The 101,025-nt window shown below is 45.0% G+C and overlaps 5 protein-coding genes across 25 annotated transcripts; 3 read left to right on the forward strand and 2 right to left on the reverse strand.

Annotated features, from left to right (window-relative positions):
• Positions 1–1,128: 1,128 nt before the first annotated feature.
• LOC110965238 (NACHT, LRR and PYD domains-containing protein 3-like) lies at positions 1,129–11,384 on the forward strand. 2 transcript variants are annotated; one of them, XM_051946309.1, is made up of 6 exons: positions 1,129–1,403; positions 4,472–6,320; positions 7,670–7,840; positions 8,063–8,236; positions 8,439–8,485; positions 8,894–11,384. In XM_051946309.1, the coding sequence occupies exons 1-6, from the start codon at positions 1,136–1,138 to the stop codon at positions 9,433–9,435; spliced, it is 3,051 nt and encodes a 1,016-aa protein (XP_051802269.1). In that variant the 5' UTR covers positions 1,129–1,135; the 3' UTR covers positions 9,436–11,384. The 2 variants fall into 2 exon arrangements, with proteins under 2 accessions (XP_051802269.1, XP_051802268.1); XM_051946308.1 differs by lacking the exon at positions 1,129–1,403 and having other exon boundaries at positions 2,533–6,320; positions 8,063–8,224.
• An 8,793-nt stretch (positions 11,385–20,177) lies between these two features.
• On the forward strand, positions 20,178–31,380 carry LOC110965241 (sodium/calcium exchanger 1-like). Of its 15 annotated transcripts, XM_051946285.1 has the most exons (10): positions 20,178–21,709; positions 24,138–24,244; positions 26,319–26,339; positions 26,446–26,463; positions 26,547–26,561; positions 27,954–28,022; positions 28,673–28,800; positions 29,588–29,687; positions 29,770–30,045; positions 30,822–31,380. In XM_051946285.1, exons 1-10 carry the CDS (start codon positions 20,193–20,195, stop codon positions 31,196–31,198), a joined length of 2,628 nt encoding a protein of 875 aa, XP_051802245.1. In that variant the 5' UTR covers positions 20,178–20,192; the 3' UTR covers positions 31,199–31,380. The 15 variants fall into 15 exon arrangements, with proteins under 15 accessions (XP_051802245.1, XP_051802246.1, XP_051802252.1 ...); XM_051946286.1 differs by lacking the exon at positions 26,547–26,561 and having other exon boundaries at positions 26,446–26,499; positions 27,951–28,022; XM_051946292.1 differs by lacking the exons at positions 26,547–26,561; positions 27,954–28,022 and adding an exon at positions 27,433–27,437 and having other exon boundaries at positions 28,675–28,800.
• Positions 31,381–32,709: 1,329 nt separating this feature from the next.
• Positions 32,710–55,225, reverse strand: LOC110965244 (phosphofurin acidic cluster sorting protein 1-like). The gene is given in 26 exon segments (XM_051946283.1): positions 32,710–33,556; positions 34,084–34,194; positions 34,381–34,568; positions 39,536–39,629; positions 39,707–39,752; positions 40,572–40,614; positions 41,067–41,169; positions 42,799–42,909; positions 44,550–44,704; positions 44,788–44,888; positions 44,994–45,098; positions 45,571–45,703; positions 47,240–47,328; positions 47,700–47,762; positions 49,530–49,605; positions 49,988–50,139; positions 50,379–50,438; positions 50,525–50,608; positions 51,222–51,268; positions 51,271–51,309; positions 51,492–51,651; positions 52,261–52,386; positions 52,485–52,574; positions 52,896–52,983; positions 54,195–54,518; positions 54,632–55,225. Coding segments are annotated over 25 exon segments (2,568 nt in total). The 5' UTR covers positions 54,386–54,518; positions 54,632–55,225; the 3' UTR covers positions 32,710–33,443.
• A 123-nt stretch (positions 55,226–55,348) lies between these two features.
• On the reverse strand, positions 55,349–74,034 carry spast (spastin). Of its 5 annotated transcripts, none has more exons than XM_051946296.1 (18): positions 73,836–74,034; positions 72,593–73,005; positions 69,428–69,505; positions 69,269–69,343; positions 63,404–63,490; positions 62,424–62,611; positions 62,112–62,242; positions 60,575–60,668; positions 60,420–60,494; positions 60,270–60,341; positions 60,114–60,189; positions 58,819–58,910; positions 58,641–58,744; positions 57,835–57,877; positions 57,684–57,763; positions 57,472–57,542; positions 57,349–57,389; positions 55,349–56,812 (listed from the first exon to the last, which is right to left on the reverse strand). In XM_051946296.1, the coding sequence occupies exons 2-18, from the start codon at positions 72,843–72,845 to the stop codon at positions 56,678–56,680; spliced, it is 1,695 nt and encodes a 564-aa protein (XP_051802256.1). In that variant the 5' UTR covers positions 72,846–73,005; positions 73,836–74,034; the 3' UTR covers positions 55,349–56,677. The 5 variants fall into 5 exon arrangements, 4 of the variants coding, with proteins under 4 accessions (XP_051802256.1, XP_051802255.1, XP_051802254.1 ...); XM_051946295.1 differs by having other exon boundaries at positions 62,412–62,608; positions 73,836–74,033; XM_051946294.1 differs by having other exon boundaries at positions 62,412–62,611; positions 73,836–74,033.
• Positions 73,903–97,779, forward strand: aftpha (aftiphilin a). Of its 2 annotated transcripts, XM_051946293.1 has the most exons (11): positions 73,903–74,047; positions 78,393–79,859; positions 81,021–81,163; positions 82,394–82,526; positions 83,277–83,333; positions 83,478–83,600; positions 84,233–84,293; positions 95,035–95,118; positions 95,487–95,610; positions 95,924–96,868; positions 96,930–97,779. In XM_051946293.1, the coding sequence occupies exons 2-10, from the start codon at positions 78,429–78,431 to the stop codon at positions 96,063–96,065; spliced, it is 2,298 nt and encodes a 765-aa protein (XP_051802253.1). In that variant the 5' UTR covers positions 73,903–74,047; positions 78,393–78,428; the 3' UTR covers positions 96,066–96,868; positions 96,930–97,779. The 2 variants fall into 2 exon arrangements, with proteins under 2 accessions (XP_051802253.1, XP_022069869.2); XM_022214177.2 differs by lacking the exons at positions 95,035–95,118; positions 95,487–95,610; positions 95,924–96,868; positions 96,930–97,779 and having other exon boundaries at positions 84,230–84,951.
• The last annotated feature ends 3,246 nt before the right edge of the window (positions 97,780–101,025 follow it).

Raw genomic sequence — 101,025 nt, forward strand, 5'->3', positions numbered from 1 at the left:
TGAATATGGTTGCTATAATTCAGCCTGTTATATTTTAACTTTGAGCACCTCCGAAGGCCTCTGCACGGCCCTGCCTGATAGACTTCCTGTAGACACCACGGTCCTATTATCACTCTGGAATCGGTTGTCTGACTCTCATCCAGGTGGTTTTCTCCTGACTCGATCCTTGCTGGTGGTGGATCTACTCTCAGATGGACATCGCTTTGGATGAAAGCATCTGATAAATGAAACTGTGGAAGTTGGTGCCACAGCAGCACCGTCGATGAACATTGGAGCATGCTCAGTTAGTCTGGTGTAAGAACGAGCTGTTGGGGGATGATCGATGCTGAGCTGAAGCTGATGAACAACGGTCTGACGTAGGAGTTGTTTGTGTCCAGATGGGTGATGGAGGATGGCATCATCAGTCGAATGGTCGATCTCACACTGATAGGGGTCCACCAGACACTCGGTTCTAATAAAACAGTCGAAACAGAGAACGTAGCAGCAAATATGACGAAACGTTACGGCTGCTTCTAACTCCTGTCTCAACAGGAACATGTTTCATCAGCAGAAGTTTGTGAAATCAGATAGAATGTCAGAACCAAAGAGTCTCAGCGTGATTTTGTTGTGATTTTGCATCTTGTTGTGGTGATTTCATGTGTATGTGACAGTTTTGTGTCTTTATGTGGTAATTTCCCTTTGTTGTGGTGGTTTCACTGCAGTTTGTAGCAGAAACCAGGTTCAGTGTTCAGATGGAAACTAATGGATGGATTTCAACTGATCTGGTGTCAGTTTCTACCAGAACTCAGATGTGTTTCTCCTCCTAAATGTCATGGTTCTATCTGCTGGACTGATGAAGTTCTGAGGATCAGAAATGATGGAAAAAGTCCATTAAAAAGTGATAAATCTGGACCCACCTCTATGGAACTCTGGAAATATTCATGAAGGTAGAACTCTGATCATTGATAAAGTTACTGGAGATGAGAAACAAGATGTTCTGAGAGGTTTAGGAGGAACAGATTTCTAATGAAATGACCCAGTTTTGGTTGCAGGTGTATTTATTGTATTTATTAGTGAGATCAGATTTAGATTTAGTTATTAATCGACTGGTTTGTTTTAATGAACAAACTGTTTGCTCGTAGATGTTTGATCGGCCATGAGTGCAGAGCAGCTCCTGAACACTCTGGAGGACCTGGGAGACGAAGAGTTGGAGAAGTTCAAGTGGTTCCTGCAGCAGAATGACGGCGGCGTCCAGAACATCAAGAAGGTTCAACTGCAGAGCAGCAGCAGGTGGGATGTGGTGGACGTGATGCTGCAGACGCTGGGAGCTGATGAAGCCCTGAAGGCCACCAGGAAGGTTCTAGAGAAGATCTGCAGGAGGGACCTGCTGCTCCGTTTGTCAGACTGCTGCTCCGGACCAGAAAGTGAGTCTCAGCAGGAGAACAGCATGAAGAACCTGAAGCAAAAAAGTAACTTTGGACAGGTTCCAAGTAATTTAAAACAGGTTCTGAGTTGGTTTGAACAGATTTTTGAGTAATTTTTATATATATTTTTTTACATTTATATCATTTTGCTGGATGTTTTAGATCATTTTGGACATTTTTCAAGTCATTTTGAACACAGTTTTGAGTTATCATAGGCTGCTTCAAGTAATTTTGGGCAAGTTTCAAGTGATTTTAGACAGGTTTAGCATCCATTTGGACAGTTTCAAGTTGTTTTAATCAGGTTCTGCGTAATTTATGGCAGATTGCAAATCATTTTTTAGCAGGTTTTAAACCTTTTTGGAACTTTGTTGATCTTTAAGATTAAATACCTTTACACCCTGTCAGTGCTGAGAAAAAAAGATTATGTTGAAACTATGTTATGTTTCCCTCAAAACACATCACAGTCTTTGGCTCTGTTTATACTTTATTTTCCGTTTTATTTTAAAAGATCCCCGTCCCTGTGTCGGTTTCCCTCCTCTTTTACTCACTATTTTCTCCTGAGTCTTGTTTCCTCAGTCAGTTCTCTGTCTCTAGTCTCGTGTCAGTTTGTCTGTCACCTCCTGAATTCATCTGGTTTTGTTTTGTACATTTAATTCTTTGAATTCTGTTTAATGTGTCGATCTTTTTGGCTTAGTTTCTTCAGCTGCCTTTTGCTTGCTCATCTCTGGTAATTTGACGTTTTCTTGGTCTGAGTTTGTTTTTTCATCACCACAGCGTAGTTTTGCGGAGCCGCTGCAGTAGTTTTAAAGAGTCTCTGTGTTTCCGTCTCAGTCGGTGATGGTGGATGGACTCCAAACCCCAGAGGACCTTCATCCACTCAGATTCACCTTCGTCTTCCTCAGCCTGAAGCTCAACCTGGTGGACTCTCTGGTAGGTCAGAAGTCCCGAAGCTGAGTCTCAGTGAAGATGATGCTTCATTTAGTATTTTTGACACATTTTTAAGTCTTTTTTGAGTCTTGAGAGTGAAAGAAAAGCTGAAGTACAAACGACGAAGGTCCAGCTGTTGGCCTAAAAACTCCAGTTAGCAGAACAATAGCTGGTCACAATGGTGTTTTTGGATTTCTTTAATTTTAATTCTGAATCGTCAAACTCAGATGTTAAACAGCTGCCCGTGGAGGGATGTCAGGACTGCATTGTCCTATAAGTGGTGCTACCGTGTTGTGTAGAGGGGTTTGAGGCTCAGAAATTGACACCCATTAGCCCCTGGTAGGTTCTTCCAAGGCAAATTGGTTCTGGGGGAGGGACCAGACACAGAATGATTTTGGTGCTGCTGCCATGTTGGCCAGGGCTCCCATGGAAAACAAGTCATGTGATCTGAATGGCATTCGCCTGGTTAAATAAAGGTTAAATAACAAATTAAGGAAAAAGAAAACCCCAATGAAAACAATAAAAGGACAGTGGGGCTACCATCTGGAGGGGTCAGCAGTGGACAGGAGCAGGTGTGTCGCCCCCTGGTGGTGGGAGCATGGAATGTCACCTCTCTGGTGGATAAGCAACCTGAGCTGGTGCAGCAGATGGAGCAGTTATATTTGGGCTCACCTCCAAGCACCACAAGGGTTTTGGAACTAAACAAATTCAGAGGGTTTGGGCTCCTTTTCCTAAATTTCCCAGGAGGAGAGGTTTCAGGCAGGTGTGTGGTGAGAACTGTCAACTGATCGCCACCTGATGATGGATCAGATGGAAGGCTGCCGGACAGACCTGCTAAATGCAAACATGTAATGAGAACAAAGTGGGAATGTCTGGCAGAGGCTCCGGTCAGTGGGGTCTTCAACCACCAACTCCACTAGAGTTTCTCTGGCCTCCCTGGAGAGGTTGGGGAATCTGAGTAGGCCATGTTCAAACCCTCCATTGCTGAAGCTACTGTAAGGAACTGTGGGTGGGGGGACTGTTGAAGACTCCACAGAGCCCTTATCAGTTGTAAAGGTTGCTGAGGTAGTCATAGTCCAGAAGCTTCTTGGTGACAGAGTGCCAGGTGTGGATGAAATCCACCCTGAGATGCTGAAGGTTCTGGATATTGTTGGACTGTCTTGGCTGACATGTCTCTACAGTGTAGTGCGGGTATCTGGTACAGGGCCTGTGGAGTGGCAGACCAAGATGGTGGTTCCCATTTTTAAAAACAGGTCCAGAGAGTGTGTTCCAACTATTGGGGTATCAGACTTTCAGCCTCCCTGGGAAAGTTTACTGTAGGGTGCTGGAAAGGAAGTTCCAAAATAATTGTCAAACCTTGGGGTTCAGGAGGAGCAATTAGGATTCCATCCTGGTCGTAGAGCAGCTGAACAGCTTTTTACTCTTGCAGAGCTGCTGAGGGGGTCATAAGAGTTCGAACAGCCAGTCTACATGTCCACAGCATGGATCTGGAAAAGTCCTATGGTTGTATACCCAGAGGGATTCTGTGGGGGGTGCTGGGGGAGTACGGGGTACCGGGCTTGTTGATATGAGCCATTCAGTTCCTCTGTGACCAAAGTGACACATTTCCAGTGGGTGTTGGACTCCTCCAGTACGGCCCCTTGTCTCCAATCCTGTTTGTGGACAGGATCTCAAGGTGTAGCCGGGGCGAGGAGGGTGTCCAGTTCGGGGACTTCAGGATCGCATCTCTACTTGTTGCAGATGATGTGGTTCTGCTGGATCCTCCAGGAAGTACTGGGAATTCTTGTCTGGAGGAGGGACATCTGGAATGACCTGATTCATCTACTGCCTTCTTGACCCGACCCCACATAGGTGTAAGAAGATGGATGGATGATGGATGATGATGGATGGATGATGAATGTATGAATGATGGATGGATGATGGATGGATGATCAGTGGAATCCGCAGCTCTTACCTTTATTTTGTGAATTCTACTGTATCAGAGCTCTCTAGCAGTTCACTGCTTTGACTGGTCAGAATGATGTCAGATGATGATGTTAGATGTTGCCATAAACAGGAGAACCTTGTGCTTTCTGGTTCTACCAAGAACAGAGGTCTCTGCGGACATCTCACACTGTTCCACATGGCTTCATGTTTGACAGATGATGTGGTTCCAGTGCCAGAGCCTCGTCCAATTAAATTCTACCAACAGATGCTCCAATCAACCCTCCAGGACAAGTTTCTGTGTTTACAGGAGGGCTGGGCATCAGATCAGCAGCGTCTGGTCGATATCTACACGGAGCTGTACATCACCGCCGGCTTCCACGTCCACGTCAACATGCAGCATGAGGTCCGACAGATCGAGAAGGCCTGGAAACCAGCGGACACAGAAGAAACCATAAAAAGCAGAGACATTTTCAAATATCCCCCCGGACGATACAGACCCATCAGAACAGTGCTAACCAATGGGATTGCAGGGATTGGAAAAACCTTCCTTGTGCACAAGTTTGTGTTGGACTGGGCTGAACAAAGATCCAATCAGGACGTGCATCTCCTTTTCCCCTTCACCTTCCGGCAGCTGAACTCTCTGCAGGGACAAGAGTTCAGTTTGGCAGAGCTCATCCATCACTGCATCCCAGAAAGCGTTGGCATCACCGTGGAGGCTCTGAACTACATCTTCACAGCGCTGCAGTCATCAGGAAATGGAAACTACGACAAGAGCCACTTCAAGCTGCTGTTCGTGTTCGACGGCCTGGATGAGAGCCGTTTCCATCTGGACCTTCGAGCTGACGACATTCGCTCCATCGACGCAACAAAGTCGACCAAAACAGACGTCCTGCTGAGGAAACTCATTGGTGGAAACCTGCTGCGCTCTGCTCGCATCTGGATAACCACACGGCCTGCAGCAGCCAATCAGATCCCTCCACAGCTGGTCAGCATTATGACGGAGGTCAGAGGGTTCACTGACCCACAGAAGGAGGAGTACTTCAGGAAGAGATCCAGAGATGAGGAGCAGGCCAGCAGCATCATCTCCCACATGAAGAATTCACGAAGCCTCCACATCATGTGCCACATCCCAGTGTTCTGCTGGATCACTGCTACAGTTCTGGAGGAGCTGCTGAGAACCACAAAGGGAGGAGATCTGCCCAGAACCCTGACTGAGATGTACTCAGAGTTCCTGGTGTTCCACATGGATAGAACCAAAGAGAAATATGGCCCAGAGAGCTGTATCCGCTACATCAAGACTTTGGCAAAAGTGGCTTTCGAGCAGCTGGAGAAGGGCAACCTGATCTTCTACGAAAAAGATCTGAGACAGAGTGGCATGGACATGAGCGAAGCCTCGGTGTGCTCAGGAGTGTTCACGGAGATCTTCAAAGCAGAGCGTGGATGGACCGACAGAGACAAGATGTTCAGCTTCGTCCATCTGAGCGTTCAGGAGTTCCTGGCTGCTCTCCATGTGAGGATGTCACTCATCAACGACAACAGAAACGTGTTGCCGTCACCGCGATTGTCGCTGCGCAACCTGCCGCTGCTTTTAGGCAGCAAGTCTGCCACAAAGATCCACAGGGTTTTCATCGACAAGGCCTTACAGAGTCCAAACGGACACCTGGACCTGTTCCTGCGCTTCCTCCTGGGTCTGTCGCTGCCGACCAATCAGGAGAAACTACAGGACCTGCTGGTAAAGATGGAGGACAGCTCGCAGACCAATCAGAAAACGGTGGAGTACATCAAGAAGAAGCTCAGCGAGGATCTGAGCGCAGAGCGAAGCATCAACCTGTTCCACTGTCTGAATGAGCTGCAGGACGGCTCTCTGGTGGCTGAGATCCAACAGTCCCTGAGGACGGGACGTCTGTCCACCCAGCAGCTGTCTCCGGCCCAGTGGTCAGCTTTGGGCTTCATCCTGCTGTCGGCTCACAAACATCTGGACCACTTCAGCCTGAAGGACTATTCTGCTACCGAGGACGCTCTGCTGAGGCTGCTGCCGGTGGTCCAGAGCTGCAGCCGGGCCGAGTAGGTCCAGACACACAGCAAATACACAAAATACACACAATATATACACAATATACACACATTACATACACAATACATACACAATATATTCACAGTACATACATAATACAGCAGGTCCTCGGTTTACGACATACTCGACCTTCAGCGTTTTGTGGTTACGTCACCATCCCCTATAAATTTATTAAGACAGTTTTGTTCCATCATTCTGACGTACTGCGTTTGCGATGTTAAAACTTATTTCGAGTGGGAACTAGTTGTTGAGCAGAGTGGATGAATACGTCGTCACACGGCGCTATCAGACGGCTTTGTTTCCATTCTCTGGTTGTCCTCCACCTTGGATTGTGCTACTTTAACTTTTTGCCTTCATCATGACTCCCAGCGTAAGTCAGACTCTTCTGATGCTTGGAAGAAAAGGAAAGTCGTCTCCATGGAAGTGAGATTAGACAGAATAAAACACTGGGAGCAGGAAGAAACATCGACGGACGAATGATTATGATTTTACCACCGTGTTAGTGTAGGTGACATTGATACTTCTGTACAGTATGTGAGTTCCAACTTACAGCAAAAATCGTGTTTATCCGTCATAAGTTGAGGACCCCATACACCTGGGATTGACCAATATGGTTGGTATGTATTCATTCGTAAGGTCGATGCCAATATTGATTATTGGTACCGAGGAAAGGCCAGTAACTGATATTTGGAACAGAAATACATTCATAGTGTTTTGAATCATGTGACAGCAGGAACCTGTCCTTCATAACTAGAGTACTGAGTTAATATCGATCACTGTAACTGAATATGTAGAACAGAAACAGGACGATTCTCCTGTTTACTGTGAGATCAGTTGATTAAGACCAATAGCAGATTGATTCCTGCATCTATTCTCCATCTGGTTTTATCACTTGTATTTGCCAACGAGAGGAGAACATTGAAATGTGTCAATAGAAAAAGACATACCAATATTCTAAAAATGTAGGTTATTGGTGTCAAGAATCAGCTGATAATTGGTCGATCCTTCATCTTCCCAAAACATGCTGCAGCTGGATGGCAAATACACAACATGTACACAACAATATGTACTCAACACACACAAGACATCACATGTACACAAAAACAGGAAGTAGACACGCAAACCACACAAAGAATATGCACTAAACATGCAGTCAATATCCACAAAAGCACTGACAGTATGCACAAAGTAAATGAACGCACAGAGAACACTGAGCTGTGAGCGTCTGTCTGATGTCATCTGTTGTTGTGTTGTTATGTGTTGTTGTGTTGTGTTGTGTTGCGTATTATTGTTGTGTTGTGTTGTGTTGTGATGTGTTGTGTTGTGATGTGTCTTCCAGGCTGAGTTTGTGTAACCTCTCAGAGAGAAGTTGTGCAGTTCTGTCCTCCGTCCTGCAGTCGTCCTACAGCCTGAAGCTTCTGGACCTGAGCAACAACCAGCTGCAGGATTCAGGAGTGAAGCGTCTTTGTGATGGACTGCAGAGTCCAAACTGTCACCTGGAGACTCTCAGGTCAGTTCAACACGCCACATCACGTGTTGCTCAGACACACACATGTTGTTTGGCAGAAATCCTCTTCCATCATGACTCCACAGACTCAGATCGACCGGCGACAAACAGCAGTTCCAAAGGAAGAACTCATTTGTCATGATAATTACTCATTTTACAGTAGAGTCTAATTGGTCCACAGACTGCAGGTGTGACTTCACATGTGTCTGTGTTGTGTGTCTGCAGGCTGTCAGGTTGTCACATCACACAGGAAGGTTGTAGGTTTCTGGCCTCGGCTCTGAGCTCCAACCATCACCTGAAAGAACTGGACCTCACATACAACCATCCAGGAGAGGAGGCAGAGAGGCTGCTGTCTGCTGTTCTGCAGGACCACACCTGTACGCTCAGGTACACACACCTGTACGCTCAGGTACACACACCTGTACGCCCAGGCACACACACCTGTACGCTCAGGTACACACACCTGTACGCTCAGGCACACACACCTGTACGCTCAGGCACACACACCTGTACGCTCAGGCACACACACCTGTACGCTCAGGCACACACACCTTGTTTTGTTGATGTGACTGAAGGTTCTTCTGAACATGTTTGTCTGCAGGTTGGACCACGGTGGAGAACAGAGGCTGAGGCCTGGTCTGAAGAAATGTCCGTGTTTCAGGAAATTATTTCATTCTCATTTGTTTATTGTTCCATCAGATATTTTAGCTGTTCATCCTCCTGTAGCCGTTAGCCATACTTTCAGTTTTTATTCACACATTTCGGTCATTCATTCTTTAGCTAGCTATTATAATTGTTTACCCACTTTTTGCTAACACTTTCAACTGTTTGCTATACTGTTAGCTAGCTATTTTTAGCTGCTTGTCCACTTTCAGCTGATATTTTTAGTTGTTAGCCACACTGTTAGCTAGCTATTTTGGCGGTTTGTCCTCTTTACCCACAGTTTTAGCGTAGCCTGCTCTTGGCTAACGGTTAGCTGTTAGCTATTTGTTGATGTTGACATCTGCTCAGGCCACTCAGTTCTTAGAAGCGTTGGTGATGTTGTGTCTCCATCAGACTTCCGTGAACTCAAACTGGACCCGAACACGGCTGGCAGACACCTGGTTCTGTCTGACGGCAGCAGCAGGGCGACGTGGGTGGAAGAGGAGCAGCTGTACCCCGACCATCCGGACCGGTTCCACCCCTGGGGCCAGCTGCTGTGTTCCACTGGTCTGACTGGGCGCTGCTATTGGGAGGTGGACTGGGAGGGCTGGGTTTACGTGGCGGTGACCTACAGAGGAATCGGGCGGACAGGAAGCAGCAGTGAATGCTGGTTCGGGTTCAACGACCGGTCCTGGAGCATTCGCTGCTCCAACCAGGGCTTCTTCGCATGGCACAACAACCAGAGGACGGAGCTGCCGTCGGCCTCAGGGTCCCACAGAGTAGCGGTTTATGTGGACCATCCGGCTGGAATCGTGTCCTTCTACGGGGTCTCCGACCGTCTGGTCCACCTCCACACCTTCAGCAGCACCTTCACCGAGCCGCTGTACACCGGCTTCAGGATCCGGAGCGACTCTTCAGTGTTTCTGTGTTCGCTACAGGAGGAGGAGAAACGCTGAAGATCAGTTCAGCTCCAGGAAAAGTCTTGCTAGTTTACCAGAAATCTCACATTGACTTGTTTCTTATTTGGTCTGAAGTCGTTCTGTTGTTTTGAGAAAAGTATGAACACATACAGAAACTGTATGTTCATAAAAAGGTGTCCATAAGCAGAGAAAGGACCCAAAATGTTCACTGATATTAACTAATGTGTTCATGTAGAATGTTCATTTAAAGATAAACTTCAGCTCTAATGCCAATCCCCCTGATGAAGATCAGCCTTCTGCTGATGGTTTTAGGTTTTAATCCTCCTTCATTATTCCATTTACTTTGTGGAAAGATCCAGTTCCACAGAGCATGATACTGCCACCTCCATGCTTGGTGGTAGGTTTGGGGTTCTTGGGGTTAAAAAAAAAACGTCTGAAACTGGTCTTTAAAAGGTCTAGAACCAGGACCAAAATCAAACCTAAACCAGTTAAAAAGGTTTAGAACCAGTCTGAATAGAGTCTGAGACCCGTCTTCAAAAAGTCTAAAACCAGCACAGAATCAGGACCAAAACCAAACTGAAACTACTCCTGAAAAAGTCCAAGACCCAACCAAGACCATCTGAAACCAGTCCTCATCCAGGACCAGATCCAGAGTAAAATAAATCCTAAACCAACTTTAAGAAGTTTTAGAAAAACTTGTTTTTAGCCAAGTAAATCACTTTTTAAATCAGAGCAACATTTTAGAGATGCATCAGTCTGGTTCTCGGATGAATCACAGCACAGAGACAACCCTCTTAAAGATTTTAAATGATATCAGGTGGAACTTAGATAATCATAAACTCACAGTCTTATTACTGCTGGATCTGACAGTAGACCATCACATTTTATTAAACAGACTAAAGCACCTGGTTGGCCTATCTGGTACTGTTTTGAATGGTTTGACTCTTACCTTACTGATTGAAGCTTCTTTGTAAGTTTGGATACAAGTTCCTCAGGAACCCATGAGATAAAGTATGGGGTCCCCCAGGGGTCAATTTTAGGTCCAGTCCTTTATAATCTTTACATGCTTCCCCTGGGGGACGTCATCAGGAGGCACTGCATCAGCTTCCATAGCTATGCTGATGATACACAGCTGTACATTGCCGTGTCTCCTGATGACACGGGGCTGATTGATGCCCTTTTTAGCTGTATTTCAGATATTCAGTCATAGATGGCAGTGAATTTCCTACAGCTCAACCAGGGCAAAACAGAGATTTTAGTCATTGGTCCTGAGCACCAGAGAAACTTTTACCAAAACTAAAGGATTTTAAACCATCACTATCTGTTAAAAATTTGGGCGTAATCTTTGACTCTGAGCTTTCTTTTATTCCACATATTAAAAACATAACAAAGATTGGTTTTTACCATCTTAAGAATATAGCCAGAGTCCGTCCGTTTCTGTCTCAGGCGAGCACAGAGGTGCTGATGCTTTTATATCTTGTCGTTTGGATTGCTGTAATGCCCTGCTCTCTGGTCTTCACAAAAAAAGTATATCGAATCTTCAATTATTACAAAATTCAGCTGCACGAGTGCTGACGAGGACCAGAGGGCGGGAACACATTACAGCAGTTTTAAAATCGCTGCATTGGCTCCCCGTGCGCTTCAGGATCCATTTTAAGGCTCTATTATTAGTTTCTAAATGTTTTAATGGTCTTGGGCCTTCTTATTTATCAGACTTACTTTTACCGTATCAACCCTCTGGAGCGGGCCTTTTATCTGTACCACAGGTTAGATCTAAAACACACGGGGAGGCGGCATTCGGTTACTATGGTCCCCGTTTGTGGAACAGCCTGCCGGAGAACCTCAGGGCTGCAGAGACTGTTGATGTTTTTAAAAAGAGGATCAAGACTCATCTTTTTAACCAGACCTTCAACTAGTTTTGATAATTCTTAACCCTTCTTCTTATGCTTTTTATTATTATTATTTATTATTACTCAATTTTGAACTTTTAGGGTTTCATGGTTTTACATATTTTAACCTTTATTTTAACTTATTTTTGTATTTTTATTTATTTCAGTTCTAGTGTTTTAATCCTCCAGTGTTTTCCCGGCGGGGGGGTGGGGTGGGGTGGGGTGGGGTGGGGGGTGGCTTCTGTCACACGGGGAGCTGTTAACCCTTTGTCCCCATACCCCCTCCCCTATTGCCCCCCCCCTCCACCCCTACCTCACCCCCCCCCCCCCCATAACCCCCACTGGTCTGCCCCCCCTCCTTCCTTCCAGCCTCGGTGCCTCGCCATGTCCTGATGATGTCATATTGTGTGGGTGTGTGAGGTTTTTTTATTGTCTTCTTCGTTTTTAATTCTCGTGAAGCACTTTGTGTTGTTCTGCATGAAAAGTGCTACACAAATAAATACAGTTTGAAGTTTAGGACATTTCAGATTCAATTTTGGTCGATTTGTGCAATTTTTTGTTCATTTTTTTCACCGATTTTTAACCATTTTACATCATCTCAGGCAACTTTTGAATCTTTTTCGACACATTTCCAGTCACCTTGGACTTTTTTTTAAGTCAGTTTGGGTATTTTTTTTAAGGTAATTTGGTCAATGTTTGTGTCAATCTGGGCAGGTTTGTAATAACTTTCACATATTTTAGTCACTTTGGACCGTTGTTCAGCGATTTTATGTCCATATCGTCATCTCTTCAGTCAGTTTAGGCTGTTGTGAGTCAATTTTGACAATTTTAGATAATTTTTGTGTTGACTTAAGCAACTTTTGCGTTGAAATCGATGATTTTCTTCTTCAGATCTTTGCTGAGCTCCTCAGACTTTCCCCCCTGTAGAGTTTGAGTCTAATGAGTGGATCTAATGGTTCTGTTTAAACTGATCAGAGGAGTCAGCAGCTGTAGTCGACTGGAATCACTCAGGAGAAGATGTTATGGAGCTAAGATAAAAAAAAAACTGATAATTCAAGTTGCTGTTTGTATATTTATGATCCAGCAGATATTGCCATATTTCCAGAAAACATTTAATAAAACTATGAAATAACCAAAATACATGATTGCTGTAACAAAGATTTATGTTTCAGTGGTTCCATCATTAATCCAGCGTTCTAGGAGTCACAGGAGACTAAAGACTGATGATAAACATGGACTCTATAGTGTTTGGAACCTTTGTTTATTCCTTGTTCTAGCAGTCTTTGTTTAGCTCAGAACTTCCACTCATTTATCTGCACTTTTAGCTGTTTGCTTTTAACAGCTTCACCTGTGAGCCACACATTTAGCTAGTTAGTCCTGAAGAAGATCTAAAGAAGTTTAAGGTCATTTTAAATCAGAACACTGTAGAGTTCTTCCACCGGTTGGTTCTAAAGCCGTTAACAGCAGTCAGAATAAAACCACCAGGTTCTCATTCAGCTCTAAAAACCAGTTTGGACTCTTCAGGAATTGATTTCCTTCGAGGCAGAAAAACAGTTTGAAGAACGTTCAGAAGCTGCAGCTGATAAACCACAAACCAGACTTTATGTTCAGGAACCTTGAGAAAATGTTCCATTAATCTAGTTCAGGGGTGTCCAACATGAGGCCCGTGGGCCAAAAGTGGTCCTCCAGAGGGTCCAACATGAGGCCCGTGGTCCAGAAGTGGTCCTCCAGAGGGTCCAACATGAGGCCCGTGGTCCAGAAGTGGTCCTCCAGAGGGTCCAACATGAGGCCCGTGGTCCAAAAGTGGTCCTCCAGAGGGTCCAATCCGGCCCTCAAAGTGTAAAAATTCCAGAGAAGACATTAACTGCAGATTGTAAATTAGTAACACTATAAATTTAAAATCATTTCTGGACCATGACAAGTTGTTTGGATCATAACGTAAAATACTGGATTGTTCTTTGTTCTTTTGTTGTTTTGTGTCTCATTTTTGTGACATTTTGTCTGTTTTTAACTGACTTTTGTTGTTTTTTGTTGCTTTGTGTTTCCTTTTTGTCTCGTTTGTGTCGTTGGTCCATTTTTTCTTGCTTTGTAAGTTTTTGTCTAATTTTTTGTCTCTTTTTTGTTTTATTTTGTGTCATTTTGTCTCGTTTTTGTGATATTTTGTCTTTTTTGTATGACTTATTGTTTGTCTCATTTTTCGTTTTGTGTCTTGTTTTTGTTGTTTTTTGTCTAAAACCCTCCATGCTTCAGGTCCAGGTGACTAAATGTTGTGTTCCTTTGTAGACACTCTGATCTGGAAGTTGTAATGTGGAAATGATGAAACTGAATTTATTTTTCTTCATAAATTTCAGGTTGTTCATGATGTTTTGTAAAAAGATAATTCCTTAAATGTGAACATTTTTGCACTAAACCATGAGGAGTTGTGGTTATTTCTAGGTTTTTATGCTGTGATTTTACTGGTTTTACTGGAGATCAGACTGGGCTGGATGTGGAACCTGGACTAAGATGAGTTTAACTCTCCTGGTCTAGTTTTTATTTCTTTAAAACAGCTTCAGGTCTGAAACAAACACTCAGAGTTTAATCTGCAGCCGATTATCTGACACATTCCTGCTGCTTTTATTGTGAAGGTGTTCGTGACAAAGCTCAGACCGTGTGAAGCTTCATATCAGCTAAAACGTTCCTTCACACGTGGAGTGGAATCGTTTAGTTCTAAAATGTCAGGAAACGTAGAAAAATGTGGGTCAGAGTTTCTTCAGATGTCCTGTTTAGTCCAGAGAGGAAAGAAACCAGAAAATCTTCACTGAAATAACTAGACTTAAATGACTCGATCAGCAGAAAAGCTGGAGATCAATTCAAATGGTCTGTGTTTATATAGCGCTTTACATGATACATCACATTCACACACTGATGGGGAAGCTGCCATGGAAGGCGCTAACCACGACCCATCAGGAGCAGTTAGAGGTTCAGCGTCTTCCTCAGGGACACCTCCACATGAGCTCTGCAGATCGAGGATCGAACCAACAACCCTTCTGTTGCAAGACGGCCACTCTACCCACTGATCCACGCTGCCTTCCTCCTTTCCCACTTCAAAGCTACAGTTTTAGATGTTCACTGACTTTCTGGTTGCTCCTTGAATAAACTTCACCTTCTGCTTTTAAAACCCTCCAACAGCTGACGGTTAATTCCACTGTTGATTATTTTGTGTTTGCAGATCAATTAAAAATAAGAAAAGAGTAAAAACTGTTGATCAAAGCTCAAAACTGCAGCATAAAATGTTCAGAGAGCTTCAGTTTACTGTCAGAGAGGGAAGAAATGAGAAAATATTCACACTAAAGGAGCTGAAATCACACAAATGAGGCTTTATTGAAGGTCTGTGTCTCCTTGTCGTTGAAGGTTGTCCTGCTGCATTCCTTAGCCGCTAGCCGTTATCAGGTCAGGAGCTGTGGAGGCCCCGGGGCCCCGCTGCCTTGTATGGCCTCGACCCGGCGGCCGGACGATAACGGCAGCACGTTGAGATGTTAAATTTAGAGACGTTATCGGCGACAGCCTTCCTCTGCTGCTTCAGTCTGCTGCTGCCGCTGCTCAGGTGAGTCTGATCTCCAGGTTTGGTCCCTTTTATTTCACTTTTTCCAGAGGATCATCTAAAGTCCTGCAGCTCTGAGGAACCAGAACATCATGAAGGAGGAGAGAGAACGATGGAGATGCCTTCTGGCAGCAGGACTTTACCCAAATCAGCTGGAAATCAGGTTAAAATGAGAAAATCTGATCTAAAATGACTGAATTTTGTCTAAATTTACTCAAAAATGGTCTAAAATCGCTTGAAACTTACTGAAAAGGTCAAAATTTCTTTAAAAAACATCTAAAATGATTAATAGACGTCCGAAGTGACTCAAAATTAGTTTAAATTTTCGACTCGTTTAAAAAAAAAACAAGAACGCTGGAGGTTCTGGAAGATGGTTCTGCTGTTGTGTTGTTTTATGTTTTTGTTGTTTTTTTGTTAAGTTGTTTAGTTGTCATGTTGTGTTGTGTTATGTTGTTTGGTTTTGTTGTTGTGTTGGTGTATTATTGTTGTTGTAATGTTGTTGTTGCATTGATGATGTTTTTGTTGATTAGCCGTGTGGTTGTGTTTTTGTTTAGTTGTGTTGTTGTGTTTATTTTGTTGGTTGTTTAGTTGTGTTTTTGTTTGTTTCTTGAGTAGTTGTGTTATTGTGGTCCTTTTTTGTTTTGCTGTGTTGTTGTTGTTGTTTTACTGTGTTGTTGTTGTTGTTGTTGTTGTTGTTGTTGTTGTTGTTTTGCTGTGTTGTTGTGTTGTTGTTGTGTTGTACTGCTGCTTTTGATAGAAACATCCTCTGAGTGTCTTCATGCTGGACGATGCTCATCTTCAGGTCCTGACAGGGTGACAGGTCCTGTTGTCTCCAGGAGCTTGAAGGTCTCCACTGCTGACACAGGGCTGATGGTGATGAGGAGCAGGGATGAAGGCTGTGTCCTGAAGTCCTCCATCATCTCCACAGTCTGGAGGTATTCAGCTGCAGGTTGTTCTGGCTCCACCAGATCTCCAGCCGCTGAACCTCCTGCTGACATGCAGACTGGTCCTGGACCAGGAAGATGAACTTGAGGAGTTTAACAGCAGGGTGCTTGGAGGTGCAGTCAGTGGTGTAGAGGGAGAACAATAGTGGAGACATGAAACACCTCTGGAGGTGTCAGAGCTGACAGTCCAGGTGGTTGAGGAGACATCTCCTAGCCTCACCTGCTGCCTCCTGGAGATCCACTGACACATGGATGGAGACAGACACATGGAGAGTTTGGTGGAGAGGGTTTCAGGGATGATGGTGTTGAATGCTGAGCTAGAATCCTTAAATAGGTTCCTTCCATAATTCCCAGTGCCATCTAGATGTTGCAGGATGTACTGCATCCCCCTCCTGGGGGTCCAGCAGGGGTCCTACTGTGGTCCTACTAAGGTCCTACTGTGGTCCTACTATGGTCCTACTATGGTCCTACTGTGGTCCTACTGTGGTCCTACTATGGTCCTACTATGGTCCTACTATGGTCTTACTGTTGTCCTGCTATGGTCCTGCTGTGGTCCTACTGTGGTCCTACTATGATCCTACTGTGGTCCTACTGTGGTCCTACTGTGGTCCTACTGTGGTCCTACTGTGGTCCTTCTGTGGTCCTACTAAGGTCCTACTAAGGTCCTACTATGGTCCTACTGTGGTCCTACTATGGTCCTACTGTGGTTCTACTGTGGTCCTACTATGGTCCTACTGTGGTCCTACTGTGGTCCTACTGTGGTCCTACTGTGGTCCTACTATGGTCCTACTGTGGTCCTACTGTGGTCCTACTGTGGTCCTACTATGATCCTACTGTGGTCCTACTGTGGTCCTACTAAGGTCCTACTGTGGTCCTACTGTGGTCCTACTATGGTCCTACTGTGGTCCTACTGTGGTCCTACTATGGTCCTACTGTGGTCCTACTGTGGTCCTACTATGGTCCTACTGTGGTCCTACTGTGGTCCTACTGTGGTTCTACTATGGTCCTACTGTGGTCCTACTGTGGTCCTTCTGCGGTCCTACTATAGTCCTACTAAGGTCCTACTGTGGTCCTACTGTGGTCCTACTATGGTCCTACTAAGGTCCTACTAAGGTCCTACTGTGGTCCTACTGTGGTCCTACTATGGTCCTACTGTGGTCCTACTGTGGTCCTACTGTGGTCCTTCTGTGGTCCTACTATGATCCTACTGTGGTCCTACTGTGGTCCTACTAAGGTCCTACTAAGGTCCTACTAAGATCCTACTATGGTCCTACTGTGGTCCTACTGTGGTCCTACTGTGGTCCTACTGTGGTCCTTCTGTGGTCCTACTATAGTCCTACTAAGGTCCTACTATGGTCCTACTGTGGTCCTACTGTGGTCCTTCTGTGGTCCTACTATGGTCCTACTAAGGTCCTACTAAGATTCTACTATGGTCCTACTGTGGTCCTACTGTGGTCCTACTGTGGTCCTACTATGGTCCTACTGTGGTCCTACTGTGGTCCTACTGTGGTCCTACTATGGTCCTACCGTGGTCCTACTATGGTCCTGCTGTGGTCCTACTATGGTCCTGCTGTGGTCCTACTATGGTCCTACTAAGGTCCTACTATGGTCCTACTGTGGTCCTACTATGGTCCTACTAAGGTCCTACTAAGGTCCTACTATGGTCCTACTGTGGTCCTACTGTGGTCCTACTGTGGTCCTTCTGTGGTCCTACTATGGTCCTACTAAGGTCCTACTAAGATCCTACTATGGTCCTACTGTGGTCCTACTGTGGTCCTACTGTGGTCCTACTGTGGTCCTACTGTGGTCCTACCGTGGTCCTGCTATGGTCCTGCTGTGGTCCTACTATGGTCCTACTGTGGTCCTACTAAGGTCCTACTGTGGTTCTACTATGGTCCTAGTGTGGTCCTACGTGGTCCTCAGGTGGCTCAACACCTCTAGAAGGACGTCATGACCACAGATGTCAGAGCTAGTGGTCTGTAGTCATGATGATGGTGATGATGACGATGATGATGATGACGATGATGATGATGATGATGATGATGATGGTGATGCAGATCTTCCACTCCCTCCAGTGTTTCCATTCTCAGGCTGCAGCTCTCTCTCTCGTCTCTCTGGCTTCAGTCAGTGTTTGTTCTCCGACATGAAAACTCTGCTGGTGGTTCTGCTCTGATAGATCCTCGTCTGGTTCCTCTGTGTTACGGTAGGTTCTCTTCTTTTCTAATAGATCCTCGTCTGGTTCCTCTGGAGTCTGTTCTGTTTTCTGTCAGCAGGGAGATGGACTCTCTAGGAGAAGTTTTAAATCAGATGAAACTGTGTGTTTGTTCAGATGTCAGGTTCTATTATGACACAGAAGAGACTAAAATCACTGCGTGGAACCATCAGAACCTGTTTAGATGGAAATATGTCTGTTTGATCATCCATAGATTATTGATCTCCTGTTTGAGGGCTTTCTGAAGAACCACCTGATTGATTCCATCATTGATGATCAAACCTGTTTAACTGATCAGAACCAGAGAACTGCTCCAGTGGAACTGTGGAGGGAAATCCTGTTCATCTCTGAGCAGCAGAACCACACAGAACAGGACAGAACCACATAGAAAAGAACAGAACAGGACAGAACCGACTCCACAAAGTTCTGTTCTCATCTTTGCTCTGTCTTGTTGATGTCATTCCACTGCTGCTTTCAGCCTCACAGACTCTTTGTGCTGCTCGATTCCACACCAGTTTATACTGGTTTACACTGATTTTACATTGGTTTTAGACTGGCTATATACTGGTTATAGACCGCTTTTATGTTTTTCTTGGATTGGTTTTGGACTTTGTTTTAAACTGGTTTTTAAAATGGTTTTAGACTCTTATTAGACTACTTTTAGACTGGTTTTACACTGGTTTAAGAGCCTTTTTAGACCGTTTATTGACTGGTTTTACACTGGTTTGGGACTGTTTTTTTGGTTCTGAACTGGTCTTTAGCTGGTTTCCAATTGGTGTTGGACAGACAGGTCAAACGGCCCTGTCCCTCCTCACTTAGAACAGTAAAGGTTCTCACTGGAACCAGAAATGGTTCTTTACGAAAACATTTAGAGTTCCATGAAGGTTCTTTAAGGAACCATTTTAACAAACATTCTTTAGAAACCCAACAGAACCATCAAACCATCATCATAAATGCTGCTATAAGGTCCCGAGCAAGAAAAAGTTCTTTTAGGAACCCTCTTCAAGAAAGTTTTTCTGACTGCTTTGGGTTTTTAGTGAGTTTTTGGAGAACCTTGATAAAAGTTTAAACTTTGTGTTGTCAGTTTGAACAGCAGCCTCTTCAGCATCGTCCAGTCAGTTTGATTCTTTTTTGCGTCTTTGCAGCCTATTCATTTATTTATTTATTTGTGGTCTTTGTGTGTCTCTTTTGATTAGTTTGTGTCTCTTTGTGGTTGTTTTACGTCTACTAGACCTTCTGTCTGTCCCTGTGGTGGCTTTATCTGTTTGTATCGAATCCGTTTGTGTTCATTGTGTGTCTCTTTGTGTTCGTTTGTGTCTCTTTCTGCTCTTTTTTGTGTGTCTTTGTGGTTGTTTGTCTCTGTTTGTTGCTGTTTTGTGTCTCTGCTGCAGTTTTATCAGTTGACATGGTGTCAGTTAGTTTGGCCTCCCAGTAAACGTTGAGTAAACGTTAAAGCCGTCAGACCCAGCAACGTCAGGTCGGACCAGTCCAAAGCTGTGAGAACGCGGGGGAGTTTCCAGGTGATCTGTTCCTCCAGAAACAATAAATTGATCCTGATGTAGGACTTTAGTCTTCAGGACGGAAACTTCTGAGACCAGTGAGGTCCACCAGAACATCTGCAGAACAAAGATGCTCACGTTTTCACTCAAATGTCAAATCTATAACGAAGAATTGGTAATGGAAGGTTCCACGTTCTGCTTTAAAGAGACAAAAAGCTTCGATGTTTCAGCACCAAAGTTAGATCCATCCAGGAAACACGCCCATTTTCTTTTCCCTACAGTCTGTTAACACTGAAGATAAACAGTAATGTGGGTTCTAAAGTATGTTCTGTTCTGGTGAAGAACCGCTCTAACAGGAAGTCCTCTGTGAACCGGAGTTGGTCTGATGCAAGTTCTCATGTTCTGCTCTGTGTGTTGCAGGTTTGAAGTGTCACCATGATCTCCAGGTTCTCCACCTATCAGCTGCTTCTCCTGCTGTCCATCTTCTCCTCAGAGTTTCCATGTCCAGCAGCAGGAAGCTCCAACACCACGCTGACCAACCGCACCAAATGTGGTGGCAGCACCGACTGCATCGAGGGCGTCATCCTGCCGGTGTGGAAACCCGACAACCCGGCCTTCACTGACCGCCTCGCCAGAGCCACCATCTACTTTGTGGGGCTGGTGTACATGTTCCTGGGCGTGTCCATCATCGCTGACCGCTTCATGGCGTCCATTGAGGTCATCACGTCGCAGGAGAGGCGGATCACCATCAAGAAGCCGAACGGGGAGAAGGTCACCACGACGGTGCGCATTTGGAATGAGACGGTGTCCAACCTGACCCTGATGGCGCTGGGTTCGTCCGCCCCGGAAATCCTCCTGTCAGTCGTGGAAGTCTGTGGTCACAACTTCAACGCCGGTGAGCTCGGTCCCAACACCATCGTAGGAAGTGCCGCCTTCAACATGTTCGTCATCATTGGCCTCTGCGTGTCCGTCATCCCTGAAGGAGAGACCCGGAAGGTGAAGCACCTGCGGGTGTTCTTCGTCACCGCCACCTGGAGCGTCTTCGCCTACATCTGGCTCTACCTGATCCTCGCTGTCATCTCTCCGGGGGTTGTTCAGATATGGGAGGGGCTTCTCACGCTCTTCTTCTTCCCGCTTTGCGTCGGATTCGCTTACGTGGCCGACCGCAGGCTGCTCTTCTACAAGTATATGTACAAGCGATACAGAGCGGGGAAGCAGAAGGGAATGATCATCGAAACTGAGGGGGAGCCAGAGCTGCCCTCAAAGATCGACATCGAAATGGACGGTAAAATGCTCAACTCCCACGGCGAGGAATTCCTGGATGGGGAGGCAGGGTTTGAGGAGAAGGAGCTGGATGAGGAGGAGTCCCGCAGAGAGGTGGCCCGGATCTTGAAGGAGCTGAAGCAGAAGCATCCGGAGAAGGAGATGGAGCAGCTGATGGAACTCACCAACTACCAGGTTTTAACACAGCAGCAGAAGAGTCGGGCTTTTTATCGCTGCCAGGCCACCAGGATCATGACCGGAGCAGGAAACGTCCTGAAGAAACACGCCGCTGACCAGGCCAAGAGAGCCACTCAGTTCGACCTGAGCTCTGAGGTGTCGGCCAACGACTTCTCCTCCAAGGTGTTCTTCGACCCTGGGACCTACCAGTGTCTGGAGAACTGTGGCAGCATGTTGCTGAACGTGGTGCGTCGTGGTGGAGACCTGACCAGCACTGTGGCCGTGGATTACCGGACTCAAGATGGCACCGCCAATGCCGGCTCGGACTACCGGTTCACCGAAGGGACCGTGGTGTTCAAACCCGGCGAGACCGAGAAGGAGATCTGCATCGACATCATCGATGATGACATCTTTGAGGAGGACGAGCATTTCCTGGTTCACCTCAGCAACGTGAAGGTCGTGTCGGAGGACAAGCACGTGGACGCCCTGGCAGGTCTGGGTTTGCCGTGCACGGCCACTGTCACCATCTTCGATGACGACCACGCCGGCATCTTCACGTTCGAGGAGCCGGTGGTAGCGGTGAGCGAGAGCGTTGGGGTGATGGAGGTGAAGGTCGTGAGGACCTCTGGAGCTCGAGGTGTCGTGGTGGTGCCATACAAGACCACGGAGGGGACGGCTAAAGGAGGCGGCGAGGACTTTGAGGACACACATGGAGTCCTGGAGTTTGAGAACGATGAGATCTTGTAAGTAGAATCTTCATGAAACTCTGATCACTCTGCAAGACATTCTGGGTTTCAGTCTTTCTATTTTAAATCACAGATGATGAAATGTCACATCTTAACCTTCTGATGGATTTAAAGGGATTTAAAAATCACCAAAATCACACCGTTTGTCCACAGGAAGAATTGTTAGATTTTCAACTTTTGGACAGTCCTTGAATGCATCACCTGAGACGATTCATCAGAATCACTTTTTTCATTCATTTAAACATCCTCTAAAAATGAAACATGCAGCAGATCCTCTAGAACCAGAACCTTCCTCCTCCTGGTTCTGGTTCTCCAGGACTGACTCAGATGAGACTAAAACATTCAGAGTTCCAGGATGAACTGCAGGCAGTGTTTCCTCAGAGAGACTGAGAGGAAAAACAATGAAATAAAAGCAGCAGAACCAGAGAACAGAGGAGCAGGTTGTTGGAGATCCATCCAGCATGGAGGAACATCTACAGATGATGAGCAGAGCAGAGAGGAAAAGTCTGGAAACGTGTCTGTGAAGGTTCTCAGTCATCCAGGTCATCTTAAGGTGAAGGGTTTAGTTCAGACCAAAAGTCTGGAAACAGAAAAACATCTACAGGGTGAGGAGATGAAACCACCGCAAAGAGACAAAAACAGCAAACATATCACAATGAAATAAACATGGCTCAGAAACAGTGAACAGAGGAGCAGAGAGAACGTTTTTAGAGGCCGTGAACATGGAATTAATTATCAAAAGACACAAAACAACACAGAAAAGAACAAAAATAAGATGCAAAACAACAAAAATGAGACACAAAATGAGACAAAACGACAAAAACGACACAAGACAACAAAATGAAACTCAAAATGTCAAGAATAAGACACAACATGGTCAAAAAAAATGTGCTTAAATTAGATTTATTAGATTATTGTGATGCAGCTAAATTCTTACAACAGTTTTTATAAAATACAATTAAAAACTGAAACTCTTCATCAGCTGCTGTGGAAACATTTTCACTTCATGAGAATATTAATGAGAACATGTTTAAATTCTTTTTCCTTGATTTCTGAACAATCCAGAATATTAACGGGCTGGTAAACAGTGAATAAGTTCATTCTCCTGAACTAGTGCCTGCTGCCGCCCGTTCTCGGTGTCGACCTCTAAACTCGTGTTCGTGACGTTGAGGAACAGTCGCAGTGACTCCTGGGTTCCTGCTTCCAGTTTTGGCTGAAGACGTTTGGATGTCCTCTGTCCAGATAAACATGTGGCTGCTCTTCCTTATTAGGCCCTCTGGTGTCGGTTCTGCTCAGCGTCGGCCCATAAAACCACACCGTGCAGCCGGTTAGTGTCACTGCTGGAAGGACGCCACGTTTATCTGATCTACTGCTGCACAAACATCTGGAGGCTTTAGATCCTCACCAGCAGCAGCAGCCCAGCCTCCACAGATCATAGATTATATTATATTATATTATATTATTATTATTATATTATTAGATATCCAAAGCTATCAAAAAATTGACTAAAGACCAGTCTAACATGTAAAAATTTGTTCATAATTATTAAAAATATATAGATAAAACTACTCAAAGCCGGTTTAAAATGGAAAGATATGTCCACAATTATCAAAAAATTACTCAAAACCAGTTTAAAATCATTTTCAATCTCATTTTTGACATTTTGAATAACTTTCATTGTTTCATGTCTCGTTTTTGTCGCTTTGTGTCTCATTTTTGTTGTTTTTGTGTTGTTTTGTGTCTTTGAACATGAATTCCATGTTAACACTCTAAAAACTTTCTCTCTGATCCTCTGTTCTCGTTTCTGTTGTATTTGTTTGATTGGGTTTCCTCTGCCTGCATTTCAACCTGAAACTCTGGATGTTTTGTTCCTGGAGAACCAGAACCAGGAGGAAGGTTCTGGTTGAGATGGTTTTTGGTGTTTTGGAGGTTTCTATTAAATACTGATAATAAATGTTCCATCAGTAAAAGCTGCAGAAACCTGCCTGAAAACATTAAAGAATAAAGAAGCTCCTCGTGAAGAACTTCATCCACCAGCCTGCAGCTCAACCTTCTGAAGGAAATCTTCATCTATCAGATGCTTTTAAAAATCACACTTCCTCCTGCTGAGACTCATTCTGCTCTGATCCCACTGAAGATCTGAACCTTCAGATGATCGTCTACTGGTTTAAGATCAAACCTCAGATCTTCATCAGCTTCTGAACTTCCTCTAAATCTACCAGAGATTTCTGCTGGTTCTCCCAAATGTTCTTCTGCAGCTTCTCACCTTCACCTGAACTTACCTGTCTGAGCTTCACCACACCTCTGCACACTTCCTCTTCTTCTTCTTTTTCCTCTTCTACTTCTTCCTCCTCTCCTTCTTCTTCTTGCTCTCCTTTTCTCTTCTTCCTCTCCTTCTTCTTCTCTGCTTTTGTTTCTATTTCAGGAAAACCATTCGGATCAATATAATCGATGACGAGGAGTACGAGAAAAACAAGAACTTCTTCCTAGAACTTGGGGAGCCCCAGCTGTTGGAGATGACCCAGAGGAAAGGTGTGGAGGCGTGTCCTGTTGGTGTGGCCCCGCCCATATCACTAACCACCTGTCGTGATCTTGACTCACTTCAACCAATCAGCCGCTCTGACGGTCAAAGTCGAACCTGAACAAGTTTTATTTGGATTAGTTCTTAGCTGGTTAACTGGTGGTGATGGTCAGACCATTCTCTGGTGTGGAACGGTCTGACTGCGCCTCAGTACCATTCTACTACAGACTGTTCTATGATGATGAGCTACAGTCAGACCATTCTATTACAGACTGTTCTATGATGATGAGCTACAGTCAGACCATTCTATTACAGACTGTTCTATGATGATGAGCTACAGTCAGACCATTCTATTACAGACTGTTCTACGATGATGAGCTACAGTCAGACCATTCTATTACAGACTGTTCTATGATGATGAGCTACAGTCAGACCATTCTATTACAGACTGTTCTACGATGATGAGCTACAGTCAGACCATTCTATTACAGACTGTTCTACGATGATGAGCTACAGTCAGACCATTCTATTACAGACTGTTCTACGATGATGAGCTACAGTCAGACCATTCTATTACAGACTGTTCTATGATGATGAGCTACAGTCAGACCATTCTATTACAGACTGTTCTATGATGATGAGCTACAGTCAGACCATTCTATTACAGACTGTTCTACGATGATGAGCTACAGTCAGACCATTCTATTACAGACTGTTCTACGATGATGAGCTACAGTCAGACCATTCTGCTATAGAGGGATAGAAGCTCTGTGTCTCATAAAACCAGGGGACTTTAACCTCAGAGTTGGCCCCTCCTCTCTGCCAGCAGGTGACTCCGCGTCACCCTGTGTTGCCGTAACGACGGCGGCCTGTCTATGTGTGCTGTGAACTAACGCATGACCCCTGACCCCTGACCCCCACAGGAAGACCATAGCGGTTAGAATAGTCGACCATGAGGAGTACGATAAGAAGGCCACCTTCTACCTGGAGCTGCAGGAGCCCAACTGGAACAGGAGATGGACAGGTGTGACCTCACGCCTGCCGATGACCTCACTCCTTTACCTGTCTGTTGGCTTCACTCTCGCTGCCATTGTCTTCTTCCTCTGCCTTCATGATGCTGTTTGATGGGTTGGAGTGCGTGGACTGGTTAGTAGATGGTTAGCAGATGGTTAGTGGAGGTTAGCAGAGGTTTAGCAGATAGTTAGCAGAAGTTAGTAGATGGTTAGCAGAGGGCTAGCAGATGGTTAGCAGATGGTTAGCAAAGGGTTAGCAGATGTTAGCAGAGGGTTAGCAGATGTTAGCAGATGGCTAGCAAAGGGTTAGCAGATATTAGCAGAGGGTTAGCAGATGGTTACTGGAGGTTAGCACATGGTTAGCAGATAGTTTGCAGAGGGTTAGCGGCTGGTTAGCAGATGTTAGCAGAAGGTTAGCGGAGGTTGAATTGGTCGGTTTTGACGTGTTTCAGCAGGTCTAGATATGATTGGATGGCTGAGACTTCAACTTTAGACGATTTGTTGGACTTGTGGGAGATCTGGAGGTGGTCAGCTGGGTTTGGACTCATTGGGACTTAGTTACAGTACGTAGGTCTGGTTATTCATTCATTCATTCAGCTTTATTAAGGACACAAAGATGGTCCATAGATTTAAAAAAATTAGATGTGAAATATATACAGGTATATAAAACGAGAATAAGAAATAAATAATAACCAGCTGGTTAGTCTGGTTGAACCTATTCAGGACAGTTTGGTTGCTTTAGGACGGATTGGACTTCATGGACTTTCTAATGCAGATCTGGAGACCTTTGGACAGTTTTGGACAGATCGGGCCTGGTTGGTTGGGTTGAAGCTGGTTGGATGGTCTGGACACCTTCAGGTCTGGACACCTTCCGGTCTGGACGGTGGCTAAACCCACTCGTCACCATTCTGTTTCTTATTAACGTTCTGTCCTGAACACGTGGACTAACAGCAACCCTTGGTGTTTGTGGTTCTGTGTTGGTCGGTCTGACGTCCGGTCTGAGGACGGTTCGGGTCGGATTTGATTTCACCTCTCTGTGCTCTTCTGCTTCTTGTCTGTTTTTCTTCTTCAGCTGTGTTGCTTCAAGAAGCCGGTGAGCTACTTTAACTTTCATTTGTGTGTCTTCAGCTTCCTGATTTATCTGCAGAATGTTTGATCATGAAACCAAAGCCCTGACTTTGCTGTGTTCTGACCTCCAGGTGGATTCGTGAAGACAGGTAGGAGACCTTCTCTCAGCTCTGTTGCTCTGGAGCTTTCCCCGCTGGTTCTAACTGATGCTTTCTGTCTGACTCTCTGATAGACAAACAGCTGTGCGGTAAGACGCCTCCTGCAGGTCCAGATGTTTGCTTTCAGTGTTTCGACGCTTAAAGCAACGACATGTTTGATCGCAGTGAAGCAGTGCTTTAATGGAGCTTCTCATCCGACTCATTTATCACTAAAAAGCACCTCATGAAAACCTCCCAAACCGACCCTTCAGGTCTCAGTGAAATCACGGCTTCCAGCAGAACGTCCAGCTGAGGTTCTGTCCAGATCAAACAAAATGAGCATGTTCCTCAGTGAGCTTCACAGCTGTGTGTCCTATTTTGTTTCTGGTCATTTTCTGTCTTGTTTTTGTCGTTTTGTCGCATTTTTGTCATTTTGTGTCTCATTATTGTTATTTTGTGAATCCTTTATGTCATTTTGTGTCTCGTTTTGGTAACTCTGTGTTTTGTTTTGTTTTGGTCATTTTGTGTCTTGTTTTTTGTCATTTCGTGCCTGGTTTTAGTCAATTCGTGTCTGGTTTTTGTCATGTGTCCCCTTTTTGTAATTTTTTGCCTCATTTTTGTCATTTTTGTGTCTCGTTTTTGTTGTTTTGTCTCTGGTTTTTGTCATTTTGTATCTTGTTTTTGTTGTTTTGTGTCTGTTTTTTTTCCATTTCTGTCTTGTTATATGTCTCATTTTGGTCATTTTGTGTGTTTGCTGCTGGACGGAGTCATGCTAGCTGTTTTCACCAGTTTCCAATCTTTCTGCTAAGCTAAGCTAACCTGCTGCTGCCTCATGTTTACTGCACTGGTGTGAAATGATCGGACGAACTGAGAGCCTGTCTGTGATGCTCTGTCCAACCTGAGAACATCTGGAAACATCTGGTTTCTGCAGTAACATTCAGTCCAGTCCGGACAGTAGTCGTGTTCCCAGAATGCTGTGAGACGAGGTGGCTCTGAACCACCACAAAAACAGATGTAGAAAGAGTAAACAAGAGGTATTCTGTTTCCTTTAGCTGCTTTAAGATTAATTAACTCAGTGGTCAGAAGGTGGTGCTAGAGTCTGTTTATTACTATTAATTAGAAGAGAAACAGAAACTGAACCATCTGTTTGCTAACTGCTAAAACAACCTTAGAGACCATCATGGTTTGGTCATTTTATGCCTTTCTGGTTGTTTTGAATCACATGTTTTTGTGTTAGTTTACTTTTAATTTTGGTTGTTTCACATCAGATTTAGGTTGTTTTAGGTTTCAACAGAAATACTTCAAAATCCGTTGATGGAAACACGGCTGCTCTTCTGACTGGATCGACACTAAACTCTCCCATCGACCATCCAAACATCTGCCGCTCCGACAGAAAGTCAAAACTACGTGAAACCTTCATTAATTTCAACTCCCAGCATGCATGTTGCTGCAGGTGTTATCTATGTGATGCTTCTGCTTTCATTTTGTGTTCACCTGTTCAGGTAGAGACGTCTACAGGAAGGTTCAGGGACGAGAGCATCCTGCCGCCTCCACCTTCATCAGCATCACAGGTGCTGCTAAAACTCATTCTGTCTCGTTTTGTTGTTTTGTCTCATTTTGTTCGTTTTGTGTGTCATTTTTGTCATATTGTGTCTCGTTTATATTATTTTGTGCCTCTTCTTCATTGTTTTGTGTGCTGCTGTTATATTGTCTTATGTCATTTTGTGTCTCATCTACTCGTCCTGTAGATGTTTTTCTATCTCCATGTTTCCTCTCTACTCTGCTCATCTTCTGTAGATGTTCCTCCATGCTGAATGGATCTCCAACAACCTGCTCCTCTGTTCTCTGTTTCTGCTGCATTTATTTATTAGTTTTCCTCTCAGTCTCTCTGAGGAAACACTGCCTGCAGTTCAGCCTGAAACTTTCTGAATGCTTCCCTGTTGGTCTCAGCTGAGTCGGCTTAATCGTGTTGTTCTTTTTCTACAGAGCTGCATGACTCTAGATTGAAAAATGAACCACAGTGAGTTAAAATGAGACAGAAGTAAAGTAAAACACATCCAGAAACTGCTCCGAGTTCACATGGTTCAGTTCTTCAGTCCTTCAGTTTGTCATCTATCATCTACCATCCATATATCCTGCAGTCCATCTGTTATTGTGCCGATTCCTTTTCCTACGTTTTCCTGTTGACCCTGAAGCTAACAGTACCCAAACTGTCCTTAAGAGGATGGAGCTGAGGAGGTGCTGACCAAGAAGGAGGAGGAGGAGCGTCGGATTGCCGAGATGGGCCGACCGACGCTGGGAGAGCACGTCAAACTGGAGGTCATCATCGAGGAATCCTATGAGTTCAAGGTGGGAAGTCTTTGTCGTGTATAGTTGTAGAGGTCTGGGACTAGTTGTAGAGGTCTGGGGACTAGTTGTAGAGGTCTGAGGACTAGTTGTACAGTTGTGGGACTAGTTGTAGAGGTCTGGGACTAGTTGTAGAGGTCTGAGGACTAGTTGTAGAGGTCTGAGGACTAGTTGTAGAGGTCTGGGACTAGTTGTAGAGGTCTGGGACTAGTTGTAGAGGTCTGAGGACTAGTTGTAGAGTTGTGGGACTAGTTGTAGAGGTCTGGGACTAGTTGTAGAGTCGTGGGACTAGTTGTAGAGGTCTGGGAACTAGTTGTAGAGGTCTGGGACTAGTTGTAGAGTCGTGGGACTAGTTGTAGAGGTCTGGGAACTAGTTGTAGAGGTCTGGGACTAGTTGTAGAGTTGTGGGACTAGTTGTAGAGGTCTGGGACTAGTTGTAGAGTTGTGGGACTAGTTGTAGAGGTCTGGGAACTAGTTGTAGAGGTCTGGGACTAGTTGTAGAGTTGTGGGACTAGTTGTAAGGGTCTCAGGATGTAGTTTTGGTGCGTTAGTACAGATTATTTCTGAAATGGAGCTAAATCCTTTGTCTGGATTAAGATTGTGTTGAAATAAATGTGTTCGTGTGGATGCAGTCTGAGTCTTTGTCCAGTTCTTTTTACTGTCATAACATTTTTCAGAGGGATCAGCCTGAACACTGTCAGTGATCCTTCATTGGTCAGCTGACCAGAGGTGATTGGCTGTCTGGTCAGCAGGTGGTTGAACTTGCTTTCTGTGGTTGGTTGTGTTTCAGAGCACAGTGGATAAGCTCATCAAGAAGACCAACCTGGCTCTGCTGATCGGGACCAACAGCTGGAGGGAGCAGTTTGTGGAGGCCATCACCGTCAGCTCCGGTAGCATCCCCCCTGAAGCAGCCTACAGGTAAACCTCTGCTGAGCTGTCAGTGGTGTTGACTCCTGGCTGTCTGCTCTCCAGGTGACGATGATGACGATGACGAATGTGGTGAGGAGAAGGTGCCCTCCTTTTTTGACTACGTCATGCACTTCCTCACCGTCTTCTGGAAGCTTCTGTTTGCCTTCGTTCCTCCCACCGACTACTGGAACGGCTGGGCCTGCTTCGTCGTTTCCATCTCCGTCATCGGGATCCTGACGGCAGTGATTGGAGACCTGGCGTCCCATTTTGGTTGCACCGTTGGCCTCAAAGACTCCGTCACTGCGGTGGTGTTCGTCGCTTTGGGCACTTCAGTACCAGGTCTGAACCAAACCCAGTTCACTGCATATATTGTGTTACATTTAATTTTATTACTAGCATTTTTTGACACTGTTCCTCTTTCTATAGATTCTGTATTTTTATTACTCTCTTCCATATTCCTAGGGTGACACCAACAGAACCAAATTCCTTGTATGTTGTGTACGTAGTTGGCCATTGAAGCTGATTCTGATTCTGTCTCCTTGGAGACTTTGAGTGTTCCGTCGCAGACCTTTACTCCTAAGAACTTCAGAACAAGCAATCAGACCTTTACAACTACTCCCAAGAAGTTTAATACTGGTAATCTGACCTTTACAACTAGTTCTAGACATCTACAACGAGTCTTAGGGCCTTCACAACTAGTTCCATGCATCTACAAAGGGTTGTTGACCTTTACAATTACTCTCAAGAACTTTACAACTGGTAATCAGACCTTTACTAGTCCAAGTCTCTTTTCCTGGTTTTAGACATCTACAGCTAGTCTTAGGACCTTCACAACTGGTCCAGACATCTACAAAGGGTTGCTGACCTTTACAACTAGCTATAGACTTCTACAACTAGCCTTCAGACCTTTTCTGGACTTTTACAGCTAGTTCCAGGTCTTTAAAACTAGTTGTCAGACTTCTCCACACCTCGTTTATAGAATTCATGTCTGTTGTCTCTGCGCTCTTGTTGAAATCACTCTGATGACATCACAGTGACATCATCAGGGTCATCTGTGAGGAGGACGAACACAATCAGTAAGTCTGCTCTTCATCGTATCATCCTCTCTCTGACAGACACCTTTGCCAGTAAGGTGGCAGCCATCCAGGACCAATATGCTGACGCCTCCATTGGCAACGTCACAGGAAGTAACGCTGTCAACGTCTTCCTGGGTATCGGTGTGGCCTGGTCCATCGCCGCCATCTACCACTACATCAAGGGTGAAGAGTTCAAGGTGGACCCGGGCACACTGGCCTTCTCTGTCACACTCTTCACCATCTTTGCCTTCATCTGCATCGCCGTCCTCATCTACCGCCGCCGACCCGAGATTGGCGGGGAGCTCGGAGGCCCCCGGGTGCCCAAGACCCTTACCACCTGCCTGTTCTTCAGCCTGTGGTTAATGTATATCATCTTCTCCTCGCTGGAGGCCTACTGTCACGTAGAGGGCTTCTAGTGTTCTGCTTCGGACTGCTCCAGAGGTTCTAATGGGTTCTGATTGGTAGTGGTGGATTAGGTTCCTGCATGTACTAACAGGTTCCTATTATGTGTTTTAGTCTAAAGGTTGTAACAGGGCCTGACACTTGGTGATCCCCAAAGGTTCTGATGACAGGTTTCTTAATACGGCACATACATGTTCTGATCGACTATGTAGTTATTTTAGGTTATTTAAAAGGTTTTAAACATTTTTGATCTTTTCTAAAGGTTTCAGAGATTCCTGAAGAATTCTGCAGCTTCTTCAGAGTCCTGATGGATTTCTACAGGTTACCTGTGGGTTTGGATAAACTGGTTCTGCTGAGTTCCTGAAGTTTTTTGAATTTTAGATCAACACTTAAAAAGTTCAGCAGATTCCTGAGAGCTGATGGATTTCTAGACTTAAATTGGTTCTCTAAGATTCTTGCCTCTGCTTAGTTCAGAGATTCCACTAGCTTCTAGGTTCCTGACTGTGATGGAAACGTACTGGTTCTGGTAGCTTTCTGAAGTTCTGTAAAGCTCGGATGAACTACTGGTGAATCTTTGATGATCTGACAGCTGGAGTTTGTCTAAATGTCCAAACTGTGTCGTTGTTTGAGGTCTTTAAAGGTCTAACAGGTTCTAAACACCTTTCATGAGTTTTCTAAGAGTCTTAGATTTAGATGAATGAATAAAGGTTCTAAGAAGTTCCTGATGGTCGATGGATTTCTGAAGGCTCCAGTTGGTTCCTACATAATGTGTCAGCTTCTTTGCATGAACTCATGGTTCTCTGAGGTTCCTGTCTAAAATGTCTATCAGGCTCCTGACAGTTGGTGGATTTCTAAAGGTACCCTCAGAGTCTGGATGAGCCTGTAATGTTCTGCTGAGTTCCTGTATTTTCACTAAAGATTTAAATTGATGATTGAGGGTTCTAAAAGGTTCTTAACAGTTGTTGGAAATGTAGCTGTGGTGATAGCTTGTTCTTGACTGTAAATATTCCATCTATGTGGTACTTCCTGTTCTGACAGCTTCCAAACATCTTCAGTGGGGTTCTAAAAGTTCTTGTGGAACCCTCATTCTGTTGTTCTCTGGACTGTTCTCTGGTTGCTGAGCATCAGAGTCTCGACTGTCCTGTGTACCTGTAATATAAACACTTCACCTGAACCTTCCATCCGTGTACAGCTCTCTGATTTCAGTGTGTGGACGTGGAACCACAGCAGAACTTCTGAGAACCTGCAGCACTTCTGACTGCAGCCATCGGTCATATCTGCACCAAGTTTGAGTTCTAGATTTGAGAACGAATCGAAGCCGTATGAGGTGTTTGGACTCTTTCCTACAGATGCTGGTGGAAGAGTAAGAGGTGTGGACAAAATGATGTTCTGTGATCTGATTGGATGTTTGGATGATGTAAACAGAATGCAGTGTTTTTCCTTCAACTATTAAAGTGCAGTGTGACGTGTCGTCCTCAGTGTTCGTCAGTCCTTCTCTGCTATGACTGGTCCACAGAAAACCACGTTTAGTTTTCAGCCACCACCTTTTATTTTCTGTAGCAGACGAATGTCAGAGACCTGAAGAGAAGAAACAAACGTCCTACAGGTTTTCACAGATCTCACACAACTACGTCTTAAACACAAACACAACGATCTGCAGTTAGAGACTGAGCTGTTGGATGTGTTGATGTTGGATTAAATGATGCACAGACTAACAGAGACTTCCTCAAAGGAACAGCAGCCGAGGATTGTGGGTAATGTAGTGTTTGTGCTAATCAGCATCCTCAATATCTGACACTGAATGAACTGTAGGTTCATGTCTGCCTGAAAAAAATAGATAAAAATCCTGCATTTAGTGTCTCCTTGTGGTCACTCTGTGTCTCTTTGTGGTCGTATTGTGTCTTTCTGGTGGTTTTGTGTTTCTTTATGGTTGTTTTGTGTCTCTTTGTGGTTGTTTTCACGTCCTCTAAGCTGCACTTTAAAAGTTGTGAGTTAAAGACTTGTTGCTATGGAAAGGGCTCCACGTTAGTTTAAAAATGAAGATGAATCATGAACCATCAAATCCAACAAACTCGATAATTTCACAGCCATAAAGCAGCATTAAGCTTGTTAGAGAAACAGATAAGCTCTGTACAGGATTTACAGGATCTTAGAAATATCCAAAATAGAAAAAGGACCAGAAATACTTCTGCTCCAACAAGATAAAAGGTAAACCAGCAGGTCAGGTGGTCCAGGTGAGGAAGATGTTCAGGTTGAGGTTTAGGGTTTGTTGTAGCCGAAGATCCCAACAGGAAAGTATTTGACATGGGTTGGCCACTGAGCAGCGAGCTGGAAAAACTTAACGTCGTTCCACTCAACGCCATCTACCGACACTGAAAGAGTCAAAGAGTGAAAGAGTCGGAGTTAGTTAAAGAGTTAGAGTCAGGCTTAGAGAGTCAAAGAGTTAAAGATTCAGAGTTAGTTAAAGAGTTAGAGTCAGGCTTAGAGAGTCAAAGAGTTAAAGATTCAGAGTTAGTTAAAGAGTTAGAGTCAGGCTTAGAGAGTCAAAGAGTTAAAGATTCAGAGTTAGTTAAAGAGTTAGAGTCAGGCTTAGAGAGTCAAAGAGTTAAAGATTCAGAGTTAGTTAAAGAGTTAGAGTCAGGCTTAGAGAGTCAAAGAGTTAAAGATTCAGAGTTAGTTAAAGAGTCAGAGTTAGAGAGTCAAAGAGTTAAAGATTCAGAGTTAGTTAAAGAGTCAGAGTTAGAGAGTCAAAGAGTTAAAGATTCAGAGTTAGTTAAAGAGTCAGAGTTAGAGAGTCAAAGAGTTAAAGATTCAGAGTTAGTTAAAGAGTCAGAGTTAGAGAGTCAAAAATTTGAAGAGTTAGTCGGAGTTAGTGTGTGTGTAGTTAGTGTGTGTTGACCTCTCAGTGTGTGTTGGTGTTTGGAGGTACAGATCAACCTGCTGATTCCTTCAATCTGCTGACTCCTTGACTCGGCCTCCTTGTCTTTAGTCTTCTTGCTAAGGAACATGACTGACACACAGACCTTCATCACCATCATTATCTTCTTGCCCTTCTTCTTCATCAACCCACTAACCCTAACCCATCACCATCATCATCATCATCATCACCATCACCACCTTCATCATCATCATTATTACATCACCACCTTCATCATCATCACATCACCACCACCTTCATCATCATCATCATCATCACCTTTCTTGTTCTTCTCCTTGGTCACCACCGTCATACTCATCAGTTCTCCTCCACTGAGTCTCGACACCTGCAGGCAGCGGAAGTTGCTCTTCAGCGTGTTCTTCATCGCTGCCTCCTTCCTGCTTCCTCCTCCTCCTCCCTGACTGCTCCAGTAGTCCACCTGCAGCCCCATCACCTCCGCTGGACAGCTGGAGGACAGACAGGAGGACGAACAAGAGGACAGACAGGAGGACAACAACATAAGTTTAGAGTTGAAAATCTGAATAAACTGTAGAGCTGCAACTAACGATTATTTTGATAATCAATTAATTGGCTGATTATTTTTTCAATTAATCGATTAATCGGTTTATGCACTTACATTTTAGTCTTGCCTTTATTTTCCAATGTAAAATATTAATAAAGGGCCTGTCATTCAACGTACATTTTAAGAGCTTTTAACCATGTTACAATGTCCTAAATTCTTCAAAAACCTATCCAGAGTTGGATTTTAGTTTGTCTCAATTAGCAGCAATCAAAACACTGACTCATCAACACACACATGCTCATACAACCATCCAACATCACAAGATCTGAAATGAAGTTTCACCAAGACAACATTTATACTTTAAAAACATCTTTCCTGTAGAGAAGCATTTTCTGGGCACCATGTATTTTAAGCTATAAAACAATAATATCACAAGTAAGGGCTCCAAAAGTAGTGAACTAAATTTAAGGTAGTAATCTGAGAACAGAAAGAAAATAGAAACTATTTTACTGTTAACTGCATTTTAATTTTTCCAAAAAACCCCCCACACGGATTTCATCTGAGAACGAGTTTTACAGCTTATTAACATGCTGTGAAACTGTAAACAAAACTTAAAGTGTCATTTCAGGATCCTAAATGGAAGTCACATTTTTAAGAGTTTAAAAAACTGAATATTTAGAGAAAACAAGTGCATTTTACAAACAATTTAAACATTAGAATAGAATAGAATGCCTTTATTGTCACTATACACAAGTACAATGAGATTTAGAGCATCTCCATCAGTGCAAGATACATGTAATAAAAATCACAAAAAAGGATAAGTTAAAACAGTTAAAAAGAATAAAAGTGCATGGTCAGTGTGATATTGCACATTAGAATAGTCCGTATTGCACAGTAGACGGTTTTGAGGTAGTCTTTGGGGGGGTGGGGGGGTGGGGTGGTTGGAATGTTTGAATTCAGAGTGGTGATGGCTTTTGGAAAGAAACTGTTTTTGAGTCTGTTTGTTTGGTTCTGATGCACCTGTAGCGCCTTCCTGAGGGCAACGGGACAAACAGGTCGGAACCAGGGTGGAAGTTGTCCTTGATGATGTTTCCTGCCCTTTTAAGGCAGCGGGAGGTGTAAATGTCCATCAGGGAGGGGAGGGGGCAGCCGATGATTTTCTGTGCTGTCTTAACAACCCTCTGAAGCCCCTTCCTGTCTGTCATGGTGCAGCTGCCGTACCACACTGTGATGCAATAAGTCAGCAGGCTCTCAATGGACGAGCGATAGAAGGTCGTCAGCAGGGTGGGGTCCAAGTTGTGTTTCTTGAAAACCCTCAGGAGGTGTAGCCGCTGCTGCGCCTTCTTAATGATCGCCGTGGTGTTGTCCGTCCAGGAGATGTCGGAGGAGATGAGGACGCCCAGGAACCGGAAGCTGTGGACCCTCTCCACACACTCACCGTTGATGTAGAGGGGGGCTAGGTCGGTGCTGAGCTTCCTAAAGTTGACAATGATCTCCTTTGTTTTCTTGGTGTTCAGAGCCAGGTTGTTTTCTGAACACCAAGCTGCCAACTTCAGGACCTCCCCTCTGTAGGCTGTCTCATCTTCTCCTGTGATGAGTCCGACAACTGTTGTATCGTCAGCAAACTTCACGATGAGGTTGCTGTTGTGGGCCGGACGACAGTCATGGGTGTAGAGGCAGTACAGGAGGGGGCTCAGCACACAGCGTTGTGGGGAGCCGGTGCTCAGTGTCCGTGTGGAGGACAGGTGGGGGCCGAGTCTCACAGCCTGGGGCCGGTTGGTGAGGAAGTTAACGGAAGCGGATACAGAGACCACACAAATCCAATATTTGTAAAATTTAAATCTTTAAAATTTAATGAATTGGTTGAATTTAATCTTCTCAAAACAATGTATAAAGCTCACAAAAAAACATTGCTAGAGAATTTGCAAAACAGATTTAAAAAGAGAGAAAGTCGGTATAAACTAAGAGGAACCGAAGTCTTTTTGAGACCTGAAACAGGCACAAAAACAAAAGAAAGATGCATCTCAATCCAAGGCGTCAATCTGTGGAACAATCTGAATTCTGAAATTAAAATGTCTCAGTCGATTTGTATTTTTAAGAAAAATGTGAAAGAGTTGCTATTGAAGAGATATGATACTTGTGAATAACCGGAAATTGTTATAAGAGATAAGATGCTTGTGAATAACCGGAAATTGTTTTTCTTTTTTCTTTAGATCATGTTAAATGTTGGTTAAAAGGCTGTGTGTGACAGCCAAACACTACTGAAATGTGTTAAAATTATTATTGATAAGGGGCAGAAATTATAAGCTATAGCTTCTCTCTGCTCCTTTTCATTCATTTAACATATGCAGTGTTGTATTGTTTTTAATGAATGACATAAATAAAAAAATAAAAATAAAAAAAAGTCCTTTATCTAGGCACATGTGAGAGGGGGGAGGCCGAGTGTGACCAGTTTGGTGATGAGAATGTCTGGAATGATTGTATTAAAGGCAGAGCTGAAATCCACGAAGAGCATTCGGACATAGCTCTGCTGCTGCTCCAGATGTGACAGCGCGGCGTGGAGAGCTACAGCGATGGCATCCTCAGTGGATCTGTTTGCACGATATCCAAACTGGTAGGTGTCGAAGTCTGGGGGGGAGATGGTCCTTGATGTGCTGGAGGACCAGTCTCTCAAAGCACTTCATGATTATCGGAGTGAGGGCCACAGGACGATAATCATTTGGGCTCGTGGTGGGAGACTTCTTAGGTACTGGGATGATTGTGGCGGTTTTCAAACAGGGCGGAATGACTGCCTGGGCCAGGGAGAGGTTGAAGATTCTGGTGAAGATGTGGGTGAACTGGAGGGCACACGCCTTGAGCACTTTACCAGGAACACCATCAGGGCCAGCAGCCTTCTTCGGGTTCACTGCCAGGAGCACCCGTCTGACTTCATGCTCGCTGACAGTGAGTATAGTGGTGCAGGAACTGGGTGGGGGTGGGGGTAGTGCAGGGGCTGCTGAGTGTTGCTGTTGTGACGATTCAAAGCGAGCAAAAAAGCTGTTTAGCTCCTCAGCCAGTGATGCACTCAGGTCTTCTGTTGTTGTAGTGCCGCCCCTGGAGTTTATGTCGTAAATGCCCTGCCACACCGCACGTGTGTTGTTGCTGGACAGGTGGGACTCTATGCACTTCTTATGGTCCGCCTTTGCTTTTATAATTCCTTTTTTCAGATCCGCTCGAGCAGTCCTATAAAGGGCTCTGTCACCTGATCTGAAGGCAGCGTCACGGGCTCTGAGGAGTGTATGGACCTGGCTGGTTAACCAGGGTTTCCGATTTGGGAAGACCCGGATGGTTTTTTCCACAGTCACATTCCCAATACAGAACTTGATGTAGTCTAGTACTGTTTCTGTGAAAGTTCCAAGCTCCTGCTGTTCAAATAGGTCCCAGTCTGTCTCAGTGAAGCAGTCCTGCAGTTGGGAAAGCGCGTCATCCAGCCAGGTTGTGACAGTCTTTATGGTGGGCCTGGCACTATGTCTGAGGGAGGTGTAGGCTGGGGGGAGCAGGAGAGAAAGATGGTCTGACTGGCCGAGGTGGGGGAGGGGTAAGGCTCTGTATGCGTGCCTAATGTTGGAATAGACATGATCCAAGGTGTTTTCCCCTCTAGTGGAACATTTGACATGTTGGTAAAATGTCGGGAGTACAGTCTTCAGGTTGGCCTTATTAAAGTCTCCTGCAATTATGTGGACACCATCCGGATGGTCCCGCTGGTGTTCGTTGATGGTGTTCAGCAGGATGGAGAGCGCCGTGTTTACGTTGGCATGTGGTGGAATATACACAGCTGTGACGATCACTACTGTTAGCTCTCTCGGTAGAAAAAAGGGCCGACATCTTACAGACATGTACTCGAGGTCGGGGGAACAGTGCTTGTCTATCACAGTCCCATTGTTGCACCAGTTATTATGCACATACATACAGAGCCCCCCTCTGCTCTTACCAGAGTCCTTAGTCCTGTCCCCGCGTAGCAGAGTGCGGCCCGCTAGCTGCATGCTAGCATCGGGTATGTCCGGGTGGAGCCAGGTTTCGGTGATAATCAGAATACAGCAATCCCAAACATAGAGATTCCCGGCAAGCTGTAGTTCCAAGTCGTCTGTTTTATGCACCAGGGATCTAGTATTGGTGAGATACAGGCTCGGCAGAGGTGGCTCGTGTGGTCATTTTCTTAGCCTTAGCATAACACCAGACCTACGGCCCCGCTTCTGCTTCCTCTCCCTTCTCCGTCTGCGCCGTCTTCGAGACCCAACGACAATCCACGGAGAGCCCGATGGTCTTGCTAGGTCGTCTGATATGTTGTGTCTGTGGTGAAAGGCACTCGTGATGGGTGTCTGATGCTGGTTTCCAATGTCCAAAAGTTCCTGGCGGGTGTAGTGAATGTTCTTGCAGCCGATGTGCACAAACAAACAAAAAATAATAACGAAAACAACGAAAAAGAGCACCGAAGAGGAGAGCCGTGAGCCGCTGCGACCGCTTCTCACCGAAGTCTGTGAGGACCTCCTGTTGGACTTTCCCAGTGAGTACACAGCCGCTGAGCGTGAGTCTATGACGCTGAGTGAACATCATGTGACCTAAAGCAAGGCAACCTATTGGTTGTTTGCTTCTTCTCCAGCAGTTCTGGTTGCCTAAAACCTACACTGGTTCATTACTGCCACACCTGGTCACCGCGATTACAGGCTGGCTTAAAATGTGCACGAAACATGCCGCTTACGGTAAAAACAGACTTATTAACCAACTAATCGATGACCAAAATAGTTGACAAGTATTTTAATAATCGATTATAATTGATTAAATCGATTAGTTGTTTCAGCTCTAATAAACTGGGAGCAGAAAACAGACAAACTGTTTGGAGATTCTTCCAGGTGAGGACAGGTGAGTGGTTACCTGATGGAGGGGGAGGGGGGAGGCGTGGAGGTGATGCTGATTGGAGCTCCTGATTGGGAGGGAGGAGATCCCAGGATGATGTCATCAGAGTCCACTGTGGAGGAGACGCAGGACGTTCAGAGAGAGACAGACAGGAAGCAGACAGACAGACAGGTGTGGACAGGTGAGTACCTGAGGTGGACAGGAAGTTCTGCTCCACGATGCCGACCTTCACCAGCTAACCACACACACACACAGAGACACACACATGCGCACACACACACGTTTTTAGGATATATCAGGACTTATAACAACAATGTGTAAAATGGGGACGTGTCTTCCCCAGGGTCCTAGAGGGAGTCAGAGTGTTTCTGACCCAAACTTCCAGGAACACGTCCACCTGTTGACACGTTGTCTAGAGATACTTTCCGGATAATTGTCAGGATCATGTGACTTCTGAGCACCATAACATCACACACTGATATTTCATGTTAAGGTGAATTATGAGACCCATGGGTACACACAAAGGTTTCAAGTATATGTGACTTATGAGGACCAGATAAGACTAGGTGCCCACTTGTCAAGCTGACCAGACAGGTAACCTCTGACAGAAATGTATTCACACACACACACACACACACACACACATGTCTGTTCTTATATCCCCGTGGGGACATACCATTGACTCCCATTCATATCTAACCCCTAACCCTAACCCTAACCTTAACCAACACCAAAACAATGCCTAACCCTAAAGAAACGTTTTTGCACTTTTACTTTTTTCAGTAACAACAACATGGCCAAGAAAACACTGTTTAAACTTGTGGGGACCAAAATGAGGTCCCCACAAATGACATGTTTTTGGTTTTCCTACAGTTGTGGGGACATTTGGTCCCCACAAGTATAGCCAGCACCTGACCACACACACACACACACACACACACACACACACACACACACACACACACACACACACACACACACACACACACACAGTCTGAAACACTGCTGCAGGAAGCTGCTGTTCCCACGGCAACAAGGATCAGCTGATTCTCACCCCGATGAAAGGAACAAACTTCTGGCAGGAATCATCATCAGGGCTGAAGGAAACCACAGAGAACCACAGAGAACATTGAGTCAAAGGTTCTGCTCAGATTTGACAGATATTCACTAATAAGGCTCATTCCAGAGCTGGAGGACGTTTTATATCCAATGATCCATGTTGTAAATCCTAAATCATGCAATAGTTGTGTAAATGTTCTTGTCCTGAGACCAAATCTATTAAAAAATAGGAGAAAAAATGCTCAAAATATTTTAAAATACCAAATAAGTCTGGAGTTCCACTAAAATGCCATTTTTCTCTCGTCCACCCCCTGATGACAAAACGGATTCACTAATAAAACAGTTACAATCTCATTTAAATCTACTTTTTTGTTTGATTTTTTCATTGATGTCTCTTGGAATTGTGGCAACATTTTCTAATCAACATAATATTTTAAATACATGTTCATGAATGGAATTATTCAGTAAAAGAGTGGTGTTTTCCTCGAACCTCTTGTGTTTGCAGGTGAGCATGGCCTCAGAGATGGGACACAGGTGAGACACGGCAGCTCCACACAGGTACTGAGACACCCGGCTGGCCACGCCCACAGGATCTGTCAGAGAGAAACACACCTGAGGACCACAGGTTTGGAAACACAGCGAGCTTTACCTGGAGAACACGAAGAGGAACAACGATAGAGTTCATCAAACTGCTCTGATGAAACTAAATGTCACTTTTAAGAGATGCTGTTTTAAAAATAAACAGCTTTATGGTGTTAAAATGTGTTAAAATTATTATTGATAAGGGGCAGAAATTATAAGCTATAGCTTCTCTCTGCTCCTTTTCATTCATTTAACATATGCAGTGTTGTATTGTTTTTAATGAATGACATAAATAAAAAAAATAAAAATAAAAAAAAAGTCCTTTATCTAGGCACATGTGAGGGGGGGGAGGCCGAGTGTGACCAGTTTGGTGATGAGAATGTCTGGAATGATTGTATTAAAGGCAGAGCTGAAATCCACGAAGAGCATTCGGACATAGCTCTGCTGCTGCTCCAGATGTGACAGCGCGGAGTGGAGAGCTACAGCGATGGCATCCTCAGTGGATCTGTTTGCACGATATCCAAACTGGTAGGTGTCGAAGTCTGGGGGGGAGATTTATGGTGGATAGATTTATTACATTTACTAAATTAAATGTATTAAATAAATTTATACAATTTAAATATATTTTAAATAAATATTTTTTTATTTAAAAAAATAACAAAATTTAAATCTAATTTAAAGTTTGTTTTAATTCAATAATTAATGGATAAAGTAATCCATTAATTTAATAATGTAATTTCACAAATTTTATTTAATAAATGTAAGAAATTAAATTAAGAAATTTGAAATACATTTTAAGTACATAAAAATTTATTTCAGATTTAAAAACAATGTTAAATTAATAAAATGTAAATAAATTTTTAAATGTATTTAAATTTCTAGAACTTTTTTAATTAAATTCATTTCATTTATTCAATTAATTCATTCAATTAAATTAATATCTTTTAGATACATTTTAAATAAACCAATAAAAAGAATTTATTTAAAAAATCAAATTTAAATACACTTTAAAATATATTAAATTAAATTCATGTAACTTCTGCATTAATTGAATAAATCAATTAAATTTAATAGATTTATCAAATTCATTAAATTTAATTCATACATTTTAATTCGATTTTAAATGAACAAATATTTTGTAATTTAAAAATAATTTTAAATAAATAAAATAACATAAGTTGAAAAATGTATTAAATTCATTAAATGTATATTATTTTTTAAATGTTTTTGAATTTATTACATTTATTTAAATTCACTGAATTAAGTAAATTTAATTCACTAAATTCAATAATTTTATTAAACTGATGGACTTTTATTCTTCATCAAAAAGCTGAAGAACTGTTGGATTGATCCTCAGCTGTTCATCTGAGAAGAACGTTCCAGGTTTTATTTCTCAGTCAGCAACTAAATCTGAGGTTAAGATTCTCAGATTTCTTAAAATCATCTTATTTTCCCATTTTTAAAACACTTTTACAGAGTAAATAATCAGAGAAACTCAGCTCTTCTCTGATTTTTGGAGTCGTACAGCCAGAAGACATGTCAGGGTTCTGTCTCCTTCATGATGTTCTGTTGTTCTTTGGTTTTATTCCTGAAGAACTTTCGAACTTCACGGAGGTGTTCTGTGTTCAGCAGCTTCATACCCAGAGGAGGAGGTTCCACACGTCCAAACAGCTCCCTCCAGCCGGCGTCCATGAACAGGCTGCAGAACCTCCCGTCCAGAGAAGACACGTACTTAGCCAGAGGATGGAGTCCTGCAGAACCACAGAGCACCAGAACCAGTCTAGAACTGCTCAGAACCAGTCTAGAACTGCTCAGAACCAGTCTAGAAACGGTAGAAAACCAGCTCTAACTAGTCTGAAACCAATTCCAAACCAGCCCTGATTGACATTTATTCTGCATGACATTTACCCTCTAACACTTAGCAATATGCTAATGTTAGCCACTGAGGAATACCACATTTACCCTGTAACACTACATTTACCCTCAAATGCTACATTTACCCTCTAACACTACATTTACCCTGTAACACTACATTTACCCTCAAATGCTACATTTACCCTCAAATGCTACATTTACCCTCTAACACTACATTTACCCTCTAACGCTACATTTACCCTCTAACGCTACATTTACCCTCAAACGCTACATTTACCCTCCAATGCTACATTTACCCTCAAACGCTACATTTACCCTCTAACGCTACATTTACCCTGTAACGCTACATTTACCCTCTAACGCTACATTTACCCTCTAACGCTACATTTACCCTGTAATGCTACATTTACCCGCTAACGCTACATTTACCCTCTAACGCTACATTTACCCTCTAACGCGACATTTACCCTCTAACACTACATTTACCCTCTAACACTACATTTACCCTGTAATGCTACATTTACCCTCAAACGCTACATTTACCCGCTAACGCTACATTTACCCTGTAACGCTACATTTACCCTGTAACGCTACATTTACCCGCTAACGCTACATTTACCCTCTAACGCTACATTTACCCTCTAACGCTACATTTACCCTCTAACGCTACATTTACCCTGTAACGCTACATTTACCCTCTAACGCTACATTTACCCTCTAACGCTACATTTACCCTCTAACGCTACATTTACCCTCTAACGCTACATTTACCCTGTAACGCTACATTTACCCGCTAACGCTACATTTACCCTCTAACGCTACATTTACCCTCTAACGCTACATTTACCCTCAAACGCTACATTTACCCTCTAACGCTACATTTACCCGCTAACGCTACATTTACCCGCTAACGCTACATTTACCCTCTAACGCTACATTTACCCTGTAATGCTACATTTACCCTCAAACGCTACATTTACCCTCTAACGCTACATTTACCCTCTAACACTACATTTACCCTGTAATGCTACATTTACCCGCTAACGCTACATTTACCCTCTAACGCTACATTTACCCTCTAACGCGACATTTACCCTCTAACGCGACATTTACCCTCTAACACTACATTTACCCTCTAACACTACATTTACCCTGTAATGCTACATTTACCCTCAAACGCTACATTTACCCTGTAACGCTACATTTACCCTGTAACGCTACATTTACCCGCTAACGCTACATTTACCCTCTAACGCTACATTTACCCTCTAACGCTACATTTACCCTGTAACGCTACATTTACCCGCTAACGCTACATTTACCCTCTAACGCTACATTTACCCTGTAATGCTACATTTACCCGCTAACGCTACATTTACCCTCTAACACTACATTTACCCTCAAACGCTACATTTACCCTCAAACGCTACATTTACCCTCAAACGCTACATTTACCCTCTAACGCTACATTTACCCTCTAACGCTACATTTACCCTCTAGTACTATGTGTGCGTACCAACAGGTATGATCAGGAAGCGTACGTAGCTCAGCCAATCAGGCGTCTTGCTGACCAGCTGCTCCACGAAGCAGCAGAGGACGGTGCTCAGGTAGGTCTGGTCGCCGCCCACTGCCACCTTCACCGTGGGCGGAGTCTGGGAGTTACAGTTACAGCTGCAAGACAGGACGTCAGGTCAGAGACTCACCTGGACGCATCACACACATTGAACGGAAGTACCAGCCAATCAGGTCCCTACAATCTCTGGATGCGGCTGATGACGGCACTGAAGGCGGCCTGAACGTCGGCGACCGAGACGGTGCACACGATTGGCTGATCGAAGAGGAGCTCCGACAGGTACTGAGGAGGGGGGAGGGGTGAGGTCACAGTGAAACCTGACACCTGGTCACCCGACCCACACTCAGAAAGGTAGATAATAAACAGACAGACAGGTAATACACAGACCTGTCCCTGCCAGTCGGTGGTGTTGACCAAGATGATGGAGTCAGGAATGTGTTCCTCAGAGAACAGGATGTGGTTCAGCTGATCCAAGACCGACTTTCTGGCCACCTGAGGGAGAAACACGGCGACAAGCAGCAGCTCAGTTACATCCACAACTACACTGTCTAAAACCAGTCCAGGCTGGTCGAAAACCAGTCTAAACCAGTCCAGAACAGTTCAAACTAGTCCAGACCGGCATAAGCCAGTCTACCACACAGAGACTGGTGGTGCGTCTGTCTGTCTGTAATCTGTCTGTCTGTCTGTCTGTCTGTCTGTAATCTGTCTGTCTGTCTGTAATCTGTCTGTCTGTCTGTAATCTGTCTGTCTGTCTGTCTGTAATCTGTCTGTAATCTGTCTGTCTGTCTGTCTGTCTGTAATCTGTCTGTCTGTCTGTCTGTCTGTAATCTGTCTGTCTGTCTGTCTGTAATCTGTCTGTAATCTGTCTGTCTGTCTGTCTGTCTGTAATCTGTCTGTCTGTCTGTAATCTGTCTGTCTGTCTGTCTGTCTGTCTGTAATCTGTCTGTCTGTCTGTCTGTCTCACCTGTGGACCAGGTGTTCTGTAGTCAGCTGACGTCTCGCTGTCCATGCTGCTGGTCCTGTCTGTCCCTCTAGAGTTCTGTCTGTCCTTCAGGGAGATGGTCCAAGGATGACGAGACGCAGAACCTCCTGTTTTACTGCACACACACACACACACACACACACACACACACACACACACACACACACACACAGTTACAGTGTATCAGAGGTGTAAAATACTATCAATAAGGCGATATATGACGATATTCTGTCACTCGATACGATATCGATTGTTCAGCTTCTCGTATTGATTTTTTGTGGACATAATGATGCGTTTGTGACGCCTGGTGAAGTCAGGGAGACTTTCACATCTCCACTCTGGTAGATGGTGGTGATGAGCATCTGTACGTGTTCCTGCAGCTAAAGTAAACAGAAACATGGCTGACAACACCTTCACAGATAAAGCCGACGTCTGGAAGCACTTTGTGAGCTTTGTCTCACTGACATACGCCATGCTGAGGTACTGGCACAGAAGAACCAAACCAAACCAGGCTGGATAACTTCCTACCATCACCTCACCTGCTGCTCAGCGCGTCACAGAGTCCACGCTGCATTTATCTGTAAAGATCTGTGTCCGTACAGGCTGGTTGAAAACTCTGGCTTCAGGTGGACGCTACATGCTTCAGAGCTGCGCTAAAAGATGCCGCAGCGCGTCCACATGGTGGATCCAGCTGTGGCCAGGATGTACGAGAAGGAAAGGAAAGGCGGTGAAAACTTCTCTGAACGCTGCAGAGTTTTGTCCTGACGATTGGACGCAGACGCACCGTGATGTCCGTGCACACGGTCAGAGGTGTTTGAAGATGGAAATAGAAAGAGCAAGGATGTCTGTGAGAGGATGAATTGTAGACCGTGTATGATGGAGTCATCAGAGACCACAGGGATGGAGGTCCTGCTTCAGGTGAGCCCAATGGACCGGTGGAAGGAGGCGGAGTTTCCTTCCTGTCAAACCTTAAAGGAGGTATTTGTCCATCCCTGGAACAAGTGTCTCCTCTGAGAGTTTCCTCATCATCACCCCTGATCACCTCCATCACATTCTGTTTCTGCATTCAATCTAAAAACAAGTATGAGGAGTATTCATGTCTCACTTCTATTCATTTTGTTTACCAGAGAACTTTGAGCGCTTTATTTTCCTCACACTTTTCAGCCCAGTGTTCAGTGACATAGAACACCTTTAGGCATTTTATTTTCATGTCATCTGTTTAGTTGAGATTGTTATTTTTAATTATTTGTAAGTCGTTCTCCCTCATGTTGTTGGTTCCAGTGCTGCAGGATACGGAGCTTTCTGCCTTCTTCAGGGAAAACAGAACAGCTACTTTAAGACTTTAACAGTTTCAGTCACAACAAACCTGATGCATTTTATTTATGATTTCAATTACAGTTTGCAATGCTGCATTTTAGTCTCAGTGTTTTTCTATGAAAAACTGGAAAAAATAAAAAATAAAATGCAAATGTTTTGAATCAAACAGTTTGGACTCTGAAAGATCAAAATCATCTGATGGAAACATTCAGAAACGTGTTTTCATCTGTATTTAAATGTTAGACCTAACTATGGTGAATATCTCAGTAAATCACAGTATGGTGACACTATCGTATCATGAGATGTGCGTGTGTGTGTGTGTGTGTGTGTATACCTTGGTGACATGTGTGTCTGGGACTCAGTTTTACAGAGTTTGGCAGCAGGACCTGCATCTGTTGTCATGGCAACATCCTCCTCAACCTCCTGTGGACGGAAGAAGAGCATGAATGTGTGTGTGTGTCTGCGGGCAATTATAGGGGTTGTGGGGACCTACATAGGAAAACCAAAAGAAATGTCACTTGTGGGGACCTCATTTTGGTCCCCACAAGTTGTTTTCTTGGCCATGTTGTTGTTACTGAAAAAAGTAAAAGTGCAAAAACGTTTCTTTAGGGTTAGACATTGTTTTGGTCTGGGTTAGATATGAATGGGAGTCAATGGTAGATTCCCACAATGACAGGAATACACAGTGTGTGTGTGTGTGTGTGTGTGTGTGTGTGTGTGTGTGGGGGGGGGTGTTTGTGTATGTGTGATCTTTGTGTGTCTCCATACGAGGCACCGCTCCTCCCCTGACTTACCTCAGGATCGGCCTCCTCTCTTCGGGCATCTTCGGGGCTTCGGGGTCCCTGGAGCTCAGCAGCCTGAACAACAGCAGAGAGGAGTGACACAGAGCCACCAGCAGGAGGCAGCAGAGGCTGGCGTTAATGGGAATATTCACCAGGAAGAGCACAACAGGGGTGTAAAATCCATGTATTAGTAAAGTACTGATCCTAAATCAGTTTATTGACACCGGATGTTTGGTTCCTGTCAGTCTGAAGGGATTTAGTTTCTCTGCAGGTTCTCCTAATACAGCCCAGCGTTCACATCACCTGATAGATAAAACCCAGGGAAGAATTATTAATATTATTAATTATTAGTAATTAATGATTCTGTTCCTAAATCGTTTGAAACCCCAAACCACCAGGAAGTCAGGTCGTCTTAAAAAAGATCACCAAACACCGTTCATCAGCTGGACAATGAAACATCTACAAACCAGGTCTTCTTTTACATTTAACTCATGTAGATATAGCCACTGAGGAGCTAACAACTAGCATCATGCTAACATTAGTCACTGAGGAGCTAACAACGAGCAATATGCTAATATTACCCACTGAGCAAACAACTAGCAATATGCTAATGTTAGCCACTGAGGAGCTAACAACTAGCATCAAGCTAATATTAGTCACTGAGGAGCTAACAACGAGCAATATGCTAACATTAGCCACTGAGCTAACAACTAGCAATATGCTAACATTAGCCACCGAGGAGCTAACAACTAGCTATATGCTAACATTAGCCACTGAGGAGCTAACAACCAGCAATATGCTAACGTTAGCCACTGAGGAGCTAACAACCAGCAATATGCTAACATTAGCCACTGAGGGACTAACAGAGCTAACAACCATTAATATTCTAACATTAGCCTGTGAGGTGCCAACAACTATCAATGTGCTAAGTTAGCCACTGAGGTAAAATAGCTAACAACAAGCAATATGCTAATGTTAGTCACCAAGGAGCTAACAGAGCTAACTGCCATCAACATGCTAATGTTACTTAATAAGGAGCTAACAGAGCTAACAACCATCATTATGGCAATTTCTAATGAATTAAGGTTGAAATGTCTCATTCTTATTTTCAGAAGTTGTTTTTACAGAAACAATCATTTTATTTTGGAGAATTTATAAATGAGACGTAAAATAAAATGATTTCTATAAACTTTCAGGGTCAAACCATAGACTGTATATAAAGATGGACGTAGCATCTGGCTCCAGAATTGAAGCCCACCCGGAAGTGTCAAAAACTTGCAATATCACGCCGTCCGCTAGGGTTGGCTCCAAGAAGCTTTTTCTCCATAGACCCCAATTCATTTTTGGAGAAAATAAAATGTGATAGACTGATGTTCTACAGCTCAGGATTTTTTTCCCGTTAGTTTTCATGGTCAAAATGAGAGATCAGGTGGCCGATCTTAAAATAAATCAATACTGAATTTTAAATAAATCGTTAAAGTTGGCGGAGCCAGGGGGCGTGGCTATACTTGATTGACAGTCCCATAGACTGGTCCTGCCCCTAGTTGCTCTCCGGTCCAGTCTGTTTGATGACGCTTTTTACGTCACTGGCTCCAAAAATCCAAAACGGTGACCAGGAAGTAGCAAAATCCGGGCTTCATTTTCTCGGCGTAGAAACCAACGGATGACGTCACGGTTAGTTTACACCTGGGTCAAACTAGTTTTCTAATGGAGCTGCAGGTCAAATGTTACATTTAATGACTGTGGAAAGTTCAAATTCAGGTTGTACAGTTTGTGGCTCTGAAGTTTAATTTTGCAGATTTTTTTAACGTTTTGGTTCTGAACCTGGATCGGTCCACTCACTGCAGCTGTCGGTTCCTTCTGCTGGTTCTTCTGGACGTTGGTGACCTCGGACTGGGAGACGCCCTCGAAGAACGGCCTGCAGGAACAGCAACATGAAACATGGAACATTCCAAAACCTCTGAAACTGAGTTACTAATCCAGATAGATTGCTCATTAAGGGTATTATGCTAATCAATGCTAGTCAATGCTATACAATGCTAGTCAATGCTAACTGATGCTAACTGATGCTAATTAACGTTAATCAATGGTAACTGATGCTAATCAGTGCTAAATTATCGTAACTGATGCTAATCATTGCTAACTGATGTTAATCGATGCTAACTGATGCTAACTGTGTAGATCATGTGACCCATCCTTCCTATCGTGTGTTTCTGTCTCATCCTCTGGACTCTGTGAGGTCACGGTCAGCTGACCAGCACCCAATCAGAACCAGGTGTTGTCCAGGTGTGTAGGCCGACCTGAGTTTGGGTTTGGGCGTGCTTTGGACGCTGTCGTTGTCGTCCAGCTCGGCTCCGCTGTCGCTCGGGTTATAAACCTCCAGACTGTCGTAGAGCAGGTCCAGGTCCTCCTCCGCCTCCTGACTGTGGTCCACCGGGTCTGAGTCCAGGACCTGGAGGGAGGACAGCTCAGTCACTCGACGGGGTTGTGTGTCTGCAGCTGTGTTGTTGTGTATTATTGTTGTGTGTAGTTGTTGTGTATCTTGTCGTGTTGCTGTGTATCTTGTTTGTTGTTGTGCATCTTGTGTAGTTGTGTATCTTGTTTTGTTGTTGTGTATCTTGTGTGTGTATTTAGTGTTGTTGTCTATCTTATTGTGTATCTTGTGTGTAGCTGTTGTGTATTTTGTCGAACCTCGTCAGAAACCTTGAATCTCCTCAGCAGAGCCACGAACTTCTGCTTGAAGTTCGGCTGCTGGATAAAGAAGAAACACAAAGTTAGTGATCAGCAGCAGCATCACGTCGTTCAGGTGTGCTGTCGTATCGTTAAGGTGTGCTCACCTGAGTCAGGGAGGCCGTCCGGATCATCTTCCTGTGAGACTTCTTCGTCTTTCCCTGAACATCATCGTCATCATCGTACATGTCCTGAGAAGCACAGACAGAAAGATGGCTGCTAACAGGATGCTAACAGGCTGGTTGCATGCTTTTAATAGCCTGCTAACAGGATGCTAGCATGCTTTTAATAGGTTGCTAACAGGCTGCTAACATGCTGCTAACAGGCTGCTATCATGCTGCTAACAGGCTGCTGACGAGCTGCTAACATGCTGCTAACAGGCTGCTAACAGACTGCTAACATGCTGCTAACAGGCTGCTAACAGGCTGGTTGCATGCTTTTAATAGCCTGCTAACATGCTTTTAATAGGTTGCTAACAGGCTGCTAACAGGCTGGTTGCATGCTTTTAATAGCCTGCTAACATGCTTTTAATAGGTTGCTAACTGGCTTCTAACATGGTGCTAACAGGCTGCTAACGGGCTACTAGCATGCTGCCAACAAGATGCTAACAGAAATATTTGCTACTTAAGCCACGCTAAAGTTTGTCATGCTAACATGTTGTTGCTGGCACTCATATGCTAAACATTAGCAAACGCAAGAACTGTTAGTTTTGTCATAAATAAAAAGCAGAGTTTTAGCAGCTAACTGCTCACATCAACTGTGTGTCAAGAGACAGGTGAGACAGTACACAGGTGTGTGAGTCACCTGAGGAGGGACGGCGTCATCACTTGCGTCTTGTTCAGAAGAAAACTGTCGTCGTCGTCCTCCCAGTCATTGAAATCAGGAGAACGATCTGAGCAGACACACAATCAGACACAACAACACTGAAACAGATTCTGCTCAACACAGTGTTGTGTGTCTGTTTTAGGTGCCACTAGTTGTGTTGCTTGTTGCGTGTCTGTAGCTGGTTTGTCTGTCGTCGTTTGTCTGTAGTTGTGTGCTGTTGTGCGTCTTGTTGTGCGTCTGCTCTGCTACCTGAGGCCTTGCTCTTGTTGCCATGGTGACCGGTGTCCTCGTGTTCGATTGGCTGGCTGAACAGACTCTGGACGCTGAGCTCCGCCGCGCGCACAGAAGCATCCTTCAGGTTGCTATGGAGACCAAGGACGTGGGCGCCGTCTGTCGGATGCTGCATCACCTGAGACACACAAAGACACACAAACACACCCGCCCACATGCACGCACACCCACACACACCCAGACACACTGCTGTTGTGTGTCTGTCTGTGTTCTTTTCTGCAGCTGCAGAGTTTTTGTGTCTCAACACTTTGTTTTGTTTGTCCTCCGTCTTGTTGCACAACTGCAGCATTAAACTGTTCTCACTTTGTTTGGACAGAACGTCACAAACAACACGACTGAAGCAGCTCCTGGTTCCTCTAAAGGATCATCTAAAGTCCAGAGGAACCAGAACACCATGAAGAATGAGAGAGAACCATGGAGACCAGAGAGAAGAAAGATTAAACCAGTCTAACCAGTAAAAACAAAAGTCCAACAATCTGTCTGGAAATAACCTTTACAACCAGTCATACCAGTTTAAATCTGGTAGTAAACCAGTCATGCCAGCCTAATTGTGGTTAGAAAACAGTGTAAACCGGTTTAAACCAGTCTAAATGCTGGGTTCCAGTCAGACCGTTCTACGCAGTTCTGCTGTATAAAACTCTGACCTGTTGTTATTTCTCTGAAACAATCAGAGTGGTGGTGGGCGGGGCTAAGCCCAGGATGTGCTCTCTGATTGGACCGTCCTCACCTCAGCCATGTTGATGATGCCCACCGCTAGCGTCTTGTAGCCCAGGATGGTTCTGTTCTTGTAGCGTTTCCTCCTCTGCAGCATCACGTGGAGATGGTTGGAGTCCCGCTTCAGGAAGTGAGGGTACTGAAGGACAACAACAGCAAACAACAACATAAACAACAACACAAACAACAACAACACAAACAACAGCATTACATGAGAAACAAAAAGCTGACAGGAACCTGCAGGGAGAAGGTGAGCTCCAGGTCTGTCTCCATCAGGCCGTCTGGAGGAAGAACGTACTCGTTGGACCTTAGAGTCCTTTTGGAGCCCTGAGATCAGAACCAGGATCAGGATGAGGACCAGGACCAGGACCAACCAGCAGAGTGGGAACAGAACAACGATGTGCCTGCATCCTGAACAACCGTCTGACTAATGATGATTTGTTAGAACTGAGGAGATGGTAGAAGCTCCAGGAGAAACCTGGAGGTTCTGCAGGATGTTTCTAGAAATGGATGTTTGGTGTCTCATTTTTGACATTTAATGTCTCAGTTTTGTCGTTTTGTGAGAATAATAGTAACAATGTTTTTAAATCCACATTATTTTCTACAGGACATAAAAACAAGCAGCAGGTCCTGGACTCTTTATTTTACCTGAATCTTCACAGCGATGACCACCGAGCTCAGCTCTCTGTCCAGCTCTCTGAGGACCATCAGCTTCTTCAGAGTCAGACTGCACAGTCTGGAGGACACACAGAGAGACACTGAGACACACTGAGACACAGAGAGACACCAACCACCCGTCAGACACCGTCTTCAGGTCCACCACAGTAGAGCTCAGTCTACTCTAAAGTCCAACAGATTCAAAGACCTGAAGGACTTGAATCCAGAGAGGAGATCAGGGAGGAGGCTCTGATTTAACCTGCTGGTCACCATGGTAACGAATGCTGCACAGCTGCATCTCCATGGTAACAGATTTAAGCAGCAGATCCATCATCAGTGATTGGTTGATTGACAGTTAGCTGTCAGAAACCAGAGCTGGACGTTCCTCCTGCTAACATCTCTACATCCTGTCCACTGATTGGTCCTCTGGAGAACATGAAGTCCAGATCCCTGCTCAGAGGTTTGACCTCCTGAAGGCCTGGTTCCTGCCAGCAGTAGCTAATGCTGTTAATCCTGCTAACAGCAGTAGCAGTGATCTGAGGAAGAACATGGAGGAGGAACCTCTGATGTTCACAAGATCTGAAGAGAAACTGATTCCTGTTCCTTCATCACTGATAGAACAGTTAGAAACTGAAGATGAAACCAGACAGAAGCTCCAGGTTTTCAGCTGTCTGACGGTCCCTGAACCTGAACCTGGACCTGGACCTGAACGTAATACTTGGATCTGTGAAGCTCCATCTGACCGTCAGCAGAACTAACAGCCACCTAGAACCTCCTGTGATGAACTTCAGAGAACGTTCAGGCTGCTTCCTGTTGACTCTTAAAGAGGATTAGCTGTGATTGGTCGGTAACACGCTAATCCGCCCGGAGACCGACAGGTGGAGGATCAGAGAGGAACATCTGTTCACCCTCACCTGAAGTTCTGCTGCTCCACACGTCAACAGAAAGTCCCCTTTACAGGGTTTGTTCACCTGCAGCTTCAGGTAGATGGTCTGTGATGCAGACTGGTGAGGCGTTCAGGAACATCAGGACACTACAGCGTCTGTGGTTCTGGTTCTGAATTCACCTCCAGATTCATTTCAGTCTGATTCTGATGCAGTTTGAACTTCATCAGGAAGTGAAGCAGAACTCAGTTTAAACATGAATAATTCAATGATCAATCAGTGATCAATACCCCTATTGATCAGGCAGCCACTGAAATAATGATGTTAAATAAAACAGGCTGTTAGTTTGATACACACACACACACACCTCCATCCTCTCCGCTCTGGCCGAGCTCCGTGCTATTACCTGGGCACGCAGCTCGGGGAGGACCGGTCTATCTCCCAGGTGGCGAACAGGTTCATCGGTACCGGGACTCTTCCGTCCTGTTCTCCGGCCGCAGCGGCGGAATCAGCCAGCGGCTCCGCAGCAGAAGGCGCCGCCGGGCTCGGAGGCAGAGCTGCCCCCCGGACTCCCGCTCTGTCCGCAGCCGCCGCCATCGTCGCCCTCCCCGGGCGGCAGGTCGCTGTGCTGCTGATGCTGATGCTCCGGGGCGGTAGCCCGAGAGCGGGGCGGGGCGGAGGGAGGGAGGGCCGGGAGGAGGAGCTTCAGAGGCGGCTGGCTGAGATTCACCTGCACAGGTGGAAACACGGGGTTCATTTACACACTGCCTGTCTCTTTATAGACCATCCTTTATTTATGTTTTATATATAATAATCATTTAGAAACTAGAATAACACACACACATTAATTGTTCTTTGTTTTCATGACTATTTCCATGTAGATTCTCACTGAAGGCATCAAACTATGAACACATCTGGAATTCTGTAGGAAACAAAGTGTGAAATAAGTCAGAACATGTCTTATATTTTAGATTCTTCAAATGATTCAATTAGAATTAAAAAATTTTCAATAATTACTTACAATCTGTCTGAAATAACTTGTAGAACAAGTTGACAATCGTCCAAAACTACTTTAATTGTAGTAAATGACTTGAAATTTATCGATAATGAACTAAAACTTGTGTTCAGTGACTGAAAATTTGTCCTAAATTACTCAAAAACCATCCAAACTGACCTAAACTTTATCCAGATTTGTCCACAATGACTTGAAACCTGTTCAGACCTACTCAAAACAGGTTAAAAAAATGTACAAAATGACCCAAAATGGTCCAAAAGTTGTTCAGTCTTGTTGTAAACAGCCCAAAAGAAGTCCCAGATAACCTCGAACAAGTCCCAAGAAAACTCAGTTTGTTCAAAATGATTTAGTTTGATTTAAAACTGCCAAAAAGACTCAACATCTGCCTGTTCTGTGACATTCTTCTAAACAGCCTCCCTTTGCCTTGATTACAGATGTTTAAACTCTGGACTAATGCTGTCTCCCCAGACTTCTGTGGAGGTTCTCAGTCATCAGGTCCTGGACATGGTTGGAGCTTCAGTTAAAAACAGAAGTTCAGATGGTCGTAAATAATCAGTAAAACTTTATTAGTCCTGAAGATAATTCAACGACCAGATATTACTCAGAAAAAACAAACATAACATCAGGAAACACCGGATCTAAAAAATAAAACATGAAGAACTGAAAGATTTCAATCCTGCAAACCACCCAGTCCAAACTATGAATGAAGAAACCTGTTCAGTCCAGAACTTTTCTGTCCGCAGAGCTACAAACAGAGTCCCAGAAGGAAGAAGGAGTTTAATAGAATCGCGTTCTGGATCAGAATGTTCAGTTTAAACGGGTCCTTTCTTCACGTTCTGGATCAGAATGTTCAGTTTAAACGGGTCCTTTCTTCACGTTCTGGATCAGAATGTTCAGTTTAAACGGGTCCTTTCTTCACAGTTCTGAATCAGAATGTTCAGTTTAAACGGATCCTTTCTTCACGTTCTGAATCAGAATGTTCAGTTTAAACGGGTCCTTTCTTCACGTTCTGGATCAGAATGTTTCAGTTTAAACGGATCCTTTCTTCACGTTCTGGATCAGAATGTTCAGTTTAAACGGGTCCTTTCTTCACGTTCTGGATCAGAATGTTCAGTTTAAACGGATCCTTTCTTCACGTTCTGAATCAGAATGTTCAGTTTAAACGGATCCTTTCTTCACGTTCTGGATCAGAATGTTCAGTTTAAACGGATCCTTTCTTCACGTTCTGGATCAGAATGTTCAGTTTAAACGGGTCCTTTCTTCACGTTCTGGATCAGAATGTTCAGTTTAAACGGGTCCTTTCTTCACGTTCTGGATCAGAATGTTCAGTTTAAACGGGTCCTTTCTTCACGTTCTGGATCAGAATGTTCAGTTTAAACGGGTCCTTTCTTCACGTTCTGGATCAGAATGTTCAGTTTAAACGGATCCTTTCTTCACGTTCTGGATCAGAATGTTCAGTTTAAACGGATCCTTTCTTCACGTTCTGGATCAGAATGTTCAGTTTAAACGGGTCCTTTCTTCACGTTCTGGATCAGAATGTTCAGTTTAAACGGGTCCTTTCTTCACGTTCTGGATCAGAATGTTCAGTTTAAACGGGTCCTTTCTTCACGTTCTGGATCAGAATGTTCAGTTTAAACGGATCCTTTCTTCACGTTCTGGATCAGAATGTTCAGTTTAAACGGATCCTTTCTTCACGTTCTGGATCAGAATGTTCAGTTTAAACGGATCCTTTCTTCACGTTCTGGATCAGAATGTTCAGTTTAAACGGATCCTTTCTTCACGTTCTGAATCAGAATGTTCAGTTTAAACGATCCTTTCTTCACGTTCTGGATCAGAATGTTCAGTTTAAACGGGTCCTTTCTTCACGTTCTGGATCAGAATGTTGATCCAGCCGACGTGTCTCCAAAGTCCCGGTTCCAGCGGACCAACAGGTCCAGAGTCTGAGGACCGACGCTGCTCCTGATCTTCTGAAGAGAATCCATGAAGTCGTGAAAACTGATGTCTCGGACCTGGAGAAGAGAGTTTAGAATATTATGGGATGTTACGTTTCCTTCGTTTTCTGCAAACATTGGATATATTTTAGTGGTTCAACTCCACTGATTCATTCTGCCTCACATTCCTTTTTTCCACTAACTTTGGCTTGATAGTTTTGGCTAACTAAAACTGGTGATGAAGTTAGTAAGATAAAGTTCACAAGCTGAAATTAGCAAACTAAAGTTAGCAAGTCAATGTTAGCAAAATAAACTTAGCAAGCCAGTTTTAGTGAACCAAAGCTAGCAAGCCAAAATTAGCAAGCCAAAGTATGTGAGCTAATGTTAGAGTTAAACTTATCAAGCCAAACTTAGTAAACCAAAGTTAGCTAGTTAAAATTAGCTAACAAAAGTAAGCAAGCCAAAGTTAGTAGGCTAAAGTTAGTTAGCTAAAATTAACAAGCAATAGTTAGCCAAAGTTAGCTAGCCATTGTTAACGGGCCAAAGCTAGCAGGCTAAAGTTATTGTACTGACGGAGGATCCTGTGGTTCTGGTTCCATCCGCTCTGGACTCACCTGGCTCACCTCCATGCTCCTCACCTGTTCTGGAGGAAGTTCTGTCCAAACATACAAAAACAAGAAGAACCAATGAGAAGAGAGTTGTTCATTAAAACAGAACAATCCAGGAAGTGATCTCACCTCTGATTGGTCCCAGAGCTGCATCTTTAGCCAATGAGGCGAGGTCGCTGCCGGAGTATCCGTCTGTCAGTCTGAGCCAATCAGAGTTCAGCATTCAGTCACACAAACACAAGTTTTTTTATTTTTATTTTTTCACACAAACACAAGTTCTGACAAAATACTACTTCCTGTCCGGCTACCTGGCCAGGTGTTTAAGCTCTCTGATTGGTTACCTGGCCAGGTGATTCAGCTCTCTGGTTGTCAGGTTGTTGCCGTGTTTCTGCAGCAGGTTGTCCAGCAGCTTGACTCGGGTCTGAAACAGAAACAGCTCTATGAACCCGAGACATTTCCTCACCTGCAGCGCCCCCTGGAGGCCGGACTCACCTGCTGGTCAGGTAGAGCCACGAACACACGTTTAGCAAAGCGCCTGCAGACAAACAACAGAAAAAAGCAGCTCAGGTGTGATGCCACCTGCAGGCAGAGAAAAAGAATTACAGGAAAACCAAAGCTTAAAGAACAGAAAACAATCATCGGGTTTTCTACGTCCTGCTGGTCCTAGAACGTCTCACATGTTCCTCGAGGATCAGACGGAAGATGAACCAAATCTGAGCTTCAAATTAATATTTCATCAGAATCACTTTCATCTACTGGAGCGAATGTCTCCTCATAGTTCAGGAGGTTCTCAGTCATCAGGTCCTGGAGATGGTCGGACCTTCAGGAAGAACCAGCTGGAGGTTCTGAAGACGTTTCCAGAATTCCTCATCCTGTAGATGTTTTTCTATCTCCATGTTTCCCCTCTACTCTGCTCCTCATCTGTAGATGTTCCTCCATGCTGGATGGATCTCCAACAACCTGCTCCTCTGTTCTCTGGTTCTGCTGCTTTTATATTATTGGTTTGCCTCTCAGTCTCTCTGAGGAAACACTGCCTGCAGTTCAACCTAAAACTCTCTGGATGTTTGGTTCCTGGAGAACCAGAACCAGGAGGAGGAAGGTTCTGGTTCTAGAGGATCCGCTGCAAACAGTTTTAGAGTTTGACAGTTTTTCAATGAGAGGAGGTAAAAAGAGATTCTGATGAGATATGAGGATGCGATGCGTTCACAGACCCACCAGAAAGTTGAAAATCCAACAGTTCTGTTTTGTTGAGACTCCAGAGGTTCTAGACTCCAAATCAGTAGCAGAATATTTCAGACCTTCTCTGGTGTCCACTATCTGACCTGAGAACAGCTTGGTCCAGCTCCTGAGGCCTGTTGGTGGCTCCCATCACCAGAACCCGGTCGGCGGCATCTGACTGCACCTGGAAGACGTTTCTACCGTCAGCGTTTGTTGTCGGTTCGTCTACTTGATGTTTGTGTGTCGATAAAAGCTCACCCCGTCAAACTGGATCAGGAACTCGGTCTTCAGGCGTCGGCTGGCGTCGTGTTCACCTTCCCTCCGCTTACACAGCAGACTGTCCACCTCGTCTGGACACAACCATGGCACAACACCAACACAACATTAACACCATGTCAACACAACCACAATAGAACCACAGCAGACTGTCCACCTCGTCTGGACACACAACGTCAACACAACCATAATACGACTACAACTCAACCGTGATCATTTCTGTCCATAACTGTGATCATCAGTATTGTGGAGCTGAAAGAGGACCACATTAAAACTGATGGATGGTGTGTGTAGATGATGGTGTGTGTAGACCAGGGGTGGCTGAACATTTGGTCCAGGAGCTCCACTGAGTTCTAAAGTTCAACAGACGGTTGATGTGAACTAATATAAATGACCCGTTAAAGACAGACCAACACATGATGTTGGTCACCCTGGTCTTTTCTCCAGTCAGTTTGGTTGTTCTCAGGACAGATCTGAGGCGTCCATCAGTGATGTTCGTCACACTAAACGTCTGCTCACATGTATGTACATCTGTCTTCTGAATGTTGCCTCAGGGAAGGGTAAAAGTCCTCCAGAGCTGAACTTCTCCTTTAAGACTGACCAGTTCCAGCAGCAGCTCCTCAGGCGCTGGTTCTGGGTCTGCTGACGAGGGTCCGTCCTGGCGCTGACTGGTTGCTAGCGTAGTTAGCGTGCTTGGTGGAAAAGTGCCAGCTGATGTTGTGTTCTTTAAAAACCGTAACGTTTCATTTGAAATAAGACAGAGCCTTAGAACGGACTTAAAAGATTTAGCTGTCCGTCTTTTCTGTGGTCCACTCATTGCTACAGAAGGGCTCAATGCTGCTGCAAAGTGGATGAAGAGAAAATAAACCAACAAAAGCCACTTGTGTCTGGAGGGCGCCATCTAGTGGGGTGAACAGGAACACCGGCAGGAGAAGGCCAAATAAATGTCTTCACTGTAATTCTGTCAATTCTAACATTGACCAAATTACTTGGTGGGCCAGACAGAAAAGCCCAAAGGACCAGAGTTTACCCATGTCTGGTCTAGATGATCCTGGTTTCTTCTTCTTCCATGACCTCTAATAGTTCTGACCAACCTCCTACCAACACTAAAGTTAGCCCACAATGACCTTTTTAAAGTTTATCTGGTGAATTATCAGGAACCAGAACCACATCCAGGAAACCTATGATTGTTTCTACGGTTCTAAACTGTTCACACTAGGATACATCCCATAATACTGATGACAGACACACAAACCAGGTCAAGAGAGAAACGTTACCAATGAAGATGATGGATGGCTGCAGCTCTCTGGCCACAGAGAAGAGAGCTCTGACCAACTTCTCTCCTTCACCCACCTGGACACAGGTAAGACCTTCATCATCATCACCACCATCCTCCTCATCACCATCCTCATCACCACCATCACCATACGTACGTATTTGGAGGTCAAAGTTGCGGCGCTGATGTTGAAGAAGGTTGTTTTGGCCTCGGCTGCTACAGCTTTGGCCTGCAGACAGAACTCATGAATTAATTAATTGTGCCTCTGACTGAAAACATTTATTGATCTGATCAGAGATGAACTTACCAGCATGGTTTTGCCGTTGCCGGGCGGACCGAACAGAAGGAGTCCTCTGGCTGGAGCACGTAGTCCTGTAAAGAGCTGCAGAAGAAGAAACTTCAGGATTCATCCGGTTCCTCTAGAGCTGAGAACACCAGAGGTCTGTCGGTTCTTCCACTCACCTCCGGCCTCAACGCCGGCAGAACAACCATCTCCTGTAGCGCCTGCTTCGCCAGATCCTGACCGGCAATGTCCTCGAACCTCACAGACACACCGCTGAAACACAATCAGTACGGCAATCAGTACAGCAATCAATACAACACAACAATCAGTACGATTAATACCAAATGAACTTTTACTACAGCGAATGTCAGAAGCAGCAGGTGACAAAATAACAATGACACAAAACAACTAATAATAGCTGCCACATTAGCCTAAACAGCTACTATTAGCTGCTACATTAGCCTAAACAGCTACTATTAGCTGCTACATTAGCCTAAACATTTAATAGTAGCTGCTACATTAGCCTAAACAGCTAATAGTAGCTGTGACATTAGCCTAAACAGCTAATAGTAGCTGTGACATTAGCCTAAACAGCTAATAGTAGCTGCTACATTAGCCTAAACAGCTAATAGTAGCTGCTACATGAGCCTAAACAGCTAATAGTAGTTGCGACATTAGCCTAAACAGCTAAAAGGAGCTGTGACATTAGCCTAAACAGCTAATAGTAGCTGCTACATGAGCCTAAACAGCTAATAGTAGTTGCGACATTAGCCTAAACAGCTAATAGTAGCTGCTACATTAGCCTAAACAGCTAATAGTAGCTGCTACATTAGCCTAAACAGATAATAGTAGCTGCTACATTAGCCTAAACAGCTAATAGTAATCGCTACATTAGCCTAAACAGCAAATAGTAGCTGCTACATTAACCTAAACAGCTAATAGTAGCTGCTACATTAGCCTAAACAGCTAATAGTAGCTGTGACATTAGCCTAAACAGCTAATAGTAGTTGCGACATTAGCCTAAACAGCTAATAATAGCTGCTACATGAGCCTAAACAGCTAATAGTAGCTGCTACATGAGCCTAAACAGCTAATAGTAGCTGTGACATTAGCCTAAACAACTAATAGTAGCTGTGACATTAGCCTAAACAGCTAATAGTAGTTGCGACATTAGCCTAAACAGCTAATAGTAGCTGCTACATGAGCCTAAACAGCTAATAGTAGCTGTGACATTAGCCTAAACAGCTAATAGTAGCTGCTACATTAGCCTAAACAGCTAATAGTAGCTGCTACATTAGCCTAAACAGCTAATAGTAGCTGCTACATTAACCTAAACAGCTAATAGTAGCTGCTACATGAACCTAAACAGCAAATAGTAGCTGCTACATTAGCCTAAACAGCTAATAGTAGCTGCTACATTAACCTAAACAGCTAATAGTAATCGCTACATGAGCCTAAACAGCAAATAGTAGCTGCTACATTAACCTAAACAGCTAATAGTAGCTGCTACATTAACCTAAACTGCTAATAGTAGCTACTACATTAGCCTAAACAGCTAATGGTAATCGCTACATGAGCCTAAACAGCAAATAGTAGCTGCTACATTAGCCTAAACGGCTAATAGTAGTCGCTCCAAGAGCCTAAACAGCTAACACTGTTGCTACATTAGTCCCAACAGCGTAACTGAAGGTAACATGTCTCTCAGGTTCTTCTCACCTGTCCACGATCTCGTTGAGGATGAGGTCGGCCATCTTCCTGTCTACATTCTTCAGATGCAGTGAGTCTCTCCTGTTCTGCGGTGAATCCGTTGGGGAGCAGCCTTTAGCTCCACGGCGTCGTGATCTGCCCTGCAAGAAAAGAGCAACACCTGAGGGCGGACGACACACCTGAGGGCGGACGACACACCTGCAGCGCTACGACCACAACGAGGAGAACGCACACAAAACAATCACAGACGCACAACACCGACACGTGAAGAAGGAACGAAAGAAACAAACAACATAATAATAAACTAACCTGGAAACACACCTGAGAGTGACTGTGGGCGGGGCCTCGCTCCCCGGTGCTGTTGTGGGCGGGGCCTCGCTGCCATCGATGAACGGCCACTGAGGAAGACGAGGACGGAGATGAAGAATGAGGCATCTTCAGGAAGTGCTTTGCTTGGCCGGTTGGAGCCACAATAACAGACGGTTTCCTCCCGGAGACGGCGCCACCTGCTGACAGTCAGAGAGTTTCAGGTTGAACTGCAGGCAGTGTTTCTTCAGAGAGACTGAAATAAATGCAGCAGAACCAGAGAACAGAGGAGCAGGTTGATAGAGATCCATCCAGCATGGAGGAACATCTACAGATGATGGGTGGAGTAGAGAGGAAACATGGAGATAGAAAAACATCTACAGGAGGAAAAAAAAGCAAAAATACTACAATGGAATAAACGTGGCATGGCTCAAAAACCGTGAACAGAGGAGCAGAGAGAAATTTTTCAGAGGTGGTGAACATGGAATTAAAACACAGAAAATCACAAAAATAAGACATAAAATGAAAAAAACGAGGCATAAAACAACCAAAAAGAGAAGCAAAATCAAAAAAGAGAAGCAAAAAAACAAAAACAAGAAGTAAAATGACAAAAATGAGACCCAAAACGAACTGTTGGAGATCCATGCAGCATGATGAAACATCTACAGTTGATGAGCAGAGTAGAGAGGAAAAGGACAGAAAAACATCTACAGGATGAGGAGTTCATAGGAGAACTATGGAGCTCCTATGAACTCAGACCATCTCCAGGACCTGATGACTGAAAACCTCCTGAACTATGAGGAGACAGCATTAGCTCAGAGTTTAACATCTGACGAATCTTTCTTTTTTCTGGTTTCCATCGCTCTGAGTCCTGCTGCCAGAAGACGTCTCTGAGTTCTCTCTCCTTCTTCATGACGTTCTGGTTCCTCAGAGCTGCAACACTTTTCACGTACACGTCAGATTAATTCATGTTCCTGAGGACCAGCAGGTCGTACCTGAGCTCAGGTGGGCCGGATGGCAGGTGGAGTTTGTTCTGCTGGTGTGGATGGCCGCCTGAAAGTTGGACCTCGAAACCACCCCGACTACAAGCAGAAAGAAACACAAAAATAACCACACAGTTCATAGAATGAGCAGAAACCACAAAAAGACACAAAAAAACACAAAGAGACGCAAAAGAATCATAAAGAGACACAAAAGAATCACATAGAGACACAAAAAAACACAAAGAGACACAAAAGAATCACAAAGAAACACAAAAGAATCACATAGAGACACAAAAAAACACAAAGAGACACAAAAGAATCACAAAGAGACACAAAAGAATCATAAAGAGACACAAAAGAATCATAAAGAGACACAAAAGAATCACAAAGAGACACAAAAGAATCACAAAGAGACACAAAAGAATCACAGAGACACAAAAGAATCACAAAGAGACACAAAAGAATCACAAAGAGACACAAAAGAATCACAAAGAGACACAAAAGAATCACAGAGACACAAAAGAACCACATAGAGACACAAAAGAATCACAAAGAGACACAAAACGACCACAAAGAGACACAAAAGAATCACAAAAGACACAAAGTAACCACAAAGAGACACAAAATAACCACAGAGACACAAAAGAATCACAAAGAGACACAAAACAACCACATAGAGACACAAATCAACCACAAAGAGACACAAAACAACCACATAGAGACACAAAAGAATCACAAAGAGACACAAAACGACCACAAAGAGACACAAAACGACCACAAAGAGACACAAAACGACCACAAAGAGACACAAAAGAATCACAAAGAGACGCAAAAGAATCATAAAGAGACACAAAATCACCACAAAGAGACACAAAAGAATCACAAAGAGACACAAAAGAATCACAAAGAGACACAAAAGAACCACATAGAGACACAAAAGAACCACATAGAGACACAAAAGAATCACAGAGACACAAAAGAATCACAAAGAGACACAAAAGAATCATAAAGAGACACAAAAGAATCACAAAGAGACACAAAAGAATCACAAAGAGACACAAAAGAATCACAGAGACACAAAAGAACCACATAGAGACACAAAAGAATCACAAAGAGACACAAAACGACCACAAAGAGACACAAAAGAATCACAAAAGACACAAAGTAACCACAAAGAGACACAAAATAACCACAGAGACACAAAAGAATCACAAAGAGACACAAAACAACCACATAGAGACACAAAAGAATCACAAAGAGACACAAAACGACCACAAAGAGACACAAAACGACCACAAAGAGACACAAAACGACCACAAAGAGACACAAAAGAATCACAAACAGACGCAAAAGAATCATAAAGAGACACAAAATCACCACAAAGAGACACAAAAGAATCACAAAGAGACACAAAAGAATCACAAAGAGACACAAAACAACCACAAAGAGACACAAAACAACCACATAGACACAAAACGACCACAAAGAGACACAAAACGACCACAAAGAGACACAAAAGAATCACAAAGAGACACAAAACAACCACAAAGAGACACAAAACAACCACAAAGAGACACAAATCAACCACATAGAGACACAAATCAACCACAAAGAGACACGAAACAACCACAAAGAGACACAAAAGAATCACAAAGAGACACAAAACAACCACAAAGAGACACAAAAGAATCACAAAAAGACACAAAATAACCACAAAGAGACACAAATGAATCACAAAAGAATCACAAAGAGACACAAAACGACCACAAAGAGACACAAAGAATCACAAAGAGACACAAAAGAATCACAAAGAGACACAAAACGACCACATAGAGACACAAATCAACCACAAAGAGACACAAAAGAATCACAAAAAGACACAAAATAACCACAAATAGACAGAAAAGAATCACAAATAGACACAAAACAACCACAAAGAGACACAAAAGAATCACAAAGAGACACAAAAGAATCACAAAGAGACACAAAAGAATCACAAAGAGACACAAAAAGACACAAAACAACCACAAAGAGACACAAAAGAATCACAAAGAGACACAAAAGAATCACAAAGAGACACAAAATAACCACAAAGAGACACAAAAGAATCACAAAGAGACACAAAACAACCACAAAGGGACACAAAAGAATCACAGAGACACAAAAGAATCACAAAGAGACACAAAATAACCACAAAGAGACACAAAGTATCCACAAAGAGACACAAAATAACCACAGAGACACAAAAGAATCACAAAGAGACACAAAAGAATCACAAAAAGACACAAAATAACCACAAAGAGACACAAAAGAATCACAAAGAGACACAAAAGAATCACAAAAGAATCACAAAGAGACACAAAACGACCACAATTAGACACAAAGAATCACAAAGAGACACAAAGAATCACAAAGAGACACAAAAGAATCACAAAGAGACACAAAAGAATCACAAAGAGACGCAAAAGAATCATAAAGAGACACAAAATCACCACAAAGAGACACAAAAGAATCACAAAGAGACACAAAAGAATCACAAAGAGACACAAAACAACCACAAAGAGACACAAAACAACCACATAGACACAAAACGACCACAAAGAGACACAAAACGACCACAAAGAGACACAAAAGAATCACAAAGAGACGCAAAAGAATCACAAAGAGACACAAAACAACCACAAAGAGACACAAAAGAATCACAAAGAGACACAAAACAACCACAAAGAGACACAAATCAACCACATAGAGACACAAATCAACCACAAAGAGACACAAAAGAATCACAAAAAGACACAAAATAACCACAAAGAGACACAAAAGAATCACAAAGAGACACAAAAGAATCACAAAAGAATCACAAAGAGACACAAAACGACCACAAAGAGACACAAAGAATCACAAAGAGACACAAAGAATCACAAAGAGACACAAAAGAATCACAAAGAGACACAAAAGAATCACAAAAAGACACAAAATAACCACAAAGAGACACAAAAGAATCACAAAGAGACACAAAAGAATCACAAAAGAATCACAAAGAGACACAAAACGACCACAAAGAGACACAAAGAATCACAAAGAGACACAAAAGAATCACAAAGAGACACAAAATAACCACATAGAGACACAAATCAACCACAAAGAGACACAAAAGAATCACAAAAAGACACAAAATAACCACAAATAGACAGAAAAGAATCACAAATAGACACAAAACAACCACAAAGAGACACAAAAGAATCACAAAGAGACACAAAAGAATCACAAAGAGACACAAAAGAATCACAAAGAGACACAAAAAGACACAAAACAACCACAAAGAGACACAAAAGAATCACAAAGAGACACAAAAGAATCACAAAGAGACACAAAATAACCACAAAGAGACACAAAAGAATCACAAAGAGACACAAAACAACCACAAAGGGACACAAAAGAATCACAGAGACACAAAAGAATCACAAAGAGACACAAAATAACCACAAAGAGACACAAAGTAACCACAAAGAGACACAAAATAACCACAGAGACACAAAAGAATCACAAAGAGACACAAAACAACCACATAGAGACACAAATCAACCACAAAGAGACACAAAACAACCACATAGAGACACAAAAGAATCACAAAGAGACACAAAACAACCACATAGAGACACAAATCAACCACAAAGAGACACAAAACAACCACATAGAGACACAAAACAACCACATAGAGACACAAAACGACCACAAAGAGACACAAAACGACCACAAAGAGACACAAAACGACCACAAAGAGACACAAAAGAATCACAAAGAGACGCAAAAGAATCATAAAGAGACACAAAATCACCACAAAGAGACACAAAAGAATCACAAAGAGACACAAAAGAATCACAAAGAGACACAAAAGAATCACAAAGAGACACAAAACAACCACAAAGAGACACAAAACAACCACATAGACACAAAACGACCACAAAGAGACACAAAACGACCACAAAGAGACACAAAAGAATCACAAAGAGACGCAAAAGAATCACAAAGAGACACAAAACAACCACAAAGAGACACAAATCAACCACAAAGAGACACAAATCAACCACATAGAGACACAAATCAACCACAAAGAGACACAAAAGAATCACAAAGAGACACAAAACAACCACAAAGAGACACAAAACAACCACATAGAGACACAAAACAACCACAAAGAGACACAAAAGAATCACAAAGAGACACAAAACAACCACAAAGAGACACAAATCAACCACATAGAGACACAAATCAACCACAAAGAGACACAAAAGAATCACAAAAAGACACAAAATAACCACAAAGAGACACAAAAGAATCACAAAGAGACACAAAAGAATCACAAAAGAATCACAAAGAGACACAAAACGACCACAATTAGACACAAAGAATCACAAAGAGACACAAAGAATCACAAAGAGACACAAAAGAATCACAAAGAGACACAAAAGAATCACAAAAAGACACAAAATAACCACAAAGAGACACAAAAGAATCACAAAGAGACACAAAAGAATCACAAAAGAATCACAAAGAGACACAAACGACCACAAAGAGACACAAAGAATCACAAAGAGACACAAAAGAATCACAAAGAGACACAAAACAACCACAAAGAGACACAAAAGAATCACAAAAAGACACAAAATAACCACAAAGAGACACAAAAGAATCACAAAGAGACACAAAAGAATCACAAAAGAATCACAAAGAGACACAAAACGACCACAAAGAGACACAAAGAATCACAAAGAGACACAAAAGAATCACAAAGAGACACAAAAGAATCACAAAGAGACACAAAACGACCACATAGAGACACAAATCAACCACAAAGAGACACAAAAGAATCACAAAAAGACACAAAATAACCACAAAGAGACAGAAAAGAATCACAAATAGACACAAAACAACCACAAAGAGACACAAAAGAATCACAAAGAGACACAAAAGAATCACAAAGAGACACAAAATAACCACAAAGAGACACAAAAGAATCACAAAGAGACACAAAACAACCACAAAGGGACACAAAAGAATCACAAAGAAACACAAAAGAATCCCAAAGAGACACAAAAGAATCACAGAGACACAAATCAACCACAAAGAGACACAAAAGAATCACAAAGAGACACAAAACAACCACAAAAAGACACAAAATAACCACAAAGAGACACAAAATAACCACAAAGAGACACAAAAGAATCACAAAGAGACACAAAAGAATCACAAAGAGACACAAAAGAATCACAAAAGAATCACAAAGAGACACAAAACGACCACATAGAGACACAAAGAATCACAAAGAGACACAAAAGAATCACAAAAAGACACAAAATAACCACAAAGAGACACAAAATAACCACAAAGAGACACAAAAGAATCACAAAGAGACACAAAAGAATCACAAAGAGACACAAAATAACCACAAAGAGACACAAAGAATCACAAAGAGACACAAAAGAATCACAAAAAGACACAAAACAACCACAAAGAGACACAAAACAACCACAAAGAGACACAAAACAACCACATAGACACAAAAGAATCACAAAGAGACACAAAAGAATCACAAAGAGACACAAAATAACCACAAAGAGACACAAAACAACCACATAGACACAAAAGAATCACAAAGAGACACAAAAGAATCACAAAGAGACACAAAAGAATCACAAATAGACACAAAACAACCACAAAGAGACACAAAAGAATCACAAAGAGACACAAAAGAATCACAAAGAGACACAAAAGAATCACAAAGAGACACAAAACAACCACAAAGAGACACAAAAGAATCACAAAAAGACACAAAGAATCACAAAGAGACACAAAAGAATCACAAACACTCCGTACTCAGAGTCTCCAGTCGGTCTCTGGCTGCCTTCAGGTTAGCTTTCATCTTGTCCTTCAGTCGTTCGTTTCTCTGTCCTGAAACAGAAAAAACTCGTCTCAGTTCCGTCGGCAGCAGACGAGGTTCTCCTCTGAGAACATGTGAGGAACCGGTGGACTCACCTGACACCTGGATGGAGACTCCTTCCTCCAACTCTCTGATGCCCCGCTGGTACCAGCCCACCGCCTGCAGCTTCTCACCTGAACACAGACGACCAACACCTGAACTCACCTGAACACAGCACACATTTTTGAAGTATTCTATCGCATTTTTGGAGCTTTCTCAGCATTTCCTAAGTATTTTTTAGCCGTCTTTTAAATGTTTTTATAATTTTTTATCGCTTTTTTCAGCATTTTGTCTGTGAAGGTTCTGTCATCAGGTCATCTTAAGGTGAAGGGTTTAGTTCAGGCAACTGGACTTATTCTTGTCATCTTGAAGACGTTTCGTCTCTCATCCGAGCGACTTCTTCAGTTCTAAACAGTGGCGGCTGGTGAATTTTTCTCTTGGGGGGCGCACTTAATTTACCAAACCAAACAGCAGAGTCGGCAACACCGGAATACAAGGATTGATGTAAATTATGTTCACAGCCATTTGATGAGCTACGAGGGTACTAAGCACTACTGCTGAGTCTAACAGACAATTAAATGCACGTAAATGTTAGCAGCTGGTGAATTTGAAGTGTTTGATATGACTTGCTCCAGATAAGGTGTAATTGGTACACAAACCCTTAAAATCTCCCTTTCTATAATTAAACAAATTAAGAATGTATAAATATGCAAATCTATTTTTTACTTCAAAAGTAAAATAAAAAAACAATTCATTTTTCCAGCTTCAAAGAGGCCAAGTGCTTCTTCTGTCAACAACATATTTATATTTACATACTCAAATAAACAAAAACAAATCCATACCTGTGAAACCAACAAACATTGGACATTTTGTTAAAACCCTAACTATAAGGCTTAAAGCAGACAGTGCTTCTGTGAGCTGACTTTACATGAACAACCTGACATGACAATGAGAAAACAGCAAATCTGCAGATTTAAGATCAAAGCAATAAAAAAGTAGTGAAACCATGAGGCATGATACTGTGTATAACTGTGCATGTGACAAATAAAACCTTCTTATCTTATCTTAGGCTTTGAGCCCAAAGTGCTTCTGTCAACTAACATTAAATATTTACAATGAAAATAAAGAAAAACAGGAATTCCTCAGATTTCAGAACATGTGAAAATCAACAGGCTTTCAGTCTAAAGTGACACTTGTGTCAACTAACATTTCTATTTACATTATTAAATGACAAAAAGTAAATCCTCACATTTTAGAGATTAAAGCCAGCACCTCTACATCTGTCTTATTTTTTGTATGCAAGTTTTAATTAAAGGCAAGCGGATGAACAAACCGCTCGCTCTCTGCTGCCACCCCATGGCCGGTGGTGTGTAAAGCGATCAGATGGAGACAGGCTGTCTGCCTCTGATCGCTCAGCGGGGCGCTGTCTGCTGTCTCTTGTATTGAAGAGGAACGAACTGCGCATGCTAAAGTTATAATGAGAGTCAATGGGGAAAGATGAGTGCGCCCGGATGTTTCTAATCTGACTTTTTATTACAAATTATACATCTTAGTAACTGTCTACAGGCTCTATTATCCATTTTGGTTGTTAAAAACATAGGATATACATGTAAATGTAATTTTAAAAACGTTTTATTGAAGGAAGGACTGTGACTCTACATGATGTGAGACAGAGGGGGCGGCGCCCTAGCGCCCTCTATTGACCAGCCGCCCCTGGTTCTAAAACTAGCTTAGAGCATAGGCGTCAGTTTAGGGGGGGACGGTGGGGACGTGTCCCCCCCACTTTTTGTCAGGGGTCATTTTGTCTCCAACACATTGAAATTCTTCACATGTAAGCCGTTGTAAACCCAGTTATTTTCAGCAGTATACAAAATTCCGACGCTCCTGAACGCACCATCCGCACTCGGCCGAGAGTTGCAGACACGCAGCACACCTTCATGAGGTTAAAAAAAAAAACGTGCAGATGCTAAATTTGCGCCTGTGCCAAGTGGAAGCTCCGACCAGAGGCGTGCAGGGGCAAAATTTCGGCCCGGGAGAATTAGTACTATAGCGGCCCACAGACCCCTCTACCCGTATGTACCGATAGCTGAACAGGTTGAGCCTCCGCCTCTGGTACGTTGATTGTGAGTTTGAGCCCAGCTCGTGGCATTTTGCCGCCGTTCTTCGACATTTTCTCAAAGTGCTGTGGTCTCCATCCCCCCCACTTTTAAAAACAAACTGACGTCCTTGGTTTAGAGACTAGTCTTTCAGTAGACTAGTCTTCCCCTCTAGTGGTTAAATACCTGGAACCAATGACGTATATTGCCTGGAACTCTGCAAACTAGTTTCAGAACTGAAGAAGCCGCTGGGATGAGAGGCGAAACATCTTCAAGATTACAAGAATAAGTCGAGTTGCCTGATATGAACTAAACCCTTCACCTCAGCATTCTGCAGCATTTTTGTAGCCTAGCCATGCTAATCCCATGTTTCTGACGGCACAAGGGTCTAGGGCCGCTCGACAGGGAGGGAGGCGGGCTAAAAGGTTGTCTATCAAATCCCTCTGCAGCAATTGGGTAGGTGTACAACCAATCAGCGCAAGGAATAGGCTGACGGAGTTCCGAGAGCGCCGGCGGATTGTGGCTAAGTCCCATTAGCTTCCCAACCAGCGGAGCCAACTGGTATATTAAGGATTTGCCATATCCCGTCGGCATAAGTCCAAATACGTCTTTCTTCTCAATGAAACACTTCAGTGCCGTCCTTTGTTTATCTTTCAAGTTGAATTTTAGCTTCAAATCTTTAAGGGCTGTGGCCAAAGCCGAGTTGAAAGATAACTGTTTATTGTTTCTGGTTGTTTCTGTCAGAATCGTCACGCCTCTGTCGTCACTTAGTTACGCCCGCCTTCTGACTCTACACTTCATGGTGATTGGTCCGGCCAGTTTTAGGAGAATCCAGCCTCGAGCCTTATGGAGGGTAACTAGACCCACCCTGGCAGAGAATTAAATTCGTTACCGTGGGTTGTCTAGCGCGGCTAGGCTAGCATTTTTGTCCTTTTTAATATCAGTTTTTTAAAATAAATTTTAAAGCTTTTTTTTAAAAAAAATCAGCTGATGGATTCCTCGATATAATAACTCGGTGTAAATAATCGATAACTTCTGCAGAGTGTCTTCAGGACCGAACCTGACTGAACAACTGAATCTGTTCATTCAGTATCGATCATCTATAATCGATAACCTGATCAGTACCTTCCTTGTCCTCATCGATCTTCAGCGCCGCAGAGATGAACTCGAAGGCCCGCCGCTGGTGGCTCCGGAGCCGCTCTCCCTGCTCCGGGCTGTCCTCCCGCTGCCAGTCGGCGGCTCCGGTCCGGAAGGCGGCCGCGGTTCGCGTCCAGATCCGGCAGAAGATCCAGCAGAGCAGCGACAACGCGGCCAGCAGCGTCCGGAGAGCCGCGGAGCCGCAAGACCGCCTCCCGTCGCTTCCTCCGCGGGGACTCATCCGCTTCCATACTGCAGCATCCCGGCCCGGTTCGGTCCACAGAGCCGCTGAGGTTCAGATCAACCCGCTGCTGGAGCTTCTTCTTTGTTTAAACACCAACAGGAAGCAGCGATGACAACACGAAGCCATCACAGCGGCCCCTGGTGGCGGAGGAGAGACACTGCACCCAAATACAATAAAACACTCAGCTAAATAACACACACATACACAGCTAAATAAAACACACATTCACAGCTAAATAAAACACACATACACAGCTAAATAAAACATACATACACAGCTAAATAAAACACACATACACAGCTAAATAAAACACACATACACAGCTAAATAAAACATACATACACAGCTAAATAAAACACACATACACAGCTAAATAACACACATACAGATACATACAACTACAGAAACACACACACAACTACACAAAAAACACAAAACTACTTAAACAGACACAACTACACAAACACAACAAGGTACACAAACAAAGACACACAAAAGTACAAAACTATATAAATACACACAACTACACGAAGACATACAAACACAGAAAACAGGAGTTGGAGGAAAAAGTTGCAGAACTTGGAACTATTTTCCAGAAGTACTTGAGTAAATGTACTCAGTTACTGAATAAATGTACTCAGTTGTCCTCGGTACATGTACTCTGCTGTTACTGAGTACATGTACTCTAACTTACCCCAACTACTTGTTAACGTGTAATTAATGCAGTGGGATGGAAGTATACAGTAGTACAACTTGTAAATACTCCAGTAAAATACCAGTACAATAACACTCTGAGTAAAAGTACTCTGTTACTGCAGTTACAGTTCCCCAGCTGAATAATGTAGTAAGAAGGAGAAGTAACGGAAAATGGGAGTACTCGGTAAAGTACTTCAGATTGGTTCCTGAGTGTAGAATTGGACTAAATGTAGTCCGTTACTCGGGCTGATCGGAGATACTCTACCTGCAGCAGCGCGCGCTCTGACCTACCTGTTCCACCTGAAAGTTTGGGCCTCGGAGCTGCAGCGGTGCATGCTGGGAGATCCGGAGGCAGGGAGGCAGCAGCAGCAGCAGCCGGCGGACTCAACCTTCAGTCGGAGCTCCGCTTCCAGCCGCCCGCTTCTCTAGCCTCCCGCTGCGGACTCCACGCGGACAGCGCAGTGTTTGACCGAGACATGGACTCCAGCGGACCGCGTCTGTCGGTGAGCTCCGCTCTGTGCCCTGGGAACCGGGAAGCTGCTGTCAGACAGCCGGAGCCCGGAGCTAAGTTGGGCTAGCTGCTTGTTGTTAGCCTGCTGCGCAGTTAGCTCCGCTAGCTGCGCAGTTAGCTCCGTTAGCTTCCTATCCCCTGCTTCTGTCTGACACCTCCGTTTATCTGCTGCTTACCAGCATAACCAGCTCTACTAACCAACCTCACGGTGTCGCCGCTCGGTTAGTTCAACTTGATTTTCTACACCGGCTAACTAAGCTAAGTTACCTCCAGGCCTTGTAGTTTAATTAGCCGCCTTCTAGCTAACCGAGCTGCTGGTGTCTCAGCACTTTAATGTGTTCAGCTGTTAGCTTGCTAAGCTAACTAATTAGCCGCGTTAGCCTCCCAGCTCCTGTTAACCAGCGACGTCAGACAGCAGAGAAGTTAGAACTTAATCAGAACCGGGGAACCCGAAGCCCAAAGCCCGAACTGCTCACCTGACCCGGCAGGTGAACGCAGTGCTAACAGGTCTGTGTTTGCTCACTAGCTTAATGCTGAAGCTCTAGAACAGAACAGCTGCTCTCATGAAGTCCCTCTTTACTGTTTTATTAAACTTACTGTGCTGTTAATGACGTGAAACATTCAAATCCTTTAAAATGTAAAGAATAGATTCACTGGAGACCACATCAGACCAGGTTCAGGTCTAAAACTACGACAGGTTCAGATCTGTGGAAATACACCTGAGGTTTTACTGCCTTTATTTTAAATATGTAGACCTAAATCTGAATCAGCTGACTGATCAGTTGAACTCCTCCAGAGACTAAAAGTTTCTGGTTTGAGATTCCGCTGCTTGTTTCACATTTAATCCACATCAGACCAGGTCCTGGTAAAACCACTACGTCTAGAGGGGTCAGTCAGGACCAGAAGGACCTGCAGAAGATAAGAGTCTTTAGAACACAGGTTCTGTGAAACCCCTTTAATCGGTTTGTACATGTCAGCATTTTATCTATTTTTTTTTTTTTTAGCATTTTTAGTAGCATTTTGGTTTGCATTTTTAAGTATTTTTTTCAACATTTTTTTTCAGAATTTTTAAAGCATTTTCATTAGAATTTTTTTGGCATTTTTAAGCATTTTTATAGCTTTTTTTGTTTTGCTTTTTTAAAGCATTTTTTCAGCATTTTTTGTCTTTTTTGACATTTTTAAGCATGTTTTAAAGTTATTTTTCAGCACTTTTTTTTTAGCATTTTTTCAGATTTTTTGAACATTTTTAGCATTGTTTTTAGCATTTTTGTGTAGCTTTTTTGTTTTCATTTTTAAGCATTTTAAAAAGAAATTTAGGTTTTTAAAAACTTGTTTATATTTGTTTGTTATACTGTGTTGTTTTTGAAAACTGCCAACAAAGTTCCATTGATTCTTTAATGCAGAAGTTTGAGCAGGTCCGGGTCTGAAAGCATTTCCGTCTGGGCTGATCACATCCAGACTGAGCTGATAAAACGCAGTTCAGATCGGGGAAACCTTTATTCTCTCTGTTGAAATCGATTATTTTTAGTGGTTGTAGGTCCGATGTGCTCAACGTGTAAAAAAAAGCAGTGAAATCTCAGGGTTTTTCTTTTACAGATATAATGAAGATTTTAGCAGGTTTCAGACAGTTTTTACTAAAATATTTCACACATAAACTCTCTTGTTCGTTTCTCCGGAACAGTAATGTTTAATTACCCAAAAACAGCAGAAACCAGAGAAAATCCAAAATAACCAGGATGTATATTCAACCCTAACCTTTTTTATTGTAAATTACAGTCAAAGAAAGTCACATTTTGACATCAAAATGTGACTTTTTACTGTTTTACTTTTTAATATTCGGCACGGCGGTGCAGACGGCCCGAATATTCGGATCCGTTCGTCTGGTCTCCCGGGTCCAAATTTTGCCTTCGTTTTGTCTTCAGTTAAAGTGAAGAATTCCCAAACAGTGGAGGTCTTCAGCATCTTGTCTTGTGTTTATGCAACGAAGTGAAGCGTGACGTCAGAGTCGCCCGGTAATGTCCGACGGGGGGTGGGGGGGTGCGAATATTCGGATACCAAAATTAATATCCGGATAGTGCCGTAACGAACAAATATTCGGATATTCGAGTCCAGCCCTAGAAAACAGCACAGTTCCTGGGTTTAAATTTAGACAGAACAGTGTGAATGTGAAAAACAGCTTTTTTTTAAAAAATTGCTGTTGTCAATTGATGTATCTGGGAATAATAAGTAATAATTACGAGCCGAGCAGACAGAGTTTTATACTGAAAAAATACTTTTAACATTTTATTTATTTAGATTTTTCACTTTAAAACGGGTCAGTGTGACTGGCTACATACCAGGAGGGTTAAAAACTTTTCTTTTCCTGTCTGTAGCCGCTGAGCGCTAAAATAAACATCTCAATCTGAAATGTCCTTCATGGTTTAACTGGTCTTTCTGGTCCTGGTGGAATCTACCTGCTGCCAGGTGTTCCTGGAGATAAAGGTGTTGCAGGCTCCACCCACCTCCAGCTTATAGGCTGCTGTTTGTTCATGTAATCAGTTCCTCCAGAAACCCTTGGACAAGTTCCTGACTACATCTCTGTGTGGCTGTTTTGTGTCTCTTTGTGGTGATTTTGTGTATCTTCGTGATCGTTTTGTGGTTGCTTTGTGTCTGTTTGTGGACGTTTTGTCTCAGTTTTTTTTGTGTGTGTGTTCAGTTTCCAGATACAAAGCTGAGACGGACTCAGAAAATCCTTGTGGCGCTAAACCAGGATTGTTTTCCAGTCCAGTGATGATAAGATCTGTGTTTTACTGGAGGAATGTTGATAGACGGGGACCAGGATGATTGATTTGTGAGGGTTGCAGAGGCATAGTTATCTTCTGGAGGTTTTTCACTGGACGGCATTAAGCTGTCGATCACCGTGGATGTTTTGTTCCTCTAACTTACTGCTCTCTGGGTTCTCATTACCACCTTATTACCGTCAGTTTAACAACAGTCTGCTGCTGCTTCACTAATTAAATCTCTGCTTCGGCTCGTGAAAGTGCAAGCCAGAGCTGCTTTTATTCATTCTGTATGTTTGAAAAGCCAGAAAACATTTATCTGATCAGTCGCCACATAAACGACCGACCAGGTTCTTGAAGTCCATAGAGATGAGTCCAGATTTTTGACTAAAACTCAAATTTGGCTGAATAAAAGCAAAAATAACCACAAAAACAGACATTACCACAAAACACACAAATTCACCACAAAAGAGCCAAAACTACCATAAAAGGTTCAAATATGCCAAGAAAAACATGGCAAATTACAACAAAAAGTACCAAAACTACCATGAAATGTATCAAAATTGTCACAAAAACTACCACAATCGCCACAAAAAGACACAATATTCCAACACAAAGTAATGAATTTACAACAAAAAATACCAGATTTACCACAATAAGGACCAAAAATATCACAAAATGGATGAAATTGCGACAAAATCTCTTAATTAAAGTTCTTTCCTGACCACCTCAGAACATCTGGTTCTTCATCTCCAGTGACTTTATCAATGATCAGAGTTCTACCTTCAGACTGGGAATATTTCCAGAGTTCCAGGTCCTTGAAGTCCATGGAGGAGAACGTCCCCTGGAAAAAGTTCTAGAGTAGACCTACTGACAACTGGAGAAAATTGTAGAGTCGGTCTACTCTAGAACTCTAGAACAGTTGTCGGTAGTTCTACTCTAGAACTTTTGCCAGTTGTCGGTAGGTCTACTCTAGAACTTTCTCCAGTTGTCGGTAGGTCTGCTCTAGAACTTTCTCCAGTTGTCGGTAGGTCTGCTCTCGAACTTTCTCCAGGGGACGTTCTCCTTTCCTGCTTCCAGTCTTTAAGTTTAGTCTCGCTTAGAACATTCCAGGTCCTTGAAGTCCATAGAGGTGGGTCCATATTTATCACTTTTTAATGGACTTTTTCCATCATTTCTGAGCCTCAGAACTTCATCAGTCCAGCAGATAGAACCATGACATTTAGGAGGAGAAACACATCTGGGTTCTGGTAGAAACTGACATCAGAACAGTTTAAATCCATCCATTAGTCTCAGTCTGAACAATGAGCCTGGTTGAGCACTAGTATTATGGGATGCACCATAATGTAAACAGTTAAACAGTGTGGGTCAGAATTTTTGCTCTAATGGTGGGTGAAGAACTGAAAAGTCAGATCTTTACCTACCAAGAATATTGAGAGAATGAAGGTAGAACCTTCAGTCAAGATCCTATAGTTCCTGCAGATGAAGAACCAGCGGGTTCTGAGGAGTTCTGCTGGATTTTACTGACACATTTCTGTGAGTTTTTCTTTCTGATCCTGTCTTTTCTGGTTGTCTCAGGTGTAGTCCGGAGGATTCGTATATCGCCAGAGAACCATGGAGCCTGATGTGATCCGGATGTACCCGTCCTCACCACCGCCGATGGAGGACGGCGCAGAGGAAGAGGACTCGGACTCTGAAGTCTTTGGCCCCTTCTCCGGTGTCCCGAACAGCATCAGCTTCACCGAGTTCGACACCCCTACCACCTTCAACCAGACCCAGGCTCTGACAGCCACCTCCCCCCCAGAGCTCCTCGGCAGCAGAGGTCTGGTGGGCTTTGGCTCCTCCAATGGCACCCTGGGTACTGAGCTTCCCAAAGCCAACGGCGTGGTGCCGGCGAGCCACCGGGGCGTCAGGAAGGCCCTCTCCGGATCCCCAGAGCCCACCGACTGCAATGGTGGAGAGGTGCTAACGAACGGGTTTGATGTTCAGGGAAGCCCGTCCTCTCAGAATTCTGTCCACTCGCACATAAAACTAACATCCACCGAGGACTCGGGCGGTGCCGCCGGCAGCCTGGAGGACGATTTTGCAGACTTTGCTGCTTTTTCTGATGCCGAAGGACACGTCAGCCAGCCGGCGAACGAGGACTTAACCGACCCATCAGAGGACTGTACCGTACAGCTGGAAACCTGTTCACAGGACTATGTCAGGGACACGAACAGAACTGGATCCGATCCCACTCAGAGTCCGGGCGGATCCTGCAACACGGACCGGGGCGGCTCCGACTCTCAAAGGGACGAGGCCTCTGCTCAGGAGGTGGTTTGCACTACCCACCCTCTGGCTCTGAACGGGCTGGATGACACCGACAGGGACGGATCCAAAGAGGGCTGCAGCGACGCCGACCTGTCACCCGCCGACCACAGTGAGGCGGGTCAGTCGGACGAGAAGAGCTCCGAGACGTCGCTGGGCCGGCCACTGTCCACCGACGCCCTGGAGGAGTACGGCGATGTGAGCACCACGGGCTCGGTGCCGTCGCCGCCACCGCAGGGCGAGCCGGCCACGCCCGCCGACCACAGCCAGCTGGCCGAAGATGATGAGGACTTCGGGGAGTTCGGAGACGTCGGCTCGTTCGGTGGGCATGGCTTTGCGGACTTCGAGCAGCCGGAGGCGCAGCCGGACGAGAGCCGGTCGCAGAGTTCAGCCATCGCCGCCGGCAGTGAGCAGGACGACGACTTTGGGGACTTCAACTCCCCCAAGTTCCACAGCGACGGGAACCAGGCGGAGAACGGAGGGAGGTTCGGCAGCTTCCCCGTCAGCGATAGCTTTGGGAACTTCAGCTCGGCGGACGGCGGCGAGGTGGACGGTGGATGGAGCGCCTTCGGGGAGCAGCAGGACGGAGAGTCGTGGGCGGCGTTCAGCTCCGAGCAGAACGTTGGTCATCCTGTAGGGGTCAGGGAGGAGGAGGAGGAAGATCAAGAGGAGGAGGAGTGGCACGAAGGTGAAGCTGCTGCAGTCAGTGAGGAAACCAGCCGAACGGACAGACAGACGGTAAGCACTGCAGGAGATAGACTGGTCAGAACCAGTCTGGACCAAAGACCAGGATATTCAATCCTTAAATAATTCCTCACTTCAGTCTCATTTTGGAATTATTCAGAACTATGTCTTCATTGTTGTGTCTCTTTGTGGTTGTTTTGTTACCTCTGCCAAGGAGGTTATGTGACACCCGGCGTTTGTGTGTCCGTCTGTTCGTCCGTCTGTCTGTCTGTCTGTCTGTCTGTTAGCAAGATAACTCAAAAACACCTGGGCAGATTCACATGAAATTTTGAGGGGATGTAGACTATGGTAAGAGGAAGAGCTGATTTAATTTTGGTGGCAATCTGGAAAGGATCCTGGATTCTGGATCACTTTGAATTTTTTAGTATGTGGTTTAGTATGTGGTCCAAAATATGACAAAAACATCATAGGTTAGTATGTCGTCCAACAAATTGGAGCAAGGTGTCCAGATAGCTCAGCTGGTTAAGAAGGTGATTCATAAACAGAACTGTGTCAGAGACGCAGGTTTGATTCCAGCTCATGATCCTTTACTGCATGGGTTTCCTGTTTTCCTCTCTATCCTTGGTGGAGGTCTGCACTCTCTGAGTGCTTTTGTAGTTCCATCTTTGATTATTATCTGCTGTTTTCTCTCATTTTTTGGTTTTGTTAGTTTCTGGTTGTTGTGTGTATCTCGTTTTTCTTGCTTAGTGTAATTTTCTGTCTCGTTTTTGCCGTTTTGGGTCTTGATTTTCTTGTTTTGTCTCATTTTTGTGTGTTTTCGGGACAGTTTTGTTTGTTTCTGGTGATTTTCCGTCTCGTTTTTCGAGTTTAGTGTCATTTTTTTGTCTTGTGTCATTTTGTCTTGTTTGTGTGTGTTTGGGGCAGTTATGTTTCTTTCTGGTCCTCGGTTGTGTCTCGTTTTTCTATTTTAGTTTCACGGTTTTTACATTTTTCATCCTTTGCTTCTCATTTTTCTTGATTTGTCTTGTCTTTGCTCTCTTTGGGCAGGTTTTTTCTTGTTTTGTTTTTTTGTGCGCCTTTGGGACAGTTTTGCCTCCGCCTGCCATAGATATTTATTATTTTTACTGAAGGTGTGCGGTGCAGGTAGAGGGGTTAGACAGAAGTGACAGAGCGTTGGATGTTTTCTGCTGTAAACTGCTGCTGTGGTCTCTGCAGGCGTCGCTGTCCAGCCGCCTGGAGAAGCTGTTTCAGAGCAGCTTTCCTCAGACCGCCGCCCGGCCGCTGGACGACCACGTGGTTCCTCTGAAGGTCCTGCTGGAGCCTCCGGAGGACGCACCTGGAGCCGAGGACGAGAGCAGGTGAGTCCTCAGAGGTTAAACTCCACCAGAAACGTTCTCTGAAGTGGTCGTTTGTTAGAGTAAACGAGCCTCACAAACATCAGATTAAAATGTTAGAAAAAGAAGTGCATCACAGGAAAACGCTTCCTCTGCATGTTTGACCTTCATAGACTATTATTTTTCCACGTCATGAACCGTGTCTGCTTTCTTCTTCCATCATCTCTAATTGTTCTGACCAGCCACCTGCTGACATTAAAGTTCACCCACAATCACCTTTTTAAAGTTTCCTCTGGTGGAATATCAGAAACCAGAAAAACATCCAAGCACCAATGATCGTTTCTAGGACTCCAAACTGTTCACACAAGGATGCATCCCATAATACTGATGCTTGTAGCTCATTTTCTACCATTTTTGAATCACTGTATACCATTTTTGAATCTTTTTGGACCATTTCTGAGTCACTTTGTATAACTTTTTGAGTAATTTTCTACTATTTTTGAGTCATTTTGGATCATTTTTATCATTTTGTATTATTTTTGAGTCATTTTGGATCATGTATTTGATTCATTTTGGATTATTTTTGAGTCACTTATTACCATTTATAAATCATTCCATACCACTTTTGAATCATTTTATACCATTTTTAGTCACTTTGGACTATTTTTATTCAGCCATATTGGATCAGTTTTGAGTCATTTTCTACCTGTTTTGGACAATTTCTTGTCATTTTGTACTATTTCTGAGTCATTTTGGATCATTTTTAAATTATTTTCTACCCGTTTTGAGTCATTTTCTAACTGTTTCGAGTCATTTCCTACCGTTTTATGTGTCATTTGGTACAGTTTTCTCAGTATATTTTGGAAAATCTTGGGTATTTTGGGGCAACTCGGATACGTTGGAGGTATTTTAATAATTTTCTGGTTCAGTTTGAACAACTTTCAAGTTACTGTGGGCACTTTTTGGTAATGTTGGTTTATTTTCAATTCATTTTCAGTCAGATTTAGAAAATTTTTGGACAGTTTTCAAATCATTTTCGACCACCAGAACTCCAATACAGGAGATTCAGAACCAGCTGATTTCTTTTATTGGATCAGAGATTAATTTAGTTTGAACAAATCAAATCCAGTGACTGAGGAAGGTCCAGTCATGGAGCTGTAGGGTTTGAGTAGACGACCGCTGCAGCTCTGTGATTGGTCGGTCAGCGTCATGTGTTGCTGCTACTGTGTGACTGCATCTGATTGGCTGCTGCAGGTCTGGTGGGCGTGGCAGTGTGTGGATGCAGCTACAGGACATCCATGAGGCTCTGGGCCTCCGGTACCAGTGGGGCGGCTCGCACTGCAACAAGGCCCTGCTCTGCTGCCTGGGCATCGACACCCGCAACATAGTGAGTCCTGCACACAGACACACAAGAACCTCAGAGCATCCAATGTGGAACATCTAGTCAGTCCTCTGCACAGTTCAGCGGATCTACACTCTGCTTTAGAGGTCCTTAACCCCTGTTACTCGTCACAATGTGAAAAAGTCTTCAATCAACCAAGAACCACCACAAAAAGGCATAAAATAACTGCAAAGACACAAAACGGCCACAAAGAGACACAAAACGGCCACAAAGAGACACGCCATGGCCACAAAGCAGCATCCATCCATCCTCTATCCACCGCTTTATCCTCACTAGGGTCATGGGGGGTGCTGGAGTCTATCCCAGCTGACTGAAGGCAGGGGACACCCTGGACAGGTCACCAGTCTGTCACAGGGCTACATATACAGACACACAATCACACTCACATTCACACCTACGGACAATTTAGAGTAACCAATTAACCTCAGCATGTTTTTGGACTGTGGGAGGAAGCCGGAGTACCCGGAGAAAACCCACGCATGCACAGGGAGAACATGCAGACTCCATGCAGAAAGATCCCAGGCCCAGGCCGGGATTTGAACCGGGGATCTTCTTGCTGCAAGGCGACAGTGGTAACCACTACGACACTGAGCAGCCCTACAAAGCAACATGTCAGATAAAATTAAATTCTCTCATCTTGTAAATATTAAAGCGTTTGTGTGTCTTTCAGTGAGTATCTTTTTATTCCTGTTCGTAATAATCTTACTGTTATTAACGTGTTGCTGGTGTTTTCAGCTGTTCACAGGACAGAAGAAGCAGCCGGTCATCGTGCCGATGTACGCCGCCGGCCTGGTGAGTTCACTGGTCGGTCCAGAGCTGATCAGAGAAACATTAGTCAGTGATGAGGGGAGGTCAGCCTTTACTGAGCCCTCAGTGGGGAAGTCTGGGCTCTGCAGCGCCTCCTGCTGCTCAGGTGAAGGTGTGTCTGTGTTTCAGGGGATGCTGGAACCAACCAAAGAGCCGGTGAAGCCCGTTTCTGCAGCAGAGATGATCGCCTCCATCGGACAGACACCTGCAGCAGCTCCAGAGAAAAGCTCCGGTTCCTCTGACTCAGTGCAGGTGAACCCAGCAACAGGTGTAGTCTGGACCCGGCAGCTTCAGCACGTCTCTTTGGTCTGCTTGTTTTGTGTCTGTTTGTGGTTGTTTTGTGTCTGTTTGTGGTTGTTTTGTGTTTCTTTCTGGTTGTTTTGTTTGTCAGTGTGTTTGTTTTGTGTCTCTTTTTGTTGTTTTGTTTGTTAGTGTGGTTGTTTTGTGTCTCTTTGTGGTTGTTTTGTGTCTCTTTGTGGTTGTTTTGTGTTTCTTTCTGGTTGTTTTGTGTTTCTTTCTGGTTGTTTTGTTTGTCAGTGTGTTTGTTTTGTGTCTCTTTTTGTTGTTTTGTTTGTTAGTGTGGTTGTTTTGTGTCTCTTTGTGGTTGTTTTGTGTCATTCTGTGTTTGTTTTGTGTCTCTTTGTGGTTGTTTTGTGTCTCTGTGATCATTTGTTGTGTCTTTGTGAGGATTTTTGTGTGTTTGTGGTTGTTTAGTTGGTTTCCACTGAAGCTGCTCCAGACGTTTAGTAAAATGTGAAGCCCTTCTGCCCATTGAATTAAAGTAAATGTGACTGAGGGAAGAAGGGTTGTGGGTCATTGTGTGACCTGCGAACAGCAGGGGGCGCTGTTTATGAACAGGTGTGTCTGTGTGTCTCCTCCAGCAGGAGGCGCTCCCACCCGTCCAGTTTGACTGGAGCAGCAGTGGCCTTACCAACCCTCTGGACGGTAGGTGACCCGACCCTCCAATCATCCCCGTTAATCGAAGTCCTTCCAGGCAGCAGAGACCCTCCACCGTCCTTTAGCTGAACTAGAACAGTTTCATAATTTTAAATCTGGCAATCTTCTGTTTCCACCTTCAAAAACATCTGTGAAGCCATCTTAACGTTTCAATATCTTCAGAAATAAAACGTGGTGAGAACAGATAGAAGAGTTTCATCAGATCACAACCATTGAATGGATTCAGAAGAGGAGAAATGTAGAATTAGAATAAAGTGTAAAACCTCCAAGTCAGGCTGGTACATTGTCTCCATAAACTAGGGGTGTAACGGTGCACAAAAATCACGGTTTGGTACATATTTTGGCACGGAAGTCACGGTTTGGTTCTCAGTTAAGGGGAAAAATGAAAAAAAACCTGCTGATATCAGAGCTGGTCTGACTTTCTGGCTGAAGTGTGAACGAGAAGGAACTTCATAACGGGCTCTATCACCTAAAATAGGAAATATATTTTAATCTAATTGCTTTTTAAAAACAATACAATTTAGTTTGGCTCTTGTTTACCAGCATAAATATACTAGTAAGCTAAAAAAATACACAATCTAGTCATTTATCTGTAGCAAAGAGCAATAATGTAAAATAGGGCTGCAACTAACCATGCGTCAGCTAATCGTCTGAGCACGATGCGTCATCAAAAGCGGAAGTGAGCGCGCAATGCAACAGAAATCACCATCCGACGGGAGCGCAGAACACGGACGGACATCGGCGGTGCATCGTGCATATATTATGTATGCACGATGCAGCGCGGACGTCCGCGTTTAGATACAGCTGTATAGTTAACGCTGACATCCGTGTTTACGATAGAACGCGGACGTCCGCGCTGCATCGTGCATACATAATATATGCACGATGCAGCACCAATGTCCGTCCGTGTTCTGCGTTCCCGTCGGATGGTGATCTCACGCTCACTTCCGCTTTTGATGGCGCATCGTGCTCAGACGATTAGTCGACGCGTCGTTAGTTGCAGCCCTAATGTAAAGTTAATGTAAGCTGACCTTCATAAGTTCAAAACCTCAGTTCTCAACAAGTATGGCCGTAGATCTGCTGCTATGAAAACACCATGGACTTGGTTATTGCTTTAGCCCGTTCTGAAATGCTAGGCAGGATTTGATGAAATGATGCTGGGAGCATCGTTTGTACAGTTTGCTGTTTTTTCCTAGCAGTGGGGATAGTTAACCCTTTAGGCGCCAGTTTTTTCAATAAAATATTCAGTTTTGATATCATTTTTTTCTCAAGGTCGTAACTTGAAAATGGTTGGAGATAAAGGCAAACTGTAAATGAGAAAAATGATCAGTATGACCCAAAGTTTATGATGGGAGTAAATTCACTCATCTAATTTGCATATTATGACATCACCAGGCGGCGGACATATGGATTACATAATTTTATTGATGTTTGTCGATCAAGATGGCTTTTCTTGGCTCAGAATTTGTCAGATCCCTGTCTACACGATACCCAACAGGCTTATCAAAATGTCTGATCCACTTGTGAAACTCTTCCTCATCTGTCAATCAAACCCAGCCATCATCATCATCGTCATTTACGACGGGGCCGTGAACGTCACTGCAGCCTCCACCGTTATCAGTGCATTTTCTCCCGTGTCTGCTGCTATTTCCGCGTTTTTTTTCAACCCCCGCTATCCCCCTCATCATTAGCGGTGTTCTGACCACTCCAGCTACACCCACCACGTCCCTTCCTGCCCCCCCGAAGCGAAGCATCGGCTCCACTATGTGCTGCTCGTGGACTGTCATGGCACACCGACCCGCTGCCGTTACGCACAGACGCAGCGGCACTTTCTGTCTCAGTGGACGACTGAACATCTTCATCAGAGGGTGAATATTCCTCTTCAGAATATGAGTAAGCCATTATTTTACAAAGTACTTTGTCAGCGTTGAGCAGACCTCTCGGTACGGTGAGTTTTCTCACTCTAAAATGTGCCGTCTTGTGCTCTGATACGCTCCGACGGCGAGTCTCGTCTCCTCAGTTTTCAAACTCTGTAAACTCCAAAACTTTGAATGAAAACACGCCCACAACTGATGCTCAGATTGAAGTTCCAGATGTCCGCCATCTCCTGGTATAAAGTAGTAACTGCACGAGGCAGTATATTTGAAGCTATGGCTTGTTATGTTCAGCAATGTTGCTTGTCGCAATATTGCGACTTTGGCGCTTAAAGGGTTAATCTTGGATGGAGCTTTTTCTAATGTGTGTCTCAGTTTGACGTGTTGTTGGATGCAGAGCTGAGGACCGCTTCACAGTGTCAGCGTATGACTTTCATCTTGTCCACTTGTTCTTCTACTTTTTCTTCACTGGGAAACCGAAGTGATTCCAAACAGGTGATTTTAATGACGTCGGAGCGTCTTCCAGCTCTACTTCTTCTCGTTGTTGCTAGCATTAGCCATGAAGCTCCGGCAGGAGAATAAACGATCCGTCACATCCTGTGGTTCCCTGGAAACTCCTGCTTGTTTTTAGTGCCTACTTTCTTTACTGTGAGCCAGAGAAGGTCCACTGCAACTGTGGACACTACGAAGTTTCACAATTAAAACAATTGTGTACATTCTTTATAGTTTTAACATTTTTGTACCGTGGTACACCTCTGAACAGAACATGCCTGTACCGAACAGTTTGCTACGAATACGTGTACCGTTACACCCCTACCATGAATGACAAAAAAGACACAAGATGACAAGAACAAGACGCAGAACAACAAAACTGCAGTGCTTATGTTCATCTGTTTGAATCATATTTGTCATTTTGGAGAAACTTATTTAGGTCAGATTTAGTCTGTTTGGACTCTCTATGGTGGTTTAGGACGCTGGTTTCCAGATGTTTAGAACTGGGATCAGCTGATTGGAGTTTGAGAAGTTGTTGGTGGAGGACGTTCTGCTGTGTGTGGAGGAGGACGTTCTGCTGTGTGTGGAGGAGGACGTTCTGCTGTGTGTGGAGGAGGACGTTCTGCTGTGTGTGGAGGAGGACGTTCTGCTGTGAGTGGAGGAGGACGTTCTGCTGTGTGTGGAGGAGGACGTTCTGCTGTGTGTGGAGGAGGACGTTTTGCTGTGAGTGGAGGAGGACGTTCTGCTGTGTGTGGAGGAGGACGTTCTGCTGTGTGTGGAGGAGGACGTTCTGCTGTGTGTGGAGGACGTTCTGCTGTGTGTGGAGGAGGACGTTCTGCTGTGTGTGGAGGAGGACGTTCTGCTGTGTGTGGAGGAGGACGTTCTGCTGTGTGTGGAGGAGGACGTTCTGCTGTGTGTGGAGGACGTTCTGCTGTGTGTGGAGGAGGACGTTCTGCTGTGTGTGGAGGACGTTCTGTGTGTGGAGGAGGACGTTCTGCTGTGAGTGGAGGAGGACGTTCTGCTGTGAGTGGAGGAGGACGTTCTGCTGTGTGTGGAGGAGGACGTTCTGCTGTGTGTGGAGGAGGACGTTCTGCTGTGTGTGGAGGAGGACGTTCTGCTGTGTGTGGAGGAGGACGTTCTGCTGTGAGTGGAGGAGGACGTTCTGCTGTGTGTGGAGGAGGACGTTCTGCTGTGTGTGGAGGACGTTCTGCTGTGAGTGGAGGAGGACGTTCTGCTGTGAGTGGAGGAGGACGTTCTGCTGTGTGTGGAGGAGGACGTTCTGCTGTGAGTGGAGGAGGACGTTCTGCTGTGTGTGGAGGAGGACGTTCTGCTGTGTGTGGAGGAGGACGTTCTGCTGTGTGTGGAGGAGGACGTTCTGCTGTGTGTGGAGGAGGACGTTCTGCTGTGTGTGGAGGAGGACGTTCTGCTGTGTGTGGAGGAGGACGTTCTGCTGTGAGTGGAGGAGGACGTTCTGCTGTGTGTGGAGGAGGACGTTCTGCTGTGTGTGGAGGAGGACGTTCTGCTGTGTGTGGAGGACGTTCTGCTGTGTGTGGAGGAGGACGTTCTGCTGTGTGTGGAGGAGGACGTTCTGCTGTGAGTGGAGGAGGACGTTCTGCTGTGTGTGGAGGAGGACGTTCTGCTGTGTGTGGAGGACGTTCTGCTGTGAGTGGAGGAGGACGTTCTGCTGTGAGTGGAGGAGGACGTTCTGCTGTGTGTGGAGGAGGACGTTCTGCTGTGAGTGGAGGAGGACGTTCTGCTGTGAGTGGAGGAGGACGTTCTGCTGTGTGTGGAGGAGGACGTTCTGCTGTGTGTGGAGGAGGACGTTCTGCTGTGTGTGGAGGAGGACGTTCTGCTGTGAGTGGAGGAGGACGTTCTGCTGTGTGTGGAGGAGGACGTTCTGCTGTGTGTGGAGGAGGACGTTCTGCTGTGTGTGGAGGAGGACGTTCTGCTGTGTGTGGAGGAGGACGTTCTGCTGTGTGTGGAGGACGTTCTGCTGTGTGTGGAGGACGTTCTGCTGTGTGTGGAGGACGTTCTGCTGTGTGTGGAGGAGGACGTTCTGCTGTGTGTGGAGGACGTTCTGCTGTGTGTGGAGGAGGACGTTCTGCTGTGTGTGGAGGAGGACGTTCTGCTGTGAGTGGAGGAGGACGTTCTGCTGTGTGTGGAGGAGGACGTTCTGCTGTGTGTGGAGGACGTTCTGCTGTGAGTGGAGGAGGACGTTCTGCTGTGAGTGGAGGAGGACGTTCTGCTGTGTGTGGAGGAGGACGTTCTGCTGTGTGTGGAGGAGGACGTTCTGCTGTGTGTGGAGGAGGACGTTCTGCTGTGTGTGGAGGAGGACGTTCTGCTGTGTGTGGAGGAGGACGTTCTGCTGTGAGTGGAGGACGTTCTGCTGTGTGTGGAGGAGGACGTTCTGCTGTGTGTGGAGGAGGACGTTCTGCTGTGTGTGGAGGAGGACGTTCTGCTGTGAGTGGAGGAGGACGTTCTGCTGTGTGTGGAGGAGGACGTTCTGCTGTGAGTGGAGGAGGACGTTCTGCTGTGAGTGGAGGAGGACGTTCTGCTGTGTGTGGAGGAGGACGTTCTGCTGTGTGTGGAGGAGGACGTTCTGCTGTGAGTGGAGGAGGACGTTCTGCTGTGAGTGGAGGAGGACGTTCTGCTGTGTGTGGAGGACGTTCTGCTGTGTGTGGAGGAGGACGTTCTGCTGTGTGTGGAGGAGGACGTTCTGCTGTGAGTGGAGGAGGACGTTCTGCTGTGTGTGGAGGAGGACGTTCTGCTGTGTGTGGAGGACGTTCTGCTGTGAGTGGAGGAGGACGTTCTGCTGTGAGTGGAGGAGGACGTTCTGCTGTGTGTGGAGGAGGACGTTCTGCTGTGAGTGGAGGAGGACGTTCTGCTGTGAGTGGAGGAGGACGTTCTGCTGTGTGTGGAGGAGGACGTTCTGCTGTGTGTGGAGGAGGACGTTCTGCTGTGTGTGGAGGAGGACGTTCTGCTGTGTGTGGAGGACGTTCTGCTGTGAGTGGAGGAGGACGTTCTGCTGTGAGTGGAGGAGGACGTTCTGCTGTGTGTGGAGGAGGACGTTCTGCTGTGAGTGGAGGAGGACGTTCTGCTGTGTGTGGAGGAGGACGTTCTGCTGTGTGTGGAGGAGGACGTTCTGCTGTGTGTGGAGGAGGACGTTCTGCTGTGAGTGGAGGAGGACGTTCTGCTGTGTGTGGAGGAGGACGTTCTGCTGTGTGTGGAGGAGGACGTTCTGCTGTGTGTGGAGGAGGACGTTCTGCTGTGTGTGGAGGAGGACGTTCTGCTGTGTGTGGAGGAGGACGTTCTGCTGTGTGTGGAGGAGGACGTTCTGCTGTGTGTGGAGGAGGACGTTCTGCTGTGTGTGGAGGAGGACGTTCTGCTGTGTGTGGAGGAGGACGTTCTGCTGTGTGTGGAGGAGGACGTTCTGCTGTGTGTGGAGGAGGACGTTCTGCTGTGTGTGGAGGAGGACGTTCTGCTGTGTGTGGAGGAGGACGTTCTGCTGTGTGTGGAGGAGGACGTTCTGCTGTGAGTGGAGGAGGACGTTCTGCTGTGAGTGGAGGAGGACGTTCTGCTGTGAGTGGAGGAGGACGTTCTGCTGTGTGTGGAGGAGGACGTTCTGCTGTGAGTGGAGGAGGACGTTCTGCTGTGAGTGGAGGAGGACGTTCTGCTGTGTGTGGAGGAGGACGTTCTGCTGTGTGTGGAGGAGGACGTTCTGCTGTGTGTGGAGGAGGACGTTCTGCTGTGTGTGGAGGACGTTCTGCTGTGTGTGGAGGACGTTCTGCTGTGTGTGGAGGAGGACGTTCTGCTGTGTGTGGAGGACGTTCTGCTGTGTGTGGAGGAGGACGTTCTGCTGTGTGTGGAGGAGGACGTTCTGCTGTGAGTGGAGGAGGACGTTCTGCTGTGTGTGGAGGAGGACGTTCTGCTGTGTGTGGAGGACGTTCTGCTGTGAGTGGAGGAGGACGTTCTGCTGTGAGTGGAGGAGGACGTTCTGCTGTGTGTGGAGGAGGACGTTCTGCTGTGTGTGGAGGAGGACGTTCTGCTGTGTGTGGAGGAGGACGTTCTGCTGTGTGTGGAGGAGGACGTTCTGCTGTGTGTGGAGGAGGACGTTCTGCTGTGAGTGGAGGACGTTCTGCTGTGTGTGGAGGAGGACGTTCTGCTGTGTGTGGAGGAGGACGTTCTGCTGTGTGTGGAGGAGGACGTTCTGCTGTGAGTGGAGGAGGACGTTCTGCTGTGTGTGGAGGAGGACGTTCTGCTGTGAGTGGAGGAGGACGTTCTGCTGTGAGTGGAGGAGGACGTTCTGCTGTGTGTGGAGGAGGACGTTCTGCTGTGTGTGGAGGAGGACGTTCTGCTGTGTGTGGAGGAGGACGTTCTGCTGTGAGTGGAGGAGGACGTTCTGCTGTGTGTGGAGGAGGACGTTCTGCTGTGAGTGGAGGACGTTCTGCTGTGTGTGGAGGAGGACGTTCTGCTGTGTGTGGAGGAGGACGTTCTGCTGTGTGTCGAGGAGGACGTTCTGCTGTGTGTGGAGGAGGACGTTCTGCTGTGAGTGGAGGAGGACGTTCTGCTGTGTGTGGAGGAGGACGTTCTGCTGTGAGTGGAGGAGGACGTTCTGCTGTGTGTGGAGGAGGACGTTCTGCTGTGAGTGGAGGACGTTCTGCTGTGAGTGGAGGAGGACGTTCTGCTGTGAGTGGAGGAGGACGTTCTGCTGTGTGTGGAGGAGGACGTTCTGCTGTGTGTGGAGGACGTTCTGCTGTGTGTGGAGGAGGACGTTCTGTGTGTGGAGGAGGACGTTCTGCTGTGAGTGGAGGACGTTCTGCTGTGAGTGGAGGACGACGTTCTGCTGTGTGTGGAGGAGGACGTTCTGCTGTGAGTGGAGGAGGACGTTCTGCTGTGTGTGGAGGAGGACGTTCTGCTGTGTGTGGAGGACGTTCTGCTGTGTGTGGAGGAGGACGTTCTGCTGTGAGTGGAGGACATTCTGCTGTGTGTGGAGGACGTTCTGCTGTGAGTGGAGGAGGACGTTCTGCTGTGTGTGGAGGAGGACGTTCTGCTGTGAGTGGAGGAGGACGTTCTGCTGTGAGTGGAGGAGGACGTTCTGCTGTGTGTGGAGGAGGACGTTCTGCTGTGAGTGGAGGAGGACGTTCTGCTGTGTGTGGAGGAGGACGTTCTGCTGTGTGTGGAGGAGGACGTTCTGCTGTGTGTGGAGGACGTTCTGCTGTGTGTGGAGGACGTTCTGCTGTGTGTGGAGGACGTTCTGCTGTGTGTGGAGGACGTTCTGCTGTGTGTGGAGGAGGACGTTCTGCTGTGTGTGGAGGAGGACGTTCTGCTGTGTGTGGAGGAGGACGTTCTGCTGTGTGTGGAGGAGGACGTTCTGCTGTGTGTGGAGGAGGACGTTCTGCTGTGTGTGGAGGAGGACGTTCTGCTGTGTGTGGAGGAGGACGTTCTGCTGTGTGTGGAGGAGGACGTTCTGCTGTGTGTGGAGGACGTTCTGCTGTGTGTGGAGGACGTTCTGCTGTGAGTGGAGGAGGACGTTCTGCTGTGTGTGGAGGAGGACGTTCTGCTGTGTGTGGAGGAGGACGTTCTGCTGTGTGTGGAGGAGGACGTTCTGCTGTGTGTGGAGGACGTTCTGCTGTGTGTGGAGGACGTTCTGCTGTGTGTGGAGGACGTTCTGCTGTGTGTGGAGGACGTTCTGCTGTGTGTGGAGGAGGACGTTCTGCTGTGAGTGGAGGAGGACGTTCTGCTGTGTGTGGAGGAGGACGTTCTGCTGTGAGTGGAGGAGGACGTTCTGCTGTGAGTGGAGGAGGACGTTCTGCTGTGTGTGGAGGAGGACGTTCTGCTGTGTGTGGAGGAGGACGTTCTGCTGTGTGTGGAGGAGGACGTTCTGCTGTGTGTGGAGGACGTTCTGCTGTGTGTGGAGGAGGACGTTCTGCTGTGTGTGGAGGAGGACGTTCTGCTGTGTGTGGAGGAGGACGTTCTGCTGTGAGTGGAGGAGGACGTTCTGCTGTGAGTGGAGGACGTTCTGCTGTGTGTGGAGGAGGACGTTCTGCTGTGTGTGGAGGAGGACGTTCTGCTGTGTGTGGAGGAGGACGTTCTGCTGTGAGTGGAGGAGGACGTTCTGCTGTGAGTGGAGGAGGACGTTCTGCTGTGAGTGGAGGAGGACGTTCTGCTGTGTGTGGAGGACGTTCTGCTGTGTGTGGAGGAGGACGTTCTGCTGTGTGTGGAGGACGTTCTGCTGTGTGTGGAGGACGTTCTGCTGTGTGTGGAGGACGTTCTGCTGTGAGTGGAGGACGTTCTGCTGTGTGTGGAGGAGGACGTTCTGCTGTGTGTGGAGGACGTTCTGCTGTGAGTGGAGGAGGACGTTCTGCTGTGTGTGGAGGAGGACGTTCTGCTGTGAGTGGAGGAGGACGTTCTGCTGTGAGTGGAGGAGGACGTTCTGCTGTGTGTGGAGGAGGACGTTCTGCTGTGTGTGGAGGAGGACGTTCTGCTGTGAGTGGAGGAGGACGTTCTGCTGTGTGTGGAGGACGTTCTGCTGTGTGTGGAGGAGGACGTTCTGCTGTGTGTGGAGGACGTTCTGCTGTGTGTGGAGGACGTTCTGCTGTGTGTGGAGGACGTTCTGCTGTGAGTGGAGGACGTTCTGCTGTGTGTGGAGGACGTTCTGCTGTGTGTGGAGGAGGACGTTCTGCTGTGTGTGGAGGAGGACGTTCTGCTGTGAGTGGAGGAGGACGTTCTGCTGTGAGTGGAGGAGGACGTTCTGCTGTGTGTGGAGGAGGACGTTCTGCTGTGAGTGGAGGAGGACGTTCTGCTGTGAGTGGAGGAGGACGTTCTGCTGTGTGTGGAGGAGGACGTTCTGCTGTGTGTGGAGGAGGACGTTCTGCTGTGAGTGGAGGAGGACGTTCTGCTGTGTGTGGAGGAGGACGTTCTGCTGTGTGTGGAGGACGTTCTGCTGTGAGTGGAGGACGTTCTGCTGTGTGTGGAGGACGTTCTGCTGTGTGTGGAGGAGGACGTTCTGCTGTGAGTGGAGGACGTTCTGCTGTGTGTGGAGGACGTTCTGCTGTGTGTGGAGGAGGACGTTCTGCTGTGAGTGGAGGAGGACGTTCTGCTGTGAGTGGAGGACGTTCTGCTGTGTGTGGAGGACGTTCTGCTGTGAGTGGAGGAGGACGTTCTGCTGTGTGTGGAGGAGGACGTTCTGCTGTGTGTGGAGGAGGACGTTCTGCTGTGAGTGGAGGAGGACGTTCTGCTGTGAGTGGAGGAGGACGTTCTGCTGTGTGTGGAGGAGGACGTTCTGCTGTGTGTGGAGGAGGACGTTCTGCTGTGAGTGGAGGAGGACGTTCTGCTGTGTGTGGAGGACGTTCTGCTGTGTGTGGAGGAGGACGTTCTGCTGTGTGTGGAGGAGGACGTTCTGCTGTGTGTGGAGGAGGACGTTCTGCTGTGTGTGGAGGAGGACGTTCTGCTGTGTGTGGAGGAGGACGTTCTGCTGTGAGTGGAGGAGGACGTTCTGCTGTGTGTGGAGGACGTTCTGCTGTGAGTGGAGGACGTTCTGCTGTGTGTGGAGGACGTTCTGCTGTGTGTGGAGGAGGACGTTCTGCTGTGTGTGGAGGAGGACGTTCTGCTGTGTGTGGAGGAGGACGTTCTGCTGTGTGTGGAGGACGTTCTGCTGTGAGTGGAGGACGTTCTGCTGTGTGTGGAGGACGTTCTGCTGTGTGTGGAGGAGGACGTTCTGCTGTGAGTGGAGGACGTTCTGCTGTGTGTGGAGGACGTTCTGCTGTGTGTGGAGGAGGACGTTCTGCTGTGAGTGGAGGAGGACGTTCTGCTGTGAGTGGAGGACGTTCTGCTGTGTGTGGAGGACGTTCTGCTGTGAGTGGAGGAGGATGTTCTGCTGTGTGTGGAGGACGTTCTGCTGTGTGTGGAGGACGTTCTGCTGTGAGTGGAGGAGGACGTTCTGCTGTGTGTGGAGGAGGACGTTCTGCTGTGTGTGGAGGACGTTCTGCTGTGTGTGGAGGACGTTCTGCTGTGAGTGGAGGAGGACGTTCTGCTGTGTGTGGAGGAGGACGTTCTGCTGTGTGTGGAGGAGGACGTTCTGCTGTGTGTGGAGGACGTTCTGCTGTGTGTGGAGGAGGACGTTCTGCTGTGTGTGGAGGAGGACGTTCTGCTGTGTGTGGAGGACGTTCTGCTGTGTGTGGAGGACGTTCTGCTGTGTGTGGAGGAGGACGTTCTGCTGTGTGTGGAGGAGGACGTTCTGCTGTGAGTGGAGGAGGACGTTCTGCTGTGTGTGGAGGAGGACGTTCTGCTGTGTGAAGCTCCTGTAGATGTTCTAACTCCTGATTCTGCTGCATGCTCTCTGCTGTTAACCTTCACCTCTGCAGCCAGCGGAGGCTCGTCTCTCTTAAACCTCGACTTCTTTGGTCCTGTGGAGGATTCAGGCTCCAGCAGCTCCACCTCCATCCCAGGTCAGAATATTGATCAGCCTGTTGATCAGCCTTTTGATCTGTCCATTGATCGGTCCATTGATCGGTCCATTGATCGGCCTGTTGATCGGTCCATTGATCGGCCTGTTGATCGGTCCATTGATCGGCCCGTTGATCGGTCCATTGATCAGCCTGTTGATTGGTCCATTGATCGGCCTGTTGATTGGTCCATTGATCAGCCCGCTTTCTTTCTTTTTCCCCTCCATCTGTCTTTACCAAACTGTTGCTTCCTGTCATTCATTGGTTTCTGCAGAGGTTCATCAACAGTACTGATTTCTGATTGGTTCAAACCCACCAGAATCCCCCTTATAAACGCAGAGATGTTCTGATGTTGGTTCTCCTGGTTCCAGGTGTGGATCCGGAGCTTTATGAACTGACCACCTCCAAACTGGACCCCGGCAGCTCCGGCAGCCGGGTGGCCGACGCCTTCGCCCGCCTGATGTCCACCATGGAGAAGACCAGCACCTCCACCAGGTGAGGCCCATACACACCTTCACGGTTCACCAGCAGCAGAACCGAGTGTTTGAGCAGTGAAAGGGGCAGAGTCATGAGCTGCTGGCTCCGCCCCCAGACTCTCAGAAGGTACCATGTGGAGCAGAAACTCTGCTGGAGGAGGTTCTCCAAGCACGTGCACATGCCTGGTTTTCATGTGCACGTGGTGGAAACCACGAATCCGCCTTCAATCCTGCAGAGAACAGTGGAACCTTTTACCTGTGATCAGTAATCATGTGATCAATAATCAATCATGTGATCAATAGTTGTGATCGGTTCCTGTTGTGTTCTGCAGGAGGCCGAGGAAAGACGAGAACCTCAGCGAGGAGGCGTCTAAGGTGATCGCTGCGCTGCCGGATCTGTCCTTCATGCAGGCCAAAGTCCTGATGTTTCCCACCACGCTGACGCCGCTGGGTTGCCAGGCGACGCCGGACTGAAGCCCCACCCACTCTGCCCACATGACCCCGCCCCTTTTATCCTTTCTGTCCGCTGCTCCTCCTCCTTTCACACATCCTTTTTAAAGTCAGATTTTCAGTTTTTTATGATTTTTGGACGCGAGGCGTCGAGCAGCTCGGTTCTAGATCAGTGGTTCCTAAACAGAAGCTTTGAACGTCAGCTGTTCTCTCTAGAAGGTTTAGAACGTCAGCTGTTCTCTAGAAGAAGGTTTAGAACGTCAGCTGTTCTCTCTAGAAGAAGGTTTAGAACGTCAGCTGTTCTCTCTAGAAGGTTTAGAACGTCAGCCGTTCTCTCTAGAAGAAGGTTTAGAACGTCAGCCGTTCTCTCTAGAAGGTTTAGAACGTCAGCCGTTCTCTCTAGAAGAAGGTTTAGAACGTCAGCCGTTCTCTCTAGAAGAAGGTTTAGAACGTCAGCTGTTCTCTCTAGAAGGTTTAGAACGTCAGCTGTTCTCTAGAAGAAGGTTTAGAACATCAGCTGTTCTCTCTAGAAGGAGGTTTAGAACATCAGCTGTTCTCTCTAGAAGAAGGTTTAGAACGTCAGCTGTTCTCTCTAGAAGGTTTAGAACGTCAGCCGTTCTCTCTAGAAGAAGGTTTAGAACGTCAGCCGTTCTCTCTAGAAGGTTTAGAACGTCAGCCGTTCTCTCTAGAAGAAGGTTTAGAACGTCAGCCGTTCTCTCTAGAAGAAGGTTTAGAACGTCAGCCGTTCTCTCTAGAAGAAGGTTTAGAACGTCAGCCGTTCTCTCTAGAAGAAGGTTTAGAACGTCAGCCGTTCTCTCTAGAAGAAGGTTTAAAACGTCAGCTGTTCTCTCTAGAAGGTTTAGAACGTCAGCCGTTCTCTAGAAGAAGGTTTAGAACGTCAGCCGTTCTCTCTAGAAGAAGGTTTAGAACGTCAGCCGTTCTCTCTAGATGTTCTAAACCTTCTAGAGAACAGCTCCGGCAGAACCTTGAAAATGCTGATTGTTCTGTGTAGATGAGTGTAAATAATCAGGGATTTCATGTTCTTTTCCCCGTTTGTTCTTTTGACTCGGATGCGTTCTGCGGCTGACGTTCTGCGGTGGGAACGTTCTGGTCTCTAGAACGTCTCTCTGAATCTGTTCATGGACTCAAACCACACTGCCTGCAAAATCCAGCTCAACGTTTTTAGGTTTTAACCAGATTTTCTTTAACCTGCGGGTTCCGTTGTGTTCTTCTGTTCCTGTGATCTAATGCAGATTTTTAATACGTTCTCCACGGCGTTTTATTTGAATCCCACCTGACTATCAGACAGAAGTTTCCTCTGGCTGCTTCTGGTCTCAATGTTGCTTGTTTTGTTGTTTTTGGGGTAAAAACGGAACTTTGTTGCTGAAACCACTGAGAGTTTGAGGGCAGTGAAAAATTAAGGGACCAACTTGTGCTCATGTGTTTGCTTTCTTTCTGTTTTTATACATTCTGTTCATTCTGCTGTCGGCCGTCTCCCAGGAGGATTTTGCACATTGTAAAGATGAAATGGATGTAATCATAGTTCACTGTGGCTTTAGACTGTGTACAGTTAAACTATGGACTGTAAAATGTACGGGAAAATTCCTATGGAAACAAACTGAATCACTTGAAGAGCCTGTCAAAAGGTTATCGTGCATGCCCAGGTTCTTTTCAGACTATAAGTGTGTAAATTTTACTTTTAGTGTACACAAGAAATTAAAATAATTTAAGAGAAAGAGCAGCAGCGTCCTGAGTTTCTGTTGAACGTCTTTAAAGGTCCAGTGCTGCACATGAAACGACCACAAAGAGACACGAAACGACCACAAAGAGACACGAAACGACCACAAAGAGACACGAAACGACCACAAAGAGACACGAAACGACCACAAAGAGACACGAAACCACCACAAGGAGACACGAAACGACCACAAAGAGACACTAAACGACCACAAAGAGACACGAAACGACCACAAGGAGACACGAAACGACCACAAAGAGACACGAAACGACCACAAAGAGACACGAAACGACCACAAAGAGACACGAAACGACCACAAAGAGACACGAAACCACCACAAGGAGACACGAAACGACCACAAAGAGACACTAAACGACCACAAAGAGACACGAAACGACCACAAGGAGACACGAAACGACCACAAAGAGACACGAAACGACCACAAAGAGACACGAAACGACCACAAAGAGACACGAAACGACCACAAAGAGACACGAAACGACCACAAAGAGACACGAAACGACCACAAGGAGACACGAAACGACCACAAGGAGACACGAAACGACCACAAAGAGACACGAAACGACCACAAAGAGACAGAAAACGACCACAATGACACAAAACCACAACAATCGGAGATGCAGCAGGTTGTAAACTGGGTCTACATGTTGTAAAATTCTACAGTGTCATTTATCAGACGCTTGTATCTATGGCAACGGACATCTGAGGGTAGAAACGCATCAAGGATAGATTGGATCAGGAACCTTTTGTTGGTCGAGCGTAGAGATGGACGGAGTGTCGACCTGGAGGACAGAGTTCAGGCAGGAAGGAGCTGTTTTCATTGTGGAGATGTTATTAGGGTCCGAGCACCGAGGGTGCGAAGGACAGGCGGTGCCAGGGCACCGACTGTCCAAGGCACCAGCGGTGCCAAGGACCCTATTGAAACCCTAGGGTTTATTATTATTATTATTATTATTATTTTTTTTTTTTTTTTTTTTTCTCCCGTAAAGTAAATTGGCTTTTTGGCGGCCTTATCATACTCCAAAACGCGTGAAATTTGGCATGCACATCAGGACTGGCGAAAAATTTGATATTTTATGGGAGTTGCGCATGTGCGTGGCAAAATGGCTCTATAGCGCCACCTGCAAACTTGAAAAAGTAGTCATTAGGCCAACTGCCACAATGTTTCATGTACAGCTACAATATTTGGTGGGCATATGCAGAACATCTGGACACACCAAAAAGTCAATTACAGCCACGCCCTAAACCCAACAGGAAGTCGGCCATCTTCAATTTGCTGTAAATTTTTCAAACTTAATCGCTCCTCGGGAAATGACTTGCCTTTTTGGCGGCCTTATCATGAACCAAAACGCGTGAAATTTGGCGTGCACATCAGGACTGGCGAAAAATTTGATATTTTATGGGAGTTGCGCATATGTGTGGAAAAATGGCTCTATAGCGCCACCTGCAAAATTGAAAAAGTGGTCATTAGGCCAACTTCCACAATGTTTTATTTACAGCTACAATATTTGGTGGGCATATGCACCACATCAGGACACACCAAAAAGTCAATCACAGCCACACCCTAAACCCAAAAGGAAGTCGGCCATCTTGAATTTGCTGTACATTTGTCAAAATTTATAGCTCCTAGTGGATAAGTCTGAGAGAACTGAAATTTGGCCAGTACATTCACCAGACCTTTCTGATGAAAAGTTATCAAAAACTCAACCAGAAGCCAAAAGGTGTGGCCATGGCGGAGCCTCAAACAACTGATCGTTCGCCATGAAACAGGAAGTGGTGTCTAATTCTTCTCAACATGCTCCAATCTGCCTGAAACTTTACATGTATGATGACAGTCCTGTCCTGATGTCATCCACATAGGGATATTCATTGACAGTCATAGCGCCACCTTGTGGTTTCAGGAAATAGACATCTTTTACACTTTCATGCCCTATTGTTACCCGGTTGATCATATTCACTTCAAATGCAGTGACAACAGCCTAAACACATTGATGATGCATCCCAGTGAAAATGGTGACTTGTCATCAAAGGGCGTGTCTGTGGCGGCCAAACCAATTTCGATGTTTCGCCATGAAAATTTAACGATTCATATCTCAGCTGAACAACATCCTATCTGCCTCAGACTTCACATGCTGGATACCAGGTCCAGTCTGAACACATCCACACTCATAAATTTTGAAAAAGTCATAGCGCCACCTGTTGGTAATAGTAAGTTTAAGGCCTTATATTTTCAGGTACAATGGCCCCAAACTTGGTGATATCATGCTGGAAATTGGTCAGTCGAGTCTTCACCTCTTGACAATCACACACTGTGAAGGGTGTGACATTTCATGCAACGCTGTTGCCGTAGCAACCAAATATCGCCATGAAAAACAAAGCCCTTTCTGACAGGTTAGGAATACTCCAATGCTCACAAAAATTACCACACACATCACCATTGACCCAAGGAACAACACTGTATGCATCTCGGCACTGCACATGCTATAGCGCCCCCTACAGTATTTTTAACAAACAGCCCCCCCAGCACGTTTCACCTACATCCATGAAATTTGGGAGGCTTATAGAGCACATCAGGACGCACAAAAAAGCCTCTTGGAGCCATGTCCTAAACCCAACAGGAAGTCGGCCATCTTGGATTAATTGTGAGATTTTTGATGATTTTTCTCATTTTTGAGAGTTAATACCTCCTAGGGGATAATTCCAGGAGACCTGAAATTTTGTCAGTCCACACAGCAGGACTTGGTTTGGAAAAGTTATCAAAAGTTTAACCAGAAGCCAAATGGCGTGGCCATGGCGACCATTAGAGTTTTGATGCTTCGCCATGAAACAACAACTGCTGTATAACTCTCCTCTGCATGCTCCAATCTGCCTCAAACTTTCCATGTGTGATCACAATCCAATCCTGATCACATCTACAGGCCAACAGACACTCTCAGTTGCAGCGCCACCTGTTGGAGGGACAATAAATGCTGTATAACTGGCCTCTACATGATCAAATCAGCCTGAAACTTTTCATGAGTGATCAGAGTCCAGCCCTCATCACATCCACTGTTTGAAATACACTCTGAGTTACAGCGCCACCTGGTGGTGGATGGGCAGGAAATGCTGTATAACTAGTCTGAACATGCTCCAATCTGGCTGAAATTTTACGTGTCATTAAACTCTGGTCCAGATGTGATTCAGAGGCCAGCACACACTCTCAGTCACAGCGCCACCTGGTGGACG

The sequence above is a fragment of the Acanthochromis polyacanthus genome, chromosome 3 (assembly GCF_021347895.1).
Source record: "Acanthochromis polyacanthus isolate Apoly-LR-REF ecotype Palm Island chromosome 3, KAUST_Apoly_ChrSc, whole genome shotgun sequence".
In the NCBI taxonomy this organism is placed as follows: domain Eukaryota; kingdom Metazoa; phylum Chordata; class Actinopteri; family Pomacentridae; genus Acanthochromis; species Acanthochromis polyacanthus.

Coding starts and splice junctions, on each gene's coding strand:
- LOC110965238 (XM_051946309.1), top strand. CDS start 1,136: ATGAGTGCAGAGCAGCTCCTGAACACTCTGGAGGACCTGGGAGACGAA. Junction 7,841..8,062: donor TGTCACCTGGAGACTCTCAG/GTCAGTTCAACA, acceptor GTGTGTCTGCAG/GCTGTCAGGTTGTCACATCA. Junction 8,237..8,438: donor ACGCTCAGGTACACACACCT/GTACGCTCAGGT, acceptor GTTTGTCTGCAG/GTTGGACCACGGTGGAGAAC.
- LOC110965241 (XM_051946286.1), top strand. CDS start 20,193: ATGTTCCTGGGCGTGTCCATCATCGCTGACCGCTTCATGGCGTCCATT. Junction 28,023..28,672: donor CACCTTCATCAGCATCACAG/GTGCTGCTAAAA, acceptor ACTGTCCTTAAG/AGGATGGAGCTGAGGAGGTG. Junction 28,801..29,587: donor AGGAATCCTATGAGTTCAAG/GTGGGAAGTCTT, acceptor GTTGTGTTTCAG/AGCACAGTGGATAAGCTCAT.
- spast (XM_051946294.1), bottom strand. CDS start 72,845: ATGAGTCCCCGCGGAGGAAGCGACGGGAGGCGGTCTTGCGGCTCCGCG. Junction 60,342..60,419: donor GCAACGGCAAAACCATGCTG/GTAAGTTCATCT, acceptor TTCTGTCTGCAG/GCCAAAGCTGTAGCAGCCGA. Junction 57,878..58,640: donor GATAGTGGACACCAGAGAAG/GTCTGAAATATT, acceptor GTTTGTCTGCAG/GCGCTTTGCTAAACGTGTGT.
- aftpha (XM_051946293.1), top strand. CDS start 78,429: ATGGAGCCTGATGTGATCCGGATGTACCCGTCCTCACCACCGCCGATG. Junction 81,164..82,393: donor GGAGCCGAGGACGAGAGCAG/GTGAGTCCTCAG, acceptor TGGCTGCTGCAG/GTCTGGTGGGCGTGGCAGTG. Junction 95,611..95,923: donor AAGACCAGCACCTCCACCAG/GTGAGGCCCATA, acceptor TGTGTTCTGCAG/GAGGCCGAGGAAAGACGAGA.